Source organism: Myiozetetes cayanensis, unplaced genomic scaffold, assembly GCF_022539395.1.
Source record: "Myiozetetes cayanensis isolate MyiCay16 unplaced genomic scaffold, myiCay2020 scf12, whole genome shotgun sequence".
NCBI classification, from domain to species: Eukaryota; Metazoa; Chordata; class Aves; order Passeriformes; family Tyrannidae; genus Myiozetetes; species Myiozetetes cayanensis.
Window position 1 is genome coordinate 183,970 of NW_026086826.1, and position 144,179 is coordinate 328,148.

A 144,179-nucleotide genomic window follows, 5' to 3' on the forward strand; every position below is an offset into this window, starting at 1 on the left:
TAGGATTTTGACACTTACCTTGCTGCACAGGATCAACAGCTATTGGACCCATTGTCCTGCTCTCCCTTCCCTACTTCAGCACTGCATATATAGGAATCAGGGACAGTTCCCATCAAGGAACTCTAGTCTGCCCGAGGAGTACAGCAATGAAGCGCCTCTCTTCAATTCCTGCCTTGGCCAGGAAGATTCCCCAAAAAACTTATGTCTTCTTCAGAGTCCCCTTCTGACCTGCCAGGGTTTTCTGCAGCGCTGAGCATTGTCATGTTGCTCTGAAGTTCTGCATAAAGCCTAAAGACAAAAGGCTAAAGATAGCACTGATGTTAAATAAGTGTGGAGGGAAGGGAGGCAGAAAACCTGTGGCTAGAATAAAGCAGAGTGACTTGGTACCACCCTGGCATTCATTTCCAAGGCAATTAAGTGTGCAGTGCTAGATCAGAGCACAAGAGCCAGTCAGCCTCAATTTACATTTCATGCAGTTACCTAGGTACGTTCTTACAAGGTAAAACCCAGGATCTGTAGATGTGCAAAAACTTCTGTCAAAGCTGTGGGTATCAGGCCCAGTGCCAGGGTTCAGAGCTCTGCAGATGCACAGGCTGAGTCAGCGACACAGCTCCCTGGCCGCAAGCCTGGGGGGAGAAGCATGGCCCACACTTACTGACAAGGCAGGGGGGCAAAGACTCTTGGTTTGTCCTGATGGGGAGACTGCAATGCAAGGCCAGCGATACCTTTCTGCTTTTGCTTCCTTGTTTCCAGGACTGAACTGCTTAAATAAATCTTCCTGCACGTGAATTATATCCACTTCACTGAGAATTTCCCGCCCTACTTACTTTGTTGTGCAACTTCTTATTGTGGGAGTTGCTCATATTTAATAAGCTTCTGTCCAGACATAAACCCTTCTTATTTTAAAGCTTATACTTCATATTAAAAAATCATTGTAAAAAACACAGCTCACTGTGATCATACTAGCAGTAGGACCTGCCACACATTTGCCCAGTTTGTAATAATGTAGCAAGCTTATAAAAAACATTCATATGACATACCAACACTGTTAAACAGAATCCATCCTAATAAAAGTATTTTATATAAACAGAGCTCAGACATCTCCGTGAAATAGCTGCTATATCTATGGGAAATCCGAAAGGTAACACTTTGGTTGTATGAAGCAAGGCAAATGAAAAGCACAACATGCTGATGCACACAGGAATGGAAAACCACAGTTATAAACAAAAAACAGTCAATAAAAAACAACCAGAAATCTCAAGTATATTTCAAATACTAGATTAAGACATTAGTGCTAGTTTTTTTCCCCACTTTTCTGGGAAGCTTTTCTCCCAGGAGTCAAAAACCTGCCTGTCAAGAAACATCCAAATTTTTAAAGCAACCAGTAAATACTGGCATCTCCTTTCCGTGCTATTATTTTGGTATAACTGCCAGAACTGATGCCAGGTGTGTAAGACCAGAACACAGCATTTCATAATTTGATCAGCCTTGGAAGGTGCTGCTCCTCAGCCCTCTGAAAGCACCCCAGATCCAGAGAAAGGCATTTTCTGCAGCTCTAGTACTGGTGCCACTATGCATGCTCTATCTGCTCATAGGCACTGAACTGTAAGGAAACCAAAAGAAATTAGAACCTTGGGCTTTGTGTGTAAATATAATCCTTTGTGCTCAAAGGATGCCCACGTTATTTGGTGGACAGTGGTTTCCAAAATTGACCACTGACTGCAAGAAAGGAACCACTGTTACAGTGCTGTAAATGTTTCAGACACGCATTAGATGACCCTGGTTTCCCCCCTGCTCTCCCCTTTGATATAAACCAAAACCAGATACTCACACCCAAACATAAGGAGACATGGCATTCAACAGTGCTGCATTAAGGTTAAAACAGTTAAACTGACCATTTAAAAATTTGCTTAGCTCTTAAACTGGTTGATGAGACTCTGATCAGAGGTGCTCTCAAGAGCACGTGTGCTGTAACTTTATTTTCTCTCCGACTGCTGTGGTGGTCACATGATTCAGAAAAATATGAACAGTGGTTTCATGAAATATGTTCATGAAATATGTTTAGTAGATACATCTAAATTTGATCAGCATTCAACTCTCAAAAATTTATACCCTCTACTATAAATATTATTTATTTAATAAATCATCTTAGGAGCACTTTTCAATTTTTACTGGTGACTGTCTTTGCTGCAGTCTTATTTCTGAACTTTCAAGTGCACATAATACAGCAGTGTGATTGTGTGCTCTTAAAACAGACACCTCTCCCCCTCCCCCAATTCTAGTTTCTAATAAAAACAGGATTTATCCATCAGGAATTTTAAGTGAAATTTTCATACAGTTTGTGCAATAATACATATTATGAAAAAATAATTTTGTTCAAATTAGTGTCAAAAAAAGGTTTTTTGCTGATGCTGATATGAAAACCAGTGAAAAAAAAATTGCAGTTATTAACTCTAAAAGGATTTAAAGGTAAAATCTACTCCATCATCATCATCATCATGGCTAGGCTTCGCGAACGAAGATTTGAAAGGGCTCTACCCACGCTTGCTACAAGCGCGCTGATGGCTAAAAAGGCCAATGCGAGATAGACAAGTCCGGTTGCAGAAGGCACAGCAGAAAGACTCCCCAGGTGATACAGACAAGACGCGATTCTTTCTGCGTTGTCTTTTCTCCTCGAGAGTGATCCTGCGTGTGTTCTCAAAAGCAGCAGCAGCGTTATAGATGGTGTGTCTCCAGGCCTCCCGATTGGAGGCCAGGGTAGACCAATGGTGATGATAAAATCTACTAATACATAAAGAATAAATATTCATGGCTGGTATTGCATGTATTAACTGACAGGCACAGTCCAAATTTCTCATTCCCTACTGCTCTTAAATATTTTCCAAGTCTCTTGTTCTTAATGTGCTCTGCAGCTGATATTTCTTACACACAGTGTTCCACACCATGTAAATGTGGTATCTACTGGCAAGTGTGGGATACAGAGAGCTAGTAAAACTGCAATCATAGAATTCTTTGGGTTGGAGGGGACCTTAAAGATCATCTAGTTTCATGATTTTAGTTTACAGAATTTTGTAGTAACCTGGAACATTAAAAAAAAAAAAAAAAGTTCAAGAAAAGTCAGAGTTAAGTTCTGTTAGTTAATAAGTAGTTGCAGAATTAAGACCAGTTTAAGAACTTCAGACATAATATTAGGAATGCCCTAAAGCATAGCTTCGGGTTGTACAAATCCCAAGTGAAAAAGCATTTTCATTCATTTCAAATTTGTGTGGCTTTAAAAGAGACCAACTAAGTTTATGAGACTTCAGGGAGATATTTTGCCCCCAACCTTCATGGCAATACTTCTCTTGGCAGGAAACGTCCCTTGCTGATGTGAAATTCCTTTCCAGAATGCATGAGCTCCCATTGGCCACGGGAGATGGCTCTCTGATACGGATACCCTCCTGGAGCCAAGCCCTGGGTTACGTCCTGAAGCACAGAGCAGGTACTTCTATAGCAGTAGAGCCACTCTGGACACAAACTAACATGCTGGCATTAACAAACCATATCACAACGTACCTGTTATATCACACAGCCCTCAGACTGATTCTGCCACCATAATCCTCCTTCTGGTACATGATGTCTTTACTAAGGCAGCCTGCTCAGTTCCTCTTAGTTTTTTCCACTGGTCAGCAAGCCTGCCAGATGCATACTTTCTGATGTATATGGCAAGGGAAAAATGGGATATAAAGATAATATATTAACCGGGGACACACATTATAATTTTTTAGGGGAGCAGCTGAAAACATTTATAATCCACAGTGTTACCTATGGTTAACAGAGTCCTGACACCTATATTCCTACTCATGAAAACATCAAGTAGAAAGATGAGGGTAAAGATGGAAAAAATCGAAAGGACGTCCCAATCAAGCATTCATTTTCTTGCACTGTAACTTACATAACTACATACACATTCAAAGTAGCAATGCAGATACACAGTAAAGAGCAATACTTCTGGTAGAAGGCAGTCCCTGTGATATTGCTGTGTACACTAAATGCAAATGGAGTGCTGGATTACTTGTTTAAATTGAAACAAATTGTCTTGGTGGGGGAAGATTTTCAGACAGTTAATCAAGCCTTCCAACACTCAAGTTTTCTCTTTGTTGCCCTAATCACCAGTAATTTTTCCTGGAACTGACTGGACACACTCAGAATGAACCAGTCTACCTGGTTGCTGGACCTTGCTCCATTTGTGTCAACATAGCTACAGCTGTGTCCTTTCCAATCTTCCACAGCACCCTGGAAGCAAAGGCAAAGGAGGATGTTTCTGATGACTACCTCCCAGCAAAGGAAAACATCTTATTGTGGTTGCCTATGTATGGGAACAGATCCCTGACCTCTGTCTTCAAACTCCTTCCAACTACAACTGTTCATCCTAAAGAACTTCTGTGCTGCAACGTTGTACACAGGTTGGGCAGAGCCTTTATCTCGTCCTTGGCACAGATGCCTCACCTGCAGCCGGGCTGCTTCTAACACAGAAAGCAGCATCTGCAATCAGACACTACACTGCCACTGTGTGATCTATCAAAATCTAAACCTTATAAACTGAGGACTAGTAAGAAACATGCAAGTTTGTCACTGGGTTGCTTTTAAACTTTAAAACAAAGAGCTACATAAACACAATTCTTAGAAATAAATTTTTGCAAAGACATTTATATTTGACCTTCTGAGGGAGGGAACAGGATAACGAGGCTGTAAGGATTCCAAAGGAATTTTTACTGGCTTTGAAACACAATGTTGGGAACTCATCCCAAAGATTTAATGGAAACCTCAAGCTGCTGTTATCCCACTGAGATAAGAGCTTTTTGTAGTAGTCAACTATAAGAATAAAACACATTTTCAATATATGCAAGTTCCTTCAGACAGGCATCCCTTTTTGTAATATAAAACCCCTCCCCAAATCCAAACCACAAACCAACACAAAAAAAAGTAAAAATGTGACTAGACCTTAGATTTAATGAATACTTTTACTCATCATCAAATTCAGAAGTTAGGGAAGATATCCTGAGATCATATCTTGCCCTAAATACTAAAAAAAAAAAATCCAACACCTCACCTAATCCCTATGTAAGATGACAAATATCTACTATCTATAAGTCATTTAAACATCCTTGTGGAGCTCTAACCCTTTTACTGCCCAGTCTGATGTTAGACACTTGTATTTTATGTCAGAGGACTCAAATCAGTGGATTCCTCAGGCCTCCAACTAAAAACATTCTTAAAATGTGTGCAAGACCCACACTTGTAAAACTGTCTGGTCAAACTCTTTATTTTTGTCTTTAATCATCAAACACATCCAGATCAGCTATATATACCCCAGCTGGAGAATGGAACTGTCCTTTTACCATTTTCTTATGGAATGGTTCTCAAATTCTGATCTGGGATAAGTCTTCCTCACACGCAGCAAATCAGAACAACACATTTGAATGACACTTTCGAATCTGTGGCTCAACATGCAGTGTTTGCATGGGAGTGGCAGTAAAAGCAGAAGGCATACTTTTGCAGGTATTTTAGCTCAGCTTTAGAAACAGCACAAAGGCCTTTGAAATGTAATGTAGCAGTAGTCCTACGAACCAAGAACACAAACCCGCAGCGAGCGGCTGCACAGCAGCAGAAGCCAGAGCTCAGCTCAGGCAGCGGGAGGAGGAGGAGCTGCATTCCAGAGCAGGTACCAGGGCCTCTCCAAACACCACTTGCAGAAAAAGCCTCAAGACAGACAATGCCAAGACCATGAACAGTCTTTACTTCTATCAGTTGTTTCACAGCACAATGAGACACAGCACAAAGTTTGTACAGCGGGATCTGCAGACAGTTTAAAAACAGGCAATTATCTTTAATAAAAAGCATTGAGTCTAAATGAAAATAATATGAAGACAAACAATACTGAAGCTAATGACTGCTTACTTTTGATTGTCTAAAAAGTCCAAGACTTGTCATAGTGCCTTTAATGTTCTCCACATCACCTTCTCCAAACACCCTAGTTAGTGTAAAGTTTAATGTGCCCCCGACTCATACGTGTGGGTAGGTATCACAACCTTTTCCTCTTGCTCTCAAACCCTACTTGCAGTGTGTGGGGAGGTGGAACAACTCTCATCATACAACATTCTGATTCACAAAGAAGCAGCACAAGTGTTGTACATAATTTAATTTGCACTTCTGTATATAAATGTTTACTATATTGCACACTATTGCAGCACTTAAAAACATCTAATTATTTGCAAAAATTAGTAAAATACTTTAAAGGATTTAAAAATAAGGGTTTTAATGCAACTGACAAGATAATAAAAAAGCAATTTACTTAATGAGATACAATCCTTTATGTTGGAAATGAAAGTTACATACAACTAGAGTACAATTAAAATATACCATATAGCTCAACACTTAATTCCTCAAATGTGTAAAATTAACAAGCTTCTACTGTCATAGATATACAATTTTTCCATATCGTGAAAAGGATTTTTCAAATTAAATACAGGTAACATAATATTCTGTAGTTATATTTCATGACTGTGTTTAAATGAGAGGGTTGTATAATACTCACATTGTCAAATGTACTCACTAATGCCTTGGAAATTGCACACTTCCCCTCCTTTTCCAAAATAGAATCTCATTTCCATACTGAAGTCTATTATGCCATATTGGAAAAGTGTTTAACTTGCTGACAGGATTTTCATAAAATTAAAAAATAGCAGAATATCATGGCATTATGATGACTTTTCCACTTATGCCCATGTAGAATTTAATCTGGATATCAAACAGACACGTCAGAACCAATTTCCTAGACTTTTGTCTTATTGTACACGCAAGATGAATGATTACAGTATTTTACAAAACAGAAAAATCTCTGAACCTTTCTAGAATTATAAATGCAATGATTAAAAATTAAAATCATAACAGAATCAAATTGTGATCTCCAACATTTATTAAAATCTTTAAAGTTCATAAACGACAACAAAGTTACTGTAGAATTTATCGCATACAGCTAGCATACAGCAGCATGTCCTTGGTCTAAATGAAATACAAAAGATTTTAACATTTTCATACAAAGGATTTCTTTAAATTTATTAATGTGACGATATATCTTTGTTACATAAAATTTGCTACAGCAAAGTATCTTATACTTTTCTTGCACGTATGTAAATATGGGTGGACAAAGACTGCATTCAGTGTCAGCCTCCTAATGACGTTGTGCAAAAATGCTCAACAACCTAAACAGGGAACGTTGGGTGGTACATTTCATACTCTTTTGTAAAATGTCTACAAAGGCTTTTCTTTAGGGAGTGTCATATAGATTAAAAGGAAGGAATGCCACCAGCTGTTGATTTGCACTGGCATTCAAACAAATACAGTGGCTATGTATCAATATAGCTCAGTTTTTTAAAAAACAATTCATCCTCGTATCCATGTAAATTTATCATAAAACGTGTCTAGTTTAAACTGTTTAGATGTGCTGTTTTTAGACAGGTCACTGAGACAGCCAGAACCAAGTGTACAAATAAAACTACTATGAATAAGTTTAAAAGCAACCCCCAAAAAAGTGCTGAGCCGCTGATTATTAACATTGAAATAAATGTGTAGAAGTGCCCAAAGCTAGCACATGGTAGCAATATCTTTTAAGTCAGTTGGTGAGAGTATACAAAACATAATTAAACCCAAATACCTGTATCTGTGTGACCATACATTCTGGTTGATTGAAAGAAAGTAGGTTAGAAACAAAGACAACGCAACTAAAATAAATTCAGCTGTTGCAGTTTTTAAACTTTCTCTCTTTTCTTCATGAATGAAGTGCTGTAATTAAAAAGAAAATGATTGTAGCAGTACTCCATCCTCAGTTTACTAATATAGTATACCAGAATAAAAACTTGGCAATAACCTCTTACTCTTAACAGCTAACAAAAAAATAACCGTGTTCATCCAGCGATGCATCTAGAACAATATTTTGCATTTGCTAAACCATTTGTTTCTCACAGCTAATGGCAGAGCGCATTTTGCTTTTTGTGGCATGATGGTTCTTATTTTAATGGATGCCTTTTGAATCAAAAAAGGCTTGAAACAAGGAATACTTTGGGAGCCCAGACATTGGCTACTTAAAAAAAAAACAACCACAAAGTGAATCAAAATGAATCATATTCTCTACAATACTGACCAAAACTTCCTTTAAGAGTTTAGGGTTCTTGATCTTAAAAAAGCCATTTCATATCTGCCAACTGAAATGCTGGTAAGTTGACTTGGTTTAATATGGTCCAAAATCCAGACCAGGTGGAATTACTCCTCTCACGGGACTGTAAGCTTTCCATGGTACAGTCTGGTTATGGCAACTTACCTACTGCCTAGATGGGAAATATGAAGGAAGGAGGCAGTGACAAAAAACTGCAGGGATGTAGAAAACCAAGGCACGGGATCTAGCTACTGTCCCCTACTTAAGCCATCCAATTGATTCTACTGAATTTTGGTCAGCCTCCAGGAAGAAATGTTTTTAAGTTAATTTAGCAGACATTTATATGGCGATAAATACTACCTTCAAAAATGCTAAAAATGTTGGCTAGGTTTAGTCTGAGCTACTAAAAAATTATTATAAATTGTAGCATCAGACACAAGACAGACATGAATTATTGGCTGGCACAGACTAGAAGCAACATTTATCTTTCACTTCAGTCTAAATCACACTAGCCGCAACACCTTCCATTTCACTCACACAAATAATACATTATTCAAAATAAAATGGAGCATTCTTGGGTAAAAAACTACTTCATTTCAAAGGGGGAAAATGAACAATACACAGAAACAAAGAACGACAGAAACCAAAGTTAAGTAGGAAAGTGGTCTATTATTCTGTGTTACTGCACAAACAGTGCTTGCTTAATTGTGCCTAGTTAGAAGGGTTGGTGCAAACTGCACACATGGAAGATGGCAATAAAGACCTCAGTCAGCTTTGTGGAATGAAGTAACTAGGTAACTGTTTTGACATATGATGGTCTCAGCTCCACCTCATCTGTTAACAGAGTGCAAAGATCCCAATGTGAGCCCTGATGTCATCTTGTCCTCTTACTCCTACTAAAAATCAGCAAATTCTTTTGCACATTTTTCTGTTAGAGACGCACGAATATCTTCTTCTTCATAGTCATCGAAGTTGCTGGTATCTCCAGGACCTCTGCACTTTGGTATGAATGGAGCTTCTACCTGTATTGGTGGGAGACACAAAAAAGCACATGAAATGTTACTGGCCTAATACCAGTAGATTTAACATTGTGATAATGAGCACAGCGATATTCCCATTTATCCTCAAATCCTGCCAAGAAATCAGGTATTACAGGCTGAAGTTGTGGCACATAAATAGAACCAGCCTAAGAAGGTACAGGCCTCCAGATGTGTGAATCTAAGTTGAAAAATACTTATACCTCACTGACAAACATCATAAAAAAATTACTTCCACTTCAAAACAAAGTTTAGTTCTCTCCTTGCAGAGGCGATCCCACTCCCTTCAACTCATCAGCTCTGTGGCACAGCTCCCAGCATAGTCATGGCAGAAGAAGAGTAGACTGATTGCCATCAACACTACACAAAAATCTTAGGGCAGTTTGGAACCCCTCTCCTTTCTACTTACCAGTGACCCTCTATTTCCAAATAAAAACTTCCCTAATACGAGTGCAAAAGAATTTGTTCTGCCTCTCCTACAAAGCTCCTCCTAGGCCTACTTAACCATAAGTGAGAGGTGAAAGTCTTTTCAAAAAGGCCCCAGTGGGGCACAAGAAATGACAGGAAGGAGTCACTCAAAGGGCTGTACCGTAAGGAAAGCAAAATTGTAACAAAATTATGGAAGCGATGCAAATTTAAACCTGGAAATGCAAAGTAATCAGACAAGTGTCCCTCCCCCAAACATCGCAAGCAGTAAGTGTGCCAGAGCAGCACAGTGGGGAGAACTAACCAGGGCAGGCACAGCTCCAGCTGAGGCAGAGGATCACATCACACTGTGCAACCAGGTAGATTGCTGGTCGTGGGGATGTGTTGTGTGTGTAAATCAGGAAATTAAAGAGGTACAGCACGGACTAATACAAATTATACTGTGTTCACTTTGGGCAATACCACTATACACCCCAAGAAATAACACTTAACTTTTGCCTCTGTGTGTGCAATTGTCACATGTGTATCCTTATGTTTCTAAAACAATATACGCGTTTTGGTGATTTACCCTGACTGAACACACAGCCTGTGTACACAGGTACCCTATAAAGCCACACATTTACCATTATAGAATCATAGAATCATAGAATAGATTGGGTTGGAAAAGACCTCCAAGATCATCAAGTCCAACCCCTGATCCAACTCTAATTACTATATCATGGCACTAAGGGCCATGTCCAATCTCTTTTTAAAAATTATCTGAATTTCTGTCTCTGTGTCTTCTTAAATTGATTTTCAGTTACTCTCTTACAGCAAAACTCAGAGAACAGAAAATATCTTATTTACTACTGGAATTTTAGAATGCTGTCAAATGAGACACATCAGACTTCTTCTTATTACCTTCACCAAGGAAATCACTAAAAAGAGATTGCAGGAGATAACACCAGCTTATAGTGGAAATACCTTTTTGGCCCTAAGTACAACCATATTATCAGGCACTATGTTAATAAATAGCTATAAACACACAAAGAAAACAAGATTTGATCATATCAGAAATCCTAAGTAATTGACTGGTTTCTTATGGCTGTAGCATTAAATTAAAAAAAAAATAAAAAAGAAAAATTATTCACATGACATTAGCTGCCAAGGAACACTATGTTTATTCAGGAGAATACATGCTGTGGTAACAGCTCCTGTGAAAAGCTAGTATAAGCCCAAAGTTTATTGCTGTATTTCTATGACTGCTTAAGTAATATTACAATGCATGCTGTTGTTTCATATCCTGAGTATTACAGGATTTATTCCTTATAATTAAAAGCTCCAAGCTTATTCAGCATCAGTTTTCACAACCCTTTAAATCTTGTAATAGCTATTCTGACTGTACTACTTGTTAACATTTTAAAGTATTTCTTATTTCTGCAAAAGTAATTCTCTACAGCAGTGCACTAGCAATGCTAAGAATATTTAGCACAGTATCAAAACATCTGATTTTAATATTATGGGGTCTGAGTGTCCACAAAGAGCATACCAGCAAATGAAACTTGGTGCACATAAATCCGCCTAGCAAACAGACATTAAGAAACCAAAGAACAATAATTACAAATTGGCAATGGGGAATATTTTCTTAAAAATATCTATACTTAATGCAAGGAATACAGGATGTGTTAATTGTACCCTGTCTACTAGTAATTAATACATTAGTGGATAATTCAACAACTGTACTGTCACATTTGTGTAGACAAACAACCAGTTTCTTTTTATATACTATTGTAAGTATTTAGCTTTGGCCTTTAAAATAACTGCTGTTACAAGCAGCAAGTTCATGCCTCTATAGTTAAGACTGTTAGTGTTTCAAATTCAAACCAATTTTTAAAAATATTATCATTTATCTCTAGCCCTTTTCCAATATCAAGACTCAAAATTATTTCTCCACCTGCTTCTTCTGGGACAACACCAATTTTAGTCTTCTATTGTTGTGTATTGAAAAACCAAGAATTCAGAGGTTGCATTTAAGTGAATAATTTCTTAGGATTCTGTTTCTAGTTAACTCACTAATCTACAAATATTTGACTTTGCCTCTACATTCAAAAGGAGAGGGAGCTTTGGAGCTACTGGAACCTAGACTGAATTATAATCATCCTCATCCCTTTTGGCAGTTCTGCTTCATTCATCCTGGCAGCACAAATATGTTGCCCTCTAAAAGATACATTAATGGCTGTTCACACACTGAAAATACTCTCAATTGCCTCTGTTGCTTTTGTTCTTATGCAGCGCCAAAGCCCAGTGCAGACTGGGAATGGATTTTCCAAAAACCCCATTACCAGTTGTGTTGATCAAGGAACTAGAAAACCATTCTTAAGATGTCAGGAAAAAAAAGCATTCAGCTCTTCCCAGCTTATGGAACTGCAGTCAATCAAAGCATGGCGTCAGGAGACAAAAACTCCAAGCAAGAAGGAGGAAGCACATTCCTTTAGGAGAAAAAAAAAAAGAAGAGCTCCAGCTTTGGCTGGAGTTTTTCCACTCTGAAGCACAGTCTGACTGCTAGGAGCTGGTTGGAAAGGAGAACAGATTCCTCTCTGCTGAGGAGGAGTATTTATAGATGCCACTATAGCAGGGGTTAAATGAAAAGCAAGAGAGGCAGGAGATGGCTCATTCTGAGATAATCCAGAAATAGACTAAAGCACAACAACGTGATAAAGAGAACATGAATGTACATAGAGGTCCAGGATAAAATACCAATAAGAAACAAACATAATCAATCAATACATATCCTTTGTAGTCTTAAAAGATGAAACTATTTTTACCTTTTCTCAGTTTAAATTGATAGATTTAGGAAAAAAAAACCAAAAAACCAAAAAACCAAATAATTAGAAATTTTACTTCAACCCCTTAAGGACCTGTAATAGTTTTGACCAGGAAGAGTCTTACCTTTCTCTGATAAATGGCAATCCAATCTGTAGTTGCAAACCACTTGTGATTCTTTATGTCATTTACACCATTCTTGAGATTTCCATATCGTTTGGTCAAATCTACCTGGAGTAAATTTCTTAGAAGATCCTTTAGGTCTGAACTGAAGTGTGATGGAAACCTCACCTAAAATTATATACCCACAACATTAAAAAATATTATACAAATTTGATTCTTCTCCCTGTGAAGTGAAACAACTTCATACAAAAGGCAACAGTAGGCCCATTTTCTATCCTTCCTCTAAAACCAAATCAAGTAGGAATGCATGAAGTGAGAGATTATTATCGTTGCACATGTACTTCTGTTTCAAAGAGCCTTTATCAACAGCATTACCTCGTCCATCTACCATTTCTTGAGCTGAAAGTTTCTAGTGGGTAAAATATTAATTTAATGTAATAGTGATATAAAAGCCAAGTTTAACTTAAGTTAGTGTCTCATCAACACAACATCATCTCAAGACATACTGAACTATTTTCTAGGAATAAATTTTTAGATTATATTATAAATATGCACACATGGGAGATACAGTACAGTGCAGCAAATATACAGCATATAAATATATAGGCATCCTCTGAAATAACTGTACATTCAGCAATCATATATGAAAAGTCAGTCTGGAACTTCGTGCTGTACTGCAATCTGTCTGGTAACTAAATGCACTAAGATCAAAAGTCTTATATAACACAGCACTATTTGAAGATTGCATGCGAGTGACTTGCCATTTATTCAAACCTGGCTAAAGGATATTTGAAGATGATTCCTGGGATATAATTACAAAGGATTTTACTAGCAAATGATCTACTGACACCATTTGAGATGGCAGAGAGAAAGAAGGGAAAAAGACAGGCAGAAACCTATATTTGGCATCCTCACAGTCTCAGTGTTTGACACTCCCTATATTCAGCTGGTCCATTATGATGTAAATACAGAACATGGAGTTACTTAAAATAAAAACATGTTGTGAAATCAAGAAGTTTAATTATCAAGGACACTGCTTCAGATCACCAATCAATATAGCTCTATTGTACATTATGAGAAATTAACAGGTTTTAATGACTATAATACCTAGACCACTGAGAAGTAAGGAAATATTAACTCACATTTTTAAGGAGAGAACTAAGAGAATGAGGTAGAATGAAAGACCTCAACTGAAGCTAGCTGAAGAACTGCTAGCTGAAGACTGAATGTTAAGAGTTTCCAGAGCTCACGTCCAGTGCTGTTTCTGCAGCCATCCATCCATGGACTCAGTAAAAAAGGTAGATGATCTAACAGTACAGATGTCAAGCCAATTACATAAAACTGCAAAATTGCCCAACTTTTGTTCTTTTAGCTTAGAAGAAAAAGATTTCTTTAAAAATAGATGTTTGTAAATTAATTCCCATATATTCATCGAAACAGCTGAAGGTTCACAGTATTAAAGCCTTTCAAAGAGCAATAACCTTCTTGATTTAAAAAAGAATCAATCTCAGTGCAGGGCAGCACAGCCAGGCCTGCTGAGGTACCGCCCTTGAGGAGAAGTAGAGAGGTACCTGGGATGCAACACAGCGTGTGTCTACCAAGGGACAAGGGAGACAGCAACTGTAACAAAGCAAGTGAGCACAAAGAAACACAGAGACAACACTGGTTGGCAGAAGACACAGAATGGGTACATTTTGGTGCCATTTGGTACCAAAGGTAAGAGATATTAATTAAATACAAAAGGGAAACATCGAAAACACTTTTTGAAAATTTTATGTAACAATGAAAACCAAACAGAACATTAGACATGTCTTGAACTACATGACTGCAGAAGTAAAGAGACCTACTAGAAATGATGGAAACCCTTCAGAGCTTCTCAAAAACCACAAAAAAATTCTAGAAAATAGCTAGGCAAATTAAGCATACAGCTAAGTAGTTGTTAATAGTCAGATCATTTCAGTCCAAGCATGAAGGGATATAATACCATCATGTCTGTAAATTTAGTAATTGCCATTTTAAATTTGAAGGTAGGGAACAGATTTTTAAAACTTTGATTTTCAAATCAAAGCTGTTGAGAAGTGGACATTACACACTTTTTCTATGTTCTTTCCAAATTGCTGTCTAGTAGCCAGTAAATTCTGCATGTCCTCCACCAAAATACAGGTTCTGCAAAGGCAAACAACTGTGTTTGTGAAAACACACAAACTTACCTTGCCGGACACAATCTTCTCATAAATTTGAATGGGCTGATCTGCAAAGAATGGGGGATATCCAGCTGCCATTTCATAGATTAACACTCCTAATGCCCACCAATCCACTGCCTTGTTGTAACCCTGGATAAAAACATCCCACTGTTAGTACCATTTCTAACACAGATTAAGATTTTCAGTATATACCTGTGGAATACAAAGAAAGCAACTACATTGTTTGTTCAATACAGAGCTTAATTCAAACCAAACTGGCAGTCACAGATTCCAACAGCAATACACTTACACCCTAAGACAGTGATGACTGTGAAACAGTGATAGAAGTTAAACATTTTGCATACATTTATGTCATGAGTGCCAGTGGTGTCTTTACAGTGACGTGACAAGAATCCCCAAGTGACAAATGAGTACAATTTATTTATTTACTTAAAATTAAAACTATCTTATTACAGAATGACTGAAAATTCTTCAAAGCTTAGGAACATTTCATTAAATATCACAGTATTTCCTAGACTGTACACTGTCATCTTTTTGCTTGATTATCCACATTTCAAAACATTAATTTTCATATGGAGTGAACTAGCTACAAGAGCTTAGAAGTTTAGTTAATAAGCTGTTATAGACATTTATGACATGATCTTAAAAATCCGAACATTAAATCCTTAGTAGGTCCTATTCAGTATTACAAAAGCCAAAAAACCCATCAAACCTATCAATTTCATATATGTTCCCTGAGATCTTTTAGAAAGCTCAGGGCTCAGACTCAGTCTTTTCTGAAGAATCCACTATGAAGAATTTCTGTTACATGCATTGCAATTTCTTCTGCTGTTTCAGCTGCACTGGTGCAAAAAAAGGTGCATAGAAAGAACATTTTTTCCCTCAAATACAGGTGGGGTTTGTATATTTTTGAAGACCTGCTAAGGTATTGAATTAAATCACACACTAAATGCGCAATTTAACATTATGCATTATGACTATTTATAGCATAAGCAGTTCTATAAACTGTATTTTCCCCTTGCAGAATATATAGGGCTACAGTTAAACAGCTATATGATTAATACTACTTCATCTATGTTTGAACACTTAGTGCAAGTACCAGACAATCGGACCAAGAGTAAGCTTATGCTACATGTACTTTATGTGTAAAACCAGTGGATTGTCACATGTGATTTCATGGAAACTGCCTTAAACCTGAAACACTAATCATGTAATGACTACTGATTCATCCCATACGTGATTCCTGTTACCTCTGGAGTTCCTGTTCTAGTCTGTTAACACTTCAGAATGTAATCACTGAGCTCTGTTGTTCTGATAAGGATGTTAGTTAAATATCTCATTGCAGACTTTTAAAATCTCTTTTCCCCTCACAAGTTACATGGCAAGCATATGTAGAAAATTCTGTATAGTTATGGAAAAATTCCTGATTTGGCATAAGTTTTAGCATACTAAAAATATTCACAATGCAATGACTGCATTTTATGTAATTCATAAAGAATTCACTGGTCAAGATTTGATTTTTCAAAGTATCAACAATTGTTTATCCCTCAGAGTTTAATAATTAGGTGGTTAAGTTTTAACTGCATCAAACGCATGGCTGAGTAACAAGACAAAGTACCTTGCTGAGAATTATTTCAGGTGCCAGGTATTCTGGAGTCCCACATAACGTCCAAGTTCTTCCTTTTACTCTTTTTGCAAAGCCAAAGTCCGTGACCTATCATCAGAAGAAATAAACTGACTGTCAGTGCATTGCTACAAAGAAATTTAAAAGTAAGTACTTTTGAAATCTTTTGGGAAATCATTTTATCAGAGGAAAAATTTATTTCTCAAATCACATAGTAGCATCTAGTCAGATGTACATTTAGTTCAGTTCTCAATAAACAGAAGGTTTCTCATGTAATTAAGAAAGAACACAAAGTGGGTATTATCACCTGACATAAGCTTCTACGTATAACTTAAAAAATCAGTGGGAACTGTGGCTTAGTAATCTTCCACAGGCACAGCAATTACATTATTCATTTTTCTTAAACTTTTTACATCGGGCTGTTTGTACTGCTGAAAGTTTAAAGAAGATGAATAAGATATTTATATATTCCTTTACTTAGCAAATAAATGAATCACAAAAAGGGTCAAGATGTCCAACAGTCTTGTAAATTTATAATTTTATTGCATAAGTGTATAAAGGTTATATGTCAAATTAGCGTGGGAATAAGACAACATAAAAGAGGTTTTCCAGTAAGTTCTGATTCTGAGTATCTTTGAAAGCATCACCAGAGTCAAGTTTGTTTATTTGAGTCCTGGGGGGAAAAAATGTAGCAGTAATTGTATTCATAAATGGCAAGTACTTGGCCATTATAAATGCTTCCTTTCACTTGTCATGTTTTCTGCAGTAAGTTTTCAGAACTCTGTATGCAATACCATACTCCCTGTGATTTTCCCTGGATTGTAGTGTGGAACGTATACGGAAGCCAGGTAGTTACATGGGAAATTCTGGGATCAGTTTTAAGCTACCAAGTCTATGCTTGTTTGGGGATCTTTTTCTTTCGTTTCCTCCTTCCTGGTATCACTTTCAACCCATTCCCCAAGAAAGCATACGGTACTACAATGAGAACTGTTGCTAATTATAGAGTAACCCTGTCCTATACACTAATGTCACAATTAAAGAAGCCAAACTCCAAACTACCAAGGCAGCTTTTGCTTCATTTTTGGTAGAAACAACAGCATCAACAGCTGGAACTGAACAGAGTGGGTGACATGTTGACTAGACAGACCTGCTTCAGTTAGCAAAGAATCATTTCTGTGTTTGGGAATGCACTTCAGTCTATGTAAGAAGAATACACTGCAGACACAGGACAAACAGTAATGGTTTTAAAATGGAAAAACAAAATGAAGTTGGAGCTGCAGCATCAACATATGAACACAAATCTCCCTCTGCACACCATCACAAAAGCATAACTGTTGCATATAGGGAGTTGCCAGCTCTGGACTAAGACAGTCAAAGCTTTACATTAATGATGCTCCCCAACTGCATTAAAGGACCTTGTGTTTATCTTCTCCCTATGGTATTATTTTACTCTCTGGGCAAAATTATTTTACAGTTATAAGCTGTTTAAGATAGGACTCCTTTCCACTTCTCTGAAACATGTTTTTATGTATTTTCTCGTTAGATTCTGCTATGGCAAAAGGTGACACAATGAGAAATGAAGAACTTCCATAGTCTACAGACTGTAAAGCATTGCAGAGTGCTTATTGCTGCACGCACTTGCCTTCCCATTTGCCATTTAGGTTAAATTTAGTTAAAAGGAAGATGAGAAGGTGCCAGGAGAGACTGTTGGAAAACAGTCGTTATTTGCACACTGCAATTCTGATCTGACTTCAACTCAGCTCTTACTCCAGATGTGCTGAGAAGGCCAGGACTCTCCAAGGGTGGGATTCATCTGACACACATTAAGTACTATAATGTCAGTTAACATCCAAGCTGGTTTTCCTAAACTACTTATACAGACAGTGCAGAGAAACAGATATTTTAGGGCACCTTTCATCTTGTTCTAGGGCAGACATATAAAATAGGTCAGATGAACAGAGCCGTGTAATCACCTACTTCTCATCACAGACCCCAAGGGAACCGACAACTGGCTCAACTGCAGGCAGCTCCGCTGTGCATACTGAATTTTAGTCAGAGGAAGTGCAAACCAATGGTTTTAACCATTACTAAGCAGAAGGGCATTTGAACACTGCCCCAAAAATGGGCTAACCTGCCAAACAGCTTCAGACCATTTATTCTAAACACATTTTCTAGAATTACCTAAATCTACACAGTAAGACAAGACTCCACTCCCTAAATATATGAACAGTATCATACCTGGATGTATCCTTGCTGATCAATTAAAAGATTTTCAGGCTTTAGATCTCTGTAGATGAGGTCTAATGAATGGAGGTACTCAAATGTTAGCACTATCTGAGCTGCATAAAACCGTGCATGTGGTTCACTGTAAAGAATTAGAAGAATAATTATTACCCCAGTGCTATGCTAAGGTACTGAAACAACCATGTAACTGCCAGGGATAGACAAATCTTTTAACCAGTTCTTTTACTGTGTAAGAAGAAAAAGAAAAGCAAATGTTTTAGAATTGATACATGCATTCCCTAAATTTAAGTCTTGCAGCTAAAATACACACGCAAATTAAGATGAATGTATCCCACAATGCAGATCTTAAACTTGGAATTTTACTTTTAGAAACTACCATCAGTTTCAGTGACAATATCCATAGGCATTCCAAGATTTTATAATGCATAGATCACAAATGTCTGTATTAACTAATCAAAACATAAGAAATATTTACAAGTTCTTCACTGCCTAATACTGAAAAAGAGGTAAATTAAATGCATTTAACCCTTCAGAATTTTTTCCTCAATGCTAAAAAATTTTGTAAAACTCTCTTTCCAAATTAGCAACTTAAGCCTTTTTAAAGGAATAATGTCATTAATACTCCTACCTGAACCTTCCGATTCTTCTTAGATGTGAAAACATTTCACCACCAGGAACATACTCCATTACCATGTATAAATTAGAATTGTCCTAAGGAAACAAGTAAACATACACAAATACACATTAGGCATGCTATAGTTTCTGTAATTCCTACAGAAAGTGTATTTTAATAATGAATGAAATGAAAAATTGTAGTCATCCAATGGCCCTGGCAAATATAAAGCAACATGGGTAGAAATTCTTGAAAAACTGCCAAAGAAGCATCATACATCTCACAAAATCTATTTTAATGTAAATCTGTATAAAGATAATTAGTGAGTTCCTGACACAGAATGGTGTGTAAGGGACCTGAAAGAAGAGATGGAAGATGCTTAGTGCAAGTTTAAGCAGACACTTCCCTGAAACCCAGCAACTACTTTCAAAATGATGGTTACCTTAAAAGAATACTCCAGTTTAACAAGGAAAGGAAAGTTCACTGCTTGTAATATTCTCTTCTCATTCAGTGTGTGTTCTATCTGCTTCAGTTTGACGACCTAAGAGAGAAAAAAATACTCAGTTTAAGTGTGACATTTTATAGTTGTTGATAAATTTTTCAGTGTTAAACAATTAGTTGACAGCAAGCTTGTAACTTTACAGATAATGAAAAACCTTATGGATTACAATACAGTACAATAACAGTGCCAAGAAAGGATTAAAAAGCCTAACAACATTTTAAAGAGTAACACTTGTGCAATACAGTTGGCAAACAACTCTACAAATAGTGCATAGAAGATAGCAAGGAAAACCTCTCTGCATTTCCTTAAGAATTGCTTATGCTTGTAATGGAGATACTTCTGCAGCAGTTCAGTAAAATCCGTTTGATCTCTGGACCCTTAGTTAAGAAAGGCAGGAGACTGTCAGACACATTTAATTATGGATTTCGCTATCTGTGAACAGGAGTAAACACTTTATATAGTTCACACATTAATGAGAAAAATAAGGAGAATACAAAGTCAGAATTTCCATTCTTATAGCAATAGTTACTTCTTGGAATCCATTAAAATGTTAAGCTGCTAACAAGGGGGCAGATGGCTGATTTCTGATTATTGCTCTTTCTCAGTCAATAATAATTGGTTTCCTTGTGTTAAACCCCAACATTGCATAATCAGTTATTTCCATTTTACTTAATTCTTATTGCACAATTTATCTATACCTCATTTTGAGAATCGCATGATTGCCAAGTAAAATTACTTTTTTTTTTTCTTTCTCCATAGGAAACAAGGAGAAAACGTACAAGAGTGATCAAACAAGTTTGGTTTTGTGTTTGGAAATCAAATGTAACTGCTATAAATAACAGATAAGCAAGATATTTCAACTCTGACTGAAAGTGTATTTAAATTTACCTTTTAGATGCAAAAGGTAGTACCTACAAAAAACTCACTACTGCTTTGAAATAAATGCCATGCAAAACTAATAGCGACTTAAAAACATTAAATCTCTTTTGAATCAGATCTTTAGTGACCAAAGAAGAATTTTGCTCAAGTTGGCTCATTTGTGCAAGGTGTCCCCTCCACCCCTGAAAAGCTACCGTACCAGAATGTTCTTGTCCATCCAAGCAAGAAACCTGAGGCTTGAGTCTGTGAGGTGTTCAAGCTGCAGTGCCAGACACGACTTTCCCCACTTCCTGCATCTCCTGCCCATTAGGCAGTGGAGGGAGATGGCAGCAGTGCCACGGGCTGAAGCTGCTGTTCAACACTCCGTACCATCAACCCAGGGCCTCCCCAGCATGGCTCTGCTGACACAGCTCAGGCTCAGGGCGTGCCCACCGGCACGTTCTCCAGCAGCAACTTTGTGCCCGAGCTCTCACTCATGATATTTTCTTTCCAAAAACCATTACAGAACAAAAGCAGCCAAGCAATGGTGTGTTATAGCCTTTCTAACACGAGGCAGACAAAGGAATAATATCCCTACATACACAAACTACTGCCTATACCAACATCTACTCCATTTCTTTTCATAACTTGACGAATCAAGCTTAAGATTGGATAACAAAGGCGTACACTATCTGCTTTCTCTTATTTCAAGTAAAATGGAAACAAAAAATTACAGGCAGCCTGCCCATTGTCTGATTTCGGACATCTCTATGTTTTCTATAATAAAAGAAGTGATAGAAATGTGTTTGTGACTTTTTGCTTTTGCCAGAAAATTTTATAACTATAGTTTTCCAATTTTGAGAGGTAGTCATGAATTTAATGAACTTTTTTTTTAAATCCTCGATTATTTTTATAGCAACTTTCTGAATTAAGATGTAATTTCATAAACTGTTCCAGTGGTAAAAACTCAGCCATTCGTAAAAAATGAAACAGCTGAAAATCTGAAATTTGGTGATGGGCTCTCTGTGCAGCAGTGGGCTGCTACAGCAGCTCTTCCCGCAGGATGCCATCAGCCATACTGAGGTAACGATGAGGTGCATTTCCACACAGATGGAAATGGTCTGGGCTGTCTTTCAGTTGTACTGTGTTGGAATGTCATTTTAATTTAATTGGATTTTTTAAAAAATGTAAGTTAGAAACCACTGTTAGAGAAGAATGCTTTAGATGCAAAAAAAATGAGCTGTTCCAAGTAAAAACAAAAAATAATGTCAGATTTGACACCAGTTTACTTTAATTCCTCCTTATCTGACCATTTTAAAGTAATGCTTAACTAAATGAACCATTACTCGTGGTGCAGGGCCCCAGATCACAGGTGAAGAATCCTGGAACTGCAACTCGGGCAAAACAGTTTGATTATGTCACTGCTGTAGTTCCATTATATAAAATCACTCAGAAATGTCATATTGCCTGAGTGCAAGAGTCCATACTGAGGCAACGCTGACTTGGATTTTGTTAGTTGCTGATTATTAAATTCTCTTTGCCCGATCAATATTTTCTTAATATGATTTTTGTTACACAGCAGCAAAGTTACGTACAGTGTCTTACAAAGTAAGAAGAGTTCTTACGTTACGGACCTTTAAATCTACTAATCTAAATAATGCAAATCTAAGTAATTCTGAAAAACTTGCCAAAATCATTAAAAACTACTTGTAATGATAAATTCCTTTAAAATGCTTTTCCACATTCTGGAATTCTATTTAAATTTAATTCTATTTAATTAAGCTATTTATATAATTATTTACATAATTTAATCTATTTAATTCTGGTTAAAATTTCAACTTTACCAAACAACACTGCTTACTTAATCTAAGAGTAATAAGCTGTTAAAAAAAAAAAAGAAATCAGGTTGGAGCAGCAATACAGGTTCACTGAAGTTTTTGACACAGAAAATATCCATTATGTGACAGCTGTTCTGAGAGGGAGACTACTGTTCTATCTATGCAGTTACTGATGCAACAGGATTATTACATAATTATACATACAAAAAGCGTGGGATCAAGATCCATACTTCTTGATCCATCCATTCTTGATCATGGGATCAAGAATGGAAAAGAAATAATTTGTGCAAACAATTTTAATTTCAACTGTGGTTCACAAAGGAAATTTTTGAGAATTTCTGATCCCAAGAGCCTTCCAGAGCTTTGAGCTACCGTGCAAGTGTTTCTTTCTTTATTTGTTTATTTAAACCACAGCACGACATTTTGCTTTCACCAAAGAATACATAGGTCACCTTACATAAGCAACGCAAAGAATTTACCTGATAACATTTTATTAATGCTTTGAATACTACTTAGAGCCTCTTTGGCCTGCTGTTAATGTTATTGCTCATTGTATGAATGCTACACAATCCCATCAACTGAATCTACTGGCTAAAAGAGAAAGTCAAGTGTTTAAATTATCACTGGTATCCAAGTGTGATAAGAAAAAGCACAGACTGTGCAACACAGTTCAGCCACAGCTACCAGATCTTTGTCTACATCAAACTCTTTTGTACCACGAAACCCACTATAAATTATACCAACCTTCTGTTTGTCCAGTATCTTCATAGCATAATACTGTTCTGTGGATTTATGTTTCACCATCATTACTCTCCCAAATGATCCTGTTCCAAGGGTTTTTTGCCTCTCAAAATCATCTAGGCCAGCAGTATTCTACAGGTACAAGGATATAAGGACATTATTAACAATCTAATACCCAAAGACGATTTTAACTGTATGAATTAAATCCATTTATTAAAGAAGTTGAATAAAATTACATTTATCAAAGACAACTATAGCCAACTGTACTGTTGTTATAATTTCGCACTTGTCAAATTTTAGTAAGAGATTTTACACTGCACTCGTTAAAACAGAAAGACTTAACCAAATTATATCACTTTTCTGTAATTTGTCCACACAGGTGACACATGTTTAGTAAGAAACACCTAGCAGTAAACTGATCATGAATTTAACATGCAGATAAATAACCCCCTCATGCTTCACAAACAAGAATATCAGAACATGCAAAAACCCCCAAGTTCTAGAGACAGTTCTACATGGAGAGAATGTCACTGAGTACATTTTCTCAGATATTCATTGCCATAGCATTTCAAATGCTGCTTTAAAACAACGACCCTTCCCCAAAATCAAAATTCCCCATGTTAAAATTTTACAAGATTTCTCTCTAACAAGTTCCTTAACCTGCCCCCAGCCCTGTACAGTAGTCTTAGGACCCTTAATTCCCCTTACTATCATGAGGGAAATTATTAGCATGGTAAATTACAGATGCGCCAAAGATTCTTGTTATAAAAAAAGCCAACTAAAACATGCCAACAGATTTTGAGTCTTGTCATGTTGATTGTGAACACCATTCTCAAAAGAGAAAACCTGTTGTTCAGTATGAACATTTCATCAGCTCAAATCCAAAGAAGACCCCAGAGCCTTCGCTGATGAACTTCAGTGACAAAGCCGACATTAAAAACAGAAACTCCTTTATAAATGGCACTATAATTATTTCTGTTTTCTGCCCGTTGCCAACTGATAACACACTGATAACATTATCAACAAATGCAATACAGAAAATTATTGAATGCTTAAACAAGTGATACCTGAGGGGGGCTTTCCCATTTTCTTAAAAAGTCTTCTTTGGCTTTGGCTAGGAACTCTTTCACTGAAAACACACACAAAAAAGTACATTTTAATTAATATAATTAATGATGGATGTAATAGAAATGCTTTGTTAACAAAATACATAAACTTCATTATCAACTTCTTTCTTCAATTCATAATATGCTATTTTCACCATGTATGAAAGCAAGCATCAATGCCTCTAGAACTTCTACCACGTCTCTAGGTGATATCTATGCTTTCTGGAGTAACTACATCATTCTACACAAATTACTTAAATTTTGCCAGTTCTAATAACTGACAATACTCTATAGGCAAGCAGGCTTTAAGGTGATGTTAGACATTCTTAATTCAACTGGGAAAAAACCAAACACCTGGCATTTATAAAAAGCCATTCCACAAAGATTGACTTTTAATCTATTTTTGTTAAATAAAAGTTGCATTTTCTTTCAGTTGCTTGACTGTAACGTCAATCTCATTGCTTTTTCCCTTCATCACCTTTATTTAAAAGCTGTTTGCAAGCTCAAGAACCGAACGGACAGCATTACTGCAAGCAAAGATAAAGCACAGGGATACAACACTGCACATTAAGCATGCCCACAGTCAGAGAATATGCACTTTTAATACTGATTTTCCACTGAAACTGAAGGAATGTATAATGGCAAAATTCTGGATGACTGTTTAAAATGTGCACCAACATATTTTGCTCAGATCATCCCTCAGCTGCTCTTTTTTTTTTGAATATCAATGCTCAGCCAGATCAGTGCAGATTACTTCACGCACAGTCATTAACGGGAGGTGTTTCAAACACTGCTGTGGTTCTGAAAGTCACAGAATCAAGAAGAAAATATCATACTGGCTTTTTGTTCTCTGAATCATTTCACGTAACACAAAGTTAATAACAGTGGATTTCCTGTACTGTGACGCTCTGCCTAAGCAGTTGCTAAAAGCACGCAGCAATACGCCACGACTGCTCTGGGCAGTATCTAGAAATACACATTTTAGTAACTGTACTCTGCACTCTGACAGTCAACAAAAATTAGGTTTATAACACTTTGTAAACAAATTGGAACTTCTTTGTACTTTTTAGTGAATACTAATGTTGACAAAACTTTTTAAAAATTCTCTTCTTATACCAGTAAAGTTCCAGCAGCAGTAAAAACAAAAGTAGCCCTGGAGAAAGCTGGTCATGAATGATTTTTTTTTTTTTCTTTTTTCCCCCCGCTCTCAGGTGTGCTTGACTTGATTATCATAAAATACTCAAGGGAGGTTTATGGCTCCCACCATCACTGGCTCTGATGGAGCAGCAAATATAATGAAAATTTCAGGAGAGTTGTCAAAAGTTCTGGCAGACCTCAACATTAGGAAAGTGTTTAAAGCATGATATCCAGTCAGTAATTTTATTTTATTTTAAGAGTAGTATCAGAGGAGGAACATACTCAGTATCCTAAACTTATGGTTAAGCAGAGCAATAAAAACACAGTTTATATCAAAGGTACTATTATAAAATGGTATTAAAACTCACTGAGTTAAAAATATTTAGTGGCTAATCAGTGAAAAATTTTTACATATTTATCCTATGTGTGGAAAATATTTCCTTTGTTTTTAAATTATAGAGGTTATTCATGTAATGACTTTTAATGATCCTAATTTGAAAAAAGGACAGATTTCTTGTGGCATGAAATAATTTCTCATCACAAAAAAAGGAAACTAGCAATGTCCAAATTCGTTCCATTAGGAGAACAGAGATGAAGTGATCAAGTGATCAATACTGATAAAGTTTTTCAAACATCAATTTATGTCAAAGTAACACACGTATTATTTTCTCTTAATAATGAGAAAAAAATCCAGGAGGATCAGTAAGATTACCAAAAAGCTGAGCCTTCAAACTTAAGTGGCTGTAGCTTAGAAGTGAACGTAAATATCCCTCATGCTATCTCTGTTGTTCATATAAATATTTTAATTTTCCATATATTTTGCACTGAAATATGACTATTCAGTATTTACAAAAATATGCAATGACATTTCCATAGTCATTTCTGTCTCTGTTCTACTTATGGAACAAAGAATGCTGTTTATGAAATAAATGCAATACAGCTGGAAATACTTAAATTGCTGATATGTGAGAAAAATCTCTCATTTCTAGAATATCACTAAGCCACAAGCTCTCCTGCAACAAAACTTCTACCTTATTCTACTTTACTTTGGTTCTCTTTTTTTAAAAAGCAGCATTGAACACGTACATGCAAAATAAAGCTACCCAATGGTGCCCATTTATCTTAAAATCACCTTCCTTTAAAAATTATTTTATATTTTGTGATGTGTTATATTGGAATTATGGTTTCTTCCTAACGAGAGAGTGGGTCAAATTGTGCCTGGTTCTCACTTTCAGAGGTCACCTGAGCTCCTACACCTCAACACAATTCAACAGGTGCTCTCAAACAGAATTAGGCACCTTGAGTGCATACCCCTCAGTCCTTTCTCAAAATAGGACTTGGAATTTGAAACAGGGTAGATACTTTTGAAAATTATATCTCAATCACAAAACAGCAGCTCTTGCTAGAGGAGAACACATTTCATTTCTACTCTTCAAGTGCAGAATCAAAATTTATGCCAGCTGTGCAGCAGTGGCCATCGGAGTTAGTGTGGTGATGCAAATAAACAGGTGTTCAGATGACGACTTAGAAGTTTTCCTCAAGTGCACATTTTTAGCCACCTCACATTGTGACGATGTGGCTCTTGTTGGCTTGTCTAGTCTAAGCTGCACCTAGCATCTGTGACTTTGGGCACTAATGAAGGAATGAGCATACCAAACGTCTCTATAGGTTCCCCAAGGGTTTGCAGGAACATTCACCCACACAGATGAGATGATGAAGAGAGGAAAGAAAGAGAAGAAGAAAAAAAAGTTTTATGCATTTCCACAACAAACACATGGAAAACACAAATACATTCCACCCTTTCCCCTCCCCGCTCAAGAACGGACCCTGTAATAAAACAGCCCTTTCCCACATAGACAGAATGACTCATGCTAAATCACAGAATGTTTGAGCAAAGGCAGAAAAAAAAAACACCAAAGGCAGCTAAATTCAGTAGGAAAAAAAGACAACACATCACAGAAATAAGCACAGCTTACAAAACTTGAGGAGATCAAGTTGGCATCTTTAATAATTAATCTATTCCAAGACACACACATCAAGGGAACTGTTGCTAACAAAAGTGTATCTATCTTTATCACAGCATGCTGGATCACAATAAAACCTGTAATCGGGTGATCTTCCTACTACTTAGCACTTTGTTCCAGAAGACAGCATGTGTGAATTGCATGGTATGTGGTGGATAGGCACAGAAATGGCAAGCAAGTCTCAAAAAAAAACCCAAAAAACCACCACAATCAAATTTCAGTCCCATTACCCACCACCACCACCAACAACTTGAAGTTTGAATTGCACAGCTGGAGCTGCTGTATGCAAACTGGAATGCATACAGGGATCTGGTACAGTCACCATACAAGTTTGATTTAGTTTTGTAAGACTGTCAAAAAAAAGAACCCAGAAAAGATATGTGGATATACAGGCTCCCAGAGACACAGAAGATCTAGGATCACTCGTACACGGCTGAGTGAAGATGAGGGTGGTGGTAAGGAGTGTATGCACGGACCAGCAACAGCCCCTACTCATACTGCAGGAGTTGGAGTGAAGGAGGCTGAAACCAAAGGACAAAAACCAGTTGCACAGGAAAGGAAGGTACTGGAAGGAGACAGCAAGGCACAGATAACAGCACTGGCACAACAAGGGCCACAGCAGGGGCAAAACCAACCAGACATGGCAGGAAGGGCAGCAGCTGGAACTGCAGAAGGTGCACCAGCATCCCAGAGATCAGGCAAGCCCAAACACACAGCGCAAACCCAGCTCTTTGAGCCCAGCAGAACCGAGGCAACATGATGATAAGCAGCAAAGTCTGCTGGAACAGAGTTCTAAGGGAAGAAGACCCAAGATCCAGAGATTCCAAGGTAATGCCAGCATATGGGAGGTATTAAAAATAAATAAGCAAGCAAACAAAAAACCCTCTACCACACACAAACCCAAAACAGCCCTGAACCCACCCCCAAACAGCAGGAGATTGCTCTCTCAGGATATTCACACAGTTCACAATACTTTTGCTTGTTTGATTGGTTAACTTTTGTATGGAAAGTTAGCAGGCTCATAAAAAAAATTGTTAACAAAGGGTATGAGTACTACAATGACTACTTTGCCCTAAAACACAGTTCAAGAGCAAGTGAATCAGAGGAAAGTTCCTGAAAAAATCAAAAGGGTGAGAATCTCTCGGTTGTAGGGTTGCAATGATGGCAGAGGGAAAGGGGTCATAGACGGAGCAGTCCTGAGAGTTATCATAGGTTACCCTGCCTTTCTCCCACATCCCACATACACTGTATTTCTTATTCTCAATCACATCTCCCCCAAGAGCCAGCAAGTCAGAATTTTATCTTTTGTAGGAAGAAAAAAAAAAAAAAGTATTTGGCTAGGATTCACGGCAAGAAAGCAAGATTAAGACTAAACACTGGGCAACACTACAAACCCCCATCTGCTGTGCTAAATGCCAATCTCTGCCTGGTATTTAAAATGCCCTTTATCAAAATACAATTCAAATTTTGTTCAAAAACTGTAATGTAAAATAATTTGAAGTCTGGAGTTAAATTGTCTATTTAATTAAATAATTTAATTGAAAAACAAATATGTATGAAGAGATTCTGGTAAATGTATACGTACATTTCATTTTTATAAAAACAGTATTTATAGCCTTAAACCTTATCAAGATGTATGCAGATGACTCAGTGAATCCTGCGGTTATGGTACCACATTTCAGAAGCAAGTGAGAAGTTGATATTCCTGTTGTAAGTCCCTTTCTTGGACCATTAACCTGTTGTCCTAATTTTTTTAAATTTTTCTTTTGATTAGCACTACTGATATCACAAGGCTCAAAATAAGGTTTCTCCACCCTGGCAAGTGTTTCAAAATGAACACAGCTAAGCATTATATACTGAGAGGAGGCAGTGTGAGCACCAGTTAAGATTTTAATAGCTGGAAAACACTTCAAAGCACAAACTAAAATGGTATCATTGAAACAGACTGTCAACAAAACCAGAACGCTTCGTTTCTCACAATATGGAAATAGTGGGGAAAATAAGGTCTAATGTGATATAAGCCTGGCTGAGCACAACTCCATCTTATCTGAACGCTGTGGTGAGGAACACTCACTGGTTCACCCATGAACAACTGACAAGCAAGGAGGAGTCTGTTTCTGCCTAGGCTGGATTAATTAACTGCATCAATTTAATATCCCATTTATCAAATTTTCAATTTTACAGAAAGGCTTTGATTTTATATTTTTGTTTAAACACTACTTATGATAAAAACAGGTGATGGAGAGCAAACTAACTTACCCACTGCAGTGGATAAGAACTTTTCCTTCAGTCAAAAAACAAAACACCAAACCCCAAAGTCCCCAAAACCAAAAAGCCAAACAATGGAGCAGTTCTGAAAGAACCTTTTTGCTGAAATACAAAACCTAAAAGTTCTCAGGAAATGCGTGATCATGTAAGGATTATTAATGGCATACAAGGTTGCTATTTAAATAGCAGTGCTAATTATCTGACTGCACTGTAAACACTTCTGTGGAAAGGACTGGTAAGAAGTGAAAAAGAGAACGGCATTAAAAAACCTTGGAGAAAAGGGGAGAGGAACAGGATAAACAGCAAATTAAGACCAGTTACAACTGTAGTGCCTAAAGACTAGAAGAGAGCACTGGAATCTGATCTTTGGAGAAGCACACTAGGGCATTAATTTAAAACGTGCAGCTATTATAAAATACAAATTGCCCTTACCCATTACAACTCCAGCTTGGAACACAGGCAAAATCTTATTTTAATCCTGTCCATGATTTTGAAGTTTGAGCTAAAAAGTATTTTGTTAAATTTATAAAAGCAAATTTGCAGCAGTTAAGAGCCCAGCCTTTTTCATTTTTAGTTTAGTTTTCAGTGCCAGAGGACACAATTTTAATTTTAAGCTGCCAATTAAAGCTGAAATCTTACTTACTGTTCACCTCTTTACTTGGCTGGCTATACAGCAACAGCCTGCACAAGAGATGTGACAGATTCAGAAAAACCAGAACAGGAGCCAGGTTTTCAGCTACCAGAGATAACACCAATCTTTGCTGAATTCTGAGCAGTAGATACTCTGCTGCACATGACTGCCACAGTCAGACTGACTTTCTTCTATGTTTAATAGAAACAATAAAATTCATTTTATTTCCAAAGCCAATGTTTGGTCTTTCTCCCTTATTCTTTTCTGAAATACCAAAGTACTAGTTCAGAGGTAATGAATCCTGCTAATGCCAGAAATACAATATAACAGAGGTCACTCTGGGGAGACAATTAGGAATTAAGGCTGAGCTGTGCAGTACCACCCTCTACAGTTCTTGCCGAACTTTATCCAGCAAGTAATCTAAAACGCTGCAACTACCACAGGACCTATAGAGTTCTGCTTGTGTGAAATATAACAGATATTAACAATATAAGGAAAAATGAAAACTGGGCAAAAATTGTGAAAATTCAAAATATTTTGTTTCTGCAGGTGATATATTTCCATGGTTACCATGTGGGAAAAAAAAGAATACAGTTCAAGAATTAGTTCCAAGAACAACATTTTCTAGGGCACTACTATAAAATATCTTGTAAATGTGTCACATTTTTGAACAGAGGTTTTTAGTAAATTCTAGCATTCAATAGAAATACACAAATTAATCAGATTTTCCTCCTACAGTCAAAAGCACTTACTAAGCAAAATGTTTTACAGCACCTGCTGCAGTTTCCCTCCAGTTAAGCCCTCGACCCCTCTGCAGCATGAAGAACCTGGCTAACTGGTCAGCACCAACTTTCCTCTCCCTATTACTGCCCCACATTGCCTAGTTCAGTGACTAAAAAGGATAACATACTGTCAGGCAGCTATCACTGAGACTAGGCTTTATGGCTAGATTATTAGCAACAGTAAGCATAAATGTGCAGGCAGTTCATCTGATCTGCACATTAACTAAGAAATTTCCTGCAAGCAGGCAATAATACCACACGCAGTCATGCACAAATACCCTTTCCTTTATAAGTTTCACTAAACTAACATATTCCTTTTACTCCAAACTAAACAACTGCAGGGACTGTTCACTACAGGGATGCATTTAACAAGTTACTTGAGAAGAGCAACTCTTGGGTTGCTTTTTCTTTTTCAAGTATTTCACACAAGGCATCAGAATAATAGCAGATGCACCAATCTTGGTCTATGTGCACTCACATGGATGTTAAGTCCACTTCTCACGAAGCTACCTTGTGCCAGCCCCCTGCATTAAAAACCTCCACAAATTCTCATATAGATGCTCTGGGATCAGCAAGACATGTCTTCACAGCTGTCAGGGTAAATCAGCAAAACAGCTCTTCATCTCTTCACCAGATCTGCGCTTCTGACACATCTCTGCACTGACATATCTCGCACAGAACACACTTCCAATATTTACAGGAAAGGGTTGCCTGCAGTAACTAGCCAAGCAGGAGAAGTTCATTTATACCCTTAAATAGCAGAGACTGACTTCCTGATAAGGAAGCCTTACGTAAATAAACACATTTCACAATTCAACACATCAAGTGAATAATAAGATTTTGTTTGCCTCAGGATTAAGGCAGGCAAAAAGTAGGTAAGAGTTTTTACTATCCATTCTGACAGAGAATGGGTCGTTGGGAGAGAAACTGGTTAAAGTCAGTACTTATTTGTCTAAAAAGGCAGGCGCAAAACTTGCAGAGAACTGAACTGAAAAACGTACAAAATAAATAAAGAAACCAAACCACATGAATTCTTAATGGGCTGGGGTATCTATCAACAGGAATGAATAAAGAAAAACACCAAAAACGTTATGCAAGTTACGAAGTTGCCGGTCAGAATCTCAATCATTAAAGCTTGTGACCTTTGGCCTGCAACAGCAGTCGCAGCAGCCAACTCTCAGAGGAACCAGCAACAAACGTATAAACAATTTGAGATGTAAACTAAAAACCAAGGAAAGAAAAAAAATCTTCCTGGTAACAAAATACACATAAGTAATGTAATGAGGACTGGAGTAAGTCACAGTACAAGATTACAACATACCAAATAACCTTTCCTTTGGAAGAAATGTCAATTACATTAAATATTTTTTGCTTCTACCCCAACCAAGCACCTCGAGGGACTGTTCACTGTGTGGATGTGTTTTAAGAACTACATCAGTGCAACAGCTCTTGTGTTGCCTTTTTCAAATATTTTGTACAAGAACCAGAACAAAACATGAACTCAAGTTAGCACCCAACAGCCCTAATTCACTGTCAGAGCCTAACAGGTAACACTGCGGAATTTTTGAAAAGAAGAAAGCATGCGTTCCGTGAGACACATATAGGAAGACGTGTAGTTCTGGCACCTGGAAATTCCACGGCATCCTTCCATTTTCTATAGTCTTCTCAACAGTGGGAATAATCAGCTGCTACTTGTTGTCCCTTGCCCTTAAAAACATTGCCAGTGCACGTAACTAAGATATTTACGCTACCTCCCTTCACCCTTCACTCCTTAAACATTCCTGTTCTCCCGAGTGCACAAAACTGGACAGTAATTCAGCAGTCAATCAGTGCGGCTTACACCCTTTCCACATGCTGCTCCATCTATCTCACACACATCTGGCAAGCACTGTCTCGGGAGTGCAAATGGCTGCATCAGCAATCACCCTACTGGCAGTACTGGAAGGCAGTAGCCCAATCCTGTACTTGGTGATTCTCGGGAGTATTGAGCGTGGTCTTAGTGAAACAGAATATTTAGCAGAGTAGCACCTTTCACCTCTGGGAGCCCGGGCTAGTTAAGTTACTTGGCCTTCCAGTTTTATCTGTTCAAAAATGTTCTGCTGTTCAAAACAAAAGCCCAAGTCCAAAGAAATAGAAAACCAGCTTTTTCTTCGAATCATTCTAGAAAAAAACCAAACAACTAATCATATAACCAGCTTTTCTGGGGAAGGGGAAGAAATTAGAAAAGAAAAACAAATTAGCCAATTGTACTTCCAATGGAAGAAAATTTATCATTTTTTCATTGAGGTTTCACTTGCATCTTGGCCATCTTTCACAAGGGAAGCAGCTGATTTTATCTGCTGACAGGGTGTAATGTAACACTACTGCAGTGAAGACAGCCACAAAAGTGCATTGAAAAGCGCAAGTGGTTTAAAGAGGGAAATGTTTACAGTAAAGACTTAATTTTGATGGAGCAGAAGATGATAACCTTATCAAAATTAGACTAGTTTAAAGATAATTCTGGCTGGGAACTGATACCTGGTAAAAGTTGCAGCTATTTATTTCTATTTTTTAATGGAATTGGGAGCCTAGATGTCAAGATGAATGAAATCTACAGATGCAAGTTGCAGAATAACCCCCCAGGGAAAATAAAAATAAAAAAAAAAGAACCAACCCTAAACCAACCATCACCACCTGATTTCCACAAACTTTAATTCCTATGGAAACTACAACCTAACTGTAAGGGTAACAGAGGAAAACATGATGGAAAGCCCAGCCTGGTAACTGGTGAGAAGCAGAGACTTTCTGCCCTGAGGAGAGCTCTCTCCACCAGCAGAGGATGGTGGCCTGTGACACGGAGGAGGCAGGCTGTAGGTTCACTCCTGCTCCCCACAGAGGCTGAGCAGCGGCAGGTGGTGGCAGGGATGCTGGGATGCCATCGTGTCCCTACAGGGCAAGTGCAGGCCAGCTGTGGACCTGCGTGGCCACACCAACTCCCCACCAGCATCCCCAGAGCCTGGGACACCACTTCCAGGACAGCCTGCATTCACGTTTACTTAACCAGCCATCAGTGATGCTGTACCACAAATTTCCATGGTGTATGTACAAAGTACTGAAACACCCTCTTAATAACTGTACCTGCTTTGACATTTGTATTTTGAACTTTGCACAGCAAGGAAATGACAGCCACACTTTCCATTCTGGGGAAGATGACCTCAACACATTTGTATGAGATAAGTATAGACAAGCTGATATTAGATAAGGCAGTGGGATAACTCCTCCCACTCTTTATGTCATGCCATGTACACAAGTGAAACCTTTGTAGAAATGGTCCTTTAAATTTGTGGGATAAAGCAAAACCACACAGACACACACAGACAGACCCCATACACATGACTGACTGTTCTTTCTTTTCAAGAAATCCCTGCCTCAAGTCATTTTCTAACGCTCCAGACTATCTGTTTAAAACACAAAGGCATCAATTAGAAAGCTAACATATTTGGGCTTTTTGCAAATAATTTTCAAAGGATATCTTTTTCTACGGAAACAAACATACAGAGGTCATATATTTAAAACCAACTTTCAATAATATTCCAAATAAGAATATAGTACTTCATAATTCCATTATATTCAAAGTATCTTATAACAAGTAGTCACAGTCGTTTCGGAAAGTAAATACCTGTCTAATAAGTTTACTAGACCTATTCTAGTATCTCATTTCAAATGAGACTGCCCTCCCCTACCTCCACGAATGACCTCAACTATTCTGCTATCCCAGCATTTAGAAGACTAAAAATCATAGAAGAATAAGCTGATTCAGATGAAAAACAACAAATACCTGTTTAGAATTTTTAGGTATCGACTACAATTATTTCAGAAGGCCCTTCTGATTTGTATTAATTAAAATAAAATAATTTATTATGAGTGGCACAGAAAATTAAGTGAACCGACATGTATATATTCAATTATAAAATTTTTCAAATCAGATTCTGTGCCTTAATGATTTGTAACAGTTATTTCTAAAAGAAAGCTTTAAAATAAAGCACTAAATGCCAGTTATGCAAAGCAAACAATTGAATAAAAAATTGCAAATCTTGAGGACCACCAATTTTAAATAGAAACCCCCAGTGAGTCGATTACAAAAACAAAGAAATCAGCAGTCGATGCAGCTATGCAGACAAGAAAGGGAAACCTGGTAGATTTTTCCTGATTGTGAAGACAGAACAAAAAAACACTGTCAAAGGGTATAAAAAAGACTTACCATTCATGCTGAAAAGCTAGTTGTCTGAAACATATTGCTCCTAATATTAATCCAACAGTTGATGAAGTACGCTAATCTCTACAAAATCAGTGCTTCAATCTCCAAACACACTTACACACTAACTAGAAAGAGAGAGCACAGAGAATCCAGAGAGCTGCTCTTCCTTATGAGCTCCTTGTGATGCAAAAAACTACAAAGCACAAGATACCAGTAGACTATCAAAATCAATATTCAGGACACGGGATTTGGATTTGCTCATTCACTACTACTGTTCTGACCAATGCTACCTATTCATGTCTAAAGCAACTCAAAATGGCAGGGGAAAAAAGCATGCAAACACCAGGAGGGTTTAAGATGTTCTCAATTATATCAAGCACTGGTTGTTTCCATGGCAACCTTAGACCAGAATTATCTGTTGACTTGTACCCAACTAGTAGTTATTCTAAAGCTTTAAGCAATTCATACAGTGTGCTCTGTACATTATTTCATATTTTACATGCATTTTTCTCTCTTCACACACACTCATATATATAGTAATTATTCAGTTAAACCTCTACACATCATTCCACAGTATTTGGAAATATACTGCTATTATTTTGAACCGGAGACCAAATAATGTTCATTATCCATCCATTTTCAATTTAGAGACTATGAAGATGACAGATGGACTAGTGTTGACTCTCCTGACCATTTCAGTTATCCAAGTTGTTAATGTGTTCTCTTATGCAGACTTGGAAAATACTTGTATCATTTCAAGAATAAAAGATTCATGCTCATCTTACTGGCTCTATGTTCAAAACCAAGCAGCCTCATTTTCCTTTGCTCTCCCACTTCAATCTTTCAAAGAACAACAAGCAACTAAGAAAACAAAACAAAAATCAAAATGCAGGTTCCATATAGTTGCAAGTGGTCACAGTCAAGACATCTACACGAAGAATGAAATGCATCGCTCTGATTGCTGCCATCATGTCCCTGTCACCCTAGGGCTGTGCAGCACAGCTGACCTGGTTACCAGCCCAGGCTGTGCAATCACACGTGTGCTCAGGCAGCTTTTGGAAACAGACTCCAAGGCCCATGGTGCCCTGAGTCACCTCTGCCCTGCTGGACTTGGAGGATTTTACAAAACACATTCATTTCACGCATCGACCAAGAATCCAAGGCACACTGGAGAAACTGCACTTGATATATCAAAATAAAAAAGTAATGATGGCAAATTTCAAAATCAACCACTGAAAAACCCTTAAGGTCATAGACCACAAGGCAATTTATTTAAACCCACAACACTAGGCGACTGACAACACAAAGTCCACCCAGCAAGCAGCAGCTCCTTCCCCTCCAGCAAACCCAGAGCTTCAGCAGAAATTGCTTGTAAAAGAATATACACAGAAACAGACCTGTTACTGCATTTCATTACAGCAGATGGTATAAGTATATTAACTTCCTTTTCAAATGGATTCTACCTGAAGCCTAAAATAACAAAAATGTTGAGAAGTTATTGTCAAAACTTTTTTCAGGAATTAAGAGTGCTTTTGCCTTGAACTTCGAGAATAATTCATGCTGTCTGCCATGTACATTAACCTAAAGCCTTACATTAACATTGCTAAGTTGCAGTGATATGGGCAAAATAGATGAGAATATTTAAATATCCTTATAAGATAAACACCAGTATGTTTCTAAAACACTGCTTATTCATTAAACTTTCTGTGAAATTAATCTACAACCTGAATTCAGTGATGCTAAGCAATTCTATGACATTGAACTCTTGGGTATTAAAAAACCCACAAACAAATAAAACAACCTCCAAACAATCAAACGAAAAACCCCCAAACACCTTGTTTCTCTTTTATGTTTCACAAAGAATTATCACGGAAGATGTATTTTTCTGAAGACCTAATTAGGAGTCAGGAGTAGAGAGAAGTACTCCCTCCCCTGTACTCCTTATTTTCTCTATCCCTCCAGCAGTTTGTCATCCCTCCATGGACTTAGTTCATGGGCACCTACAGTAATTTAAATTATTATTTTTTTTTAAATAATTTAGAAATTGAAAGTAAAGTTTCAGGATAAAGATTCAGAACTTCACCCCAAACCCAAAGCTGCATAAACACCCACTATTCAGCTACCAGCTCAGCAACTTCAGCTCAGAAAACTGCATGCAACCACTCTGCTTAATTATGACTTAAAATAGCATTCAGAGAACAGCCATTTTCACCACATTTATCAAGAGACACGGCGGTCCATTTCCTCATTAAACATGTCACATGAGGAAGCCTGCCTCAAACAGAGGGGAAAAAAGTACAGACTTGTACACAAACAGGTCACAATTTGTAAGTGTCAGTAGGTCAATACCATTTTTTTCTTCATGTTACATAAACAGAAATGCTTCAGTGTTATTTTTTCAAACAGTTATTTACATAAAAAAGAGCTTCTACATAAACACAAGTATGTGCCTATTTTTACCAAGCTGAAAGTATTTTGAGTGGAAGCTCAGAATTTATGCACTTTCATCATTTATATTCCCAACAAAACGAGTCAATTCTTCTCTATCTCATTTGGGAGACCTAGATTCAATCTATTTTAGGTCAATGCATTAACACCTTTTTGTTTCCATGTTTACTGCTTATCCTCTGAGAACAGATTCACTCCCTACTCATACAATATTTTAAGTTGCAAGCAAGATGTATAAACACTGGTTTTCTTCATGGTAACACTGTAATGCTAAGCATTTCCAACACAGCCTATCTTCAGCTGAAGTAATTGTGCTATCTCAAACCCATCAATGAATCTGAAATTTGGAACAAAATTATCATAAATTACCATATTGTAGCATTTTTAAATGAGCATTTAACCAGACACAAGAATTGCTTTGCAGAACACTGCATGGCTTTAAAATTTAAAAATTATTAAAAAATAAGAAAATCAAATGTCAATTTGTTTAGATTGGGATTTTTTTGGAATCTTTCTTATTACCCAATATGCAACCATGAAAGTTTTTTAACCATACAAATACTGTAAACTCTTTGCTAATTAAGAAATTAACGCTAATGATAACCAGCATTCCCACACTAAGTTAATACGTAATAGTTAAAATCAAACAGAATGATATACTGTTTACACTATATAGCATTTCTAATGTATATATCCCTTAAAATAGAACTATGAATGATGAAAGCCCCTACAATTAGAAGTTTAAACTGTGCAGCAGTATCTACCCATTTGAAAGTTTAAACATTACAGCCTTTAGTTAGGGTTTTCCATTTCTGCTAAACTTGCTGATTTAATTTGAAAATAAAGGAAGTACTTCAGAAGTAAGAACTGGGGTGGGGGCTTGCCAAAACAAGTCAACTATGGTTTGAAAGAGAAGAAGGAATAAGGGATAAATTCTCCTGCCAGCCCCCAGTCCATGAACCAGCCCCATCACCCCCTGCCCGATGCAATGTGCTGTTCTTCACACCAATACCTGTAGGTGACAATTGTAAAACTGCCCCCGGAACGTATCCCACGGCAGTGTTCAGACCCGATTGCAAACATACAAGCTCTTCACTTAGGAGGCAAACTGAACTGCAAACATCTCTCAAAACAACCAACCCCCCACTACTTACTCGATTCATCCCACCGGGCAGTGAATTCAGAGCACCGTTGGCTCTCACTTTCCTGAGGCCCTTTCTGCTCCTGGGCACCATTCTTGGAGTGCCTATGGAAGAGGCGGTTAGCAAAACCTTCCAGTCTCTGCAACGCCGTGGCTGTTGCCGTGCACTGGTTACAAGGTACCTCCCTGTGCGCTGCCATCTACACACCCCAGGGACTTGTACCAAAGCAAAAGAGAAAACATCTACGGCGAGCTGGACAAGCCAGCACCACCAGGAGCTGTGCATGTGTCAAGCTTCCTGCCGGCAGCGTTTGCTAACCACTGCTCTCTTCCACTTCCTGCTAAGAGAAGCCCTGTGATGTACTGGTTTATACTGCGAAAAGTCTCTTCTCGTGTCAATTGAAAAGTGGGTTGTTTTTTAACAACCAAACAAAACAGCACTAATTTCTCTAGCATATGTTCTCACAGCTTTTGAATGCATTACGTTTTATATTTAAATACAAATTTTATGTTAGAAATATAAACAACTTGTTCAGAAGTAAAGATCAGAAGGTAGGTATGTATTTTTTTAATTTACCTCAACCACGTGTGAAAAAAAACCAAAAGTGACTTATTCTGCAGTTCCTCCCTTGTTATTGAGACAGAGTACTACATCATCGTAGCAAACATAACCGGTTGGAATTTAATCATTAGTAATCTCATGCTTTCAGCTAATCAGCTTTCTAAGCAAGGAAGTTACTTGCAACCACTACCAAATAAGCTTATTTTAATATGGGGGAGGGGAGGAAGGTATTATTTTCCTCCTTTGAGGAAAATCAGTCTGAAGAAGTTAAATTCTATCGTACACATAAACAAAACTACATGATACTTTTTCAAACTGGGTTCTACCTACTCTAAGAATGAACCAAAAGCATTTAACTTTTTGGAGAATAACATTTCAATCTTTCACAAGAAAATTTTCAATACGTCAGTATTTTCATACTTTCAGTATTTTAAGTGTTTTTGAGTACTTTCAACTGTGGAGTAAGTCTAGAAAGCATATTTTTTAATGGCACAAAACATAAGGAAAATAAATTGAAAGTAGTATTTAACATCGCATTAGTTTGCAAATTATGTGTTTTTGCATGCCTACAATGGGTAATGCTAAACATTAATTTTTGTGAAAATGAAAACAAATACATTAGATAGGTTTTCCAGTACATATCCTGCACATCTATGATGTGGTTTCTTAAAAACTTAGGCTATTCTTAAGAAAGATTGAAATAACTTTTCCACAATCTGTCTCCTGCCTTACAGTCAACACGTGTTAAAGACATACCTCTCATTTTTCACCACCATACTTCTCACTGCATAGTTTTCAAATGTCAGCAGATACCCACCCTTGGACATTATATAACCATTTCATAACAGGCCTGTGCCTCAGAAAAAAACTCATGATGACAAACTGCCCGTGACAATGATAAAACAATCAAAATGCCGACAGACAGACTGCACAGATTTGGCAACGTCCTTCCTAACAGGCACTGTGACACTTGTGGTCGGCCTTGGCCACACCACGGGTTACTTTTCTAGACTCTTTGCTTTCAGGCTCCAGATACTCTGGAAATGTAAATTCTCCTATTCAAAATTTGGAACCAACTAAATGCTTACATCTTACATAGCCATTTGTAAAGCCAGGTGAGCACCAGGTATCTTGGAGGTGACCAGGCTGCTTTCCTGTCAGGGTCTGGAGCTGCAGCCCTCCCTGGATGCCAGTTCATTATATGTGCCACCTTCTGCCTTCCAGCTGTTCACCTGCTCTGTTCCAAGATCAATTATGACATCCGTAACATCCCATTGGTTCAAGGCTCTGCTGCCATAAACAAGAGCTAGTGACGACCACAAGCATGTGTTTGCCTTACCAGGGGTCACAAACAGGCAGAGGGGATACATTATATGCTTTATATTACCACTTTATAACAGAGTAATGCTATGCACCTTCCATACAGCAATATAAAAAGCGCTTAGACAACGTGAAGATACTTATTTCCCTGGTATTATACAGCCATGCTCTCCCTGTAGCTCACTGCAAATCTTTAGGAGTTCAGGAAATCCTTCCAAGAGACTAATATTCTTTCTATCTTTGTCTGTTTTCTCCAGTAAACAAAGTCACTTGAGTGATGGTGTGCTCATCTTGTCCCTTTACACTACTGTCATCTTTTGCACACTTCTTCAGCTAAAACGTTTTGTTTCCCTGATCTAAGAGAGTAATTTATAAAATTCACATTGCTTCACATTACAGAAGTTAGAGTCTGTCAGCCATCTAGAATCCATGGACGGATGTGGAAACTGCCCCAGAGCAAATGTGCCCAGCAAAATTCAGAGAAAAGAAACTGCTGGTCATATTCTTACAGGTAGTGATACACTTTCCTAATCTAGGAAATTGCCCAATGACAGTACAAAATACTAACACACTGATTTTATGGGAAACCCACATCCCACATGGCTTTCAGCACCTTCAAATGAAGTCCATGATTTTTAAAGGTGGAACTTCCTATTTCCTTTTATGTAATCTTTCATCTTATTGACACTCTGGTGTTCCAATTAATTTATCCACAGTAAGTACTTCATATTTGGTATGAAGAACAGAGTCCAAAATAGAATCTAAAATCTCTGTTCTACAAGAGATAGCAAAGTTCCAACTCTTGCAGCCAAAGTTAACACTGAGATGTTAAGAATTTCCTTTCAGCAGATTTTTTTTTTTTTTTTGCTAAATTCTAGCCACGGAGTCTTCACAATATTTTAAAACACATTAAAAACCCAGAGCAGTGGGTAAGAGATTCAACTGTGAATCCGAACGCTGCATGCGCAAGGTCTGGTATTTTGATAAATACTATTTCAGTCAGAACTTTTAAGCCGCTCTCCCACAGTTTAATAAAATGCAACATGATGGTGATAGCCACAGACAAGGGCTAACATCATGGTGCTCTGAGCTGATAAAGGTAACAAAGCCATTTGTACTTCTCCTGGTGGTCAACCCATAACCTTGTGCACACCTCCCAGGGTGTTACCCTGTAACAGGTAACAAACAGCACTATAACCTAGCCACAGACCTTCCAGCTCCTTGCTGAAAAAGAACCAGGAATAACGGAGCTACGGAGATAATTTATTTTTCATAACCTCTGCTAAAACTTCATTTCTCAACTTCTGCGAAGCAATTCTGCCCTACCAGTCAAGCCTTAGAAATGAAGGATTAAGAAAGCGAGCACCCTCCTTTCCTCAGAGGCCCCAGATGGTTGAGTAACAGCAGTTACCGTATGTCGCAACTTGACTTGGAAAACATTTCAAATATCTTGAAATGACAACGTGTGCACTTTTCTATATTCAAGTAAAGCAGGACTGCGCAAATAACAACATTCTCTAGTGTTTAACAAAGGTCAATACCTTCAATACTTTGAGTGTCTTGCAGTCAAGAAGAGGAGTTTAAGACAATTAACTGTATCCCTTGACAGAAGCATGAAAAATGGATTTATGATGCTAACAAATTTCAGATCACCTAGAGCTAACTAAAACTCAGGTTTTAATTCCAAATCTTGAAACTTAGTATTTTCCTGGTTTCATGGTTTATTTCTCTAATAAAGATATTCTATCTTATTTTAAATATTAAACATAATATTAAATTTAAATATTTCTAAATTTCACAGGAGGTCTTTATCTGCATTAAAAAAGACATCCTGTGACATTTTCTGCATATTTGTTTGTAATCTGTGGAAAAAAAATAACTTAAAGAAACCTTATAAATGAATAATGAAGAACTACTTTTTTCTAGAGGTTAGAGAAAGTTTATTTATTTGCTTTAAAAATTGATGGTTGGATGAAACATATTTTCCTTTATGCATCAGTTATTTCAAGAATGAAAGATGAAAATACAACTTAAGTATTTATTATTTATTACAAAAGGACTGAGTAATTACTTGATACAAAGTGTTAGTGAGGGATCCTCCATTTTTAAGAGCTTAGGAATCTTGCTGCATTTTTCAGGTATCTTACTGATCAATAAAGAACGTATTTTTAAGTAGAAAGATGCAGCCAACACATTTCATAAAAAGAAAACAATTTAACTGTCTAATTTTGAATGAGAAAATACAAACGTTTATAAGCACTTAATGACACTCACAGTTGTTATGTGACATATACTAAAAACCTAGACTGTCTTTGCTATAAGTCTGAGGCAATATGTGTGGTATTTTTCTAGTTGTTATATAAACCTTGAGAGAAAAAGATGTAAAACAAAGTATACAGATAGCCATTTTGTAACTTAACCCCCCCCAAAACATTTTCACCAGAAATTATATAATTGAACAAAATCCATTTTGAATCCTGCCAGGCATGCATATTTCAGAAGGAATTATGGGTAGAAACAGAGGCAGAAAAAGGCTCTTGAAAAAGCAGATGTGTTCTGATTTTCACTACACATCCAGCACTATGCCACTAGGTTGCACTTCTCCTTAAACACACGGAAGGAGGAGCAGCATTTGCTCACAGCTCACAAATCTGACGGCTCTCCATTTTGAAGCAGAGATTTTTCAAAACGAATGTAAAGGAAACAAACACCACCAGTAACTTCATTGTTGAATAAAACACAAGAAAGCAAACCCGAACAGTCCTGGTGTACCTTTACGCCTACATTTCTCCCTAACAAGGTTAACCCTTCCTAGAGAGTCCCTCCGAGAGCTGCACCGAGGCTGGGACTGCAGCACTGCTATAAATAGGACTGCCAGGAGGAAGTTGTTGCTATGGAAACGCTGGTCATATTTCTATTTTGACTCAATAGGCCTCTACTGGCATCTGCTGTACACCAGTTTAACTGCAGCACACATCTAATACCTCCAGATCTCAGCAGGAAGTATACATTTAAGCTCGCATGGTCCAACAGCATCATTTACTTATTAATCATGATGATACAAAATGAATAAAAAAATAAGTAAGAACCGGGGGGGGAGGGGGGACGGACGGACACATGTCAAATTTGGCAACTGATTTTTCATATGCAAGCCAAGAGCTCTCACTCTTTCCATCAGTTTTCCTGTCAAAATTTGACAAATTCATCACCTAGGATGATGCCATTTTCCATGTGCAGAAACCATGGCAGCAGACCAAGGTTCCTCATTTCTACCAACATATTACCTGGTCTTTTTTAAATCAAATACCTTGTGGTCATAGTTCCATATTTAGTGCAGGCAAAAAGGGACAGAAGTCTCATGATAAAAGCCAAATCTTCCACAAAACTGTCCAACTTGCCAAAGAGAACTGGATTTCTCTCTTAACACGTCACTTTCCTCTGTGCTTTTCTCACAGCTTCCATCAAGGTGCTGTGCTCACTGATGATTGCCAAAATGGCAGTTCAGACCACAAGATCGAAGTTTTCAGGATGAGAATATTACACAGTTGCTCCATAATAAAGCAGAGGTTAGCCAAGAACCATCTCTGAAACACTGCTTTCACGTAAGTACAAGAAATCTGAAAGTACATGTGAAATCTGCTTGGTCCCTGCCTTTTCCAAATCACAAGCTACTCAAATAACCCTCCATAGTTACTTTCTAGCACTGCTCAACGCAGTTTGACACACAATCAGAAGTTTTGAACAAAACTTGTGACTTTTCAGCAAAAGAGAAAATAAATTGTCTTTGTTATATAAAATAGTCATCTGCCAAGAGTGAGGAACATATTTTTGCTTTTGGACCAGTGAGGTCCAAAAAAAACATGTAAGAGCAATGGACTTATTTAAACTAAAATCCAAGATTAAACTTTGAAGCAATTTAGCATATGACCTCAGTAGCTCTGTCTCTCTGAGAAACCTAACCGCAGAGAAAGGTTTAGGTCCACTTAATTTACATCAAACTAATTACTAATGTTGATTAGTAATGAGCGTTAATAGGTTATTGATCCAAAATGAGTACAACAAAGCTCCTGAGTTAGGAGAACCACACAGACATTTTGCTCACTATCTGACTGGGTTCAAGGAGAAGTCACCTGCTTGAATTCTGGCTGCTCTCCCAGCAGACCAATGATGTTGAAGACCTGGCCTGCACAGAAACCGTAAAGGTTTCTGCAGATGAGCAGCTGCTGTGGAGAGGATCTTGGCCACGGGAAGCCTGGGGTAGAGGAGCTCTATTCTTCTGGAATCTGCAGGTTTGGTCTATTCTTCCTTGGTTTAGCCACTTAGCACTGTCAGGAACTGCCCCATATGAGACCCACTGGGTTTGAAAACCCCCGTTCAGGACACACTAAGCATTATGTCTCCTGAGTCAGAGTGCCTCACGTAACAATTATTACTAACTCTGAGAGATTTGGAGTCACATTTAGAGATAATTTTTGATATGAGATAATGGGAGGAAGAGAAGGGACAGCAGTAAAACGTTCACCTAAACTAAAATCTTGTAGGCAAAAATTATTCACTATATTAGCAGCTACACTCTACTATCAGATCTGTACTGTACAGTAAAAGACTAGAATGCTAAATATTAGAGTAACTAGAGTAAATAAATATTAGAGTAACTAATAATAAGAGTAACTACCTCTTTCAGGAAGCCTATCTGCATTTTAAATGACAAGCGCATTTCCTAGAGGAAAAAATGAACAAAACCAACTGACTCCACCTTGAGCTAAATATTTTAAATTCATACCTTTGTTTTCCTCCAAAGTTGGAGTGTTCCTTGATTATATGACACTTAGGTTCAATTAAAAAAATATCCAAATAAGAAAGCAAGCAAACCCAAAGTTACTCAATTGGAAGAGTACAGAGTGCAAACCAGAATACAGCAGTGGCTTTCATAAAGTATGGTCTTTATGTAGAAAAGCACAAAACACTTGACCATGTGCTGTAGAGATGATCACACCACTATACAGGCCCCATATTCCAGTGCCTCACCCACAGACTACAGGCTACCCTAGAGAGCATCCTGCTCCCCCACTGCTACCACCCTGCTCAGCTTCACATAGTCCACAAAACAGTGCAATGACTAAAGCACTGTCCCCCACAGCAGCTAGGGTGGGAAACTGGCATGAAATCCCTGGTAAGAAGAGAGGATGCTGCTGGCCACAAGACAAGAAAGAGGCTGTAGAATGTGTAAGAGGGTGTTTCGAGGTTTGCTATATGCTCCTAATGCACACTGGGCTAAGTGAGCACAATCTCAATTACAGGAACGTGCATGAGAGCAGAGGCATCAGAAGTACAGCTCAGACAACAGGATTTCTCTAGACACTGAAGTTAATTACACCGTGTTTACAAAATTTATATTAGTCTGCACCTAAATGAAATAACAAATGCCATCTGCTGGTTTAAGACCAAACAAAGTGTGAGGTACAGAAACTGTAATACTGAACACTAAATTTTCATAGTACTCAGTCATTCATGTGTAATATGTTGTATAAACACAACTAAATATATCAGATTTTTTAGAGGGGAAATAATTCACACACCAACATCCTAATTACTGGCTGTTTTTCTTAGTGAGGCAGCAGCAAAGTGCACAGATCTTACTTTTCTCCCACTGTCTGCGATGGGTTTTAATTAATAAATAATATCCAGTTTGTTTCACTTAAGGTGAATTTATTTACTACCAGTCTGAGTATATTCTCAACTTGTATTTATATTTGGATATCACAGAAAAAAAATTACCAAGAAAAAAAGAAACATTTCCCTTTTGCTATTTATGAAATGTGTTTTCCAGCTATCAGTAAGCAACAGGCATTTATTTCTCAGTCCACGGTATCCTTAGGCCTTTCCCTTTATTTATAATAAAGGCCAAAACAACCAAAGTTTGGACAGATAGAATGGCCGGAAAATCTACCTTACACTCTTACACTTACTAAGAATGAGAGAAACACATGACCACAAATATATTTAATTTATCTTTATATTTGTTTAAAAACAAAGGAAAGTAGAAAGCACTTTCCAGGAGAGAAATTCTACAAGAGGAAATGAACAGTATTTCCTGTCTTCTTTTTTATGCATAAAATACCCCACTCCTTGTAATTCTCTGAACAAAGTCAGACAATTCCCATAGCAATGTCCGCAAAGATATAATGCCTTAATAGTGTATCCTCAAGCAGTCTCAACCTTTCAATTGTATTTTCACTTTCAAAGTAAAATGATCAAAGATTTTTTTTTAGTAAGTTCAAAAGAAACTAGTGACTCCTTCACCAGCTTACAGAGAATAAGTTACAAGTTGTGCTGAACATAAAATTTTTGCTCATTTTTAGTGCAAAAATCAGTGCTTGATAATACATAACATCTTTATTCCAAGAAGTTTGACAATTCAAGTTATTTTTTAATTAGATACAAGAATGTCCATTAGTTGTAATTGTATTTACCTTAAATTTTCTCTGCAGAGAAATAGGAGCAAAGAATAATTAACCACGCATTCTGAAAATCACTGTTTCATACTGTGAACTGCCACTAAAAGCAGCTTCTCACAGCACTCACCTCAAAGCACTGACAATCAACCCCACACCCTCCTGAACAAGGATACCATGAGAGCTTTCCACAGCACTGTGCACACAGTGCACACCTCCAGTGCAGACTGCACACCAGGAGAACACATCACTTGCCTATACAGTCTTTACCATTTGGGGAGTTCCTGCTGATAGCTGGGACTGTTATCCTTGTAGCAGTCCCATCATAGCACAGGCCATCCTAATCATGATTACTCCAAAATAAAGGCAAAGTTTTGAAGTCTATCTCATGATAGCACCTTGCAGGTCTTTCTAATTTCTGGGAAGTAAAAACCCCTCTAATTCAGCAGAGCTGGAAGACATCTCTTGAGTTTCTTATCTTAGTTTACTTGAACCATTTTGAGAAAAATGCTTAGAAGTTTGTAACCAGGCAGAGGTTTTGTTTCTTCCTACTGGAAGAACAAACACGTTTCACTTTGAGCTAGTCTCAGATGCTCATAATTCTTCCTAACAAGCTCAATACAGAGCTGTTATTTCTGGGAGTCACATGGCATGTGGGAAGGTTCTGGTTTTCTTCCAATTCCCCTCACGGTAAACTCTACCCAAGAAAACTGCCAAAATGAGGTACCAGCTGCAAAACATTGGGCAATCTTTTCTAAACTTATTTCCACTATAAGATCCACCTTCCTCCACTCTTGGAGGGGTGGGTGGGAGGAAAAACATGGCATCCCATTTAAGCAAAATATCAAAATAATTGCAATAACTGATGCCTGTCCTCAAGTTTCTTATACGATACAAAAAAGCCCATACCTAAATTACACAGAAATGAAAGCCTAAATGAATACTTATCTGAAGTGGAAATGACTGCTTATGTATCACTAGGTGACCCACTCTGACATTTCTGCTCCTCTGCCTCTGAAGCTGATACTTTCAGAAGAAAATATCAACTGATTTGTCAGCCAAATAAGGCAAATTAATTATTATTGTAGTTTTTGAAAACACTGCTGATACCTAATTTCTCTGAGAAGCTGTGCAAGGCTAACAAAGCTAATATTTGTCTAATGCAACTCTATCCAGTTCCTGGAGGTGTGCTGGGCATTCAGGATGTCAAACATGGCCAAGGTCTGAAGATGAATGGTTTTTGGGACTTCATGTTGAACGTGATTCTAAGTTCTACTCAGTCTGAAATCTACACTTGAATTGCCTTTTCAGGCACACCTTAAATCTATGCAACCCCTACTATATTCAGCAAAGTAAAATACTATTTAGGTACACTGAATACAGTTTCTTACAGAACTTTTCAGAGGCCAGAATGAATAGATACATTCTGGAAAACAACTCAAAATATTACTTTTTAGTCCCTAATGATCCAGTTTGGAACCTATCAAGGTGCCAAAGACATCCTAGGGCTAAAATGCATATATAGAAAGATAGGTAGGAAGAGAAAGGAGGAAACAGCAGAAGGCGACTATGAAGGAAATTAATTAACTCAAATTTTGCTGCTCTTTCCTTAGCAAAAACAAAAGCAGCACTAGAAGATTTTATAACCTGTTCACCTTCTGTCCTTTTTGAAGACTTGTCACAATTACTGGATTAACTACATCCCTGTACACTTATTATCTTCAGCTATATGTTCATTAAGACCTCTGCCCACGAGGTAATTAAGAGCAGATTAAATACAACAGTAATCCATACTCCAGTAATGATGTAGCTTCAGTAACTCTGTGTTACTTCCACCAGCAGCTGGAGTGGTCTGTGGGCAGCACCAGCCCCCATGGAGAACAGTGTTCTAAACCCAGTAAAAATATACCAGATGGAGGGATCAGGCTCCAAAGCTATCTTATCTCCCTGCTTTGTGTAGGATAACCCTAGGACTCCAGGAATAACCATGAACTCTAGGAACAGAGCAGCATATTCTCATAATTGAACAGCTACAGCACTACTTCAGATTCAAGAACAGTCTTTATCAAAAGCACCTCATTAATGCTCATCACCACCCTCCACCAAGGCTGTAGCATTCAAAACTGTACATAGTTCCTCAATCTATTATTTCACAGAATTAACAACAAAGACTTGGCAAATTGTCCAAAAGCAAATATAGGATCCCAAACCAGTTTACACCTCTTATGCTTCCTTCATATGCATGCACTTGGACGTAGCTTATTGAGCTCCTTCCTAACACTCTACACAGCCTACACAGAAAAGCTTTATAAATCTAAACTCAAATCAGTTTCTCTTACTCCTTAATTACAACAACTCCAGCTAGAAGATCAAAGCTTTATGCATTGCTGGAAAACTTGCAGCCTCATAGCTATTCATGTTGAAGCACAACTTTCTAAGGAAAGTGGGTATGTATATACTTACTCTAAGAAAAAGAAAAGAAAGGCTGATATCCTGGGTACAAATTCTGTTCTGCTTAAAGCAACCAGCTCAAGGAACACAGGTAAGAAAAGAATACTTTCAGTAGAACTCCAAACAAAACCATAACTAACAACCCTGACAATAAAATGCTGGCAAGTCACCTACAATAGATTTGAAAATAGCAGGGCAACAAACAGCATGAACTTTTAACTCTTCTCATTTTTAATTCCAAACATCATATATGCACATCATTACATAAATATATGTTATGCAGTGGTTTTGAAAAGCGGACTCTCTCTCCTCCTTCCACTCATTTGGTCAGTTTTTACTGAAATGATTTGTTTCAATTCCTTATGGGAGTGAATTCCCATGCAGAGATACAGTTATGGAGACACCACGCCACTTCCTCACGCCCTGGACAGTGTGCAGGGGGGGCCGAGCTCAGATGTTCCCTCTGCCTTTCTTCAAAGCATCCCTTCTGCACCCCTGCTTTTGTAAATGACTCTTTGATATAATTTTGTCCCATATATTATATTTTTAGGTATTTTTCAGTTCAGCCTGACTGATCAATATGCCAAAATTTCTAATGATACATTCCATCTGTTCTCATTAATTTATGTTGTTTAAAAATAATTGGTAGCCTAAAATTTAATAGAAAACTAAGTCATATACATGGAACCAACTTCAAATAAAATTGACCGGCTTTTGTTTAAATTAAAAATAAGACTTATTTTGGTGTTTCATACGCTTAAATTGGCATCCTCGAGTTCAAACATTGTTGTTATATTTTTTTAGTATCAGTCAAGAAGACGGATTAACATCAGACTTCTGACAGTAAACAATTTAAATTGGCTGACATATCACAATTAAGAGAATGAGTAGTATAAAGAAAAAAAGGACACATGTGATAAGGTCTGATTTATGTCCTATATTGAATAAACCCCAAATTAGAGCCTCCTAAGAAAACATGTTGAGTGAAACAGATCTTTTAAAGGTATGATAGTACTATTCACACCAGTAACTTTGAGATTAATCATTGATACAACAGGCTGAAATATGAATGCTAAAGGAAACTAGGCTTGCTTCTTTGCTTACAAGTAATTAGTGAGCCACTAAAACACAACATTAAAACACTGTTCTCTGCCATTAATTGTCCACTTCAGGAACAGCTATGACACAAACATGGGGAACATGATGTTAGAATACACCAGAACGTCGCCAACACTCAATCAAAAATTAGAATTTCGCAACAGAACTGGGGGGAGGAAAGGGAGAAAAAAGCAGAGGAAGGGCTAATAGGCAAGGAATTGAGTCCTGATGCAAGACTGCACTAGGGAGCTGACACAAGGCAGAGGTACAACTGCTCCAAAGAGCTGAGGAAGGACAGGATGAGGGCTCTGCATCTGAGCAGGCAAACCCCAAGTTTGAGGCTAAATTAGAGAGCAAGAAAAGGCACCTTCAATCAGTATTATCTCAAACAATTAAAACAGTTTTATTCTCTCATTATTAAAATATATATATATGTTGTACAATGCAAGCCACCAAGAGCATAGTGCAGGCAAAGTTTTTCCAGATAGAAAGAGGTCTGGCCTATTCTCCATCCTGTTGATGGAGAAGAAAATAGCCTAACCCCTCACTGCCCCAATTCTTCAGCCATTTAAAGGACAATACTCCATGTCTATATAAAATTCCACACTTAATTCTGTTTTAGACATTAATTTTAGAAGGTCAAAGGCCAAAAACTGATTTGACACAATCTCATTATCTCAACTTTTCTTCATTTCAGTTTTCAATCTGAATGAAAACTTAATTTAGTTACTGACTGCCGACTGGGCATAAATGAAAGACAAAACACCCACTTCTTTAACGTTCTTCAATATTTTAGCAACTTCTGACTTGGCAGTAGCTGACTCAAATACGAATACCAAACTACAGATAGACTTCAGGCATGCTGAGGAAATGAACTCCAACACTAATGTCAGCTAAATCTGTTTTGCTGTCCTCCTTTATTTGTACCTGATACTGCTACAGACACCGATGAAGTTCAAGTTGTAGAACTTGGTGGCTGCAGTATCACTAATATGTTGATGTCTTCGCATGAAATAAATTTAAAAAATCTGACCTTGGCGTGCTCTCTCTTCAGCCAGAGCCAAGACTGAAGCATGAAGGGACTTCAGAAAACCCACACAGCACTACTCGGATCATAGGCTGAGCAACAAAACATCCCAGTCTATTGTGCACTGCATTTGTCAGTGTTTGCTACCTAAGGGTACTCCCCTGGATCCCAAATTATGATGCAGTTCAGACAATTAATATTCTTTTATGACATCTCCATGGTGCTGATTGCCATTATTTTTGTCTTTAACTCTCCTCTGAATTACTACAAGTGACAACTACACATATTTCTGCTCAAAACCCAAGCTACGATCAGCATCCACCACCACTGAATGCTCCGATGGAACCACGGAACCAACCAGTTTAGCAGCATTTCATCTGCTCTCCTTAGATTTATTTGTTGTATTTTACAGCAGCATTCAACCTAGAAAACACAAAAATTCTTCACTGCCTTGGCGACTCTTACTTTATCCATTTTCACAAGTATGATAATTTGGTGAGGTGAAATCCTGATAGAAAAGTTCTAACATTTAACTTAGACCACATGCAGTGGGGATAAAGAGATCCAAACTGACCATTATAAAATAAATATTAACTTATCCATAACATTTGAGCCATGATTCCATGATTGCAGAGTAAGAAAGGTGAAAACTGTCTGCTATCCAATAGTTGATACATTTTAATAAGAGTCAATAAGTTTTGAAAAGCTTGTAAACTTAACACACAAGAAAACAATAATTATTTCTTTGGTGTTGAATTTAAGTTCACAGAAAAAACATTTACAAAACAAAATACCATTAATATGATTCTGAACTCATGACTTTCAGCATACATCCCATTTTCTTTTGCAATAGCTGGACGTTTTCGGGACTGAAATGAAGCAGATGGAGTTTCCCCAGTTTGCTCATTTTGAAAAAGGATTTAGACAATTCACCTGAGTTTTATTTCAGGTTTTTATTGCTAACACACATAAAAGCTTAAAACACGGCCAGAAAGACCAATGGATACTACAGGACTCCATTACGAGGCACTTTACCCAGGAACACATAGGAAACCTCCTCTGCAATAGAAGCCAAAAGTTTGCAAAGTACTTTCCCAGAGTCCATTTAGATTTAAAAATAGATAAGTAGTATTATGATACAGCAGTCACATGTAGTACATTTGATCTATTTTGAGCTAAAATTAATAAGCACTTTTAGAATGTGAAGTAAATTGATATACTAATTGCCATAAAATAAGGTATAGTTTTCTCTCTGTAACAGACTTGCCAATTAAAACGCATGACTGGCAAAAAATGAATATACACATTACTTTAAGTTACTAGGAGTGTTACTATAAGCCTATGGTAATTATAAGAAGTCACTTCACTGTATTGCTGTATGCCTAGGTCTTCTAAAGAGTTAATTGTTTAATAAATATCTGCAGTTAGTTGCCAGTTTTCAGATGAAAGGTGCTTAATAGTGCCAACTAATTTTAAAAGCTAATGGTTTTCCCAGAAGCGACATTTGCCCTAACAGAAATTCAGAAACGGTTAAAAGCTCCAGTCCTGCTAAGCCTGATTGAATTGCCTCTGCCTTGTTTTTCTGGAACACTGCGAATGCAAAGAAAGGATTTAGACAATCATATGACTCCCAAGTTTAACAGCCCAGATTTTCAGTGCATCAAGCATACTAGGAAGGTCAACAAATACTGTGCTTTGACCTCGGATAAGAGTCAAATAGTATCTACAAGCAATTCCCATACTGTGATACTGTAGCCTGACATATTGCCCACAAAACACAGACAGGTGGGCTTTTAACGGGGTTTTTAGGTGTACTTTTGAGTTTAGAAAAAGAACTCTCTGAGTCCCAGAGAACAAAGGCTTAGCACCAGTACTTATTCCCTTTCTCATGATCCCAAAAATCTTTGTTCAACTTGATGTAATATCAATCCAAGCTGATGTCTTCTCAAAATTTTTAATAAAATTCCTCTAACTTGAACATAAAAACATACAAGCTACAAGCTTTGCCACTGAAAAAGCTACTATATTACCTCTTAGCTTTATTGTACATTCTAAAAATAATAACCAGAAATTCAACTGACACTGGATAAAGTGAACTAAACCGCCTATTGACCTACTGTCATACTAATTACAAATGTTTCTGAATAAAGACTGACTAGTGAAAGTTACTGCCTTTTCAGAGAAAGACATTTACAATCAAACTGTATAAACAAGTCTACATAACTTAAATAGAAAACTATGTTTTAAAGACATAATTTATATTTCATATTTTGGTATTCAAGGGCAGAAAAAAAAGCCAGGATTAGCATCTTTTTAGTAACTCCTGCATGATCTTTTACACTTTTTTCTTTTTTTTTTTTTTTTACAACAGGTGCAGTTACGTATTCATTATTCCACGGACTGGTACCTCCTGCAGAACAGTACTGAACTACCCTGGCATTCATTTGAGATTGGGCAGTGAAGGAAATGCATCTGTTGAGCTCCTTTGTGTAGGATGGGAAGATCTACACAACTCTGGGAGCAGGACAAAGTGGCCTCCAGCAGCACCAGGACACACTGGACACACTGCTGCTGAAGGCTACTCAGTACCACCCTTGAGAAGACACTAGCCTTGCTCTGTGACAGGTTACTTAAAACATACTATTTTCACCTGCAGGTACTGCTGCTTTTTTATTCCCATGATGATCAAATGGTATGTGGGTGCTTATTTCATAAAGAAGAAGAAATAAAGTTATTAGAACAATAAGAAAATAAGCAGGAAGGAAATTCAGGTTTTATTTTATTCTCAACTCACTGCATTGGTAAACTTTTGGTAACAAATCAAGTAACTTTCACATAGACCTTCAATAGAAAATAATTTGAAGAGATGTGTGTGCGTACACTATTGTACAGATTCCAATTACAACAAAACAATAATGGAGAGATAAAACAGACCTAGATAGAAAGACAGCTTGGAAAAAAGGTGCAATAAAAAACATAAAGAGTGTGTGCACGTGTGTGTATACTAATTGCATCTGAAAGAAGCTCAAGAGGAATCGCAAGACCACATCGGAATAAAAGTTCAATTCCTCAATAAAATCCTTCCCCCCTCCCCTCCATGAGACTGATTTTAATTTGCCCAAGCAAGGAATCCTTCAATTATTATCAGAGTTATACAGCCATAAAAATTCACTTTTTAAGCTGACTCTTTACTATGGAAAATTAAGATCTGACAGAATTGGAAAAGTTGCACCAGTATTTTTTTAAAGCTTATAAATTTTTGTAAGAATTGCAAACTTTCTTAGCAGCAAGAAAGCACCAGTCTCGCAAAATAAACTGACACACTTTATATCTGGTGGCCTCCGATCACAAGCTCTGAGAAGTTGTTTCTATAGAGAAAGCATATATTTGTATTTAACTGCCCAGGAAAGGAAAATGACATATCAGTTGAAAATTCCCATCTCAGCCTGTTGATAGAAATAATAAGCCATAACATTTTGCTCAGTCAAAAAATACCTTGCTATGTTTTTCACGGACTGTGTTCCACTGTTTGCTCAAATTCTCCTTGGGGCTTTCTTGCTGTGTCTTCAATTCCCCTCAGAAACACACACACACATCTTTACCAAACGATCCAACCATACACAAGTGCTACAGTTCTCCTTCCTGAAATACTTCACCAGTGTGCTGCCTGGTTTTTTAATTTGAAAGCATTCATTTGACTGGTTTGAATTTTGATGGATTTTTTTTGTTTTATTTAGCAAGAACAGGAAAGTTCCATTTCCATGCTTCACTTTCACTAAAAATTTATCCAACCCATGTCACAAATAGGATAGTAAGAGGCAGCATAAAAAGGGTTTGAATAATCCTACTCTTACCAAATAAAGACACTGAAAATCACACTGAAATAATGTAATCTTTACTCTAAGCTAAGCAAATTTTAACTAATATCTAGTAGCTCAAAATACTAAAATGCATAGTTTTTAATCTGCAATAGACTCCACCATTTACTATTTAAAGCAACATTATAAATATATATGTTGCTGAAATATAAAAATATCCTGAAATATAAAAGTATCTTCTTGAAATACAAAGTGTTAAAAAGCACCCAATGTCATCCTGTTTCAACAAGATGTACCTATCCGTTTCCTTTTTTAAAAGTGGAAATGTCTTCCTGATTACCTGAACAGGTGCAGGATTCCTAAACTGTACTGGAACAGGTACAGTTCAGTAAGAATGACTGACAGTCTTGGCCGTACCAGAATTTAGAAGACAAAAGACAAAACAGGAGACAGGGACGTGGTAGGTGGTAGATAAACACATGTGGCAGTAACGCCACAACCCAAATTCAAAGTATTTTCTTTGTCATTAAAATAATTCAGCAGAAAGAAAGTAACAGAAAATACTCTTCAATAAAGAAGATACATCTTTTACTTGCTACATGTGCTAAAACAGAAACACTGAATTAAAACAAACTGTGATGATCCTCATAAACTAATTTGTTCCTAAGATACATTCTCTTTGTTAATAAATCCCAAGTAATACTGAAACATGTAGCATGAATTAATGAAAATGCTTTACTTCTATTGTCTAACAGAAGATCAGAATATCAGATTTCACTGTAAAAAGATTTTAAGTTTCTTAAAGTCAAAATCTTCTTAAAAATACTTTTGTTGAGGTAAGACACAAGTCAGTTGTACCATGCTAGCATGAACAAGTGCCAATAGAGCAACAGAAGAAAAGCAAATTCCTTACCTATTAATGACAGTTTAAAAAATTCAACTTTGACCATAAATGTACAATTTTTTCTATCCTTAACCAGATGCCCAAATTCAAAATATAACTACCATACCACCACCAACAGACTACAAATTATTTATGGCCTATTTACAAGGATGTTACATACATTATCTTCAGATTAAAATTGCTGTGTTTGGAATAGCAGTGTGACCCACACACACTGAGACTCAAACGAAAAAATAAAAGAATTCCCTAAGATGATAAATATTTCAAATACACTTTATTCCCTTTTATATAAATAAATCAAATACACTTGCTAAAAAAAAAAAAAAAAAAAGAAACCACCAACAAACCACAACATATTAAAAGACCTTCCCTTGAAACAGCTTCTTATTTTGGCCACTTTATCAAAATTGGTGACTAAGATGTGAATGGAACAAGAACTGACCATCATCTCTACTCTTTTGTGCATTTACTTGTAAAAGGTAAAACTGATACCTGATTTCCTGTTATATCTCACATAACTCTACAGATTATTCATGTATATTACAGAATTTTAAATTACTAATACATGAAGGCTTTAAGATGCAACTGTTGATATATTAGCTACCATTTCTTCCCATTTTTCTAACTTTAACTCCAATGTATCACTCACCAACATCGTATTTGTCAAAATACAATAAAATGTTTACAAACAATGATATTGCCTAGAACATAATTATATTTATTGTAATAAAACTGTTACCTTTCTCCTCACTGACTCTAACCTGAAAAATCACGATGACATGGAGGGAGGGTTGTTTGTTCAGGTTTGTTTTGTTTAATGGATGGTGTCCCTTTAGAAGCTTGCTGTTTTCAGGATCTAAAGTGGTATTATGAAGTTGTTCCCTTCAGAAGAGCTGGGACTTTGTGGTGGTGGGTTTTGGGTTGGGTTTTGTGTTTTCTCTTTTTAAGCAGATGTTTGAAACTATATTGTTTATTAAAGAAAAACTTATGCTAAATAATTGATGGCAGAAATACAGAACATAATCTGGACAAATAACTGTTGTGCTTTTCAACCATAGGACAGTGTTGTATGATGATCTGGTCGAATTTCTATAGCAGCTGTAGCCCCAATTACTTCTTACTGTTGTTTAAAGTGGGTTTCTTTCAGGACCTCTTTCAGAAGCGATTTTATAGTGTTTGGTGGACAAGAGTTTTCAGAGTAGAACCTGATTTCTGCTGGTATGATGTTTTTTGGAAAAAAAACAAAACACCAAAGATGTTTGTACTGTCTCCAGCTTGAGGTTTGAGGCTATAACTATGAAACAATCTTCTACTTGCTGCTTGTGGAGTACTTACTTGACCAATTTTCTTTGGGAGTAAAGCTGACTTGAAAAAACCCTGCCCTTACCCCCCTGCTGCTCTGCTCAGAGCTACAATTTGCTGCTCCTCCTGTGCTGATACAGCTGTTCAAGGACTGCTCTGAAGTGCCACCGAAAATAGTTAAGACCTTTGACCCCACCTGGCCTGGCTGTTTTAACCCTCTAATTTCATGGACCTCGCTTAAAACACTGCCCCACCTCGTGTTGGGCTGATAAAATAAAGGAGGGATGTAAACAAGGGTGAAATGCTGTTGCAAGCGGATTTTGCCATTGAAGAAAACACACTTAAATGTTTCACTGAAGGCAAGGAGAAAGCACTAGTGCTGTGTGGTATTGATCTCAGTTTTTAGATATGATAACATAAGACAGTTTTTAATTTGGGGGACTCTTTGAAGCCTTCTCTTGAACCAGAAATGCTGCTGACTGACTTCATAATGATCTGCCATCACCACGCCATTCTCAAATACTATCAGCAAAAGTTGTCCCATTTTTACTTACAATTGAGACCAAAACAGTTTTTGTATCATTTTAGTTCTGTTAAATGTGATTACCCTCATGGTCATCAGAGCACAATTTATTTTGACAAAGATCACTAGCCTTCCTCTTCGTATTTTTAATTGCTCCAGAATGTACTCAAGTATTTGTTAGGACAAATAAAACTGGAAGATGACTAATACATACACACTCATTTTAGATACAGCATATGAGTAGGGAGTAACAGGAGGAAGAAGAGATGGGCAGAACTGGGCCTAGCAGATGAGATGTGAAAGAATCCAATACTGGAGTTAGCCTAAATGATATGGTAAGGCTACAGGTATAAGCACAGCAAATTCAGTATGATCTTTGACAAGAAAAATGAAGGCATCTCTTTCATTCACCTTTTCTGAAGTTGAACTAAATTTTCCACTTAATGGTGAAGATACTGATTTTCTGTAGGATGTATTTTTCATTTAAAGTGAAAATAAAGTTCATAGCCCTACTGTCCCTTCTTTCAGAAGATAACTTGTAGTAGTTCTGCCTTTCTTTGTGTGAAAATAATTCCGAACAGAAAATAGTAGTTGGCTGATTTTCCACAGTTCTATTCAGAACACTATAATTTTCTCCACCAACTAAATTGACTCATTCATTTCCACTAATACATACAAACTTACTTGTTCTGCTGCCAGTCTTATTCAGAGGACCAGCCCAGAACACAGTGGCTGAGGAAACAGAGCAGTAGATGTTCCGTGTGGAAAGCATGTAAGTGCAAGCCTTTCACACGCAGCCCCCTTGGACTTGGACATGAGGAACATTTTTCACAATGAGCACTATCAGCCATTAGAACAATTTCCACAGGGAACTGGGGGACTCTTCAACAGTAGGGCACTTCTAAGGTTCGACTGGTGCTGGGCCATCTTCTCTAGTGCGTGCTTTTGCCGAGAAAGACTGGCCCAGATGATCCTCATAGTCCCTTCCAAGCCAGTGTTCTGTGATTCTATGACATGGTACAGGAAGGCTGAGTACAGCAAGTGCAGCACTAGAGAGGTTTATAAAAAGGGACTGCAAGTTAGGGAGGACAGAATAGAGAGATCAGGTACATTTTTATGAAATAAAGCCATGGTGAGACTTTGATTTCTCTCAAGTGGTGTGACTGTAGCTGGGTAGCCTCAAGAGAGCAAGAGTTATATGAAAAACAGTTTTGATTTTTTGTTGAATGTACATTTAATAACAAAAATGAGACTGAGTTTGGGGAAAATGTATGCTTCAGTTGACAAAGATGGAATATGTTCACTATATGAGCATAAGCCACAATACTGGCAGTTTTCTAAGTCAAAGTAGTAGTAATACTGAAGAAGGAAGATGTATGAAAATTAGGAAACAGTATAATTAGTCCCTATTAAGTATTTAGTAATTATATAAGTATCAGTAATAGCATTATAGCTTGAGGAGTATTTTTTCTCTTCCAAAATACAGCAGCACACTAATGTTATGTGTTAAAAAGAAATCATTGGCATGTCTCAATGTTTCTCCTCTTTGGGACCTTCACTTCCTTGCTGACAAGAGCTCACTGGTCTGCACTCCAAGAATAGGATGAAACACTACATCTCCCTGTTTGTGATTACATCAAAAACTATTGAATGAAAGGAAGCATTAAATTTTTTCGGGCATTTCATCACACAGCAGAGCACATTCTCTCATGAAAGATTAAACTGCAGATGCTGCTGACATCTGTTATTGTTTGGGAGCGGTTCTTGTTTCTTTGTGTATTTGGAGGAGTGTTATCTGAGTTAGAATTACATGTCTGCTGCAGCAGCAAGAACTTTGCAGTATGCTCTGATAGGAAACAATATGTAACCACAACAAATGAAGTATTTCATTTTTATAGATGTCTGTACTCACTGGGGTGGTTTTGTGGTCTAAACATGGCTTAATTGTCACAGTATTGGATAATTTAGATCTGAACTTAGAGAACTGCTACGTGAAGTACTAAAATACCGTGCTGTTTAAAAAGTACTCCCAGCTAATTGTTCTGCTCAAGTATGTTAGAAAGGACAGCAAAATTAGAACAGTTTTGAAAGATGACCTACAAGCAGATATATATCTGATCCTTCCAAGTTCTTACAATTTAAGAAGGCAAAAATTTAGTCCTAACAGTAGCCAAATCAAAACCAAAAAACACCAATCCCCCCAAATAAGCACAAGTGGGTTAAACTAGAGAACACACCAAGTATACTTGGCACCTGCGGCAGAACAAAAACACAGAATGGAGCTTTGGGCACCTGGCATGAAGGCAGTCACCAGTGCCTGACCTGCAGTGCTACCTCTGCAGCAAAGCTAACTCCTGACTACAAGACTGAGGGAAGTGTAACACCAGCAGAAGACTGCTGTCCTGAGATACACACGCCTTTTCCATGCAGTATTTCCGTAGGCTTCATGGCATCCAGTTCATCTTCACAACTCGTCTTGGAAAATTCCACTGTGCCCTCGTACTTCACTTTCTCACCATTTGCCCTGCCTAGACAGCAGGGGATGGCATCTCCCACCATCAGAAGAGGCACGATGCCAGGTGGACCAGTTTGTACTCTGGGCTAAATCCAGAGCCCAGCCAGGAAAAATATGGCTGAAAGATATGAGCACATCCGTAATGCTGTTCCTGGGGTCCTGAGAGCCAGTTCCCTCTGAATAAGGTGGAACACGTGTGTCATGGCCCAAATGGGACAAATGGCAATCCTTACTCCAGTTTCTCTAAAACCTCTTAATAAGATGCTCTTGGCTCATCTTTTTTCATACATTTCCCCTCTAAGGCTCTATACCATGCAGAATATCTTCATCAATTCCACTGCTCTGATCAAGCTGCAATTAGGTGGAAGAAGCTTTTCAGGATGCCCTGACACCTGTGGTATTTATCCTCGGGCAGAGCATCTCTGGCCAGCATTTATCAGCTCCCTTTTCTGAGATGGGAGAACACGGACAAGACCCAGAGCATACTCCACTTATTGCTCCCTTTGGCTTCCTGCTTTTACATTTCTTGACCCACACTCCTTTTACCAACTGTTGCCTGGTTTTTCTCCACCCTCTTTCTCTGTAGTTTCTCATTCACAAGGAGGGTTCTATTGTTTTATTAGGAATAAATCAGTATCTGTTCCTAAGGAAAAGCCAACAGAAGCAGTGACTCAAAGGAGCTGCTTAGCAAATGCAAGAAGCAAGAAGCAAGCAAGCACTGAACACTTCTCACGCCACACAGTTTTACAGATCACATCCTCTAACTATTCTGGATAAGAGAGGTCACTTACACAGCAATTATGAAATAATCCTTCACATGGACACCATTCCATCCTTGCCAACCTTTTTCTGAATGCTCACCTGAGATGCGAGGTGTTGGATGCTTGTCACCAACAAACAGCAATAAATGGTGCTTAACAACAAAAACAGGAGGGGAAAAAACCAGACTGAACACATTCATTTGAAGTTCAAGAATGTCCTACCTTAGAGTTAATATAAAAACCCCTAAGTTAATATGCAAATGAAATAAATTCTGCATTTGAATATTAAATTAGCAGTTAGATAATCATGTAAGTAGAAGCAAAAGATCCATCTTCACAGAAAGCATGTCATAACAGCTGGCCAAATTTAGATAGAAATGGGACTTCTCCTTAGGTACTATCACATTTCATGTGACAAACTGAAGCTAATTTTGTTTTGTGTCGGTTTTGCATATGATCATTAGTCCTCAGGAAATGCGAAGAGGAAAAAAAAATTTGCTAATTTGCAAAAGAACCAGGAGACACCTAAGAACCACTACAAAGCACTACACACCCTCAAGGTCCCAGGCAATTCCACATCCCATGAAGCTGCTGTATACTTAAATAAATTGAAAAACTTACTTGTTTTGCAATTTTATATGCATATACACCACCAAATTAAGCCAAATGATCTAGCACATCATTTGACTCTGAAGTTCAGTTCACATAAACACATACCACTAAAACATACATTTTTCAGAGAGAATCCAGTTTGATCATGGGTTGCACTGCTGCAGTCTACACAGCTTTACAGTGCTTAGCCCACAGCTACCTAAGCAGAAGCCCAGTGCTGGGATCTGCAGTGTATGCACACAGTCCTAAATTTCAGTGAGACCCCCAATGCCAACTAAACAAGTTTTCACAAGGAGCAAATGTACAACTGAAGCATTAAAGGTTTAAACACTGCCCAACATAAAATAGTCCTCAACTAGGCCAATGAAAACACCTCCTTTCACAAGATGGGAGAACACCATGATCTTTCAAAAGGGCTTGGCATGATTTTAGCTACGTAATGCTTTCCCTCTCTCTCTCAGCACCTACCCCATTTTTCAATGACAAACCCTGATTAAAACCTCCATCTCCCACATTGATCTATGGATCAGTTAATAAAATACTTGAATACAGGCAGTTTGCATTAAAAACTTCATGACAGATTTTGGTGCAATTAAGTCATATTTTTGCCCTGTGCAAAGTCAGGCTAGGTTATCACATACATAGCAATCACAATTTACATATACACCTGTTACTGCTACCTGCTACAAGACAAAGAACTTCAAACTGCCTCATGTTATAGTAATCAAAACTAGCCTTAATTACTATTACAATGCACCTGTTGATGTACTGGAGCACATATACCTTAATTATGTCATTTCATGAGAGGGGAAAAGCAAATAGATGCTGGGCACAGACAAAGTAACAATCTTTCCTATCTTTCAACTTTCCATCTTTGTGCTAGAAATGCACTTTCCTTTGTTTTAATTTCTTGAGCCACACAGCAGCTGTGGATGTCTGTGGGTTTATAGACAAGTGTTAGCAGCAAGTGCAGTTGGTTAATGAGAACATACTTCCTGGAAGCAGCTTAACCTGAATGAAATAAAATATACAAAAAGTTCCTGATGTCCTCTGTTTAAATATTACAGTATTTTAACAAAAGGGTACAAGTTAACAAGAGGTAGAGGAGTAACAGAACTAATGTTTATCTTTACAATTCACCCAACAGATTAGATGTTCATTCATCTAGCTATGTGTTGGAGGAGGATTTTATATGTCTCTTGTTTTAATATCACAGGTAAGATATGTTGCTATTCAGCGTTAGTCTATCACAGAGATACCATATCTCTCTGAAGAAACACTCAGTGCAAGGTAGAACAGCACCTCTCTGCCCTTCCTAAGGGGACAATTTGGCTCAAAAATGCTCATCAGTCTTTCTCTGGTAGAGAACAGTTATGTCACAGAAAAGACTTATGCTTTCACAGAATCTGGACACACATTTGGCTCTAACATGAATCCCTAATCTTCTGAAAAGATTTTTAAAATGCACAAACCTCTTGCTCAGAACTACAGACAAATGATATCCAATGTAAGGAACTGGTTGTTTATTCTAAAGTCACAAAAATTGTCGCCATTAAGAAACCCCCACAAAACATAATAAATGCCCAAAACCAAAACAACAAGGTGTTTCCACACCATTACTGCACGGCAGAATACTAAGCAGTTAGCCTAACCCTTACTACATGTATATCACAGACTATGTAGCAGAACTCATTCTATGCAAAACCAGCAAGCCCCTTTTCCCTCTGGGCAGGGAAAAGGAGAAAAGAGTTTAATGGAAGAAAAAAAAACTTTGGTACTTGGTTTGAATATCAAATTGGCAAAAAAAGAAGCTAAATACAAAGTGAAAAATAAAACAAAAAACTCTCTTCTAAATCCACCCGATAATTACAGAGACAGAAACAAGCAACTTTTTTTCTCTATTTTTCTCTATCATCACATAGCTCTAAATGTCCAACTGCTAGGTGCTAACACCTCTCCCTGAAAACTTGAAGTCTTGAAGTAACTCATTATTATATGAACAAAGATGGTTGGGAAGTGGTAGTTTGGAGTAATCATTTTTCCAAGGAGTTAGCAGAGTGAGGTCTTAAAGAGCTCAGCGCTAAGAAAATACACTCATTTTTCTTGGCACCTGACCATTTCATTGCCAACAGTGCTTTCAGTGCCTCCTTTGAATCTGTCTCTTGCCATCTGACACCTCAGTGAATTGATTTGCTGTGCAAAATAATTATGGATAAACGAAAGAGATAAAACCCACATAGTTTTCTGCCTATGTAAAACAGCTTTACAATGGATTGGAAAAACATGTGAATTGTGACCCGTGAAGGGTCTCGGAATAAAAATGGATTTTTCAACAGTGCAAGTCACCAGATGGGCTCAGCTGTTTTGTGAAACCTTACTCTTAGCGGACGCTGTTCTGCTGAGATGCTGAAGAAACAGCAAGTGAGATGCCAAAGAGAAAAGCCAAGATGAGCACTAAAAGACTGTTGTTTACCACTGCTCATTCCCAACACCACAGGCAGGGTTACCCCAGTATCTTTCTTTTAGCTCCCTGCATTGCACACCCTCTAAAGTGCTGAATCCCAATTCTCCTGCTACACAAACTAAGTCTCCCTTTCATCTTGTATTTCCCATCTGTTTGTATTCACCTTATTTTCCAAATCAGAACACAGGGGTTTCAGCAAACAAATTTCGTTATGTTTCTACAAACAAAATGGGGTCCTAATTCATGAACACCAGGATAACACAAATAAATATAATCAGAGAAATGTGTGTAATCTTTTCCAGACAACAGCAGGAAAAGGAAAAAAAAAAGGAAACAAACTGATTTTGTCTTCTAGTTTTGCAACTCTAAGACAACACATTTCTCACTTCACTTACCTCCTCACAACTCCACTGCTACTTTCCCATTCCTCAGGAAGTACCTCACGTTGTAGAAACTGGTATGGTAGGAAAATACTTGCAGCACAGCCTGCAGCCACAGCAGCACAGCTCTCCTGGCAACAGCTGCAGGTCAGGTAGCCCCTACTCAGTGCCTGCTGTCCAGTCTCTGAGCCGTAACCCACCTGCACGGCTACAACTGTGTGCGTAGCTGAGGTGAACTGGATTGGGAAGCTGACCCAGGTTAACTAAAGTCCTTTCTGCTTTCCCTTTTCTGCAGGGTTATTTTTAACCCAGATCAATCTCAAATTCAGTTCACCTTGTTGTCTCAAATAGTTGCTCCAGCACACTTGAGGGCACAGAGGCAAGAAAACAAGTGGCAGGGGAGAGAAAAGCAGAAGAATAGCTAGAAGAAATGCCTGTGAAATAGCACCCTGCACCTGTAATGGAGACACAGCTTGAGAGCTTGACTCTTTACCAAGTTCAAGTACTAAATTTTTCAAAAGTTTATAAGGAAAATCCCCACTGACTTAAGGTTCCTAACACAGAAAACACTGCAAGCTTAAATGCTAGAAGCACTGATTAAAAAATTAGTCTACTCAGATCTGATCTAGCACTCACCTACATTATAGCAGAAGCAATTTATTTATTAAACCAACTGCTGTAGTTTAGACAAAAAAAAAAAAGCTTCTGGACAAACAAGTCCTTCATGATCTCTGGTAAAGATGCAGGCAAAGCACAAAATCTGACAGCCGTCCAAAAGCATTTCCACAGCTCTGTCCAAAGGAGAGACATGTCAGTTAGAGAAGAACTTCACTAACTGGAGGCCTCCTGGCAGCCTGGCATGGTGTAGGCACAGCCCTCTGCCCTGGTGGGGTGGCCCCTGCCACACTGTAACCTGCAGTGTTCCAGCCTTATGTCCCGCTCTGTCCACATTCTGCTCCCTGTACCAATGAGATGGGTAATTTTTACAGCATAGCCTTAATTAGGCTAAGCAACAAAGGGACTGTTGCTAAAAATAGAAGACATAGGAGTATTTTTCAAGATATTGGTTTTGATTCTGTCATTTGTACATATGTGGATATATGGGTAAATGAACAAACACTAAAGACACCCAGCAACGAGGGAATGTCAAGTAATTTCAAATATTCTGTCTTTAAAGCAGTCTGAGCCTGTAATAAAGGCCTAACCACAACACCTAAACACAAACTAATTCATCACTTGAAGGTTCTTCTGACCTTTTGTTATGCTACCACGTAGCTATAACTTATTGAGCGACAACCTCTCTCTTTGCTAGTCCAAGATGTAGGTAAGTATTTTGTTTTGAATCAAAGCAGAATTTTCAGATGGTGCATATTGGTAGTCTTACATTGGTGACTACAACAAAGGAGTTTTCAGATATTTCTTCAGCAAGTAGTTCCAATTATTTCTGACATTCATATGACAAACTTCCTTATTGCTGAAATCTACCTGACCAATAAGAAGACAATACAAGCCCAGACATATTGGGAAAGAAGCTTTAAATACATTTTGTAGAGATATTATCCATGCAGACCATTCCAGCATCAGCAGAATATATACTGTTAATTTCCCTTTATACAATACATACTACAGCTGATGTTCTAAAATGCAAAAACAAGGTTCCAACAGCTATCATTTTCAAAACCAGAAAGCATAAGCACAATGAGCAAAATAAAAAGACAGTATCTGTTGAACAAAACTCTGATCAAAACCACTGAAACAAGGGTCTCTGGAAAAGTGACAGAGAATCAGCAACCGTGGGACAGCAATGGATATGGACCTTTTCACCTCTGCTTCTTGATTTTAATCTAATCAAGGTCAGCAGTGACAGAGCCTTGCCTCATCCAGTCTTTACAAGAAACAAATTTGTGACATCTTTTGGTCCTTAATGAGTAAACAGCAGAATGACCCTGCACTGAATGCACATGAAAAATAAGAAAAAAGAACTCAGTTCTTAAGAAATGTACCCTGAGGAGGTTAAAATCTACTGGGAAAAGAAAAAGAAGGCGGCTGCATCTTCCTGTCAAACACACTTCAAAGGAGCACTACTTACAGAATGATTGTAAGAGTTAAAGAGTTGACTATAATAGGAACTCTGTCATACTGAAGATACTGTAGTGGGAACACTTTGAGGAGGAGGAGGAGTGAATGAACATAAAACTCACATGCGGAATACACATCACACACACTGTACTGGGCTATTTAAAGACCACAGAAGTCAAAGTTAGTAAAATCATGTTGGATTAATAAATTCCTCATGCACTGGAAGCTGGAGATCTGGCTACCAGGTAAGAAGATATGTACACAGTTTTATGCTTTGAAAATTGTGTAGTTTACTTCTAAAGTACATTTTAAGAGCAATTTGCTACCACATATTGCTACAGAAAGAACAGCAAGGGCCATCTGAATCCCAGCAAACAGAACTCAGAAGCCAAGGCTGTATGTTTTCAAGATCTATTGGAATAAGAGAAAGCATACAAATCTTCAAGTCACCAAAGAGTGTATTCTAATCACTGGACCTCTAATCCAGTTTGGTGATTACATAGAAACAGAAAATATCATGGCTAAATATTCCTGAATTGAGAGGGGAGGAAGGTGGGAGTACAGTGGGGAACTGGGAAGGGGGGAGCAGGGAACAACAGCAACAAAAAACACAAACAAAAATCACAAACAAAACACCAAGGAAGATTATTATTACTTTATAGCCAAACTTCTTGCTATCATGTATGACATTATCTTGCACATCTAAAGGGGCAAATAACTCAGGGTCATACATCATCATTACTTCTAAAAATCTGTAATATTGACTTATCTGAAGAAAAACACACACAAAACTTTCTACAAACTATACGGTTTGTTGGGCTGACATTCATCCTACTTCAGAAAGTAGTTCTAGCAAAGCTACAACATTTCTGTTTCATGTAAAATCAATAATGATCTTAAAAGTAACAGATTCACTTACTGAATTAAAAAGTTACTATGTGACCATTTTTAAACCTAAGACATGGGTTGTAGTTATGTTTCATGCTACTTGAACAAATAATTCCAAGATAATGAATGATAATTAAGCTAACATTTTCCTGTATTAATTGCAACAAGCTAAGGTAGACTCCCTGTGGCCTTTTTAAAAAAATGTAATTTGCTACACGTTGATATTTTTAACTTCTAGGTTGCAAAAGAAGTTCTCAACTACTGTAAACTGAGCAGCTGAAAAAAACCCAACAAACAATGAAGTGAATAATTAAATGAATATTAAGATGAGGGATCAAACTTAGAACGGCTTTTATGGTAACCAATAATTCTGTCTTCAGATTTCAAAAGATAGATACTTGTACTACTCTTCTAAAATGCTCTGAGAATTTGTAGGGTGCTGTGCCCCATGGAAAACCATGAAGCTGTTTAAAATGGGTACAGATGCCTAAGCTTCTCTTTACTAAGGGATAACTTTTAATTTTGATCCTCCAAATCAAAATCCAATGCATATGAGGAGAACCTGGAGTAGAAGAGCATAGAAAGAAAGCCATAGCAGATTACACTGAAGCTTTCCAGCCTCTTGCCCTCCCTGCTACACAAGCCCAATTCACTCTTTTGGTGGCTAAGCTTGAGAAACTTCATCAGCAGTCAGATTTCATTCACCTACAACTTCTGCCTAGAAATACTCCAAAACTTTTGCTCCAGTCTGCTACTGGTGTTCACATACAAATGGTTTTATTCCACTTCATAGCCTGAGTGAAGTAACAAGTATTAAAGGTATTTGATTAGTACAGGAAAAGATAAAAAACAAGAAGAATATAAGGGCCGTGTTGAGGTGAACAGCATTGACTGTGCTGACCGCAGACAGTGAAAGAGGTCTCAAATTACACTTGATGAACTAGTAAGTATAGTTATCAGTGGAAGCTGTGTTACCCTTCATTGTTCTTTCTGGGACCTTAGCATGTCCTTGATCCACCCAATACCGTAACCTCTGTGTGTGGATCAAGGGCATAACATCACCTTTACAATTCAAATCTGGATATTTTCCCATTCCCACTTAAAACAACTTCATTTTCAGTGTCCTGAAGTCTGGAATACGTGCTACTAAGGACACTTAACACGCAAAACTGAACAACCGGCTCAACAAGGCAAATATACATCAGAAATATTAAAGCTCCACCACATTTCATATTTCTTCAGTTTTTAATTGCCATGTATCATTTGAATAAATTACAATCAACACTTACTGATGGTAAGCCAAACGTTGTATCTAATAATTTATTGTGTGTATAGTCTTCACATATTATTGATCTTCCATAGTAAGTGAATCCTGGTCTTTCCCAGCAGTATGTCACTGATGACCAATTTTTTTCTCCTCTTTACAGAAGTTGTATCATTATAGAGCTTTTTGCTGCTAAATATACTGAATAATTGAACATCTGAGATTGATGTCTGTAGCAGCAATTCATTTTTAAGCTCTGTTATAACAAAGGGAGAGAGAGAGGAATTCAAAAAGAAACTCCTTCTGCAACTTAAAAGCCACTTATTAGGTAATAAGAGCAAAGAATTAAAATGGAAGTAAACACTGCATGTTGTGTTATTTAACTGCAAGACTCATAGCAGTATAGTTATTGTGAAGTACTTCAAACAATCCATCCTCTCTCTTCACACATATCTTTAGAGGTAGGCTAAAATACTTCCCCTCAAAAATTAATGCACTCAGCTAAATATATAAAAAAACCCCAAACCCCTAAATAATAATGGTCAAATACTCATAACATAGTTGGATTGTGAACTCTATAACAGTGAGGTAAGACAAGAATGGAAAGACAAAACCACATATCAGAACTGGGTCGGTCAAGCAGAGCCCCTGGCCCCACAGCTGGAGGCACCCATGCAGATCCCTGGGAAGCCAGAGGAATGCTGTGGGCAGGCACTGATCTATGCAAATTGGGTTACCCGCTTCTACCCCAGACCTCAACAGTAAACACAAAAAGAGTAAACGAATTAAAAAAAAAAAAACTTGGACGTTTAAAGTTCTTTTCCATTTTAATGCCCAAGGAATTCCCAGTAACAAGGGGTATTGTCAGAACACTGAGCTTGCACAACTGCCTGCTCTCCATCTCTTTTCTCTTATCCATCACAAACATACCCAAAGTTTAGAGGTAAAACGAGGAAATTATCTTACTAAAAACAGAGTCTAGGTATTTTTTTCCAACAACCGAATCGACTTTATATAATTTAAAGTAGTGCTGAAATACTTCGACGGGGAAAAAACCCAAACACCAAACAAAACAAACAGAAACACCAGTATAAAGCTCCCTGCCATGGCGAGTTCAGACCAATGCTTTTGTCTTCCATTTTACCCAGGGCTCAGGAGAGCAGCGTCGTAGCGAGCGCTCTCGCAGCGCGCTCCCGAGCCATGTAAACACGCCCGGGGCCGGGGCCGCGCCGCGGGGTCACCGGGGCTGCACGGTCCGGGCGGGCACACGAGTTTCTGACCTACATTCCCCGCAGCGAGATGAGAACCCTCCCGCCGCAGACGGAGCGCGGCGGGCGAGAGGCCTCCCCCGCCGGCAGGGTGTGTTCGGGGGAGGGGAAAGCGAGCGGGCCGGGGCGAGGATGGAGGCTGGAGGCAGGCGGAGGCGCCGGCACCTGCCCGCCGACACCGCGGCTCCTCCTCCACCGGGCGCGGACAGGGACACCTGCTGCGGGACAGCCGCGCGGCCAGGGCGGCCTCTGCCCGGCGGCCTCGGCCGGGCCCGCCCCGCCGGTTTCGCGAGCCCCCGCGGCAGGGCCGGGGCCGGGCGGGCTCCCCGCGCAGGCCGCGCCGGGCCGGGGCCGGGCCTGGCGTGAGGGGGCTCGGCCGAGGCCGCGGGGCCTGCGGCAGCGCGGGGCGGGCGCGCTGGTCCCGGCCCCGGGCCCTCCTCTGGGAGCGGCGCCGGGAGGAGGAGGCGGGCGGAGGCGGCGGCCGCGGCCGGTCCCGCTCACTCACCGCTCTCGATCTCGTTGCCCTTCTTGGCGGTGGCGGCGTTCCCCATGGCCGGGCCGGGGCGGGGGCGATGGCGGGCGGAGGCCGGGCCGGGCTCGGCTGGCGGGGCGGCGCGGCCCGCAGGCGCGGCGGCGGCGGCGGCGGCGGCGGAGCTGCCCTGGCCCCGCGCTGGGTCTCTGTGTCTCCGGCCGCCGCGGAGGAGGAGGCGAGCGCTCTGCCCCCTCCCCCGCCCCGCACTCGGCGGAAATGACGGCCGGGGCGGTGCCTCCTCCCGCTGCGCCGCCCGCGGGGGCGCCGCCGACCACGGCCTGGCCGCTGCCGCTGCCTCGGGCGGGGGCGGCCTGGCCGGCCGGGCCGGGGCCGCAGGAGCTCCGGGCGGCGCCCCCGCCCGGCGGCGGCTCCTCGCGGGGGCAGGGCCGGCGGGGCCCCGCGGCCTCCCCGGCCGCCTCCGCACCCCGGGCCTGGCGGGCGGCGGTCCCGGAGCGCCCCCGCTGCCGCAGGGCAGGCCCGGCCCGCCCGCGGGGCCGCGGCGGGGGCGAGCCCGCCGTACCCAAGGTGACCCCGCGAGGCCGCGGCCCTGCGGCGCCGCCCGCCCCGAGCATCCCCGGGGACACCCACCGGGGCCCGCACCCCGCGGGCGGGCGGGAGGGAACTCGCACTTGCCGCCTGTTCACTGACTGTTTTTACGTGGCTCACCAGACTGTAGAAAAAAACGGTAGAAAGTAAGCGGGCTACTAGGAAAAAAAATCTTTTTTCCTCCCCCCCTTTAGCTGCCACCCATCATAAATAGCTACAGCTACGCATTTTCAAGCGGTATTGTGACTTTCAAGTTGATGATAGCTCTCTTTATATATTTACCATACGAAACACTTTGAATGTTTTAGCTCTGGAAGGAAATGCTTATCAAAAAAAAGGCTCTATTTTATGTGCCTTAAAGTGAAGGGAGTGGAGACCAGAAGTGCTAATCTTATGGATCACAAATTATGTATTCTGCCAGGACAATGTATGTCATACCCACGATTCTGGCAACCTTCTTTCCCCAAGGCTGCAGGAATTGCTGTGGCAGCAGCCGTCCCGGCTACCATCCTTCACAGAGGGGCTATCAGGATCCTCTCCCAACACCGTGGGCTGCTTGCCTGTGAAGCACGTGCTGTCGCAGCCCAATACTGAATTACCTTATTCTCTAAGGCAAGATTTTATACACATAGACTAATGCACACTAAAGCAGATACTTCTAGGAACTTTCCTGAGACTGTGCAGTGGAGTACATTGCATGTGAACACTGGGTAGATTTAGCCAGCGTGTGGCTCTACCTTGACAGTTGTACAAACTGCCTGGATAACAGCTGCAAAGTTACGGGAATACTTACCAGGATTATCGTGATGTTTTGTAGGCTGAGGTTTGATCAGTGAACTTTTCAGTCAAGGGACTTTCTCTTGATTTTCTTCACCTTTACTTTTGCATTATCCTGATCTGTGTGATGCTACTTGCTTCAGGGGAGTACCTGTGCTTCTATGATTAAAGAAGCAGTCTCTGAGGAAGCCAGGTCTTTATTGCTTTGGAGACCAGAACAAGATGTAGACATAGTGAGGAAATAACCTACAAACCATTGGAGGTGGTGAAGCTGCACTCATTTTGCCAAAGCTGGAATATGTGTGTTCTTTAGGCACTTACCCAGAGGTTCAGTGATTAACTGGTAATTCACTGCCAAGGAAAGACATGTAGTTTGCAATGGCCAGATCTGTACCAGGAGGAGAAGTTTAGCATGGGAAAAGGATAGGGTAGTTTTGTCACTCATCTTGATCACTCATACAATGACAAAAAATAGAAATCTGAGGTTCTGTACTGTTTAAATAAATTTCTCAAGATGCTATCTCAGGTAGGTGAAGATCTTATCCCAGTTTTCAACATTTTCCCCGCTCCAGCCATCATCATTTTCTTTTTGGCCAGATTGAGTCTGAGTCAGCTGATTTTCATCCAGGTGCTGACAGGCATTTTGATATCCTTGAGAAGACAGCAGCAGCATCACTAACAAATGAGATGTGCTGCAGCCTCTTTAGCATATTCTTGTCTTTACAGCTCATCCCTTCGCTAGCAAATTACACTGCATAGGCTCACATGTGGGGATCCACCAAGGTCCAACAGTCATTACTGCCCTTGGGGATTTAGTGGGCAAGGATCGGCTGGTCACTGCCTGTACTCCAGCAGAATGGTACATACACACATCCAGCACCACATGTGTGTGTGCACACCAACACAATGCCACTGGTTCTTAAGTGAGCACATGGAGCACTGATGGATTTGCATAAAGGCTTGTACCCAAGCACTCTCCTAATCAGAAAAGTAACAAATATAAGTCAGCTGTGCTGTGAAACAAAAAATGAACCACTTCCACGGTCCTGGTATTACACGTCTAGGCAGAGATAACAGAAACAAGGAATTAGGGCTGGACCTTTGGATTCTCATTCACACCACTTACACAAATTATGCTATATTAACAAATTAATACTCATTGCAGAACATGCTAATGTAGTATAGATTATGGATGTTATGCATATATAATTACTTAGCATTCAGACTGTCAACTAATTCTAGCCCTAATCGTCAGTTGCCTTACTTTTCTTATATAAAAACCTTTTATGCTGAAATGTCTCGCATCACTGCTCATACAAAAGTAGTTTGTCTTCTTTCTTTCAACACAATTGGTTAAAAAATCAAATCATGCAAATACAGAAAATGTTCTTTTTGGGTACGTTAAAATATTTCACTGAGTGCAATCTAAAAAAATTCTAATTCCATTTGTTTTGCTGATCTGTATGAGATTTTTAAAAATATACTCAGCTCAGCAGTTTTACAACTCTGTGCATTAAATGTTGTAGTTTCAGGGACTCTCAGCAGGTTTTCATCCATTTTTCTACATATTTGTTTGGAATCAACAATATCAATTAGGAATATCCTAGTAAGACTAGTCTTTTTCTCTGATAAAGCTGAAAGCTCTGTAGCAGATGTATAGTTCCCTCATGAAACTCACATATTTTACTCTACATAGACTTAGAACTAAAAATGAGAGGATCATTTCAGGACAGAAAAGATACATTTCTGCTAGATCAAAGACTCTCACGTGCTTTTGATAGAAATCACCTGTTCCTATGGTAATGACTTCTGGAACCACATATCATTTCGCTCCATAATAATTCTGATTTCTAGATGAGATAGAAGCATTTCTGTAGCAACTACAGCAGTTGTTTTCAATACTCATTTGAAACAAGTCACTAAATTTAAATCATTACGCATCTTCATTTTCTTCTCTGGCATTTAAGGTGTGCCTGCATTGCCAGGGATTGGCATCTACAGATTGATGGGTTTGCCCATCTGTACTAATAATTCTCACCCTGAGGGCGTAGGCTCTGCTCAGGTTATGAATATGTACCTGCCTTAGTTGTACTTCTCTTTTTATGGCCAGCCCGCCTTACCATTGCAGCAGTGCCTGTAAACTGCAGGGTTTGAATACCAAATCAGACTGCTCTTCCCCAAACCCCACATTCCTGCATTTTTGAATACCCCTGGCAGCCTCCTTCTCTGCTCCTAAACAGACTGATATATTTGGCATTTAACTCTTTGTTTTCCTTTCGGGTTGTTTCAGGCTACTGGCACATTTCCCGCTCTCAGCTAACCCCTGCTCTGCCAGCGTGGGATGTTTTTCTAGCAGATTGCTAACGTGCCAAGAAGCATATGTATCTCTTTGTGAATATGGAAGATATTTTCGAAATTTTACAGTTTCTGACCCAGAAACAGGAATATTCATCACTGCAGCATAATTTCAGACCTGCCAAGAATATATCAATTATGGCATGTAGGCGTGCTAAGGGAAAGGATGAAAGCAAGAGTACAGCAATTTCCCCTGCTCCCTGCACTAGCTCTACAGACAGCAATAAACTGCATCCCTGTGCAAGTAAGGCCAAATCCATTAATGCCAAATTCATCCCTGTTAGGACCCACCTGCTCAGAGAGGAGTAAAAGGTCTTAAATCGTTTTTCGACAAGATCTGAGATTGTCAGCCCCTGAATCCACGATGAAATTAAAGCAACTCGGCCAAGAACTTGCTCTGCCAGATCTCCTGAAAAATGTTCTTCAATGCCCTTCAACTGTGAATCCAAATGGAATCTGGAGCCTCAGGAAAGTGTTCCAAACACCATAATGTTGAGGGACATTTTGATTCAAAGGAGGGAGTCTTAATTAAGGGCAACTTGGACTTCCTTCAACATGACTAGGTACACTTAGAGTAAAAAGCTCCAAAGACAGTTTACACCAGCAGCCAACACTTCACCACTGCCACCCTTCCTTCTTGGCACTGGATCTTTTCCAAGTGTTTCCCAAAATAGCCGATGGTCAAAAAACCCCCATGTAAATATAAAAGTAAGAGGTTTATATATTTCCCTATTGATTTTTAACTACAGTTCACCACAAACCTCTCAAGAGCCCTAAAGTTGCAAGGTGGGTTTTTTTCCTGATGTTTTAAACTTATTTAAAGAAACAGGTACTATGCTTTTGCTGTCAGTATTGTCCCTTGACAAGAGAGCATTTTATCAGAGTTTCTATGGATAGTGGCTACATATTCATTCATAGGAGGTGGCAGGTGCTGCCTTATGATCAACGTCCTGCTGAGTACATGTGTTTTTTTCAGAGATAAACTATAATAATAATGGCCAGTCTTCGCGAGCGAAGATCTGGGGAAGGTCTTTACACCTTCCAGCCTGCGCATTGGATTTTTTAGGTGAGACACAGTGTGCGCGGAACTGAGCCCACCCTTTAATCCTAAGGTTCATCTGCTGGGGCCAAGCGAGCTTGGACGGTGGCAGTGAGGTCCTCAGGACGTAGGTGGGTTGCCTTTAAGGGCTAACGAGCCCCACCTGCCCAGGAGTGGCCCTGACCGGGAATCGAACCCGGGTCTCCACGGTGATAGCGTGGCGCCTTTACCACTGGACCACCAGGGGCTCCAGAGATAAACTACAGAATTCCTTAATGGGCAAGTCCAGCTGCTCAGTTCTTGGCCTTTATCTCCAATGATCATTTGGCAGAGTGGGTGTCGTCTCTTGCTATCAGCCAAGCAGCACTTTGTTCAGTTGCTTATAATTGTTCTGCAGATTATTCCATATTTGTAGAAGATACTGCCTGCAAAATTGTGATTCAGAAGAAATTACTAATTACTGTTAAAAAAAATTCATACTGACTTGCCTCTGTAACTGGCTTTGTGATCTTTTTGTGGGTATCTGGCTGGCATCAGGCTCATTTAAAATTTTTCCTTATTTGCATTAAGAGAAGTCAATGATCTTAAAGGCCTTTTTCTGACCTAAATAATGCTATGATTCTGTAACATTCTGTATTTTTAGTAGTTTAGCAATATATTTGTATTGCTGCACGTGAACTATAGCAGGAATGAAACATAAATTAAAATTGATTATATAGTTGTCTGACATTAGATTCTAGTTTAGTCACACAGATTTGAATAGAAATTTGACTTCTTGTCTAGGCAAAGTTATTTTAAAATGCGTAGCTCTTAAAAAACCTATGTAGTAAACCAGTTTCAGGGTAGTTGACTTAATTATCTGCATGTTTACCATAACTGAGAGGTGATCAATATTATACTGATGACTGTTTTTTCTTACTATATATTGAGACTCTGAATCACTTACCTTCTACAGAATAAAGAAGATTAAAAACAAAAGTAGTGTTTTTTAATTTATCTTCTTATGTCTTTTTTATAGAGGTCTCCAAGTTAATTACAGCTGTTAATTTAAAGTAGACTAAGCTATATAAAAGGCCTCAGTATCTATTTTTCTTCAGAATTAAAAGTGACCTTAATTCAATGTAGCCTACCTCACTTTGGAAGTGAAATCAGCTATAGGTTACCTGAAGGTCATTTTAATTCTAACCAGGAGAGTTCACACAAAGAGTTCACCGGGTTTTGTACATACTCCGCACCCAGTAAGTGAGTAATGATGAGGAACTAGTGGTCACATACCTAAATCTAAGCTTTATTGTATTCTGCTCAAATGCATGTCCTGTAAATTGTATGCCACTGTCACATATCACTGTGCTGGGTAAAGAAGTCTGGCTAAAAAGGTTCTTAATGCGTAATCAGCTCTTCTGCTGTAGTATCTTTAGTAGGGCCATCTAAAAATAGGAAAACAATTTCAGATGATTTTCCTGGTTATTATTTATTTCTAGAAGCATATTTTTAAAACAAAAAAAAAAGTAACTTTTGTAAACCTGTAATTTTACCCACTTGTCTCTCTACAGGCTGTTGATTTTCTCTTAGCACAGTTCTAGAAACTGGGACTTGTGCACATATGCCTAACTGAAGGTAATATGTCCCATTTGCTCTCATCTTTTGCTGCAAATGTCTTCTATTCCAAAGCAAATGGTCATCCAAGGCAGCAACGTGCAGTTTGTTCACGGTTCAGACCTCTGGCACTTACAATCAAATTAATACTAGCTTTTGCTTTTTAGCATCTTTCATCTACTTTATTTGTGTTGTTATTCCTTGCTTATGATTTCAAGATCTGTGTGCTTTTCTGCCCCTAATATCGCTGTCCTATGGTGTTTTGAGCTCTTGGCAATATCTAAGGTTTCAGAGCACTGTCCAGTCCAACACTTATTCCAATACGAGTATCTTGGCAGATTCTAATTTGCCTCATCTGGAGTCTGCTTCTCCCAGGAGTCTACTTCTGTATTGTTTGCTCTACTTTCTGTTGAAAACCAGTGGCTTTTTAAAGTTGGAAGGGGTTTTTAAAGTTTTTTTTAAATCTACAAATCTTCACTAGGTTTTACCCTAAGGCAGGCTAATGTCATGCTTCATCCTACACCTCTAGGATAAAATTGTCACCCCAAACTCATAATGTACAAGATACTTTTAAACCTTCAGGATCAAAGCATATAACATTTATATGCTTCATTTTTATTTAGACTGCAATACCCCTCATTTTTTGGTAACAGCCTTATGAATATCCTCCTCCTCCTGGATTTTTGAGAATTGTTAAATATGCCAAATGCATCAGCACTTGTAATTTTCCAAAGGAAAACCTCCTTCTGATGGACTTGCTTTTAATAAATACTTACTGCTTCCAGATGTACACTGAAGTTCTTTCCAGTAGTTTCTGATATTTCCAGAGTTCAAGCCTTTCAATGCTTCAATTTCTTCTCGGTGTCCTTTTTTTTATTTCTTTTTACTGCTGGTGCCATGAAGGAGGAGTTGTTCCAGGCTCAGAGGGTTTTGGTAGATGTTCTTTAATCATATGTCTGCAGTGCCTTTTCCTCACAATTTTAAACCAGAAAACTAAATCTCAAAAAGAACATTTAGACCAGTAACCTTTCATTAGGAGAAATAATAAGAAAAAAATTATAGTGTTCATAGGTGTGAATCTATTGAAAAAAATCCATGCAAGAAACAAACAGTAAAAGGCACTTTGCATATGAATAAAAGCAGCCAATAAACCAGTTTATAAAGTTTATTTACTATTTTTAGATTGCTTTTGGTTTGTGTTTGACTGACAAGGCTAGAAGAAATATCTATAGTGCTAGCCAAGTAGAACATATTAATCCTCATTAGCACAAAGGAGTGGTTATTATTTCAAGTAGTTGTAATGCAAATATCAACGTAAAAGCTTTTTCCTCTCAACTCCACAGTCTGAGAAGCCACTGGCAGACTGTGCTTTGATATGAGTAGATATTCTGTATATTTGATAGATGCATGACTGATTCACCAAGAAAGGGAAGTTGAATGTTTTCAAGCACTTTTTAAATCTCATGAAACAGAGAACTTTGACTTCTATTTGCATTTAGTCCAAGCCAGATTTTCTTTTAGCACAGTTTCACATCTGAAATGCTGAGGTTCTTTTCTAATAATAGTTGAATAAATGTAGAGCTTCCAGTGAAACTTTTATTCTTTTAATCCATATTAAAAGATGGTAACCATGTGAAATACAGGTTTTGCACATGGTATTTTGCAGTTAGTATTAAGCAGTCTGATTTTAATCAGTACATTTACAAGAAGGAGTTCCATTCCATTTTGTACAAAGAGTAGATCCATTCCCAAGTAATATATTAAGACCAGTAAATGTATACATATAAAAATTATCCTCAAGAATTTCTCATTTCCAATACTGTAATTTCTTCCTAATAATTTCAGGTAAAAACAATCAATTAAGGTCTCTAACAGAGGATGTATAGAAATGTGACTGCCTTATGGATAATGTCTGCACTTATTTATTATGCTCAGGTGCAACATTTTAACACAGAGGTGATGGGATTTTATCTGTAGATCACTTGAAATAGCTGCTTTTTTGTCCTTTGATACCTCCCCTCAGAAATCTTCCCTTCAATCTACTTATCATAGTAAAAGTTATCCTGTGATTTAAACATAATTTTTTTGTTCCTTCTAGTTTTACTTCTTTATATTGCTAAAAAAATATTTCCATTCTTCCCCAAGAAATGTCCTTTTCTGTACCCCAAATGCTTAATATGCCTTTAGTCTTATACTCTGCTTTCCCCCTTTTTCTATCCCTTTTGCCCACCTTCATTCTCTCTCCCACTCTCCTCCATTTACTTGCTCTTTACTGTACTGCAGATTTACCACCAGGATTGTTATTTTGTAAGAGCAGTTCCCAAACCAGTGGAATTCAGCAGCACAGTGTTTAGCTTCTCTGCCTCCTCCAAGTATTTGGTACATTAGATCTTATTTTCACTAGTCGTGTTGAACAAAATGCAGGCATATCTAAATCAGCCAGGCCCTTCCTGGTCATCAGCGAAAAGACAAACCAGGTTTCTGATCCCCTGGCGCACAAGCAGGGGCAAAGGCCATAAAAGCCATTGCTGAGGAGAAACTATTTTTGTGAAGTGTCAAATGGAATCTTGATTTCTTCATACTCAGATGAAGTTTGGCCATCAGTGACACCAGGATGTTACCTGCAACACTGGGCCTGGGTGGGTTTTCTGGTTTTGTGCCTGTTACTCCTCATAAAATATCTCAAAGAAAATACTTTTGTTGCATCCTGTCTTTCATGGTTTTCATAAACATTCCATCAATGTATTGAAGAGACGAGTATAATTAACCCTATCCACTCCATCAGAGTTAGCATGGGATGGTATATTGAATGGGCACAAAAGACATGTTATAAATGGTTCTCTTGTGTAAATAATTTATTCCTGTAATTTCTTAGAAATGCTAAATCCAGGCTGCAATTGCTCTCCTTCAGTTTAAAACACTTCCCCCATGGAGAACAAGGGAAGGACTTTTTTTTCTATTTGCTGGCTTTTTGAAGGGGTAGCTAAATAGTTTATATATTGATCCTTCAACATGCAAATATTAATAACACAATCAATACCAATACTTACCATTTATGCAGTGCTTTTTCATCCACAAATCTCAGGGTTAGACAGTCAGGTGAAGCAAGAGGCTTCTGAAAGTTTCAGTGGTGCTGGAGAGCAGCAGTCCAATGGCAGCTCTCAAGGCACGAGGAAGGAGAAAGGCTGGAGGAGGTTCAGGCAGAGCAGCAGAACCCCTTGGAGAGGGAAGCTTCACCCAGCCATGGAGAGCAGAGCAAGGTACAGCAAGGAAATACTGCAGGACAGAAGAGAAGAAGGTTTGAAAAGGGTAGAGAGAGGAAAATGAAGCCAGGAGAATTGGAGCACGTGCATGCACAGAAGAAAGGAGAAAAGATAAAATAATAATGGAAGAATTGTAGAACTTGCTTCATGCAACAGGAAAATATGCAATATGGTCTTTTAAGAAAGAAAACAGGAGGAGATGGTAACCTATCTCATTTGGAGAGAAAAAGTGTTGCTTGTGACTAGGAGAACCTGTTACAATCTTGGCAACGTACGCAGAGTCTGGGTTCATCTCTGCCTGTGTCTCCTCCATGTGTGGTTCTGTCTTTTCCCTGATGGCTCTGAGTGGAGTAATTTGCAGACTTCTGGTCCAGATGCAGTCTTTTAATATGTGTTTGGACAACTGCATCACAATGGGGGCCTAATTTTGAATGGGGTCTCTGTTTTCTACTGTAATTGAAATAATAAATTATGATCACTGAATAATGTTGTCACTATCACTCCTTGGACATAAAAATCCAATGCGATATAAGACAGTGTAAATTATGTTAATATAATCTATTATAGTAAAAAAAATTACAATCCATAGTCTGAAGCAAAACTCTCCATGTCTGTGTAAAGTACAATTGTAGCAGCCTTTTGTTTGTTTGCTACAACAAGCAGTTGTACCAAAGGATTTGCTAAAAATGTGCAGGTTCCCCTACCTTGGGCAGTGTTCCTCACGGGCAGGGCACTCTGCAGAGTTCCCTGAGTGTGATTTTAGAAACTAGAGCAGAGTCAGGGCAGGCCCCTTTAAATCTCTCTGCTTTATCTGGTTGCCCAGGACAACCCCGCAAACATCAGTGGAACAACTCGTGGTCTTCAAAAAGCCGGGGACCTTGAGGAAAAGCTGGGTCATGTGGGGACAGACAGATCCTGTGTGACCACACCTGCATGAGCAGACACACACTTTTGTACACACTTATTTTGCACGTTTCCTTTTGAATTCTTCACGCTTTTACAGTCAGTTTTAATTTGTGATACATGGCAAAAATAAACATGTTTTTCTGGCGGCAGCTTTTTTTCTTGTTTTGTATATTGCTTTCTGTTGTGATAGAAATATTTATTGATTAAATGTTTATATATAACAAAAGAAGAATATCAGAAACAATACTTTGACTATACAAAAGTCACAACTCCACTTATCATTTTATTTTGATAATGTTGTTTTTATTGTGTCTTTTGAGGTGATAGATTGAGAAAGGTGAGAAGTCTATTAGAAAGCTAATTAAAAATACAAGGAAATTCAAATAAGAGTGAAAATGGTAGCCTTTGCAATGAGTTGCCATAAGACGTAACAAACAAAGGGGTTAAATATTTGCTGACAAATATTTCAAAGCTTGCTCTTACTGACATGAAACAGCAAGTTCTATCTTATACAGAATTCTGGAAAAAACTAAACCCCCTCCCAAAAAAAACCAAACATACAAACAAACAAAAAACCACAAACCAAAACCAAAAACAAAACCAAAAAAAACCCAAACAAACAAACAAAAAAACCCAATCTGGCAGTTCTGTGTCCCTGATACTTCAGAACTAATTTTTTTTCCCTAGATAATGTTTTAAAATGAGATTAAAAGTTTCTCTAATTTGCCTCCTCTCCTAGCAGTGTTTCAATACAAGTTGCTTTAGAAAACTATTAGTATTACTGCTGTATGTTATTGTTAAAAGTAGTGATATAATGTTATTACATTACTGCTTTTCCAGATTCAAAATATTATATTTTTCCTATATATCCCTCTCTTTCATTGCTGTCTATAAAATAATTGCTATCTGTGGGAAATATATAGACATGTGAACTTGGTCACAGATGAAAACAAATTAACTTTGAACTCCATTTTACGTGTTTACTATTTAAGATTAAAATCTCCATTTAGGTTGTGTTAACATTGTAGCTCTATAACTTGTATTTGATATAAAAATACACCTCTTAAAATTTAGTTATGAAAAAACATATTATTTCATGTGTAAAACCTGTGGTTTTGTGATTAGATGATGAAAACAGTCTGAAATAGTAACTTTATCAGACTAACTGGATCTCATAAATGAAATGAATATTAAGCTATTTGGAAGGTTTGGTTGAATCCTGTGGATGCCTTCCATTGTGAATGTGAATTCTTCCATTCATTTTACTGAGAGGAAAAGGCAGTTGAAGCAATTCTTGCTTATGTAATCAATTCATGTCATCTTAACTCGTACATAGTCTTTCAAATGAAAATAAAGTAACCAGAATACATAAATGAGTCAAAACAGGGTAAAATACAGAACAATTAAATTGAAAGTGAATTTAAATCCTGTGTCACTGTGGTTGGAACTTTGAATGGTAAAATCTTCCTGGAGCTGCAGATTTCAGTGCATTTTTTATAAACTGTGAAGTGTCATTTCTCTTCTATGAACTGTGTTGAACAGACTCTTTTAGTTTGGCATAGGAATAGGACGGGACTTGGATTGTAGCAAACCCATAATCTGCCACTGTCTGCTCTGGATCATCAGCTGAGAACCTCTTATTTTTAACAGAAGCACTGTGCTTTAAAGAAATAAGGGTTAATATCAGGCTATCTGTTCCACATTTGCATCCTAGTCGTTATCTTAGAGGGGATCAAACAGCTTTGAGACATGAGCTGTTTTTTGCATGGAAATTCACATACACTCAGGGAGATAATTTCTTAGTGTGCTATTCCACAAGTCCTCACTCCACACATTTCAGTTTATTTGCAGTCTCTGTTGATAGTTCCTGTTGGTGAATGCTATACAATAGAGACAAATTTTCAAACCTGCAAAGGACAAGTGCAAAATAGACATTATTCAGTCTGTAGAAAATGTTACCTATGTGAGGGTATTCTTAGCTGGCCTGGAAGTTAACCCCCATGTTGTTTATATTTACTAGAACCAGAAATTCCTGTTGTAAATAGCAAGCAAGATTTGATTGAAAGGGTAAATAAAACTCTATTGCTGGACAGAGAAGTTCCTTCTACACTCTGAATTAAATCTCATATGCTTATCCGGACAAATATTACTGAGGTTAATGTAAGAGATGCAGTCCAAAAGTTCCGTGTGAGAGATAACACTAAAGAAAAAATCCTACAATCTGTTCTACATCAAATCAAATCAGTAAATAAAATTCCAGGTTCCTCTAAAGCCTGTTATACCAGGGCAGTGAGGGTACTAATAAGTCTTACAGGCCCCGATGAGCCTCATCTGGAACTTCCCCAAACACGTGGGCTCAGGAGCTCTATTTCAGTTCAGCCCTGAGTTCTTAGCTCTTGTAGCTACACCAGAGGAGTGCTGATTGTCCGTATGGTCACAGCATGGCTGTGGCTTGGGTAGCTCCCCAGGTTAGGTTTAGTCCTGTCTCATTGTGGATCTGCCTGGTCATTGCTGGACCTTCTCCTTGCCTCTTGACTGAGCCTGACCTTGGCCGTGCCTCATCACTGTGGTGCTGCCTTCTGATCCGGGTGCTTGCTTGGGTCTGGCCACCATCTGCAGGTCTGCCTTACTTGGGTACAGTGGGGCTGCTCTCTGGGGTTGTGGGAGCTCTCTTGGCTCATGTGCTCTTGGCAGACAACCCTGCTCTTGCTGCCTCCTGGGATGCTGCATCTTTATCATACAAACCTGAAGTCTCAAAGGTTCATTTAATTTGCTCAAGACTAAGACTGCTGCACATAGACCAGATCCAGTGAGTACTTTTATTCAGTGCCTTCTTATGTTCTGTATCTTGTGTGCAGAGCAGTTTCTGATCCTGCAATACTTAGTGCCATGTAGCACAAACTCAGATTTGGTAGGATTTATTACATGTTGCAAAAGAGGCTACCATAATTCTAGACTTAAGTATTCTTACTAATGCAGATGGATAGATAGTCTTTATCTCCACTACAATAATTTCTCCTTTCTCTCTGCAGAAATATCTTGCCACTTCTATCACTTTTACTCAGTGACATCCTGGCTTGAGTGGGTGAGAAACAAGATGTGTTGCCTTCAAGCTGCCCACCTTGCCTGGCTCACGGGCACTCCAGGAAACCAAAGTGCACTGTAGAGGTTTATGAGGTATACTAGCCTATCCAAACAAATTCTAGTATCTTATGCAAAATTATTTCTTTTCCTCCCAGGCAAAATTTAAATTAACAAAGTATCGAGAGACCATAATCATAAAAATAAGTGCAGGCTTTTCTGTCAATTGAATCAACATCTTCAAAAGATTTAGGGCTTCCTTAGGCCATAAAGCTTAGACACCCATTATCTATCTTAAAAATGATTATAGGGATAGTAATATAATATCCATAGTTGTCACACTGCAATACATCAAATTAATGAGCCAATTGCTTCAGACTTATTTTAAAGAGCCTGTATGAAACAGTTTCTGGTTATACCTAGTAAGGTATGGACTGAACAGACACTGTGAAAGGACATTCTAACTACATGAGAGACAGCACAACTTTGCTGGGGCAGCAATCTCATTCCCACTTTTCTCAGTGATTCCTGATCATATTGCTTAAAATAATGGCTTAATTCCTCCAGCTGCAAAGGAGGAACAGCTCACACCCTTCTACTTGGGCCTGCATGCCAGCAACTGTATAAGTAGCCTTTAGTAACATAGTATGAACTCGCCCCAATTTGTGAACATTTAGAAAAACTGTTTTTATTTCCTGGATGACCATATTTACTTGACCAGCAGATATAAATTCCCACTTTCCTTCAACTGATGTCTCATTTGATCTTAAAGTTTTCATACAGTGGAAATACTTCTTTTTGTCTTTACTGGCTTGATGGCTGCTCAGCAAAAAGAAATGCCTCACCAAACTGCTCAAGTTCTGGGAGTCTTTCTTTCTTAAATAGGGGCAGACAGCAGATGGGAACTTGAAGATATTTGAAAAAGAACCTCCAAGATTTGATTACTAAACAGATAAAAATGTTCTGAAATGATATTTTGTGTGGTTAAAAACATACATGTTCCTATCTCAAAGCTGTTCAAAAACATGGCCTGAACCAAAGGGGCCTCATTAAGTTGAGGGTAACTGCCTGTAGTCTATGGAAACCCTTGGTGTTATGGTATCTGCTTACATCAGTACTGAGTTTCACCCAGAGCATGACTGGAGTGATGAGGGCTACAAAAAGTTATTGTCTATGAAATGCTGTGCTATGTCAATATCATAATGCTACAGCTTGTAAATTCACATTGATCTGTATAATAAAAATGCTTACAGCAGGAAGGAACTCAATCAAGCACATGTTTGCTGATATATAAAAAAATAACAAGCCATCTTGCTGGGCATTTGATTTCCAGGAGATAATCCCAGACAGTGCTCTGAAGACTAGAGAGAGAGAGAGATAGAGAGGAGATAAGAAGCTGCAACAGGCTGGCAGTATGGTCCTGAAACACCATCCCCTATTAGCAGGTGTTGGTGCTGCTGGGAAGCTGTTGCATGGATTTTGCTAACACCCTGAGCAGATGGCTTAAAAAAGAAACGAGTGTTGCTTTTTGAAGCAAAAATTATGTATGGGCTGAGAAGTCCTGTAGCAAGAATCCCAAGGGAATGTATAGTATAGGGAGGGAAGTTGCATCGAACTTGTTTCTTCATTGGTAATGTTTTCTGGTCTGACACTGGAAGATGAGTGGTTTAGGACAGCACAGACTGTGTTTGGACACAGCTTCATAGCAAGTGGAAAAATGCACCTGTTTAGAAAAGCATAATGATCTACTTAGTAAATACATTTTAAGATCAGTGTTGTGTAAACAGACAAAACCACAGTGGGAATAGCTATTATTCCTATTATGCAGCCACATTCTTGTTCTGTTTCAAAGTTTTTGAACTTCGTGATTGTTACATTTGATGTTTTGAAACCCTTTTTGGCATTTGCCAGTGCTAACAGTTGCACAAGGACAGAACCTGTTTCAACAGCAGAGGTAAAATGCAACTTCAAGTTTTCTGGACCATATTAGACTATGAATCCTCTTGCAGCTCTAGAAGCTGATGGCTGAGTGAGTAGGAGAATTAGGTTTGCATTTCAAAGGCTATTTTGTGACTTTGTTCAAAGACCAGTGTTCTTCAGATGATTTAATTATCCTCTTTGTAATTTGAAGACATTGTATTTACTGACTTTGAGATGGATCACATATACACAGCATTACAGAGCTCATAATTATTCAGGGAATATGTTAGTAGTAACAGGAAAGGTGAAATAGGAACTATGCTTAAAGAAATAATCAAGCTTTCTCTCAAAGATAGAATTGATCCAACTGCCCCTACAATTCTTCTACTGTGACAATTAAATTCATACAGGAACCCATCATTCCTGGATGGAAAAATAGGGAAAAACTAAGAAAATTCATAGAAATATGTAGATTTCTGAGAAAGCACATTCTTCCTGATCTCTGGTTTTCTGTTTTGCCTGTGCTTGTTTATTTGTGAAATTCATAGGATAATCTTCATGCCATATAAAAGGTATTTTTATTACTAGTTCTATTTACACTAATTATCTAGGCACATCTGTTCTCAAGTGCATCAATGTCCAATATTTAAACTAGCTCAATATTAAAAATAAAACTCTATCTAATCATCCTAATTAAGCATCTGTGTATTTAATACCCTGCTTTGGTTTCTTACTACATTTTGTTAGCTCTAATGTTTCAGCATGGAGGTAGGAGTACCATCTACTTTCAGACTGATTCAGAATGCAGATCGCATTAACAAGAGTAAATCTGATCAGCTTCTGGGAAACAACAAACATTCTAAAAGCACATTCTGGAAGAGATTAATGCCTCCCAGGAATGGAGATGAGAAAAGGGGTTTGTGCTGTCAGGCTCTGGCCTTTGCTGGTCATAGGCTGTGATGTCCCACTGCATTGGCACTGCTCTGCAAAGGGGAGACCTTGGAAGGCAGGTTGTTAGGAAAAACCTCCCAGGAGCAGAGCAGGGCACAATTGTATTGCCAAGCTCCAGTTTGTCTACAAAGAATAAAGCAACAGCTGGGTACAATCTCTCAGCATAAACTCGCATTTGTGATGTGCTGCTCTTTCCAATTAAAAATATAATTAGCTCAGCAGGAGGTGTGCACCTCACTTGAGGTGCAGAGTCCTGATTTAGGGTACGGAATGTGAACGTACAGCTAAAACAAAGCAGGCAGAACATGCTGTAGGCCCAAAGCAGCTTTGACCCAGAGATAACATGCAATGCACATAAACCTCGTAAATGGCTTCATCTGCAGTCAGTGGCAGCGTTCCAAGTGACTAACGGAAAGAGAATCAAACCTTTCCTAGGAGCATCCTGTAACACAGGTTTTTCACAGCTGTGAGAAAAATAATGAATGCTTACATGGGGATGAGCTTAGATCCCATGGCTTTAGCATGGTATTTCTGTCATTAAAATTTAGATGTTACTACAAACACTTACCTACACAAAAAAGCATGGGAGTTTCTATCATGTTTGCGAGTAGAAATTATACCTTTGCTTTTTTTTTTTTTGACAAGCCCAACAAAGGTTTAATTGATAAATAAATGATACTTTCTGTACATCAGTAAAAAACACGATACAAACTGTAACCAAACCCAATGAAAAACACCATTTCTGTAAAAAGTAAATTATTCTATTTTATAAGTCATAAATGAGAACATGAAAAAACAGTCTGACTTCTCCTTAGGATTTCCTAAAGGATTTTTCATGTGGCTTTCTGTCCTTAACAATCATTTCAGTATTTGCAAGAAGCCCACAATCTGTTCCTTTTAAAATATCAGCTTACCCTGCAAGATGGTAAATTAGAACAAAAAAATTAATGCTGATCAGGGTGCAACTGAACTTTCAACAAACTTGTTTCATGTCCTTTAACACTGTCAACTTTCTCTGTTCCAGTTCTTTCTGACCAAGAAAATGAAACTTGAAACTAAGCCTTCTATATATATTAATTTCTAACTGCCTTAGAGAGGTAGTTGTAGAGGTTCTCATGAAAGGCCTATTTTAGCCAAGAGATTGTGCAAAAAGGTTAGAATGGAATTGATTTTAAAGGTACGTCGTAGTGAGGAACGTGTGATGTAAGAATGTAATAGTACAAATAAAGGTGATTAATTGATAAAACAGAAGAAAACCCAAGCACTAGCAACCAGAAGAAGTCAATAAAAGAATACAGCTGGTTCTATGGCAAACATAATTCAGCCTAAATCAAATGCCACAGTGACTTTCACTGCTTGTGAATCAGGCTCCTAACCTTGATAAACACAGAGGATACTACATAATCTATTGAGATAACTGACTAAATTTCAGTTGGGTTTCTATTACTTATTCTTAATTTTTTAAAAGTTTTTTACGCTTTTGATAAATTTTTTAAAAGATTTGACAAGTGTTTCTCTATTTTTTTTTTAATCGTTAATGCCTTTATCTGATTAGGTCACGTGCCTTACGCGAGGATGCAAAGTATGTCAGGAGAAGCCCGAAATGGCTCTTTTAGAGTGGCAAACAGCGGATCGTGCAAATGGGAGGACATCTGGCCGCGGGTCCAAACGAGAAGAGGAAAAGCGCGGTCTGGCACCGCGGGTAGGTCGGCACGGCCCCAGGGGCCGGGCAAGGGCCGGGCTGAGCGCAGGGACCCGCGGGCAGCTCCACCCGCCGCGCTCGGGGAGGCTTCGGCGCCTCAGGGCGAGCGCGCTCGGGGCGCCCGCGGGGCTCCCGGGCCGGGGAGCGCCCGGCCCGCCGCAGCGCTCCGCGGGGCTACCGAGGCGCGTCCCAGCAGCCGGGCCCCGGCTCGGAAGGGCCGAGGGGAGCGGCCGCTGCCGGCCCTGAGGGCCTCACGGGCCGGGCCGGGCCGGGCGCTGCCCGCGCGGCCGCTGGGTCCGCTCGCGTCCTCGGGCGGCGAGACAGCGCGGGCCGCTCCACCGCCGGCGGAGGGGGGACACCGGCGGACGGAGGATGCCGGCGGACGGCAGCTCTGCCCCCGCCCGCCGCGCCGAGAGCCGCCGCTCCAGGCACCCCGCCCGCCGCCCCTTGGGCGCCGTCCTCGCACGTACCTGTGTGGGAGGGCCCGGCCGCCCTCGCCCCGCCCGCCCGGCCGCCGGCCGTGCCCCCTCGCGGGAATGGTTCGTCCCGGCTCCCCGCCGTAACCTCCCGCTCCTCCTCCCGCCCGTGCCCCGCGGATGCGGCCGCGCGGGATCGGCCCCGCCCGGCATCGCCCGCCGTGAGGCGCAGCACGCGCCGCCCGGAGCCCCGAGCGCTGCAGGACCGCCCGCCCCGCGCCCCGGCAGGTGAGCTCGGCGTGAGGGGCGGCGGGCGCTGCCCCCGCCTCTGCTGCCGCCCCCAGGAGAGGCGGCGGAGCGCCGGCCCGCCGTGATTCAGCATCACCGGCGGGGACGGGCAGCCCCGCCCGGCCGGGGGGCTGCGGGGGTGCCGGAGCGGGGTCTGCGGGCGGCTCGGGGCGATGCTCCGGGGGGAGCGCGGGGAGTGCCGGCGCTCGGCGGGTGCCGGGGGCGGGCGGAGCAGCGCTGCCCGCCCGGGCAGGGGCGGCGGGGCCCGCGGAGCCGCGGGCAGCGCCCCTCGGGAAGTTGGCTGAAGGCAGCCCTCGCGCAGGGAGGGAGGATGACTGCGCGTGTCGCAGTGTGAGGAACAGGGAGCCAGGAGGCGTTTCAGGATTAAAGGTATTAATTTTCTCTTCCCGTCCCTCCTCTCCCTGAATTTTTGCACGCGAAGCCCATCATCTGTGCGGGTCGTGTTGCATGTACGGTCGGGTCTCTTCAGAGCCGGTTAAGGTTAAAATGGGATCGTCTTTTGGCAGTGGTACCCGGTGAAGGCTGAAATGTAGAACAAGTTAAATCTCTGGAGATGCGAGTCAAATATCCTCCTGTGCTTTCTCTGTCTAGCTGGAAGCCCGTAATCTGTGGGGTCTTTCTGAATTTCTGCTGTTGAAACCACTCAGAATTGTAAGCAGAAGGGAAAAGCATTTGATCCCGCAATTTGAACTCAGTGCTGAACTCTGAGAAACTGACTTAAGGTCTCAGTATTGATCGCTTTTGTGCCTTTCTTATGTATTTGCATTTTGAGTACCAAAATTAGATTTTATTCCTTCTCAAATCTCCTCTAAACCAACCACATATTCCACCCACCCCACAACTCTGAATACTTTTCTGCCTAAATCCCTCATTAATTTTATATACCAGGGTACTAGTACCTATCTAAATAATATTCAGAGAAACCCTGCTGGTTCTTTCCATGCTTGAAAGAGTAGAAGTACTTTTCTCTATGAGATGTGGTTGTCCCCCAAATTCTGCAGAGTATCTCAAAATATAAAATGACTTGGCATCTGTAGAAGCTTTTGCCCCTGTTTTAAGTGCTGTGATGTTGGTTTTAATAGAAATAAGATTTGTACCTATGCTACTTTGAACAAAAAGTGACAGAAAACAGTTATTATGCCAGGGGTTTTCCTACATGGTGAGTAAATATAATGTCTCTGATAACATATGGAAGTATTACTTCTGAAGCAAGATTCTCTGGAGAAAAATGTTACAAAGTTTCAGAATATGTGATTTCTTCCGTAAGGAAAGAATATGTCTTTACCTGTAGGTATTGGCACTATTATGCAAGAAAGTCTAGAACAATGCCAATTTTGTCTGTTTCTTTGTTTTTTTAGACAACCACTCCATTCTAGATTTCTGGTGGTTTGGATATATTCCACGTACTTCCGAAGGGATCTGCCCAGCACTTTGGGAGTGTTAGAAGAGGCCAGGAGACTGAGCCCATCAGCAGTTATTAGGTAAATATTCCAGTAATCTAGCAATTATGTTAGTAATCTGAGGCTCAGGTTTGCAATCAAAATAAAAGTTTGTTCCCACGTTCTTCCAAAGCTGACAGTGATAAGCTGGTACCATAGATTTAGTTGTGGCCAGCTCTGAAGAACCTGGAGATGAATTGGTCAACAAACAGTTAGACACTAAGCGTTTTTTTTTGTATAGTTAGTATTTTTTCCAAGATGTCTGTAATACTGTATGTTGGTAATGAAAGCCATAAATATATTTCTGAAGGTGAAATGTGGCAGACTGATGCTGACTGATGAATGAGCTTGCTCTGAATTGTCAGCATCAAGAATGACTGAAATACGATGTCTTGATTTGAATCTCCATCTGTGAATATTTATTATAAATTTAAAAAAATCCGTGTAGAATAAATATGGCAAATGAGTAATTCTTGAACTTCCACATTTTCTAATGTACTGGGATTTCTTTTAATTTTTTTTCCTCTTCCCTCTGTTTTAATGTTGTGGTCAGGCATATTTCTGCAGGTGTCTCATACTAAATGAGAACACATTAACTTTAGGATGTAAATCCTTAGAAAATAAGAAATTGAAGTAAAATCTTAATGTCTGAAATGAAACTGAGAGATTGATCACATATTCCAAGCTACCCTGTGTCTACTTTTACAAAACTCCTGTCTTAAAAAATGAACATGGCAACATGTTGCAAGATAATTTTTCGCTATGTGAGTTATTAATGTTTTTTTTAGTTTTGTGCTATAATTTTATAGGTGTAAAGACATCTTGTAGAAACCAGCAGCACTTATTTCTCACTTCTGTATGTTTCTGCAAATCTTCAGAAAATTCCGAGTGTTATTACTGCCTTGAAGTGTTGTGGCTTTTGGGACAATCCTAAATCATAAAGACATTGAATTTTTCCGTTAGGCTTTGTATCAGTCCCTGATGAAAGATGAATGCTTGTCAGTCTTTTACTTTTTGATGAGGTATTTCCATCATGCGTAGTTGACACAGTGACTCTACAGTGATCTGAGTGGGGAAGGAATAGTTTGTATTTTCCTAAAAGAAGTTAATTTCGTTTGGAAAGATGCATACAAACTGTCCAAGTTAAGAAATTTCATTGCAGCTACCACAGTGTTCCTAGTGGTTGGAGGATATTATTGGATTTTGTTTTTCCCTTTAGAGTACTTAGCCTTAGAGTAATTTTTATTTTCTGTACACCTGGAAGTTAAATGGGGCCATTTGAATGCTACTGTCAGAAGTCAAGTGGCCCTTATTAAGCACAGGGAGCTCTTTAGAGCTCCAGTAATGCTTACATAAGATCCTGCCAGAATGGTACTTTGCAGCTACTCCTTTTACAAACATTACAAGCTTCCTTGAAAGTTTACTGGAACAAATGAACCTTTTAAATATTAATATTTAAAATATTAGTGTATTTCAAGTTTAGAATGGAGTTCGTTGATGTCTGCTACACTGATGGGTAAGGGAATCATTTGCAATTGAATGGACGTGAGAGAAAAGAGGTGACACACTGAAGCAGTCAACCCTTGAACCTGGTGGGTATTAGAACAAATCTTCCTGTTCCAGGGTAACATCCCTCTTGGAGCCAGCGGCTCTTTCACACCACGAGGTTCCACAGTGCCTCGGTCCACTGAACATTCTTCTTCAGGGTGGTGGATGCAGGAAACTACAGGTTATTTATGGGTGAAAGTAATAGCTTTTGCTAAGAGCATTTTCCAGTTTTCTTCCTTACCTTCTCTCTTAAGTGTTCATACAGTTGTACAGTGTAGTTTCACAATGCTACCACATTAATTTGTACTCATTTATCAATATTTTTCTCTCTCTTGAATTCCATATGCCAGGAAACAAGCTCTAAGATGTTAGAATAAATTTTTGGCTTTGTGGTTTAGAGGGCTAAATAAAGCAAACATAATGGTTCTTGCCTTCAATATCAGGTTTAATTAGAATACAGGACCTTCAAAATGAAGATCAGTGTATAAAGTTGTAGTATTTGTTTCCCCAACGTTAAAAATAAAAGTACAGATAGTTTAAAGTGTTAAAAATATAGATCTACATTATTTCAAAGGCAATATTTAAAAATATAATCCCATGGTTTTTGGATGAGCATTCATTTCTAGGGACACAGGAACTGCTTTAGGGAGAGACCAAATTAACAATAATAAAATAATAATGAAAGAAAGACAAAAGAAAACAACATTCTGGTTTAGGACTCACTTTTCACTTTCTGTGGAGTGAGTGTCTTGCCAATTCCCATTCTATGCTTGTACTTGGTTTTGGAAGGATTCCAGATTGAAGTCTAATATGCATGGCTGCCCAAATGCACCTCACTCAGATGGCTGCATTACTGCTAATTGATAGAAAAACCGTCTGCCTACAAGGATGGAAGTGCTTTACGCTGCAGTTCAGGAGCCCTTTCTGGCCAGCAGTAGTAGCAGAGTACTAACAATCATTCTTCAGAATAAAGAAAGACTAAATCCACTTTTCATACATAATAAATGCTGCAGAAAGAATTGAGTAGGGTGTGGATTTCAGTTAGACACAGAGTGTTGACAAGTTTATTTTCATCCTTGCTTAGTAGCAAAATGCTAAATATATTCTTCTTTAGTTACATTAAAGTATGTTTCCTTTCAACTTTGTCCTTGGTTTGACATGTGTTTGTTTTATTTTTAGCACTTGAAAACCAGCACGGTAATATCCCTATAGGGTGCAGTGGAAGCACTGGAGTATAGCATGAGAAAGTGAAATCAAATGCTTAATACTGAATTCTTGCAGGTGAAGAGGCAAAGATCTTGATACTGATTATGAACACAAAAAGTGAGTGGACTGACAGGTCAGAAGACTGTGAGATTTGATGGGGAAATTGCTCTTATCTATTCACTCAGAATGATCTTTTCTTGAAAAGTATAGAATAGAGCTATGTGATGGAAGTCAGCACTTTCTTTGCTTTTGTGGGTGGTTGTCAAGTGTTCAGTGTTCATTGAACATGAAATTTCTATGAATTTGTTATATTGCTTTATCCTTCCAAGCTTATCTTGGTGGTGTGGGGGGTGGAAAAAAAACATGCAAAAACACTTTATATGAATTATTGATGAAAGAAATTTCAAATATGTGTAATTTATTCACCCATGAAAAAACACACTTTTAATACGTTTTATTTCACGGGGATTTTTAGAGGGGTAGTAAAATAAAAGGGGTTTTCTGCTTAAAAATAAACGAGAATAATGTGAAAACATGAGTTTGGTACATCTTGTGTCATTTTAAAAATGGAAGCATTTACTGAAAATAGTTTCTGAGGATGGAAAGGAGATGCTCAGTAAAATAAAGCATGGAGGTACAGGAATCAGTGCTGTATCAAAGGAAAACTGTTGCAAAGGCACTCACAGAGTTGGGAATCTTGTAGAATATTGTGATGGTTTGGACTGGGATAGAACTAATTTTCTTCACATTATGTAGTTTGGGGCTGTGTTTTGGAGTTGTGCAGAAAACAGTGTTGTTAATAGAGGTGTTTTTGTTAGTGCTGAGCAGTGCTTACACAGAGCCAAGGCCTGTTCTGCTTCTTGTACTGCCATGGTGGCAAGGAGACTGTGGGTGCCTGGAAAACTGGGAGGGGACACAGCTGGGACAGGTGATCCCAACCAGCCTAAGGGATATTCCCGACATGCTCAGCATGGAAAGAGGAATTAAGAAGGAGGAAGGGGGGGATGTTTGGAGTGCTGTAATTTGTCTTCTCAGATAACTGTTACTCCTGATGGAGCCCTGGTTTCCCAGAGATGGCTGAACACCTGCCTGCCCACGGGAGGTGGTTAACAAATTATTGTTTCACTTTGCTTATCCGTGCAGCTTTTGCTTTCCCTATTAAAGTCTTTATCTAAACGCACGACTTCTCTTACTTTAACCCTTCTGATTCTCTTCCCTGTCCCAGGACAGTGAGGTGGTGGGGGACCAAGCAAGTGGCTGTGTGGTGCTTACTTGACAACTCAGTTTCAACCACGACAGATACTGACCCAGAGCAGCATCTGCAAGTGCAGAAATAGAAGATCAGTAAGGGAACAACACAGAACTAGATTTGAAATTCTGGACACCAGTTGAGAAATTATGCAGTTAAGGACCCCAAGCAGTCGATTAAAAAAGCCTATATATTACTTCCCTCTGTTGCCTCTAGGTATGAAGAGAAAATGAAAGGACATCGTGGCCTTTTTTTGCCAAAAGCAACACTCAGGAATACAAACACATATAGGAAGCAAGTCTTTGATAATCTATGAGAAAAATGAAATAAAATGTATGAGAAGTGAAAGTAAAAAGGAGATATATTCTTGTGAGCAGGTGTTTGGAAATGTCTGATGCAGATAGTGAGCAGACCATTTAGTTTCATTGATAAAGAAGAAATACCTCTCAGTCATGGGACATGCACGCATAATGCAGTTCTAGCTGTTTGAGGAGAAGAGATTAAAGGTCCAGTTGAAGGTGACTCTCTGCAACAGCAGTATGTAAGAAACCTTGAACCAAGACAGAATGAGGAGCATGGAAAAAATTGTCTATGGAAAGCGACGTCCAGATTTCACTCCCAGTTCTCCTCTTCCACGGGAAACTTTTTTTCTCGGTTGCACTGAGTTTCCCTCTGTTTCCCACTGTTTCAAAGTCTTTGAAGTAAATTCCTCGGTTTTGGAAACGTACCTGTCCAATCATGACCCAAGAGGAGGCCCTAATACTTTGTGTGTGTTTTTTTGGTTTGGTTTGGTTTATTAGGGGGTTTTGGGTTTTTGTTTTGTTTTGTTTTTGTTGGTTTTGTTCTGTTTGGTTTGGTTTGGTTTTTTGTGTGACTGGGAGAACTATACTTGTTATGAACTGGGGAAAATTGCAACAAACTGATAGAGCTATTGAATTTTCTTTGTACTTAAGGGACAAATCTGAACATTTGTTTGATTTTCTGTTTCACTAGAATGGGCAAGCAAGACATTCTTTGTGTTTCAGAGAGAATATCTACTCTTATAATTCGTAAACTAAGAGGGTAGGAAGTAAGAGGAAATGTCTTTTAGATGCACTGTATCCTTTAGACATTCCACTCCCAGCTGCATTCTACCTGTGCATTATTTCCAAAGGCTGGCATTTCAGCTAGCAGGACTACCACCACTTCATGTGAATATATCCTCCTCCACCTCACTAGAATCTACCTTTCCACAATACTTCATCTTTGTAGGATAGGTGTGACAGTAGTGGTGCAGTCAGTCTTGTCTGGGCCTGACTGCTGTAAAACTGATGTAAAAGAATGGAGTGCAGTCAATTTTTCCAGTTTCTTCTCAGTGGTGATTTTTTTCTTAGCTTTTGTTTGTTTGTTTATTTTTTCTATGGGGGGAAAATAACCCATTTGAACACAATAATTTTTCAAACCTTTTATTGTCAGACAGCCTCTGTGATCCACAGTCCATTAAAATGTACTGAGCTGTCAGATCAGACCAATCTTTCCTTAAACTAAAAGAATGACAAAGAAAAGTCATCCTGTGATGTCAGAAAACAATTTCTTATAGATACAAATTGACATTCCACAAGAATTTAACCTCATTTAAGGAAAGTGGATGGTTTTAGAATACTACAGGAAAAGTCATTCCAGTAAAGGAAGTAAATTTTCTTTTTCCATCAGTTCACTTAAGATTTCATTTGGTTTAAAAATTGGTCTATAAGACTGTAATGCTGGCCTCACTGAAACCAAATAGGTTTGATTTCAAAGCTCAAATCTCATTGGTCCAAGACTGGAAGAGAATTATAACCTTTTTTCTTATAGCAAGTTATTAACTTCTCCCTTAGCTTACTTCTATACGAGTGTCTTACATTATTGTGATCTTGACCTCTTAATTCTACATTTGGAGAAACCATTGTCCTGGTTACAGTAGCTCGTATCTCTTTATCTCTCTTTTCCAGTCTCTGAGTCATTTTCTCTTTTTAGATTTTACTTCTTGTTAGCTTATTGTTATGACTAAATCCTACTGACTTTCTTCCCACGGCTCTTGTGACATTCTAAGTAAAGTGGGAAATAATGCCTTCTTTTCTTATACCATGTGTCACGCCTTCCACCCAAAACACAACGACAAGATTCCTAGAAAGGGTTAATAAGAAGGGGATCTAAAAAGTGCTAGGGATGGGCTAAGTGGGAAGGATCTGGTGCTGCTGTGTCTTTCCCTGGTGTATCACTGCCTGAAACTGTATCAGCTCTCAATTATTGATACAGAAATGTTTCCAGAGGGCTGGCTCTTCAGATAGTTTCAGCAATGCAACACTAACGGTAGGTGATTTCATTTTGCTAATTCTACTGCAGAATTTTTTAAAACCTGTTTTCATATCAGTGGGAGGTCCTGATATGACTGGGTATTCTGTATGATGTAATCTTGTCAGTTAAATCCATGATAAATAAACATTTTACACTGTTATCGGTAGTTTGCATGCAGAAGAATTCGTTATATTATCCTGCCACATGCTGCTTCAAAGGTTTTGTTTTTTTTTGTTAGGGGTTTTTGTCTCATTTTCCCCTATTGCTCACTATTGCAGACTGTGTTAATTGAGATTCATTACCTTCAGTTTGAATGCTTATGCGTTCTGTCCACCACATATACTTTGTAGTAAGTAACTTCCTTTTCCATAATTCTTGCTCCTTTTTTTTGTTTTTATGCTTTTTCTCATCCACCCTTTAGCTTGCAGCTTATCTTTCCTTATAACAGAGAACTAGATTCAAGAGCATCTGCTGAATACATTCAATTGTAAAACATTAGTTAGACAAAAATATGCTTCTGGAGAACAGCATGAACCATTTTCTGTGGCAATATATGTATATGTCACCTGCATAGTAATCCGTGTTTCTGAACAGGTGAATCCTACATGAGCTATGAAATCTGAAGTGCTGCCTCTAGACAGCCAAACACTTCTGAAAGTGATACTTGAAGCTTGTAATCTTTGTCAAGAAAGAGAGTAATTCAGAGGCAACTCAGTTAATTTGAGCTGTAATCTCAAGGTGAGATTAAGGTTGGATTTCAGCGGACTCTAGTTTTGACAGGGATGAGACCAAATGAGTCTGTGTCTTAAGTATAGTTCTGAACTGTGTCCCCAGCAGATCTGTCGTGGAACTGAAACATTACGATATAAGGTCAATAGAAATATCTACATTTACTTCACTGGGCCACAGAGAAAATCTTGTTATGTATGGCTGCAACCATACATTTACACTATAAACTTGAGACAAATTTTGTACTGTGGGTACATATCTTCAGGGTGATGGGGCTGGGAAATTTCCCGGAGAAAGCTCTTTCTTCCTTTGAGCAATCAAAGGAGCATAAAAAATTGGGAAGAAGTTTCATATTTGTGAAGTATTCAGAGTTCTGCATCAATAGCCAACTGAATCCCAATTTAGTCTCCTTTCGGTTTGGTGTGTCAATTGTCCTTTCCTTCATTCTTATTTCTACTAACACTTTGCATTAAACTTTTTTCTGAAAGATTTATTGTCCTGCTTATTAGGTGTGTTGTAACTTTTCCATTCTTTTGTATTTAGAAATGCCTTGCACTCAATTGGATACATTTATTTTTTCCTTAATTGTGGTTATCAGGCAAATATACTAGTCTCTGGCTACAAAAAATTTTTCTATAGCATGAAGGGTATGGTAAGTCTGAGAGAGTCAGAAGCACAAAGAATAAACTTTGTAATTTTCAGCCTAAGATAATTTGATTAAAAAAAAAAAGTGTGTGGATCAGTTCCCAGTCATGTTTTGTTTTGGGTGGCAGTGATGTACGTTTTGATGACATAATAAAAAATTATTGTATTTGTTTCTTTTGAATATTTGAAAACCAGTTAGCTTTGCAGCCAGCATGTATTTGACTGTATAACTTTATGCCTTTCTTTTCGGTTAAGAATGTACCATTGAGAAATGCAAGATTAAAGCAATGAAAAATAAAATGGAGCCCTGCTAAATGAATTTAATATACCATTGCTCTAGCTTCTGACTGAGGACTTTTATTTCAGAACATTTCTCAAGTGTAGCTCTTAAGCAACACAAAGTGCTTTTTTTTTTTTTTTAATTTAAAAGAAAAGAAAAGAAAAAAAGCAATACACACATGCCAGAGCCAATTGCTTTTAAGTGTTGGTTTTTGGGAGTTGGTCAAGATGGATGAGGACAGGACTAACTGTGATGTTGTTCCAAACTTGGAATTCTGCTTCTGCTGTGATTAAAGCGATGGAGGCAAATAGTCATGCTTAGGGCAGTTATCTCCTCGGATTTTGGAGTTATTTTAAACTACATTAAAAGTTACTGTGCCGTGGTCAGTATGGACTCTGCAGCTCAGAGGCAGTGTATGATTACTCAGTAAATAAACTGTTGAATACTATGGGGTTACATCAGTAATGCTGTAGTTACCATTCAAAAGGTACATTATCGTGATCCTATGAGTTCAAACATATGCTGGAAAATTACTTTTTGGTAGGCTATTCTCACGCTTTGTTCTTTTAAGTAAAAATGAAAGATAGTATTTGTAAAGTCTGATGCATTTCAGTTTTGTCTCTTCTTTTGGGTATTCAGTGTATTCATTTTAGGGTCAATATTTAAGACATTATTTTTCTAGGCTTTGTGGCCACATGCTGTGTTTGTCTAGAGGTGAACAGTATATACAAAAATATTCCTATAGCAGAATACTGGAGTCTCATCTCTTTACTGATAAGGACAGTGACTATTTACATCCCCTACAATGGACAAAAACAGTGTGACACAGAGGGTTTGGAGCCAATCCAGCCTTTTAAGGAATTTCGATAAATGGGGTCAATCTAGTTAGAGAAGCTTCTGAGGACTCACATCAATTTGAAACTACTGATGTTCTCCTGTTTTCATTTGCAAAAATACTTTCAAATCAGTGGTACCCCACTGAGCCCCAAGTACTAAGCTGTGGGGAGGAAAGCATGTTTTTGTGAAGTGTTTTGTAGCTGCTGGAGTTTCTGCTTCATTTATCAGCTCTTTGCAAACTGTTACTAGCACTGAGTGTTGGTTACAGTAGTCTCAGTGATACTGTAGGCCAACTGTGAATATTTCTGACTGTCACCTATTCTTTTCAGGGTAGAATTATATGACACAGTCATTAACGTATAGTCTACCAAGACTCAGACAGGCACACGAGTGTTGCCAGTGGAGCTGAGCAACTATGGATTCATAGTTGGAAATGTCAGCATAATGTGATAAAGAATTTCATGATTGTGTAAGAGCACCTTTCTTGTACTTTCATGGTCAAGAAGCCTTTGAATAGATGTTTCTTGTAAGCGCAAGAAACTTTTTCTTTAACTTACTCAAAACCTAATTTTTGTCTAACATTTGCACCTTGGGTGCTGAAAGTGCAGGCTGATGTCTGCCAATTCGCATTTCAGGCTGCTGTGGGAGTGTCTCCCTTTTTGCTAAACTATAAGAGGAATATTGCTAAATATGCTAAACATAAGAGGAAAACATTATGTTGCTGTGTGTGAATTAGGATGCTGTAATCCTCATCAGCATTGTTGTGGGCTATATGATGACTGCAGTCTAGAGATGCTAAAATGGATCTATGAACTGTAGGCCTATTAAACATGAGATGAAACAGGGCAGACCATGTGGGGATAAGGTGTGGCTCTTGTGATACACAGAGATCTGTAGAAATGAATTTAACCATATTTGTGTTCTTGTGTCCCCGAGCTTGATGCTGTTTTCACACTAAGCCAATGCTGCCAGCTTGATGCAGGGGAGAGAAAATTTGATGTGTGAGGGGGAACTGTTTAAAGATATGTTTTTCTTTTTTTTTTTTTCCTGAGATCCTTAGTAAATCTCTCCCCTAAGGTCTATTTATAATATAATAAATCACTGCAAATATATCAGCTTCATTAAAGGATTAGTGCTTTTTCTGTTATAACAGCAGAGTTGTCTTAGTATATGTAAAACATTAAATTGTTCTCTCTTGTAGATCCCTAAGACCTCTAACTCTTTTGAGAAGTGAATGATAAAGAAAAGAGTAGTATAATTCCAGCAGTGACTAGTGTGTGGTGTACAGAATTTAAACCATCCTGTGGGAGCTACTGGTGTATGTTGACATGCTGTAATGAAGAGCATGGATGGTACAGAGATGACAGAGCACAGATGTTCCCACAGGTGCCACAACTCAAATTCCTCTCCTAACTCTCTCTTGCTCACCATTTCCCCTACCAAACCCACACTGTCAGTATGACATCTCAATATTTCTGTTGCACGTAACCATCATTGCACATTATCATCTCTGTTCCTTCCATCAGTGGCCAGGCTATCTCACCACTTGGAGCACGGGCCCTTAGAGCGCGGTGGTGCCTCAGTCAGCACGGCTTCCTGCTCGGGGTCCTCAGGGCACAGCAAACAAGGGGCTTGGGCTGCTTGGTTTAAAGGGAACACTTCATTTGAGGGGACAGGGATCCAGCCCTCCCGTGGGCTACAGGTACCCTGACAGCTTGCAGAGCTGGTGTGGCCAGTGTGCTCTCATGCAGCGTATGGTTCTAGGCTGAAGATGCCTGCCTCACACCAACTGGAGGTGGATGGATGTAGATAATGTGATATAAATATACACACAGCCATTATATAGAACAGATCAAATGTTTAACGTGTATAATATATATATTAAATGGTTGTATATAATGATTCATAAATAGAGATATGTTTCCATTCAGCATTGTTCAGCGGAACTTACTGTGATCAGGGGCTAGGAATACTTTATGTTGCAGAGTTAGTGAAATGCTGTTCTGCTGATAGATTTATGGTGTTATCCCCCCTGAAGTGGGGAACAGGAGTACAAGACCTATGCATTGTCTATGCTTTCTGCTGGCAGAGAGTAGAATGTGAAAGCTGAATTTTTTTTAGCAGCAAGTAACAGAGATACGTATTTTCTGAAATTCAGGTTTTACTGTATAAAAACATGGTTTTGCTTGCTTGTTTGGACTATTTTGTCAATATTTTTCCTTGCCATTATGAATGCTAAGTAATGTTTATTTAAAGTTTCCCCGCACTTTATTTTTGAATTATTGATTTGTAAGTCATGCAGGTTCTTTTCTCTTGTCAATTAATATATTTTCTATGTTTTACTGAACAAGTAAAAGATTTACTGTAGTCTTCTAATTTGGTTTCACTTTCTTTGATGGCCCTCTTTCAATATTCACAACATAACTATGAAACTCTATAGTACTCAATTTTCTAACAGTCTGAAATATGTTATCACATTAGAAAAGGCTTTTGAAGGGTGAGAATGAGCTAACAGATAGTCACACTGTGGGCTCTACTATGAAAGACAGTTTGGAGGTCATTTTTTAAACAGAAAATCAATCTTAAGCTTTGAAACATTTGACATTGATTTAAATTTGGCCAATGATTTGAAGTTTCCTTTTGGGAACTGGATGAATGCAAAAAGAAGTAATATTACTTCAAGACAACACTGAAAAGAAAAAAATTGCTTCTGTGCTCAATTCTGATCTCTGTATATTGTGAGTAGGAAATGATTAATGCCTGTGAAACTCTGATGTGAAACTTCTACCATCTTAACAGCTTCTAATACGTTTCCTGTTTTCTGAATCGGGGCATTTCATAGACCTTTTGTGATACCAAACATGAAAAAGTTCCAGCCAAAGCTGGGATGTGCAGAGTCAGGAAAGGACCTCAGTAAAATCTCCCATGAACTAACAGTGCTGAGCTCCCGAGGCTCTGTGCTGCTGGGTGTGCCTGAACCTCTGAGCTGGCACTGGAGGCTCAGCTCCTGGGCAGGCTCCAGCCATGAAAGATAACACACCTTTTACATTCTCCAGCAAAGACACAGGTTCCCAACAGTGACTCTGACTCTGTTTTGTGTTGTGCTTTGAAGATAGACTGGAAGGGTCAGGATAGTTTATGCTTTCAGTATTACTGCATAGGTGTTGTTGAGTCATGTTTGATATGTCCTGCGTTGCAGAAGACTAATTCTAGGGCCTTTACTGACTGGGGTCCTGAATGGCTGCTGTAAGGTTAAACTCATGCTGAACTGTAGCGCGTGGGCTCAGAGATACAGTGCTGTTGTCGTAGCTTGGCTTGCTTGTTTTGTTTGGTAGCTCAGAGAAAAGTTGGAAGTTTTAGAAATGCTTGCCCTTTGGATAAACTGGTTCAGAGAATTATTTTACAGAACTGCGTGATTCAAAAAAAGTTGTGTAAATCATGCTTGTTTGTATTCCTTTGTAGCTTGTAGTTGTCCATTTAGCAAATCAAGCACCTGAGAACTCCATGCATTCACTTTATCTGAAAGAACTGCTCGGTATACATCTCATCTCATTTCATGGGGAGGATGAAGGATGTTGATATCAATAGATTTCATTTGACTTCAGAATATTTTGAAGCAAACCCTAATTATGTGCAATTTTAAGCCAGTTGACAGATAGCCTTTTAAAAACAAGCTTGTAACTTTTGACATATCGAGCCTCAAAATGAGGATTGGTTTTTGCATTTAGAATTTCTCTATAGGAGTGAGAACTTGCCACCAAATTGTTCTTTGAGCATGTAACAATAAAACTGGTTGCTATGTTTTCTTGTAGCAGGAACATTTCAACAAACATTTTATCAGGACACATATTAAAATAATCATGAAAATGTGTGAGGCTTTTAATTGTGCGGTTTCATTACAGAAAATTGTTACTACCTTGCAGAGGGTGGTACTGAGAAAGGCATTTTTGTCTATTATAATTTTTGTTAATTTCTTAATCTCATTGTGAATCTGCATTTTATAGCTTAATTCCAGATCAACAGTAGATTATAGTCTTGCATAATTGTAACACATAGCAAACCCCTTGCTACGGTGTATCCAAACTTCCACATTCTAATATCCAAGGGACTGAAAAACGTAATTATTTAGAATAGAGTGAAAAAACCCAGAACTCAGATGTTTACTAGATCAGTGCTCTGAAGACTATTTCCACTTCTTTCTTTTTCATGTTTCTGTGAAATTTTTGTTATTTTATTTTTCCAGCTAATTGGAGAGTGGGGATTACAGCACTGTGATGTTGTCTTTCCCACCCTATGGTCACCTGCCAAGTTCTGTAACTGTGTCTTCAGTGTGTCTCCATTTCATAAATGAAAGCTCCTTATGTCAGGAGCTTTGTGGATTTCTTTCCAGCCACTCTGCATTTCCAGACATTTGTGACAGCACTGGGTAAACTGCACTAATGGGCTCAGAGGAAAGTAGTCTGCTAGTTTTAAAATCTATTCTAAAATATTCCACTGTTGATGAGTGATTATTTATCTGTACCCAAAGAATGCAGGGAATTAAAAAAGACCTCCTGGCAATCTATTCTGTGTAGTATTTCACCTAGGTACATAGGAAGATGCTTGAGAATTGTTAATTTTCTTTGAGAGGTCTTGTCATATGTACCATGGCTTAAGGTCTGAAGTTGTGTTTTCAGTTCATGTATGTAAAGTTAAGCACATGCATAGTCCATGGAGCCTTTTAAACTGGGCACCAGTAGTGTCACAATAGCTTAGAAGGAAGGAAGAAGTTCACATTGAAAACAGCACATTGAATGATAGAGTGTTGTCTCTGTTTGGGAACATAGAGTATTTTAGTAGTAGGTGATTCTACCATTCTTAATGCTTAAATCTATTAGATTAAATCAATTTTAAATGTGCATATGCAATCTAGTATCTTTTTGTTAGGGTACACATTAGTAGTTTCATAGTTACTGGTATAATCCAAGTTAGGTTGAAGAATCTCATTGACTTCTTCGGAATAGATTCTCAAGTTGCACTGCTTTATTTTCAGTTTGAATTTTATTCTGCCTTCTCTTTTTTTTTTTTTTTTTTTGACCTGATTTAATTAACCTTTTTCTGGGATGCTTATTCTTTGGGAAAAAAAAAATCAAACCAAAACAAAAACCTGGGGTCTAATGGCATGCAATTCCTATTTAGAGATGAAAAATAATCTTTTCAGCTCCCCGCTGCATCAAGATGTGAACTGAAGGATCATGAAAGGCAGAGGAGGGAGGAATCTGGTGCAAATAACAGGAAATAAGAGGGATTTGTTAAAAAATACTTGTAGGTAATCTAGGCCAGAGGAATATTTTTCAGGGAATTCACTAACATATTATGATACACTTTGTGTAACAGCACAAAATACTCTTAATTTTTAATTTTCTGTAATGTGTTACAACTTGTTATCAAGGAAACAGGGCTCATTCCATTAACTGTGAAACCACTCTTCCCACTGTCCTGTGCTCTTTACTGAGGCACCTTTGCATCTTGCTCAGACTGTTCCCTTAGATGGACTCAGGCATCTGCTTTGGTCTCTGTCTGTGTGCAGCATTTCCCTCCCCAACAAGAATATCCTGCTTCTCCTGTCCCTGGAGGAAAAAAGATGCTTTTTGCTTTTCATTTTTTTTCTTTTTTATCCTGTCTCCTTGGACAGGATTGTGTGCAATGTATCTCTCCTCCTGGCACTCTCACACCCTTGCCGGGCAGCTGTAAAGATAACATCTCATCTTTTTTTTCCCTGTAGAGCACTTTTAGTCGAAGTGCTTGTTTATATAAAAATGTGCTAACCTGAGGAAGATGCATTCATTTCTTTTTCACAAATCTTTCTCCATTTCTAGATTAACCATTTTTGTTCAGCTACCCTTGCATCTGTGTGGTTGAGCAACAAACCTTCACCAATTTATGTGTGTCAGGATTTCAAGAGGGAAATGGTATATGCAGCAGGAACTGCAATCCTTTTCTCTCTGAGTGTGAATTCAGAGATTTCTGACAGCTAACTTGCTCCATAAGTCCCAGTTTGAAAATAGAATGCTCTCTTCTATATTATTAAAAGCAATCTCTTAGAAACAAGTCTTTCAGGTAGACTACTAGCGAGATATGCCTCTTCATTGCTGTAGCTGAACACGGGTTATGGGTTATGCTTATTTTATAAGTAAAAACTTGTCACAACTGTAAGACCTGACTCAGAATTTGATGTAATCATAACCTGACAATGCTGCTGCTCTTACTGTGCATGATGTGGGTGAGTCCTGCTCTAAGCCTTGCTACATCAGGTGGCAGAGGCTCCCCACAGAGCAGTGTGTGCTCCAAGTCTTTTCCTTCAGCTGTGCTCTAACCTAGGACTAGGGCTTGACAATAATAACAAATCAAGAGATGTTAGCCAAGAAAAGGTGCCTAGGGAGGACCTGGGTCAGAGAACGAAGTGACTCTGGAGTGATTTCTGCTGTATAGAATTCAAGAAGATAGTGAGAAGGATGTGTAGGAGCTTGTGCTGCCTCTGCCCTGCAGTGTTGTATCCCAGTGCTCTGTCAGAGTGGGTGCCTTTCCTTCCAGCTCTCTCTCCTCAGCAGCAGCCCTTCATCTACTGCTCTCAGAGGTGTCTTCCTCTGTCTTCCAAGTGACCATTCCTCCAGTTAGAGAACTGCTCATCTAAAGGGTAGTTTGAGGAACAGTTGCAGTTTACCTGGAAAAATTGCAGCTTCCTCAGAAGGCTGGTATTAGGTTTTCTTGCCTCAGAATTGGAACTCCTCATTACTGCGCTGCTGGGGACATAGAAAGCACGGAGGTGTAAACAGGGACAAGTCTACTGCTCCCATGGCTTAGTGTACAATTCACAGGTAGTGCTTTGAGTAATGTATCCCCCCAGATGAGATGCAGTGTCTCTCACCTGTCACTTGACATGGTGGGAAGAAAAGCTGAAACTGTCCCATTCCATCCTGTATTTGCCCTTTGGAAAGGAACAAAGGAAAGGACTGTATCCTATGTAAATATTTTTGAAAACTACTGATTTAGAACTGCTGGTGTTTTGGTATTCAGTTAAATGGTTGTTTGGAGATGGGCTACTGAAGAGAAGTGAAGCAGTTGTAAAACAATTTTGAATTATTATACACAAGTTTAAGGCAGAATACAGTTTATTAGTATGGGACAGTGCTTGTGAAAAGTGAAAATCCTAGAGTGAGGTTTAATACAGAGTACAGTCCCGTTGCTTCATTTTCCATTTGGCCGAACTCTGAATTGTCCATAGAATACTCTAAAGGTGACCATAAATCTTTACTTTCAGTTCATGTTATGTATGCTAAAAAGTTGACTGGTTGAAAGTCACAGACCCTGAGTGTTGGTACATTCTATTTATATACTAGAGAATATTCTTTAAAGAATAGAATAGTTTCTATATAATGAAAAGCAGTAATTCAACAATGCAGTGCAGTTCAGAGCCTTCACAATACAGTGTGTTACAGTAACATTAAGCAGATAGTTTTCTGTGATTGTAAGCTGAATGAAAGCTCTGTGAGCTGCTTGGTTTTTGTTAGCATATCATAGCTTGTTAATCATGCTGTATTAGTAAAGGGCTGATCTTTCTCACAGTGAAATGTTAGTCCTCTTAGCATTCTTCCAAATTTGTTAAAAGTTTTTAGTCAGTACAGCAAAGAAACAACTGCCAGGCATTTGAGTACATGCATGGAAGTCCTTAATCAGCAAACAGACAGGAACTAAACACGTCTTGTACTGTGGTGGTATTCTTAGCTTGAGAAACAGATAACATGCAATATCCAGTGAGTCACTGTGCCCAGCACTGCTTTTGCTTCACAGTGGTTTTAAGGAGGATGAATGCTTTGCTTTCCCGTCTCTGTGTCTAATTTTAGTATGCCAGCAGGCCCGAGGACTTTCAGGCCACCTTCTTGGATAATGCCATCCAAAACATTAAAACTTCAAAATGGCTGGATGTTACTGCTGTGCTGTCTGACATTGTATCCGTGTATAAAACATCTCCTGTTCTTACTTTGTGGATAAATACACATGGTCCGCTAAGTGGACACGAGGGATACTCAGTCATCTTGTTACAAAGCAGATTTTGGCTCCTGGTACATTTGTGGCAGTCATAAGAGAACCATAATCTGTTCTTTTTATCCTTTTGTATTAATGGGCTACTAAGGGTAAATGTCTGTATTGAAAGGAAGTAAGATCGTACAGCTCTAAATATCTGGTTTTCTGTTTTCTTACCAAGGGTGTGACTTGTCCAGAACATACTTGTGTCTCTTCTCTCTCTGTTATGTGTGTAAACACACAGACAGACACAAATTAAAAATGAAGATTTGTAAGTAATGTTTTGGTAATTTTGTTAATGCTCATCTTATCCAGTCTTATGACCAATCATAAGTCATGGCTGAATTTGACTTTCCTGTAATTTTCTGCTATTTATAGCAGAAGAAATTCCTTGTGCTCTATATAAATCTCTTTTAAATACGTTCTGCAACCACCAAAAGCAGCAATAAAAACTAATCTAAAGCTAGTGGAAGAAACTTAGGCTACACATATAAATGGAGAAAAGAAGTGAAAGCATTTAAAAATCAGTAACATATTGTATATGTTTTGAAAACTCATAGGTTTTTTTGAGGCAACCTGCCAAAGACAGTGTTTGTTTCCTTGCAGACTTTGGTATAAGAGTGCTGCATGTCCAAAGTCATGTAGCAGTGTGTTTAGAAGTGGTTTATTCCCAAGTTTTTTTCCTAATCTTTTAACCCATTAGTTGAGCTTTGTGGAGATAGAAATTAGTAGTATTGATTGAATTCAGTGTTATCTATTTGCATGTCCAAAATCTCCCATACCCAAATGAAAATCAGAAGATGAGGTAATAGAATTTCATTTTGAAAATTAATACTGCAAATGATTTTTCCTAGAAAGAAAATAATTGAATTGTAATGAACAAAGTTTTGTATGTACAATAACTTGATCAATCTTTTAAAATAAACAATTCCTTATACTTGTTATTAAAGGTGTTTCCATATTTAGTTTTCTGCTGTTTATATTTTCAGGATTTCTCTATAACAAAGTCTCTTACATTTTTTTAACACAGATATCTATCCATTCCAGAACTATTTTTTGCTACAACCAGAGACGGAAATGGCATGACTGGAGTTTTAAGTAATTTGACTTTGACCATTTCGCCATTTTCTGAGAACTTGGAACAGAATTTGAACTCTACTTCTGCACTATCCTAGGTTATAATGCCGTCCTTTTCTAATGAGGGAGGTATGCTGGTCTTGGATTTTTAATATAACCTATTAATTATTCAGTGTACTTGTACCTCTTAATTGCGATGAAGTACGTTTTTTTATCTTTAGTTCATTTGTATATGTTATTTGAGATATAAAAATGTTAATAGTTGCAACGTTATTTTTCAAAGATAACCATGGAACTGATCCTCTGACTTTGAGTTCAGCACTATCCTATCAAGGCACAACTAAAAGAAAAGTCAAAAAGAAGAAGAACAATGGAGTCATCACTGCGAATATCTCTGGCACAAAATACGAAATTGGTAGGGAGCTGCATATTTTGTTTTCATCCTAATAGCCATTTATGTGAGCAAATTACTAACTAATGGAGTGAATCAACAGACTTTGCATCAAGCTGACAAATTAAAATAATGCACGCATTTGCTTTTGGAACTACTGTACCTGGACTGAGGAGGCATTCTTGTCCTTATTTCCACTGACACTTACAGGCATCACTGGTTTAAAATTAACTTATGTCACATCCACGATTAAGTTTAACTGCTGTACGAGTGGACTTTTACCAGATGATTGGGGAATACACTGAAGCTTTTTTCAGCTCCCATCAGTGGTTGTGCTCTGACTTCTGCCTCAGTACAAGGTGCTGGAACATTTCAATGGCCGGTTTGCAATAGGCTGATGGAAATATTGCAAGACAAATAGCTTGCATGCTAACATTGTTCTCAGACAAAGGGTCATATATTGGAAGTGCTTAAAATCTTTATTGATTTTTTAAAAATTTGAAAATTAATCCATTTTACCGTTTCCAAATGGTCCCTATATATGTGATTTCTTCACAGTACGTATAGTAGTGAAAGAAATGGGATTTAAGAAAGCACCCGATGAAGATGAAACAGCTAATCTTATATGGAGTGATTGTGCTGTGCAACAGGAGAAGATTGCTGAGCTTCAGAACTATCAGGTAAAGTGGTAGTTAAGATTTTTGACACGTTTCAGTAAACTGCTTCACTCTGAAATATTCAGTAATGTATCAATGCTCAGTTTCACTTGTATGGAGGGCAAAAAAACCACACAAAACACAATCAAGCAAACTCAATAAGGCTGTACCACTGCATATCTAAAATCCTATTCTCTTTTCCAGAGTTATTTGTTCATACCACTTGGAATCTGGTGTTTAAATATTTGGGGCTGTTCTTTCATGTTTTGTCTGCCAGTTGGGGGTGTTGTGAATATCAGAGTTTGAAAGAAGATGCAAAATGTCATTTATAAGTATCTCATAAGCTTTTAAGCAGTAAGTTAACAACCAGAGCTCTCTCCACAGTTTCTGTGAATAAATAATTTGGTTTCTTTACCACTAATTTGTGATAGCATTCTTTGTTCCTAGATGGCTTGGTGAATAAGGGTATGATAGTCTCATGTATGAAATGAAATCAACGGGCACTTATGTTGATGGAGGAGAATAGAACTTACAGCATCTTTGGTATTGCTAAGAATATGTAGTATAATGTAAGATATTATCTTAAATAATTTAGATTTAATACTAATTATTTTTACCTGAGCATGCAGTTGAACATTTTAAATGATTGTATTAGGTATACCAGAAAAACTAGAAAGTATCAACCAGCTTTCTTTTTTTTCTACTTCCTCAGAGAATCAACCATTTTCCAGGAATGGGAGAGATATGCAGAAAGGATTTTCTGGCAAGAAACATGACTAAGTAATATTTCTTTTAATATTAAGAAGTTTTTCAGCTGTAGTATTTAATGCAATACAATATGGAACTCTTGCTTATGAAGTTTGTTCATTTTTGCTAAGAAACTGTGAGAGGACCAAGAATAATTTCCAAAGTTCATTAATAACTTTTGCTTTGGTCCTGGATCTGTAGTATTGGAGTGGGCTACTGTATCTCTCCAATTGACTTCAGTGGAAAATGATGTGGGTTCAGTTCTCTCTCTGCACATTGAAGAATGTAGGTGAGCCTTGAATTATTGTACAATAAACTTAATCCATAATACACCCAGGTATATATCCTATAGTGGTAGAACAGAAAAAAGGACTAGTCTGTGGATGGATAGTGAGTCTGGATGCAGTCCTGTGCAATGTGCTCTAGGATAGCTCTGCTTGAGCAGGGAGGTTGGACCAGATGACCCAAGGTGAAGCATCTTATTGTTTATATAAGAAGTAAGTCAGTGAGGCTCATTTGTCTAATTACAAGTTCTCGCTCTAGTGGAATAACTGGCTTCTGAGGAGTTATCCTCACTGGGAATCTGTGAGCAAGACCTGCTACAATAACTATACTAAATAATGATTTGAATACTAAAACAATACTAAATAATGATTTGATGGCCTGGAAATAAGGAAAACTTTTGGGATAAATATGTGTCAATATTTTGGTTATTCTAATCTAAATTAGTTTGAAGAGCAATTATTAATAGAATTAATCTTTTGGATTCCAGCATTACTTATACTGCATTTACTGTTACCAGAACAGAATTTGTTTTCATATTAATGTACTTAATGTGATATCTCCTCTTTCTCTTTCAATTTCTTTCTCTTCTCTTTTCTGTTTTGTAACTAGAATACATAGCATGTAGAATGCAAATATTGTGTGCATTGCTGTGGTGTCTGCATGTCCTACATGTGGACCAGAGCTCCTATGTGTCAGCAGTGCTTCACAAGCACTTTTCACTGCCCTCAAGTGGGGCACTGGACTTAAAGTGCAAACACACAGATAGCACATGGAGGCAAACCCAGTTATTTGGAGAGGCCTTGGAAGCAGTTGGTCAGCTTTGTACACAGTAGTAAAATGGACAAAAGGCTCTTGTTATCATGTACACATTCTTTCAAATCCAGTCCAGTAATACCTCTCTCAAGCTACTGAATTCTGAGTTTGAAACACAGTTTAAAGTTACTCAATACTGAGATTCCACATATAGATAGGACAGGAATAATTGCTCTGATAACTCTGGGTCAAACATCTGTGTTGTGACTTCACTCAGTGTCCATACAGGTAGCAGGGTTTTAATTCAGTCTGGTTTTTTCTTACTACTGGCCTCACAACTCAATGCTTAGTATTCATAATTTATAAAAATCAACATTATATGCCTTGAGACTGCTTGTGAAATCACAAGTCATTTGGGATACATGGTTGAGCAGGCTCTTGCGTGTAGAGTGCAGGAGTTTTTTCCCTACAGCCGTTGTTCTGTCTTAAAATTTATTTAAACAGGATTGTGCAGAAAAACTAATTCTATGCTCTTGCTTTTCTGCTGCATGCCATCTTTTCTATTCCTAACTCTACTGATTACTATCACTGACAGTTCATGAAACTTTCTTGAGAATTGGTGGGGAGTAGAGTCTTTTTTTCTTTTACATTTGATGTTATACTGACCTCACCCTTCCATTTTATGCAAGTTATTGGGAATGGAGTGAAAGAGCAAATCTACCTGACTGTAGGCAAATACTATTCAGGAGGAAAGGCACTTCAGGAATTCCTTTTGCAGCTAATATCCAGGGTCTGGATCATAGGACAACATGGTTTTCACATGCAGAAGAGTGGAAGGGGGCAGTGTAATACGTAGCATATGTAATATGGAAGAAGACAACCCAGCAAAGAAAGTGAACAAGCAGTAATGGAACAGATAGAAAGAGGAATGTAATGGAGAACAAAAGCAGGCATGAGCAACATTTTCAAGGGTGATAATCAGAACACAGAAAAGAAAAAAAAAATAATAGAAGTGCCATTGTAGGGCCAACTAGATCTTAAGAGACCATTTTGAATGGACTCTTAGATGAAAGCTCCTTATGTGAAGGATAAGTGTGCTTAGAGAATGAATGCAGTAAATGGGAGTGCACAGGATGAATGGATCCATCTATGAGATGGTGTTTTTTTGCAGCTCCTTTGTTGTTTATATTTAAAAGATTCATGAACTGATCATGGGCCAAGAATCATTCTCATCCTTACCTACTCACTAACTTCCTTTCATACTTGAAAAGATGGAGGATTTTGAAACCTGGGCAGTGGAACCTGTGTTGTTGGACTGACAAGTCATGTCTTTAGTAAACTATGTTTGGTTCAGTACCTTAGACTCTGCTGAACAGAAAGTGCTCTGAGATCAAGAGCACAGTCTGACCACATCTGTGAGCTAAAATAGCACGCAGAGGAACAATAATTTGCTGTTTAATTCTCAGACCTCCTGGTAAGGACTGTGAAGGCTAAAGGATAGAGCAGCACAGTGAAAAAGTGGTTACCCACAGCAGTGGACAGCAGATGTACTGAAAAATAGGGCTATTGTAATGGAATAGGCCTTGATTCCAATGATGATGTTCCTAAGACCTTTCTGAATAGGGCCAAGTGAGGAAAGAAAAGAGCTGAATTCTTTTGTGGAAAGTTTTAGTGAGCCCCAGAACTTGTAAAAATGCTGAAGTATTCCTGTTCATATTATTAAGTGTTTGCAATCTACCCAATTATGCATCAAAAGGAAAAGGCAGTCACAAAATACTATTAATATATCTGGAATACTGTGAAGCTATATTCATTGAGGAGGGAGTGTGTGGATCAAAACCCTCGAGTAAGTTGAATCTCTAACATGTAACAGGATGCACATGATAAATAATCTGGAGAGGGATTTAAACTAACACAGAGATTGCTTTTTGCCTAAAAATAAGATAATTTCTGCTTAGACAAGCTACTCAGTTGGCAAAGTAATAACACTTGTAAATTTAGAGCAGATGGAGAGTAGTTTAACAATATGCATGAATCAGGAATTATAGTATCTACTTATGTTTTTTAAAAGTTTTCCTGAATATTTAGTGGTTTTCATTTAACTGGATTTCTAAAAATAATAGTTATGATGAAGCTGCAAAAGCACTGAACCTCATGCAGGACTACTATAGCTATTGTAGATTCTGCAGAGTATTTGTTGAGGAGCTGGCTACACAGTTTGGTGACAGCATATCTATTATACCAGTAGGGCTTGGCTACAGTCCCAGCCTTACAGATGTGGCTGACAGCTCCATTTTTTCCATTAGTATTTAAGCCACTTAAAGAAAAAGTATCTTATACTGCATCAGGATTATTATATAGGCTCCTAGTAGAAATGAAAAATGGAAATGTTATTTCCTCTTTTACACTTATCTTGATGTCTGTTATTAATATTTTTGCACCTTTGAAGAAACTCCAAATATCCCCAACCCTCTTCTTTGTGTGTGTTGATTCTCATACCTCCCCAAACACATAACAGTATGAAAATTAAAATACTTGCCAAATATCTCTCTGCCCCTCCTCCCCCCAAAATCTATATTTCTAAAATATTTCAAAGAATAGGAATAGCATGAAATCATCTGAGTAACTGGCCAAAAATTGTAACAGGAGTGAGATGGATGCCAAGAAATGAGATGGATGCCAGTAACGTAATAAGCACATTTGATAATAAGCAAAAATGCACAAGATAGTCTGTGTTTGAATATAACATATGCACATGCATATGAATATGTTACAGAGCTCAAACTATGCTTAAAGAAATGCAGAAGTTTGATTTCATGTTACAGAATTCCACTGAAAAAGTTCCCTTGTCAAATTGTTATAAATGCTTTTTAAACCTGAGGATTGAAACATCAAAGTAGTCAGAAGATTTTAACTCAATTAAACTTTCTTTTTACAGAATGATCAAGAGTCAGCCTCAGGAGTACAGTTTTATTCCTCGGACGTGGATCTTCCCTGCAGAATACACGCAGTTTCAGAACTATGTGAAAGAACTGAAGAAGAAACGGAGACAGAAAACTTTCATAGTCAAACCAGCTAATGGTGCAATGGGACATGGGTAAGTTGTGAGTCAACTGCAGTCTTCTTACCCATTAAAAGTGAAATCCAGTGCTAATAACAACATTAACAGAAGCTGTGTATTAGTAAGAATATTGTATTTCAAGGTCCACGGGTAGGGTAAAGGCTTCACAAGCCTCTAATAAGCTCAAATAATTATTAAGTTCACGATAATTTTATTTTGAATTTATGTACTGTGCTTAGACTTATGGGGTGAGACAATATTGGGCATAAAGGGGAAGGCTTTTGTGGCTGGAGGCTGTGGGGGTGTCTATGGGAGGATGTCAGGATGTGCCACAGTTCTGAGACCAGCCCAGATACCCCACTGCATTCCCAATTCACAACCAGTCAGAGAAGCAGAAACGTGTTTGAGAGCAGCAGCTGCAAGGTGTAGGAGAGAAGAGGAGATGCTCCTGGGGATGTGGCTGGAGGTGCACTCTTGGAAGGAGGTGACACCCACGCTGGAGGAGAGACACCCCAGAAGAGACTGCGACCTGCAGTTGAATTGAAATAGTTTTGTCTGTAACAGAGTTGCACAGTAAAAATCCAGTGAGAGAAATATTGCATTTGTATTATTAGTTCTTGTTGCTAGATATTTCAGTTATAGCTTTTATTGCTTTTAATATCAATTTGGACCATACAGTATAGTAAAGGTCTTAGTTATTTAGAATATATCAGAATTACTATAAAAGTAAGACCCCTGAAGTTTTCCATGTCCTCATTTTTCAGTCCTCTTGATAAGGACAAAGATAAGATGAAGGGAAAGGCACCAGCATAGTTCAGAGAAATGCCTGGAAGGTACTTCATTGTGATAGGAGTATTCAGCACCAAAACTCTGAAACATATCTTAAATAATACAGAATAAGATTAGGTAGCAAAGTTCTGGGAATTTGAGGTTAATAATTGTATACTGAAAAAGTAGCTTTTACAGTTATTTAAAAGTCTGTGTAGTTAAACACTGGGAGTTCATAATTCATATATAAACCTTTTTTTATTCTGATGTGGGGAAATTGGAAATACAGAAATACCGAGCTTAATCTGTGCCATTCTTAGTCAGGCAGATCAGTGTCCTGCTTTGCAAACATCATCAGTATGTCAGGTTAGCACTGAAAGTTCTTTGCAGCCTGTACCTCGTGCAGAAGTTGTGACAAAGACTGGAAGTCTATTTTTAGAGCTGAAGGGGGAATAATCACAGAAGCTGGAGACTGGTCGTTCTGCCAAACAATTTCTAAGTGCAGAGCAAACCCATTACTACAAAATCAAAGCAAGCATAAAGTTATTTTGAAATGGCTCATTGCCTGTTTTCATCCAGTGAAGAACCATAAAGGATAGGAAACCAAAAGCCGTGTAAGGGAATGGAACTTTTTCTCTGCCCTAAAAACTAGACATGTGAGTCTCTTTCTCTAGGTAGACTTTAGCCTGATTACCTGGCTGAGTGACCATGAAAATGTATTTCATAGAGTAATGTTCAAGTTTCACATTTTTAAAATAACTTTTGTTTTTACCAGGATCTCTTTAATAAGAAATGGAGAAAAGTTACAAGCTCAGGATCACTTAATTGTTCAGGAATATCTTGACAAACCATTTCTTATGGAAGGCTACAAGTTTGATTTACGTGTATATATTCTTGTAACCTCCTGTGATCCATTAAAAGTATTTTTATATCACGATGGACTAGTGAGAATGGGCACCGAAAAGTATCACCCCCCCAGTGACTCAAATTTGGTAAGTTGGAGTTCATTCCAGTTTATTGCTTATGCATATAGATTTCTACCTGTGCAGCATTTGGAGGAGGTAAAGTAAAATAAATTGGGGTGTGAGATTTAATTTGATGCTCATTTGGATGAACTTCTGCATTTTCACGGAAAAGAAAAATTCAAATGAAAGGTCTTTACTCATGCTTTTCAAAATCACAAGCATAGCCATATTACTGCTTATATATAAAAATTTTATATGACTGCATGAATGTGTGCTACATGCACACATAATTAAATGTTTTCTACAAGAAAGCAAAAGATATCAATTATTGACATTCAACCCAGAAAAAATAAAGTAAATCAATTCACTTCAAGAACAGTCACTTTGCTTTTATGTTCATGGGCCAGACAGTCTGGGCTGGGGTGGGAGGTGGTAATAAGTTTTATCTCCTGTTAGATCACGGTTTAATGTCCCTGAAGTTTAGAGCCTGTGCTGAGGGTCCTGCAAGGTTTCAGTCTTGTCTTGGGAACTTAACGCAGAAAAGAGAGGAGCAGCAGCACCAGGGCCCAGTGTGGGAGGGGGTCACTGCAGCCCCTGAACTGGGGGGATCTGCTGCTCTTTGTCAGTGACCGCTTCAGCAGGGACAGGAGAACACACCTGGCAGCTTTAGGATGATCCAGGAGGGCTGCCTGTAAACTTAGGGAAAACCAAGAAATGGTGAGGGACATGCTGAAGATATTGGACACTTTCATGCCCCTGTTCACTGTGTAGCATCTTGCCCTGCTCAGGGGTGTAACCCTTCTCTTCTGGCACTGACTAAAATGCAGATGTGTAAGAAAGAAGTAGATTTGAAGCGCTGGTAGATTTGAGTTTTTTATACCTCACTCCATACTCCAGTCTATATTTCTTTTTCCATAACATATACTTTTAGAGCTACTTCAGTGTAATTATGTAGCAGACAACACATGTAGAGCCTTTCTCCCTACTTGCAACTTAAAGTTGTGACTGTGTCTTCGTGCACCTTTGAAAAATGCAGGTATAATTTGTAGCCCAGCACAAATGCTGTATTTGGAAGAGTTCCAGTACTATATTTGGAATAGCCTGCTTTTAATATTTTTGTTTTGCTGCTAATCTCGGCATTAGCAGCACTGAAATATGCTCTGAGCGGATAAATGGAACAGGCAGTTGTTTCTGTGTTCTCACAACTGCTCATGCTCTGGTTTGTCTATTGTATGAAGTAACCTGGCTTGTCCCTAATGACATTGTTCTCTGGATGACATTGTTCCATAGTGACATTGTTCCAAATAACTTCAGACTATTAGCTCGGGTGTTTAACAAAACACTTTCATTTTTTTTGTAGTCTGAAAAATAATTACTTTTGTATGAAATAATTTGAATTTCATGAAAAGATTACAGTTATGATGACTTAAAACCAATAGATTTCAGTATGATTCTCGATATTTGAAAGTAATTGAAAGCCATGGGACAAAGTCATTACTTCTAGTGCTACAGTGTATTTTTAACTAGCTTGCAATTAAATTGTTTTGTTAATTTCATGAAGTTTTTTTGAACATAAGGAAGTGTAGTAAGACAAATGACAGCAGAAGGCTTGTGTTATCTATCAAAGAGGAAACGGAACAGAAAACTTATGGTCAACTTAGAGTATCAACTACTCTCACGTATGTAATCAAACATGACAGAGAACTGTGATGAGGACAGTCCTCAGGGTAGTGTAAGTGGAAAACTAAATTAATATCTGCACTGGGAGGTAATGTAAATCTACAGATCATGATTTATAAATTGGCCTTGGAAAGGAAATTTTTTTTTTTTTTAATTCAACTGATAACATGAATCTAATGCTGGTGGCATTTTACTCCTTAAGGTAACTGTAGTACTCACTCATTTATGTTATGCATGTCTTGAAATTTACCTCCCTCTGATGTATGGCTACCAGCCAGTTAAAAATGAGCAATTTTGGCAGCTATCAACGTACCAGATGAGTTTATCTGTAAAAGATATTTTAAAGTATCACTATAATGAGATCATATCTCATAAATAAGCTACAGTGAAAACTGAAATGTGGGATTGTCTATGAAAAACAGATGCCAGAGCGTTTTTTAGCACTTTTAAAGTAGCTCTTCAAAATACCATCTTTATTGTTTGCTTGTCGTGGAATGTAGTCATTCTGTAAGTCATCATAATTGCTTTTCACATTTTTAGCTAGTTTTTTTTACATACAGACCTGTAAAAATGGCAGATATATTATATTATCTAACCAGATGTTGAGTGGTAGATCAGTGGACTGCAGCTGGCTTAAATATGAGCCCAGGTTTTGTTGGAAGAAGGTTAGAACATTCAGCTTTCAGTATAAATCTCCAAGAATTGGAAACACTAAATCTTCATATAATGTATTTATAAATATGAACTGTTTGGCTCTGTCATTATTGATGTACTTTTAAAATTTTCATTATTTTGAATTGACCATTCTGGAGTTGTATTTAAGGTTTTTTTAAATGTCCTTTCTCCCTTTTTTTAGAGTCAATTGTATATGCATCTGACTAACTACTCTGTCAATAAACATAATGAACACTTTGAACGGGATGAAACAGAAGACAAAGGAAGCAAACGCTCCATAAGATGGTTTACTGAGTTTCTAGAAACAAATAATCTTGATGTCTCCAAATTCTGGAGTGATATTTCAGTAAGATAAACTAATGCACTCTTATTTATTTTGCATGTTCTTAGAAAATTAGTTGCTTCTGTTTTACTGCAATACAGAATGATTTCTGAAAGTTTATTAATCCAGATTCTCATTCATGCCACAAAGGGCATACTGTAAGTGATTGTTATGTTTTTTAAAAGGCAAACTTCGGAGTCTGATTACAAATTTCATGTTAACATTTTTCTGATGATCAGAAGTCCTTTAAAACAGTTATTCACATAAGTAGTGTGATACAAAGGAACCATCCCATTTAAATTCTTGGAGACTTTTCTAAAGTGAATTTTATCTGTGAATATTTACGTTACGGTAGTCAGTATGGTATATATCTATGGACTTTGAGCAACACCACTAAAGTGGCTGCATTACAGGTGTCTTTAGGTGAGGAACAGGCCTGTTAGAGCTTAGAGCTGTATGTACGATTCTGAGAATACTTGCTGAACTATATTGCAAAATGAAATGGGTGAAGATTGGCTATACTGTACTATGTTCCCAATATGCTTTTATTATTTAACTTATTATATTTCTCAAAGTTCATATGTACCACGGAAAGTATAACAATAGAGTCTAGAACTATATAAAATTGTATTTGTTCCTCTGTGGGGATAGTTTATTTATTATAGACTATTTGTTTGATATTTTCTTTTTTTTTTTAGTAGATGCATACATGAAATTTAAAATAGTAAAATGTGAAACATAGTAATTCAGTATATACCGGTGTCTTCTGTCCTGATGAATTTTTCTGAAACAAATCCCTGCAGGAACTGGTAGTGAAGACTCTCATCGTTGCAGAGCCGCATGTTCTTCATGCTTATCGCATGTGCAGGCCAGGCCAAGCCCCAGGAAGTGACAGCGTCTGCTTTGAGGTCCTGGGATTTGATATTCTGCTGGACAGAAAACTAAAACCATGGCTCCTAGAGGTAAACCTCTTTATACAGATGTAAAGTCAATTTTTAGGAGTAAAGGTAACCAAGCCTCAGCTGAACCTGTATCTATGTAGGAAAATCGGTGCATTGCACAAGGTACTGTTGTTGGGTACATAAATGGTGCTTGTTCTGCAGCACCCATATGGAAACACTACCCTGCAGTGATTTTTGGATACTCAAGTAAAAGTAATTGTTTTCCTGGACAACTGTTGCATATCAGATGTTTTTGAATGTTTTAATGGAATTGTGGTGTTAATCTAGTTGTTACTGTAGATAGAAGACATTGATTACATAGATTTCCTTCAGAAGTATGGCTGTGTAATATGGCTCTGGCAACTTTTGTGAATGTATGCTCCTAACTTTCTATCTTTTGGGGATATGTGTTCTTTTTCTCTCCTATGCTTTTTAAAAACACCCCCATAAACAGAGGAAACTAATTCAGTATACATGAAATACTGCAAGCAATTGGCAGAAATGGACTGGAAGAAGCATTTCTCCTCTGATGTGTTTGTTAGTGGTACAGTTAAGCTCAAGTGGTGCTCACACACATTTTCAAACAGAAATGTTTGTCTGTTGTGTCTCTTTAATTGCACTATTAATGACATATAGATAAAGCTCACTTGTCTTTTCCAGATTGTTTTATGTCATTCTGTTAAGTGGCTGGGAGGCTATGCTGCTGGAGGAAAACAGCAAAATGTATTAAAAATCTGTCTATTGACAGTAATTCATGAACATGATTTGGCTACTGATGAGCAAAATGTACACAATTAATTTACTGAATTATAACCTCATTCTTAGGCCATTAATACTGCCAACGACTGTGTTGTCATTCTTATTTCTCTTGGAGGTTCATCATAATTTTAATTAGAACAATAAAATTCCTCCACTGTTGCCACGCAGACAGCGGCGTATTTGGTGGCTTTGATGTTCTTGCCAAAAGCAGCACATGACATGAACTTAGTCTGTACTACATTGACATCTTCTGTTTTTGTCCAGTGAAGCCTGCTGTCCCTTTGATTTAGTGCTACACTTCCAGATTGCCATCTATAGATTGCCTGTAGCTTGCATATAAGTGTATGTAGTTATTTAAGTGCAGATTAAAGTTGGTCCGTGTGACATTTCATCAGCCGTGCAGCAAAAGCTGATAGAGCTCTTCTGTGAGGGATGGTGAGGCAGCCTGTGTAGTAAGTCCATCTGAAGGACACACCTCAATGTCCTCTCATGTTTACATGAGGTATGGAGATTCTGGGGGGCTTGATTCACCACTTATGATACTGGGTCTCAGAAGAGAATCATAGTATCCCAGACTTCTGGTTTATGAGAGAGAAAGCTTGTAAGGGAGTAAATGCTGCTCCAGTAGTTTGAGTTGCTGGAGAATACTTCAGGGCTTGGAGTTGTATGCCTGGTTACTAATTTTTTTTGTTCATACAAAAGTCTAAGTACTTTGCTAGACATTTAACTAAAATAACAGAAATTTCAAACTTTGCAACTACTCAGTTTCTATATTTGTCCACTATTTTTTACTGTGCTTGTTCATGTTTTTTGCAGCACTCTGACAACAGAGTACTTATATGTATGCACACTGTATGTATGGTCCATGTAGTGTAGTAAAGATCAAATATTCAATGTATATAAACACACTATGCATAATATTCCATGTGTATATATGTGCACATATATAGATAATTTTTTTTTTCTAAAACAGTTCTGGCTTCTTCACCATATTTCCACTCTTAATCACTTTCCACCATTCCCCTCTGGCCAAAACCCCCTAAGGGGAGTGAATCATTCTTTCTGACAGTGGTAACAAGTACTAATCACAAGGCCGTGAATGTTCCCAGTGTTATGGGAAAATTGCCAAAATAGGATTAGGATGATAAATCTAGTTTCATGTTCCCATGCCTCATGTAGCTTTTCTGTTATAAAGATAGCTTCATAAACTATTACAAGAAATAAATTGTGCAGCATATTATAATGACTCTGCTTTTCTGAGTTGACTTTCATTTATGTTGCCCTGATGTGTTGTAGCTCTCCTGCTCCTTGATGCTGCTGAACTTCCGGAACCTTCTACCGAAGCGAGGGCTCTGGGAAATGCTGGATTGCCATCTTGTGGCACCAAATGTTTCTGGCAAGCATTTGTGCAGTCTCAGCAGCCTCCATCCTTTCTGAGTAGCAACATCTACCTAGATCTAGATCTCCCTTCAGTTTGCATAAAATCCAGTTTTACTCTTTTTGACCAAAATTTCCAAGCTTGCTTGGAAAGAGGGAAAATCATCCACTTGAGGTTCTTGGATGGACTCCAGTCTTGTTCAACCTCATTCCCCTGTGGGCAGTGTGTATCTGAGTCTCGGGATTTTCAGGGCCTTCCACTGTGGGCAGTGTGATCTGAGTCTGGATTTTGAGGGCCTTCCACTGTGGGCAGTGTGATCTGAGTCTGGATTTTGAGGGCCTTCCACTGTGGGCAGTGTGATCTGAGTCTGGATTTTGAGGGCCTTCCACTGTGGGCAGTGTGTATCTGAGTCTGGATTTTCAGGGCCTTCCACTGTGGGCAGTGTGTATCTGAGTCTGGATTTTCAGGGCCTTCACTATCATCATTTGCTTGTACTGTGGTCCCTCATACAATCCTGTTTTTGTCAACAACCTTCAAGATGTGCCTTCCTGATAAAATTCCTGATGTTACATTAACACAGCCTAGTTGAGCATGTCCCAGTTCATGGGTCACTGAACTCCAGATAACAGTCTCTCAGCTGACAGATGCACATACAGTGGTTTGGTAACCAGTTACGAGTATCTCTTGTGGCATATCACTAGTATGATATCAAGATTACTGTACTACTGTCTTACAGATTAGTCAGCAATCACATTTCTTGTCTGGAAATAAGGGATAACCACATGACCAATAAGGGACAGTACTTTCTTTTGAAGGATATTTTAAGGGAAAATCAGTTGCCTTAACATACAGCTTTTGCACAAGACTTCTCAAGCTTTTCAGCCATGACCACAATTTTATTCCAATGAATATTTAACCTCTTACATAAGTAAAATTATATGCAGATACCAAACAGCTGAATATAGAGAGTGATGGTATTTGCATTTCTTGTACTACTTAGACTACAGCCATTTCCAATGTATCTCATCACATTTCATTGGCACTTGAAAAGAAAAAAGGGATGTAAATCAATGTTTATACTGTCTAAGTATTGAAAAAAGTCAGCCTTTGTGATGTGATAGGAGAGGAACAGGTCAGTCTAAAGAGATTAAAAGATTAAATATTTGGATGAAAGTCTTCCAAAAAAGAATATGTATAAATCTTTTCACCATTTCTGCCAAATTTTCATGTTTTTTGTTTCAACATCAGTTCTCACTGCTCAGTTTGCCAGCCTGTCTGCAAAAGCAGCAAACAAGCTGATTCCAAAGCTCAAATAGGGCAGCTAGCGGCTAACCAGCCAGGACAGTTCTGTCCCACAGCTGCAGAGGCTCTAAGATGTAGTTAGATTGTTAAAACAACATATTAATTAACCGCTTCTTCCCTCTGCTTTGGACATACAAGCTATCCCACTTTTGATTTGCATGGGGCACAAGGTGTTAGCATTCACTTCTGAAACCCTTTTGTGTCTGTCCCTCCTGTAACCAGCACTGCTCATTCACGATCAGGGTGAGATTCCTGCCTCTCATTAGCACCCATTGCTCAAATATTAATTTTTATACCATTCTGGAAAGGATTCCTCGAGTAAATCATTATTCATTCTCAAAGCTTTCTGAAAATGGAAGTTCTTCTGCAGGGTTGTAGGGTGGCTGGTTGAGACTCCTGGCTGCTAAGTGTGTGATTTAGTCTTGCTGATTCCCAGTTGCATTTCCTTGTTTCTCCATACTTATGGAAACATTTTTAATCTCTTTTTTTGTACTTAGCTTATAAACTTTTTGTTACTGAGATATTTAATTATTTTTAGTTTTCACACTATGTACTGATTTAATAACATAGATCTCTAGGTGTTGTTGTCAAGTGTATCTGAAAAGTTATTTAAATATGCTTGAGCAGACCTTGAATTAGAGGCTCCTTTTGTCCTTGGATAGTCATTACTTTTTAGAGTAGCATTTAAAGTTGCTTTCAGACTGGGAACTAGGAAAGAGTTTAACTCTTCCTGTGCTGGGCCAGGACAGCACAGCACATCATGTGTTACAAGGTGTCTAACAGCACTGTGTGTGGTGAATGTTCTGGTTGCAGCAAGCGCAAGTAGATCAGCCTGGATCACAGCGCCAGTACTTGAACGGTGTTCACTGTAAGTGTCTGGATAACTTGGGGACTGAAAGGTACCTCTCCTGGCTCCCGGTAGCTGTGATAATCAGTACTCTGCTTTTTAAAAAATACAAATGGAAAAGAGCTTCTCCACATATATTCTGGTACTCTACTGTGTTTGAAAGAGTCATTTCTCCAAAGCCTGTTACAACAGGTGTGTTCCCCATGAACCTGAACAGTCCTGCGTATTCTGTATCTTATTTTTTTCAGATTAATCGTGCCCCAAGCTTTGGAACGGATCAAAAAATAGACTATGATGTAAAAAAAGGTGTTCTGCTGAATGCATTACAACTTCTCAACATACGGTAACTTGTCCCCTTTTCTTCAGTCTGGAAAGGTTCTTTGCTTTGATTTTTTTAATTTTATTTGTTTTTAAACTTGAATTGGACAGGGAGAAAATGAAGACCTTTTTTTCACCTTCATATTTTCAAAATGTAAATGTTTCCCTTACTGTCAGTTTTGCTATAGAAATAACCCAAATTTAATTTTTCTTCTTGCATATGTGTTTGCAAAAAAAATTAATAGTAATAGTAATTTTTGTACTTTTTAAAAAAAGTATTTTTCAAAGAGGTCTCAAAGTTGGGATATGTGGCAGTCCTGGGCATGGTGATAGTGTCAGATACAGTCAAAAGCCATACCCCTCTACAGGAAAAGTTTGTAGCTGGGATATGTTGGAAAAAAGCTACACTTCAGGAAAATAGAAGCAACCACGTTTGTACATGAAATTATAGCAGAGAGTTTATACAGTACCCCTAAAGAATATTGTAGCCATGAAAGTTAATACTAAATAAACTCCCAACTTAGTGAGCATTTCAATTCTAATTTTATGTAATAAACCACACATGACTGATTGGAAAATACAGCTGATATATACTTGATAGGACAGTACATCTTAGCTGCATTGAACTGACATCTCTTAATATTGTCTGTGTTTCAGGACAAGTGACAAAAGGAGAAATTTAGCTCAACAGAAGGCTGAGGCTCAAAAAAGACTGTATGGCCAAGGGTCAATGAGGAAACTGTTGCCAGGTTCCTCAGACTGGGAGAAGCAGCGCCACACGCTGGAAAGGAGAAAAGAAGAACTGGTAGGAAGCAGAAAAAAGGGCTGTTTCTTGCCCATGGTTTATGGCCTCTTTGTTTTAATTGTCTTATTTTTCTTGCTTTGTAGAAGGAAAGACTTGCACAAGTACGTAAACAGATTTCCAAAGAGGAGCATGAAAATAGACACATGGGGAACTACAGGTGCATATTTTTGACTGTATTAGTAGGAAGTATTCAATGCATTCATCAGGAATAATGGGAATAAGTATTTGTGGTAGATGACAATTTTCTGCTAAAAATGAGTACGCATTTATAGAAAATATATACACGTACGTCAGGTAGGTTTTTATCCAGGTAGTTCTTCTCTTGATTCCAATTTTTTATATGCATTTAGGAATTTATATGACATCAGTCACCCTAGTATTTGTGAAAGACATTTGTTTGAAAGACTTGTTTATTCACACTGAGTGTACCAAGAAACATGACTGTTGTTATGTTATACAATCATCCTTGTCTCACTGGGGATGAGGGAGGGTAATATAGGGGTATGATTATTCCCCTGTAAAGAAATCAAATCTGATTTGTATCTCAGTCTTGCCAAAAATTCAGAAAATTTATTGATGCATCCACCATTTTTAATAGAGTGACATTTGAAATACTATATTCATATTTTTGCACTATGATTTTGGACCTTACTAGACTTAAACATAAGTACCTTCAGATTCCTTGGTAAAATATGTTCAACAAGAGCTTTATCTTGTCAGTTACAATAGGCATTAACCAGAAAACAAAAATTTTGTTTTATGATGTTTTTACTATTATTTCTTGATTTATGCTTCAATGAGAAGTGAAAGCAAGGCCTATGAATATTTGTTGAAAGGAAGCAGAGTGTGGCTAGGAAGAGATGGGAATATTTGCCCACTCTTTATAACATTCATCCAGAATGTGAGAGGTTCACATATTTTATTCTGAATTAGTCAGAACGCCTTTGCCGCTGTTCTTCATCACTGCTTTTTTTGAGCAGATGTCTTGTAACTCCTAGTAAAGTTCTCATTTAAACAAAGAGATGTTTGTGTGAAATTTTCATTTTTGATGACTTAATATTTTGCTTTCAAAACGTCTTTGTCACTTTCCGAGTTTTAATTACATCCTTTCTTGATGGAGCTGAACTAGTATGTTAGAAAACCCTAAACGTGGAATGAAGTGATGAAGTGGTTATTTTCATGTCCTTTAGAGAAACACCATGGTGCTTTAACATATTTTTATTTTTTGCTAACTTTAAAATTTAGCGCATTAAATGATCACGTTTTAGGTTGTTTATTCGGTTCTTGACTGAAAAAGAGCCACATGTTCTCCTTATTTAGCTTTTGGGTTAATGTCAATCAATACAAACACAACATTTTTTTCTCTGGAAGAAGTGAAGTGTCTCTTCATGAGGAATGTGCACTTGTAAAAGGGCAGAACAGCTTTGTGGTTTCTCATCACCATGTGCTAGAGAAAAGGCTGAAGAATCAGTAGATCCTGAGAAGGAAAGTAATCTTGGCTAGAGATGCAGAGGAATATTATCGGAGTGTTATGCAGTATTTCTCCATGGGATATTCCTTTCCAAAGCAAGACTAAATTCTGTCAGGCACTGACATACAATCAGGGAAATTTTGGGTGCTAGTATTGCTGCATGGATTAATACTGCACTCTAAACAAAAATCCAAAGAAACCTCAATCAACCTCAGCAGGCTTGGATTCAGTCTGGGGATATCAGCTCAGCAACTGGCTTAGCTGATGTCTGTCTGCAAGTACAACTGGTTCCAGGAGGAGTCTTGGGGCAGGTGAAGTAGGAGCCGTGCTTTCAAGATTTTGGGAATTCATGAGGAATTGGAAAGGACATGTATGGCTTTGAAATGGCTTTCAGCTGCAGTCTATTTCTACCTATATTAAAAGTATTATCCTTCCTTTAAAGTACTGTCCTATGACACTTTTTCTGCAGTAGAATGCACACCATTAAAACATGTTGGCTGAGCCTAAATTAGAGCTCCTCCGGGTCTTACGTGCAAACTGGAACCATCTTCGTTTTGCTCTAGAACTGCCCTGAGTCTACTGATATCATAACCATCCTTTTTTTCATTGCAACCAAATCCTCATGATAGATACCTTTCCAAGGAGAAAAAGTCTGTAAAGGAAGAAGGAGAAAGAACTTTTTGCAAAGTTCAGAAAGGACTCGCAAAGACATAAAAGTCACATAATACTGGCACTGTATAAATGGTGTCTATGCTTTGCACACTGCAGGCAATATGGATTACTCCTTACAATTCATTAGAAATTAATTTCCATCTTCATAATTTCTGGCTGTGTTTCAGGCATTCGTGACAGATGGATTGGAGTGGTTTTCTTCAAAGACCACTGTTGCATGATGAACATGAATAAATCACTGAGTCCTGGTTCTCATATTGCCATAATCTTCTTACCTGTGATTTTAGAGAATAATGGCATTGCTGCTCTAGTGGAAAATCAGTCACTCTATATATCTGTGTACCAGAATTTTTTTTCTTTCTTATAGTGCCTATTTCTTCCTGTTATTTTTTTGGAGGCTTGGAGGATTTAGCATTCAAGTTCAGTACATATTGAATCTGTAATTTACATCCTGCTCATGAAATCAAAGCAATTGTTCAGATTTTCCCTGGTTTGTGTCCTTTTATTGCTAATACAAATTATTTGGTGGCTCTCAATTTTACATGCAATATTTTGTTAATATTTAATGAATCATTCACACCTGCATGCATCATTCACACCCACTGAAATTTCTGAGCACTGCAAAACTGGGTTTTGGTGTACCTCTGGAATGACCTGCATGGTATTTCTTTTGACTGGATAATTGCTGGTTTAAACATGAATGTGTTGACTGAGTTAAAATTAGATTTAGAGAGCAGTGTTCAGAGTATGTGTTTTCTGGTATGATATAATTATTATAGATGGGACGCACATGCATTATAGAAGAGACTGTATTGGTGACATTACTTTTGTTCTTAGTCTGATAAATAGCTCAGGTTCTATCTTAAAACTCCTCTCCTTTTTTCCCTGTGTTAGGCGAATTTACCCTCCTGATGATAAGACACTGCTTGAAAAGTATGACAGTTTGTTGGCCACTGCTTTCCAGACGTTTCTTGCTGGAAGAGCAGCTTCGCTTCAGCGGGAAATGAATAATCCTTTAAAAAGAATGAAGGTACAGAAGCACTTCAAGTATTGGCTTTAGAAGTTACTTATCTTTGAATTCACGACCTTGTGGTTTAGTTATAAATAGTATTTGATAACATTTCCATGATTTTATTATTATTCTTTGTGCAGCTTGTGGGCCAGATCCTTCAATCTGGATGAACTGCAGTGAACCCAGGGTGCAGACAGGCTAGATGGCTTTAAGCTACTTTACCATATCCCTGATCCTCAGCCTTACCCCTGGCCAGACCAGAGGTTGGCAGAAACTGCTTTTGAGCTGGGAATTGCCTCCTTCTTCCCTCCAGTAACATTCCCGGCCTATTCATCCACCTATACGGACTGGAACAAGAGATATCCTAAAACCAGCTCCACTAGTTAAAGGCATCCAAAAACTCTGCCTGTGTGCCTACTTATTTAGTCAGAGACAGTAAGAAAATGACTGTATTAATAACCAGTTAATGTGATTTAATTTAAAATCTGAGAAATTATTTTATATCTTTGTAGCTGGCATCATCCAGCAGTTTTACAGGAATCTTTGTTCAACCCTTTCTTCAGACTTTTATTTTTAATAAATGTTAAGACTTGATTTTAACTTTGAATTTCATTTTGCTTGCAAGGAGAGATGTATGCATGAGAAGAAATGCTTTTATTTCCTCCTGTGGAGGAATTCATACTCTTATTTCAGGAATTAGTAATCAGAGTAATTTCAAATTCCTACCACTTTCTGCTTGAATTTTGGAAGGACATAATATATCCTGCTTTGAATCAGTTTTAATGAAATTCCCATTTCTAGGAGGAGGACATTTTGGATCTTCTGGAGCAGTGTGAAATAGATGATGAAAAGCTAATGGGAAAATGCACCAGGCAGCGAGGACCTAAGGTATTTGACTTCTAGATACCAATTTTTTGTTTCACTCTGTAGACAGACAGAGTGGGAATTTTAAGTGGAGAATTTAGTTAGCTGATCCTGGGGGAAGTTTTCTTCTTCAGGCTGCCCCTAACTTTTTTCTTTAAGTATGGAGAGCAGCATCACTACCATTTGTCCAGCTAAACCCCATTAAAATTTTAAGTGTGAGATCCTTCTTTCCCTCTCTAAACTGTTTTGAGGAACTGCCATGCTTGGCAACTACTGTTGTACAAGAGATTTCTTGATTTCAGTGTGTGAAAGGATTTTTATATCAATAGCCTATCTCTGAAGAATGCTTTCATCTTTAATTGATTAGTGTCAAAATTAGGAATTTTGAGATCATGGGATAAAAGGCACTATGAAAGGTTGAAGAATTAATTATAATTTTAATATGTCTGTGGCTTCCTCACTTGCTAAAATAGTTGTACAGTGTATCTTGGAACCTGTTTTGTATCCAAAATTTGCTTTTAATGTGAATGTATATTATTTTTAGCTTAATGCTTTCTGATTATGTGCATAGTTCATGTGAGTCTTTGCCTTAAATAAACTGCATATCTCTGTAAGCCAGTAAAGATAAATAGTTGGAGCTTGGCTAAAATAAGTATGTTTTTTTATATCCTGCAAATATTTTAGGTCAAGTCTGCTTAGAAGAGCCTGCATCTATGTTCCTGATGGATTTGTTTATTGATGCATGTAAATTTTTTTACAGCATTTTGTGTTTCTGATGACTTGGTGCACAAATCTGTGAATTTAAGTACAAAATGAGTGCTGACAATTGTTCTGAGCTTGAAGAGGTACTTTAGATATGTCCAAGAATCCAAAGGGCTACATCTTATTACAGGCATGCATACTGGAAAGAGGATCTACATACCCAATCTGGTATTAAGACAGATTTGCAGGGACCTCATTACAAATATGGGGATTTTGTGAGCTAGTGCTTTAACAGCAATGGATTCATTTAAGGAAGAAAAAAAATCCAGTCCACCCAAGCAACACAGTCAATCCCCAGTCTTGAGGGATTCTTTTCCTGGAAGTTTTGTTTTCAGTTCTTTAACAGCGGGTCACTTAATTCGAGTTTAACGTCTCAGTCACGTTTTTTCCTTTTTCCAGGATCCTGTCTTTTCCCAGCAGCCCCTAGGGAGCATCTGCCTGTTTGTGTGCACACAGACTGGATCTGTTCTGCCTCTACGCTGCTTGCACACAAGCAGTTCCCAAGCTGGAGGCTGTAAACGTTTAAAAGGGTACTAAGCCCAAGTTGAGAAACCTCTCTCAATTAGTTTTAGGATGAATTTTGATTAATTATGAGTCAGAATATATGCCACAGTCTTCCTTTATAGCAAGCAAATGGACTGTGTAGCTTACAAGCTGCTCTACCAGTACAATATTGTTTGCACTTACAGGAGAAAGAAAACATCAAACATTGCTGATGACCAAAATTTCCATTTTTTTTTCTTTGTGATAAAATCAATAGAATCAAAAGGGAAAGCAATGAAACTAGGTATTCCAGGGAGATTGTTTCTTTTCCTTGCAGTGTGCACACTTCATGCTATACAGGATTCCTATTCCTGCATCGTTTTTGTGGTCCTGTCACACTTCTCCCTGGTTGTACAGTGTCCCCTCCCTTTGAAATACAGATGCCCATTCTGGATGGGCCTTGGGTCCTTTACTGAAAGAGTGGCACCTCTGTCCACATGGCCAATGATATGCATTTCATTGGCCACCTTTTTGTAAAGGGGATGCTTTGAGATATGTAGGCTCTAAATATTTATTATATAGAAATCTGGAGAGTGGGACAGGCGGTAGAATCTACTATTGCCTGTCAGTCTGTCAGGCAGGAGAATAATCCAGCTGTAAAACTCTATTTGTAACCATAAAATCCTACAAATAAAGAACTATTTGCATATTAAGAAAGTAACATATGCAAGTTCTAACATAAAAAACCCTAAACCAACCATGGGAAAGGTACTTTTCGTGTCATGTTATCCAACATGAAAAGTTCTTTTAGAAGGTCATAAAGTCTGTCCCCCCTTAAAATTCAGTAGCTGGCCTGCTGACAGAAGCTAGTGTTAGGAGGTCAGATGCACTGCCTTTTGTGCACTCTCTTCCTCAGAAAAAAGAACAGTCAGGAGGCAGAAAACTCTGTACAGAACAGCTGGAGTAGTTAGGGGAGACTTGTTTTCCTCCTCATCCTCCTCCATACATTGAAACGTTTATAAATATCTACATTTGCACATTCCTATCTATATATGAAGGGTGCAAGGGGTGTGTGTATAAACAACTGTTCCATAACTGCCAGGAATTCCAGCCTTATTTTTATTTGAACATGATTAGGAACTCCGTGTAGGAAAACAATCAAGAATTTCTCAGAATGAAGGCATTTTTTCCCTGCAATGAAAATGTTACTGAGTTTTGTGTAGATTGAGAAATACATTCTGGAAATGTCCAGCTTAGTTGTAGCCTCTAGAGGTCTCCTTACACCTGCACACTGCCAGGGTTCCCCGTGTATCACACTGTGCCTGTGTGTGGGATGAAGGGCTAAGGAAGTAAAAGAACAGCTATTAGAGAGCAAATGAGCAATTACTCTTATTTTTAATTTCTTTGCTATAAGATCAGATGAGTTTAATCACAGAAAAATCAGGTTAGCATAAGGGAAAAATCAAGATGATTAAACTTGCTAAGCAATCAAATTCTCTCTTACTTTAGGAGGTCAGTTTAAACACAGATCTAGCTATCATTTGTCCTTATTGCTTTTTGTAATTCTTTGACTTTTCTTTTTGTTCTTCTGTATTAATTTTGTGAAGTCCTGGTCAGGATGTTCTTAGTGTTTAGTGTAGAATGTGTGAGGAACATGTACATGATAAGTAGAAAGAGATCTACCTTAAAGCCCCCGTGAGTTTTGATTGAAAATGTTTATTATACCTTACATAACTCATCAGGAAGGTCTGATCAATGTATTTCTGTCATACACAGTATTTCATGATTAGGACAGCTGTTTTTAAGAAAGCAATAAGGCACACTTTGTCCTTTTGGCAGGTAGATAAATACATAGCAACATATTCTTTGTGTAACAGCAATTGTCAGGGCTCTCCTCAATGGAATATTCTTCCTTAACTTCTCTTTATCTTGTCTAACAGCTTGGGATTGCATATTCATGCTGCTATTTTTAGGTAGAAATCTCTTCCCTGCTTTGTCTAGAATGGAAGTTTAGGAAGCATATGTTTAGTTACAAAATGTATCTTGCAGCAACAGTATGTTTGGGGGCTTTCCTAATAAATCTAGGGTGCATTACATTATGCTAATACATTAGGAAAAATTAAATTCTTCCTGAGAGTTCTTCTATTTCACTCTGACTCAAAGTATATTCAGAAATTATGAAATTATTTTTTTTTTAAATCTGAGCTTTAATTGCAATCCATTAGATGACTAGGAAGATGTTGCCATCAGCACAGCTTCCCATAGCCTGAGAGTTAGTGGAAAGAAAATGTGTAGGAAAAGGTGACCAGTTAAATCTGCTTAGGATAGTAGAGGTAATAGAGGATACTGCATTTTTCATGTCTAACCGATGGCAGATGGAAGAAGGAAATTTTTCTTTGTAGTTTCTGTTCTTGCATTGGTTTCTCTGTCTCCTACTTTTTGATTTTTGTCTTGCAGTATCCTTGGAAGTAGCTCAGGATTCATTAGCTGATGACACTGAAACCCGTGTGCATCTGGGACACCAAAACACCCAGCACAGCTTTCTATATTCTTCCAGTTTCTGCTCTCTGTAGGATGTGGATTAATCACTTTCTTTTTCAGAAGTATAGCAGCCAAAGTTCCTTGGCATGTTTTTTTACTTCATGTTGATCATTGCTGAACTCCAACTTCAGTTGTTGCAAATATCAGTGAGGGACCTAAACTGATTGTAAATAATATTCTGTATCACTTGATTTACGATTTTGAACTGTAATTTACTGTGTCTGGTAGTGCAAGTCATACTTGAAATGAAATAATCCCCCCTGTCCCCCATTACTACATTATGCTGTTCTTCATGGGAGAAAGATTAGGATTACCGTGGAGTGAATTTAATAAAATATTTAAGGATTTATTCTAAAATATAGGACAAACTTCAATCTACCTTGGGAGGGTTTATAGCTGTGCAAATCCTGGCCGAACCTGCCTGAATCGGGTACTTTTCCCCCCCCCCCTTTTTCTTTAGCCCCTGTGTTCAATGCCAGAAAGTGCACATTCCTTAAGGAAAACCAAGAACCACGGCAGTGACTGCAGCTGTGACAGCGGTAGCTGCGTGTCAGAATCAGGAGAGGAAACTGAAAAGGAAGATCACAATGAAAAAAAAGAGAAAAAAGTTTCATATGATCTTGAAGAAAATAAATATAAAACTTCAGAACGATCAGGTAAGTTAAATCACTTTTCCAAGTAAGTCTGGCTTTGATGATGAATTATATGAAATTCTTCAGTATTTTAGAATGTATCAACATTTGTATCTTAGGAGTAAACACTGCTTTGCTTGTTTAATTTCCTTTAAAGTATTTTCTAAATTAATAGATGTAGCATGTTGTTTTTTTGTTTTAGTAGTATATTGTCTCAAAGAATTTCATAATGTAATTGCACATGTGTAGTACTGCTTCTAAAATTTTATTTTTCATAGCATTTGTTTAGCAGAAGACTGAGTTAAAATACTACAGCTATACAGGAGCAGACGAGGGATACCAGATCTGCAAATATGGGATGCATCGAGCAGATTTTCTCTCCTGTTTCCATATTCTTACGGTCAGGAATCCCCACACCGTAGTCACATACTTTTTGACCTACTGAGCACATGCCCTTTCTAATAAATCTTATGGATTTTATAGAGGACTGGAGTCTACTTGATTAAAGCTGAATATGGGGAAGAAATATATGTTCTTATAGAGTGTGGAAATTATGTCTTATTAGGGGATCTGATGTGACTGACTGCTACATTTCTAGTTATTCATCATACAGTGTAGCACGACGTATGTTCACGTGTTGATCGTATACGTTATTAGTTACAAATACTGAAAAATGGGCGTTAAGAGAATAAGTAATTACATCACTCATTTAATTTGTCTGCAGGGAGAATGAACTGGAAACCTTCCAATAAAAATGTAAAATCTCCATCGTATTCGTCCCCCACATCATCCACAGGTGCAATGAGGCGTTCTGTGAGCTGCCCTCGCTCCATATCAGTACTCACTGTGCAGTCACAGGCAGCTGAGCATCGGCCCTACTCAGCCAAAGCCTCTCTGCAAATGCAGCGCACCTCCTCGGTCAACAGGTCTCATTCCTTAAACCGTAGCCCATCTTCGGCCAGAGTCTCTCAGACAGCCACCTTGGGAACCATGAACTCTTCAGGGGTGAGTTAACCCAGCAGTTGCATTCAAAATGTGTTCCATTTCTCCTGAACTCAAGAAACATATTACTCATTTTCACCATGTCAGAAAGCCTGAGGTACTCTAGTTGAGGTTGGGAATATAAGATCTCCAGACCTGAATATGACTCAGGGTGAGTGCCAACTGTGATGTTTCAGTGTTCCTGGTGCAGCAACAGAGATGTTACATTTTGTGAGAATGGAAGCCTGAAGAGCTTTTGGGAATGGGCAACCCTCTTACTAAATAGTTTTTTGAAGACAGGAAGGGTCATTAACTCTCTCAAAAATTTTCTGTGATTTGTTTGGGGGCTTCTGGTTCTGAAATAAGGATGCTCCTACCTTCAAAATCTCTACAGTAACAAAAAACGTGTATAGTCCCAGGGTAAATATATTGAACCATAACAAAACATTAGTAAGACTTTGTATGGCTGTCCATTGTAGAAGGTGTAAACAATTTTCAACCTGTACCTGTTTTACATATGCTATACACTGCAGTAGACCTCTACTTCCAAAGTGAACAATTGAAAATTTATGTAGTGCTTGTTGTCTTCAGGATTTGCCACTGCAATAACTGGAAGTCATTTTCTTTCTTTAAAAGGGAAGATAAAAGCTTCTTTCATTTTGAAGCCTCTCCTTGAGACAGATAAGCAACTAGACTAAATACTTAATAATCAGATTAAACACTTCTGGGTGTTTAGAATTTGTGTGGTTAGTTACAATTTCACAATGTTTTTTGAACCATATATATTTTTTCATTTGTTACCTGACTGTCATCCTCTTTGGCATCTCCTTCACAGCCCAGGCGTTTCTTCTTTCGCGTTTGCATGGTGGACCCCATGTTCACTTCCCCCTAGGCAGTGTTTGTGGGATCAGCCCCAGCCTCACACTGCATGCTGGTGCCACCGCGTTTCCAGTCGTGCTTTTGATGCCTGACCTATGTGTTTCATCACCCACAAAATTCATCTGGAGATGGGGCAAAACAAATTGGCACTTTTAACCCATATTTGCAGCCTTTCTGTATTGTGGTGAGCTTTGATTGTGAGAAATCCTTTTGTAATGCTAATTAACTTGCTTTATAGTATTTACTATCTTTAATCATCATTTTTATCCAGTAGAGCACTCATTGTCTGTTTTGCCTGTGAGGCTTTGTCTTAATGATGAAAAAGGATCCTTTTAAAATTGTGTGCTGACATCTTGTGAAATACTCCTTAACACAGTTTTCCATCTTTAAAGTCAGTTAATAGAACTGGAAAGACATTAAGATTGTGTCTTCACAACAACGTGTTAAAGGTATTTTTTATCGCATTAGCTATCTCAAGTTTAAAAAGTACCCTTTTATCATCATGATGTACTCTGAGAGTTTAATGAGACAGGGCTAATATAGATTTTTCTATTCACATTAACTTTATATCAAATATAAATTACTGAAAGATTAAGAGCAGTCTCTTACCAGCTGACATTAAAAATGAGCTACTCGCTTAAATTAACATTAGTAAGAAACCATACTCTCTTTTTCATTGAGAAAGCTCCACCACAGAAATGATCTTGATATGCAGAACAATTACGTTGGGTGATAGAGCTTAGGTCATACTTCCTAAAAATAATGTTAATAAAATTACTTACAGAATGGATAAGAACTACTCGTAATTTAGCACTGTATTCTGAATGGAACTCTGTTCATAATTATTTTTGCAACTAAGAATAATATAATATATATTACTGCTAGAATAAAATTAAAATTGATAAACTGTGACTTCCTAAAAAGAAATCATTTGTGCATGATAAAGTTTTAGTTTATCTATCTTTTGGGCAAAAAAAGAGCAGTGTATTGCCATTTTTGGAGGCTGCTGAGATCCAAACGTTCTAAAGATATGGAAACAAAGCTCAGAAGAAGCCATTTACAGTTGGAAATTACAGACATGTTATTATAGCAGTTATAAACAGAAGTGGATTTGGAACTATTTACTATCTATTTCAGCCATAATAATATGTATCAAATGGCAGGGTATTTTTTTGTACTTGGAAATATGTATTCGTTGCTTAAGCAAAAATATGCTTAAGTATTGTAGTTTTTACAAGATATAGAGATTTAGAAATGCCTAAAAATTTAGAATTTCATCTGTCAGATGAAATTACTGACCAAGACTGGAGCAAAGTGTCCTTACTTTTTAATGCTTCCTGAAATCTTGGCTTAATGATATGGCCAGTTTCTGTTCAATTGCTGAAGTCAAGAACTGAAAGGATGATTTTTGTGACTAATAACATTTTTTTTTATGTTGAATTTAAATTCAAAGTCTGTTATGTAAATTTCAAATTTATATTTTAAATTGTGTGCACCATAAATATTGAATATGTATTTGTGGGGTTTTTTTCAAACAAACTTACATTGGAACTGTTTTTCTTGAATTTCTTGACAACTCTAAGTAATAGTGATTAATGTAGGAGACACGTGTGTATATTAGTTAGATAATATGTCTATAAATTTAAAGAGTATATTTTTTATCACCCTATTTATAATTTTTTTGATCAAGCAAACATCTCTATAATGATACTCTTGAAATTTTCCCTCTGCTTCGTATTGGTTTTTAGAGTGAGTCTTTGCTACAACAGAAAACAAGAGAGCAAGAGGCTGCTTTGACAAAAGAGACTCTTCTCTTAATCAGTGACATGAGAATCAAGTTCCCAGGAAAATCAGATGAAGAATCTGAATTAATTATAGAAGATGTAAGTATCTATAAATAAGAAAAAAGAACAGGCTAGACACTGTTTAAACCACTGAAATGAAGGAAAGTAAAAAGCTGAGTCCACAATTCATGAGCTCCTTTGGCCTTAAAACTTCCAAAACTTAAGATAATTTAGAAGATTTTGGAAGTTTGGAGCTTTGCATACTTTGTGACTTTAAAAGAGCACCACTGAAAGCATTCCTATGTCCCCATAAAATATATGAGAAACAATCAGGAAGGTTAGAAAAATTCAGTTTTTCATTGTGGAGAAAGTTAAGACTTTTAAGTAAGCCAAGAAGAATGTCACAATTAATATTTCATCTGATATTGTTAAAACAGATCCTGACTTGTTTGACTTGCTGTCAGATATGCAGAGCAGAGAACTCAGACTGGTATGTGCAAGGCAGACTGCAAGTTTGCTGGTCATGAAGAACACCAGTCACACACCTTTTGGCTCTTCCAGTCTAGCAGCTTAGTCTTTCTCACATCCAACATGGTCCTGAGCCTCGTAGTTTATCAAAGACATGTGAAACAATGCCCAACTAAAGGTCAATTGAACCCCAATATTAAGATCTATAAGCAGAAATTACATGCTATCTCAATCCCTTTTAAATATTTAGCGCAAAGAAGCTAACACCAGGTTGGAAATGAAAAAAAATCAAGATAGAAGTTCTTCTCTCAGTTTAGAAGAAATATGAAAGGATCTAGTAATTTAAATTAGCACCTGTGTCCTGATGTATTAAGCACAGCCCATGGTGACTCATTCATCTGATTCGTTATCTGGCCCGAAGACTCCTTTGCTCTGAGAGCTTTCAAAATGTTGAAAACATCAACAAACTACATCAGAGTGGAAAGGAATTCTCCTGTAATGATGGTTGATTTGTGTGATGCTGGAAGATAACATTCATAACCAGTAGACTGGGTTTCTTATCTTCGAAGCAGAACTAAAATGCTGCATTAAGTTTTCCTTTGGACTCAGGAGGGAGTGTGTGTGCATTCCTGTACCGATGGGAGTGTGTGCTCTATCCAGTGGTGCTTCCTCACACACCCTTCGCATGCTTAGAAAACGCACTTTCCTATGGCAAAATTCCTTTATAAATTCCTCTGGTCTTAACCATTCCTGATGGGAAATAACATCTCATCATGGAAGGAAACAGGTAATGGTTTATCGGTTGTCTGTGAGGCAGAACTTGTTGGAGGTCTGGAATGGAACAGAAATTAAAAACAACAAAATGAAAATAAAAGTGTATGTTTGCAGCTTGAGCTTTTTTGGTAGTGCTTAGACATTGTAAAAGGAGAGCACTGCAGTTGATCTATAACAGTTTATAGAAAAGATGTTTTCCAGCTAACACCCAGTGTCCCTTACACAACAACCCCCTCACTATTTAAACAGGTGAGCAGTTGTGCATCACTGAACTCACTGCTGTGTTCAAGGAATCTGGGCCAAGCCAGTCAAGACAAGTTTCCAACTGCTTTGTAGCATGTGGTTGTCTGAATTGGGTAGAAGAGAGGGCAGGATTAAACTCAAACATTGCACATGTCTTTGCAAACCTTCCCCCACATAGATTTGCAAATATTTTTCAATTGGCTTTAGAGAAAACTTCTTCACATGTGGTCTTTTAGATGCTGACATTTTTAAGCGTTAGGAATGCTCATGGATGAAATACCAGCTTTTGGTTGGTTTTTCTGTATTTTTTATCTTGTATTTTACAATGATTACAGATTATGGATAATTGGAAGTATCACAAACCAAAAGTATCATTCTATTGGTTGGTAAAACTGGATCCAGCAAAGCAACGAAAAGTAAGTGCCGTATTTCATTTGCTGAAGGTGAACTGAAGTAGATGCATAGCAGTGTTTCTACTGGTGTTACAGTAGCTGGGAGTGACTTGAGATGCTGAAATCCTGGCTCTTGATACTAACATATATATGAATTAATTCTATTGCAGGAAATTGTATTGCTCCATATTTGGAAAAGCATGATTATCCTGGATTATAATTTAAAAACCAATTTCTTAAAAACTTAATCTGCTGAAAGAAAAGGAAACAAATAAATGATTAGTAGCTTAAATACCTAATTTTATCTAACATTCTTAGAAGTGTATTGACTCAGGAGATTTGATTTGTAAGGGCTAAAACAGTCAGCAGTTTCAGACTAGGCATGTTAAAACTTCATCAGAGTTAGTGATATTGCACTTGGCTATTTGAGTTTTTGACCCACAGTACTGGAATAGATTATATTGAATAAAAAATGGACCTGCCAAGCCAAGAATTTTCTCCTTCAGGCATTATTTCAGAAAGCCTACAATAAAGGGAGGTTCTCCCCTGCATTTGACTGGCAGTCATGTTAAACCAGGGGTACCTGTAGGAAGTCAGGATGATACAGATTGATCCAGGTTGTTATTCCCAAAGACTGCACAACCAGAAATGTGGACTTTTTGCTCTTCTTGTGAGGATATCTTTTACAACTTGGGAGACTTATAATTCCTGAAGCACTAGCGAGCCCTTCATCTTTGCTCGCACTGGAAATGATTTGATTTTTTTTTAACTGCTTTTAACCTCAATCCCTTCAAGCAATCAGACAGTTATTCTTAGAAGGGTAGTTTATAAAAACGGATTAACTTTGACAATGACATTGCAGCTGAGGACTGCCAAATGTCTTTTGTTGATTTGAAAGAAGTATGTTTTATATTCCAATGAGGTGGGTGAAGGAGAAATGAGCACAAGGTGGAGAATATTTATGTAAGTAAGGAATCTGTCTCAAAGGTACCTTTCCACAACTTTGTGAAATACAAACCAGAATCTCAGTCCCCTTCACTAGGCTTACTGGGAAATTCTAACACACAAAAAGAAAATATCTGGGCAATGTACTAGATTTCACAGTGTTCATCCCTGACAGCTGCATTTGCTTAACAATTATTGAACATGGTGTAGAAAAATTAAACTTCTGCTCATATTCTTAGTGTGTAATATTCAAGCATTACAGCACAGGAACAGGAGGCATTCAGAAGCAAGTTGAGAGTAAAACAATTCAATCAATGCATGCTAAGAAAAAAAATGTAACCTCTAAGACTTTCAAGAAAAAGAGACTTTTGGGGTTGGGGGGTTTATGACTGCTTCATGTTACATCACTTTACATATTTTTTTTAGAAGTGTTTTGATGCTTACCAGAGGGTTTTGAATATGTTCTTTCTTAACATCTTGTTCTGTTACACCTAGATAATTGCTTTTGTTAAAGTAAATGTTGTAAATTAAAGTAAACAGAAAGATGAAGACAAGCTAGGGAAATTAACTTAGAAAAGTGAAGGTGTAGGTTTCATGAAGTTCCAGCCCTTGTGCAATGCCTTGTCTCTTTTCTTAAATGGATGATTGAGGCCATGTTTGCAAATTAAGGATAATTAACTGGTACATTTCCTGCTCTGGCATATTGACAGAAACAAAGAAAAGTAGTGGGTTTTTTTTCCAGAGTACCTGGCAGTCTGTGGCTTGCTCTAAGATACCCAGTTCTTAGTTTTCTGCAACTCCAGGTGCTAAAGAAAAAGCTCTACGCTGGCATCACTGTTCTTAGCTCATGTAGACTGGACTAGTGAGAGACGCTGAACTGGGTGGAATTGCTCTGTTCCACCCAGACAGGTAAATTACCACTAGTCAGTGTAACATTGCAAAGAAATACATGGTTGATCCTTATGTAATTAGGGACTGACTTAGTTTAAATGGATGTACACAACCACAGATACCTGCCATTTGTGTGGAAAAGCCTTAGACAGGTGAGACACAAGGAAAAGTGCCTGAGAAGCATGAAGACAATAGGCTAATGCTGCTAAGGAAGTGTCTGAAAATCTGGACCCGTTCCACAGACATGGGCAATCCAAAACCTGGGTTTAGCTCCTGCTGTCACTAAAAAAAGATAAGCATCCTTAGGTTATAGTTTCTTTCACTTTCTATCTCACTCTTTGGGAGGAGGAGACCATGGGTGTGAATTTTTTGTGGGCTAGACACCTGCATACACAAAGATTCCCAGCAGAGATGACAGTATTGTATCTGCACTGGATTATTATGTGCATGGAATTAGTGCAAGACCTATGCATGCAAACTAATTCTAGGTCTTCAAAAAGAGCTTAAATAACATGGAAAACCTATGTTTCATCAAGGCCAACATTATTAGGTATCTATAGATTTTCTGCCCATGAGGCACTGCTACGCAGCTTCCTTGTGCTTTTGCAAGCATTTTATTTATTTATGCTTTGTTTCCTTCATGGTGTCCTATCAGGCTATTTATAAACAAGTTTGTTATGCAGGACCAAAAAATTGCAATTCTACACCATGCTTCCATACTTTATTGTTCTACTAAATCTCTTTCACCTTTTGAGAGACCCGTTTTACCATGTGAATCAGTTTGTCATCCATAACTGGAAGCTTCCTGGGAAAGCATTGTACCTTCTCATTTACAAAGCCCTATATCAAATCAATAAATACCTCCATCTGTTTACTGCTCACTGGGGGCTGACTGTTTTTGGAAGATGCTGTTAGGCACGAGAGGCAGAGAGGCTGTTTCCTTTAGAGGACATTATGGTGATTTAACTGACTTTTTGTTACATGCACCGTAGGCTTTGTTATAGCACAGGTTGGACACTGTGCAGAGTGCCAGTGTCAGGCCTGAACACTACTTTGGTCACAAAACTATTCCCAGACTTATTGATGGTATCTCAATAGACAGAATCCACGACACTCTGGAACCTGTTTTTCTCCAGGGGTTGGGAAGGGAGCACAGGGGCCTGACTTAAGAGAAAATCCAGCTGTTTAAAAGCAGGCGAGGTGAATCCCAGCTTCCTTCCACGCCTCAGTTCAGGGGGATGGGCAAAGGTGTATCCAAGAGGACTGATGAGCAGATGTGCAGCTGCCTCAGTGTCTGTGCTGGATGGAATGCAGCTCAGCCTTGTCTTCTCCCACATCTTCATGTACTTACATTTAAAGGTAGTCTGTGTATAATAAAGTCATGACATTTCTATAAACGATGTTATTTTAAATATCTTGCTGATCATTTTCTCACTTGCTGATTTTACTACACTGTCTCCTACCAGGTAAACTAATATGGTTTGATCCAGAGTAACACTGAGGAGTTTGTAGCTCTTCAGGACATTTTAGTTCTTTGTAAAATAGATGATATTTTAAAAAGGGGGTGAGAAAAGAAGACATATAATATTTGGGTTGTTAGTTAAGTTGCTTCTAGTCTGTAATTGTGTCCATTTTGTTTCTTTCTAAACTCTTTTTGGCATTTAAATGAACTAGTATTGAACAGACTGGAAAAATAGAAATGAACTTTTCTGTAATAAAAATAAAATATTTTGATTTGGCTTTGCAAAATGTTATTGACAGAAAAAGCATATAATAAAATTTGCTGATGAATGCCCAGAAATGGAACAGACATCTGTGGGAATGGATAGCTCGTCTGTGTGTGTGTGCAGTCAGTCAGCCAGCAGTGGGGTTTCAGTTCTGCAATATGCCTTTGTTTTGATTTACTTGGAATACTCTTTCCTAGGTTTTGGATATAGTCAGGACAAGTGTTCGTGCGGTTCTCCAGCATGTCTGGAAAGCTCCAGACATCGAAAGTTTGCATCTGTACCGTCTTTTTGAGCGTGTATTTAATCGCTTACTTTGGAGCCGCGGCCAAGGCCTGTGGAACTGTTTCGGTAATTCAAGGTAAGCCTCTTTGTCTTTTCTGAGCCCTCTTCATAACTTCACCTTTACAGTCAGTGCTGGCACACTCTCTTGCTCATTTTCATTCCAGAGAATACTGTAATAGTAGAGTTAAATCTAATAATCTAGGCCAACCTTTTCAGAAGTGGAATCCAATACTTAGTTATATAATTACAAATATAATAATCTAGGGAAA

At 38.3% G+C, this 144,179-nt stretch overlaps 2 protein-coding genes across 14 annotated transcripts in view; one reads left to right on the forward strand and one right to left on the reverse strand.

The window, feature by feature from the left end:
* Positions 1-6,940: 6,940 nt before the first annotated feature.
* Positions 6,941-78,384, reverse strand: PRKACB (protein kinase cAMP-activated catalytic subunit beta). 5 transcript variants are annotated; one of them, XM_050307421.1, is made up of 10 exons: positions 78,293-78,384; positions 24,274-24,335; positions 23,210-23,338; positions 19,710-19,808; positions 19,283-19,365; positions 18,649-18,775; positions 16,405-16,500; positions 14,793-14,915; positions 12,586-12,750; positions 6,941-9,216 (listed from the first exon to the last, which is right to left on the reverse strand). In XM_050307421.1, coding segments are annotated over exons 1-10 (1,011 nt in total). In that variant the 5' UTR covers positions 78,294-78,384; the 3' UTR covers positions 6,941-9,090. The 5 variants fall into 5 exon arrangements, with proteins under 5 accessions (XP_050163378.1, XP_050163375.1, XP_050163374.1 ...); XM_050307418.1 differs by lacking the exon at positions 78,293-78,384 and adding an exon at positions 71,177-71,406; XM_050307417.1 differs by lacking the exon at positions 78,293-78,384 and adding an exon at positions 38,994-39,195.
* A 10,823-nt stretch (positions 78,385-89,207) lies between these two features.
* Positions 89,208-144,179, forward strand: part of TTLL7 (tubulin tyrosine ligase like 7) — a 62,883-nt gene continuing 7,911 nt past the window's right edge. For 2 of the 9 annotated variants that reach the window (XR_007627806.1, XM_050307408.1), the window contains exons 1-21: positions 89,883-90,043; positions 91,423-91,545; positions 109,408-109,583; positions 109,738-109,869; positions 110,404-110,525; positions 111,214-111,281; positions 115,225-115,383; positions 116,891-117,107; positions 119,617-119,781; positions 120,561-120,719; positions 125,233-125,327; positions 125,960-126,107; positions 126,191-126,264; positions 129,145-129,280; positions 130,064-130,150; positions 134,373-134,568; positions 135,269-135,549; positions 136,797-136,853; positions 138,153-138,287; positions 140,009-140,089; positions 143,826-143,986. Coding sequence is in view for 8 of the 9 variants with exons in the window: in XM_050307408.1 (XP_050163365.1) it covers positions 109,559-109,583; positions 109,738-109,869; positions 110,404-110,525; positions 111,214-111,281; positions 115,225-115,383; positions 116,891-117,107; positions 119,617-119,781; positions 120,561-120,719; positions 125,233-125,327; positions 125,960-126,107; positions 126,191-126,264; positions 129,145-129,280; positions 130,064-130,150; positions 134,373-134,568; positions 135,269-135,549; positions 136,797-136,853; positions 138,153-138,287; positions 140,009-140,089; positions 143,826-143,986 (2,498 nt within the window). In the remaining variant the exon portion in view is untranslated. Of the gene's footprint in view, positions 89,340-89,881; positions 90,044-90,307; positions 90,434-91,422; positions 91,546-109,407; positions 109,584-109,737; positions 109,870-110,403; positions 110,526-111,213; positions 111,282-115,224; positions 115,384-116,890; positions 117,108-119,616; positions 119,782-120,560; positions 120,720-125,232; positions 125,328-125,959; positions 126,108-126,190; positions 126,265-129,144; positions 129,281-130,063; positions 130,151-134,372; positions 134,569-135,268; positions 135,550-136,796; positions 136,854-138,152; positions 138,288-140,008; positions 140,090-143,825; positions 143,987-144,179 lie in introns of those variants that run through there. The other 7 variants (XM_050307409.1, XM_050307412.1, XM_050307414.1 and 4 more) reach the window with 7 other exon arrangements.

Excerpts from the sequence above, each read along its gene's own strand:
- PRKACB (XM_050307417.1), bottom strand. The coding sequence starts at position 39,180 with ATGGCAGCGCACAGGGAGGTACCTTGTAACCAGTGCACGGCAACAGCC. Across the intron at positions 19,809-23,209 it reads AGATACTGGACAAACAGAAG|GTCGTCAAACTGAAGCAGAT; the intron begins GTTGGTATAATT and ends TTTCTCTCTTAG. Across the intron at positions 12,751-14,792 it reads AGAAGATTGTGTCCGGCAAG|GTGAGGTTTCCATCACACTT; the intron begins GTAAGTTTGTGT and ends ATATAATTTTAG.